At 36.2% G+C, this 144,179-nt stretch overlaps 5 protein-coding genes across 10 annotated transcripts in view; 3 read left to right on the top strand and 2 right to left on the bottom strand.

Moving 5' to 3' along the window:
* The window catches only part of Gprc6a (G protein-coupled receptor class C group 6 member A), a 19,778-nt gene extending 3,928 nt beyond the window's left edge, over nucleotides 1-15,850 (top strand). The window contains exons 3-6 of the mRNA XM_046426442.2: nucleotides 1,632-2,468; nucleotides 7,661-7,873; nucleotides 12,302-12,425; nucleotides 14,629-15,850. Of these exons, the coding sequence (XP_046282398.1) occupies nucleotides 1,632-2,468; nucleotides 7,661-7,873; nucleotides 12,302-12,425; nucleotides 14,629-15,743 (2,289 nt within the window). The 3' untranslated portion in view covers nucleotides 15,744-15,850. The remainder of the gene's footprint in view (nucleotides 1-1,631; nucleotides 2,469-7,660; nucleotides 7,874-12,301; nucleotides 12,426-14,628) is intronic.
* A 32,108-nt stretch (nucleotides 15,851-47,958) lies between these two features.
* Fam162b (family with sequence similarity 162 member B) lies at nucleotides 47,959-54,746 on the top strand. The gene is made up of 4 exons (XM_046426440.2): nucleotides 47,959-48,204; nucleotides 48,360-48,468; nucleotides 51,404-51,512; nucleotides 53,383-54,746. The coding sequence occupies exons 1-4, from the start codon at nucleotides 48,033-48,035 to the stop codon at nucleotides 53,479-53,481; spliced, it is 489 nt and encodes a 162-aa protein (XP_046282396.1). The 5' UTR covers nucleotides 47,959-48,032; the 3' UTR covers nucleotides 53,482-54,746.
* A 1,148-nt stretch (nucleotides 54,747-55,894) lies between these two features.
* Nucleotides 55,895-102,525, bottom strand: Kpna5 (karyopherin subunit alpha 5). Of its 2 annotated transcripts, XM_046426439.2 has the most exons (15): nucleotides 102,342-102,525; nucleotides 101,569-101,647; nucleotides 96,462-96,595; nucleotides 87,379-87,480; nucleotides 87,157-87,256; nucleotides 82,706-82,800; nucleotides 80,073-80,204; nucleotides 77,927-78,015; nucleotides 73,238-73,337; nucleotides 69,670-69,833; nucleotides 67,195-67,273; nucleotides 65,195-65,320; nucleotides 64,352-64,479; nucleotides 60,906-61,084; nucleotides 55,895-59,437 (listed from the first exon to the last, which is right to left on the bottom strand). In XM_046426439.2, the coding sequence occupies exons 3-15, from the start codon at nucleotides 96,588-96,590 to the stop codon at nucleotides 59,250-59,252; spliced, it is 1,611 nt and encodes a 536-aa protein (XP_046282395.1). In that variant the 5' UTR covers nucleotides 96,591-96,595; nucleotides 101,569-101,647; nucleotides 102,342-102,525; the 3' UTR covers nucleotides 55,895-59,249. The 2 variants fall into 2 exon arrangements, with proteins under 2 accessions (XP_046282395.1, XP_046282394.1); XM_046426438.2 differs by lacking the exon at nucleotides 101,569-101,647.
* A 4,073-nt stretch (nucleotides 102,526-106,598) lies between these two features.
* On the top strand, nucleotides 106,599-129,063 carry Zup1 (zinc finger containing ubiquitin peptidase 1). 3 transcript variants are annotated; one of them, XR_009225127.1, is made up of 11 exons: nucleotides 106,599-106,899; nucleotides 108,751-109,325; nucleotides 115,736-115,846; nucleotides 118,724-118,845; nucleotides 120,338-120,506; nucleotides 122,713-122,901; nucleotides 123,192-123,357; nucleotides 124,737-124,888; nucleotides 126,001-126,221; nucleotides 127,703-127,824; nucleotides 128,944-129,063. XR_009225127.1 is itself a non-coding variant. In XM_046426436.2 (10 exons), exons 2-10 carry the CDS (start codon nucleotides 108,764-108,766, stop codon nucleotides 127,748-127,750), a joined length of 1,740 nt encoding a protein of 579 aa, XP_046282392.1. In that variant the 5' UTR covers nucleotides 106,599-106,899; nucleotides 108,751-108,763; the 3' UTR covers nucleotides 127,751-127,947. The 3 variants fall into 3 exon arrangements, 2 of the variants coding, with proteins under 2 accessions (XP_046282392.1, XP_046282393.1); XM_046426436.2 differs by lacking the exon at nucleotides 128,944-129,063 and having other exon boundaries at nucleotides 127,703-127,947; XM_046426437.2 differs by lacking the exon at nucleotides 128,944-129,063 and having other exon boundaries at nucleotides 106,599-106,903; nucleotides 127,703-127,947.
* Nucleotides 129,064-129,172: 109 nt separating this feature from the next.
* Nucleotides 129,173-143,702, bottom strand: Rsph4a (radial spoke head component 4A). Of its 3 annotated transcripts, none has more exons than XM_046426433.2 (6): nucleotides 142,891-143,698; nucleotides 138,243-138,477; nucleotides 134,578-135,318; nucleotides 133,300-133,447; nucleotides 132,491-132,608; nucleotides 129,173-131,072 (listed from the first exon to the last, which is right to left on the bottom strand). In XM_046426433.2, exons 1-6 carry the CDS (start codon nucleotides 143,565-143,567, stop codon nucleotides 130,829-130,831), a joined length of 2,163 nt encoding a protein of 720 aa, XP_046282389.1. In that variant the 5' UTR covers nucleotides 143,568-143,698; the 3' UTR covers nucleotides 129,173-130,828. The 3 variants fall into 3 exon arrangements, with proteins under 3 accessions (XP_046282389.1, XP_046282391.1, XP_046282390.1); XM_046426434.2 differs by lacking the exon at nucleotides 129,173-131,072 and adding an exon at nucleotides 133,099-133,163 and having other exon boundaries at nucleotides 142,891-143,699; XM_046426435.2 differs by lacking the exon at nucleotides 133,300-133,447 and having other exon boundaries at nucleotides 130,917-131,072; nucleotides 142,891-143,702.
* Between the last annotated feature and the right edge of the window lie 477 nt (nucleotides 143,703-144,179).

Genomic DNA, 144,179 nt, shown 5'->3' with positions numbered 1-144,179 from the left:
TATAAGATACAGGTTTGGGCTCAAAATTCCTATAATGTACAATGCTGCATAGGTGACAAATAGACTACTTTCAAAACTATTGGCAAAAGTAAAAATGTGAATTCCATATTACTCAGCAATAAAAGAGAATAAAATTATGGCATTTGCAGGTAAATGGATGGATAATGCTAAGTGAAGTTAGCCAATCCCCCCCAAAAAAAAAATGCCGAATGTTTTCTCTGATATAAGGAGGCTGATTCATAGTGGGGTAGGGAGGGGGAGCATGGGAGGAATAGACAAATTCTAGATAGGGCAGAGGGGTGGGAGGGAAAAGGGGGGTATGGGGTTTGAAATGATGGTGGAATGTGATGGTCATCATTATCCAAAGTACATGTATGAAGACACAAATTGATGTGAATATACTTTGTATATAACTAAGGGGAAAAAAAAAACTTGGTGCAGAAAAAAAATGTGAATTCCATGATAAACAGCACAAAAGAAAAGGGAGCCCACTGATAGTGATTAATGTCCATTTAAATTTAACAAGAATCCTATAATTTGGAGCTGGAGTTGTAGCTCAGTGGTAGAGCACTTGCCTAGCAGGAGTTAAGCACTGGGTTTGATCCTCAACACCACATAAAAATAAAGTAAAGCATTGTATCCATATACAAGTAAAAAAAGGAGGAGGAAGAGGAGGAGGAGGAATCTTATACTTTTACAATAAGTAAAAAAATGTCTAGTAATTTTCCTAAGTTTATTGAAGCCAAGATTCTGACATTTTATTAAAGCCTACATTTTCTTACTATTTTACCATATGCTGCTGTTAAGCAGTAAGGTAAGTGCCCTGGTGCTGTTCCAGCTATAGAAGGTAATAATTTTCCCTAAAATAAAATCACCAAAGCAAATAAAATCATCAAGCAAAACTTTACCCACATCAGATAGGACTCCCAAAATTCTGACACTTACTTGACCTAATAAGAGGTCAGAGAGCCACAGATTACATATCAAATATGGCTGTCAATCTGAGAATGGTTTTTACAGTCTTTAAAAGGTTGTAACAAAAAAAAAAAATTACAGCAAAGAATATAAGACTGAGACACTGTGTTGACAAAAAACTCAAAACATTTTATTTCTACCCCTTTACAGAAAAGTTTGCTTGCCCCTGGACTAGATGTTTACCTCACTGGATGATTTTACCTCAAATAATAGTTAAAAAAAGAAAGAAAGAAAAAAGGTTGTGGATTAAATAGAATTTTGCATGTGCTGACATCCCGAAATGCATTTTGCTTCTTTGGCTGACTACATTTTACCTGAATTTACCTCTAAGCTTTTTAAATAACTTGGTGTTGGCCCTGGCCAAAGATATAGATATAGGCAGATATAGTGACGTAGATGTAAATCTTAGAGCCTGAAGTCTTGAAGGGATTATGCTACATACAATATGAAATTATTAGAGAGCAGTGACACTAACCCATTCTTCGGTGCTAAGTGTCCTTATAGAGTAGGAATTCATTGAAAGGACAAGATAGAAAAGACCAAAGAATTTAGGGAAAGGCTATGGAAACTTACAAAAATCAAAGTAAAAAACACCCCTACGAACAGCCACCTGGATTTCATTGACAGTATAACTAAAAGATTCTGTCCATTTCCAGGTGAGTTATGAATCAACTGCAGAAATCCTAAGTGACAAAATTCGCTTTCCTTCATTTTTACGGACTGTACCCAGTGACTTCTATCAAACTAAAGCAATGGCCCAGCTGATTCAGAAATCTGGATGGAACTGGATTGGCATCATAACCACAGATGATGACTATGGACGATTGGCTCTGGACACTTTTGCAATTCAGGCTGCAGCAAATAATGTGTGCATAGCCTTCAAAGAGGTTTTCCCAGCCTTCCTCTCTGATAACACCATCGAAGTCAGGATCAATCAGACACTAGAGAAAATCATTGCCGAGGCCCAGGTTAATGTCATTGTGGTATTTCTGAGGAGATTCCATGTTTTCAATCTCTTCAATAAAGCCATTGAAAGGAATATACATAAGATCTGGATTGCTAGTGATAATTGGTCAACTGCCACCAAGATTATCACTATTCCTAATGTTAAAAAGCTTGGCAAAGTTGTGGGGTTTACTTTTAGAAGAGGGAATATATCCTCTTTCCATGCCTTTCTTCAAACCCTGCACACGTATCCTAATGACAATAACAAACCTCTGCGTGAATATGCCATCCTTTTTTCTGACTGTGAGCATGTCAAAGACAGTGATTTGAGTCAATGCATTTCCAACCGTTCTCAGGGGACTTTAACCTACAAGGTTAAGGAAGATGTAAAAAGGAACTTCTTCATGAGAAATGACTTCCTCTGGCATTATACTGAGCCAGGACTCATACATAGTATTCAGCTTGCCGTGTTTGCCCTTGGCTATGCCATTCGAGATCTGTGCCAAGCTCGAGACTGTCAGAACCCCAACGCCTTTCAACCATGGGAGGTACTAACTCACACATTCAAGAAAATACCCCTGCTATCATTTATTTCCTTACCTCATGTTGCAAAGATTTATATCAACTGCTCTTAGTCTTATTCCTTCTATATGTAGAAACCACTAGTGTTTGAAAAACCTGCATTTCTATGTTGGTTTTTTATTCTTAAAGAGGATAGAATTATGTTTTACCCTCACCTGCTACTGACCCACCAAAGTTTTGTTTTTTATATTTTCCAGAAAGATTCTATTGATAGTGCTTGAGCTTAAGGATTTTTCAATGTCTCCTATAAATTATTGCTTTTAATACTCTGAAAAACAAGAATTAGACCAGACAAATTTAATGATCCTTTTCATTATTGCTAAATACAGTGGCGTACACCTTACCTGAATTTCTTGGTACCACAAGGGCTTCAGATTTGGGAGTATTTGAGATTTTGGAATATTTTCATATGCATAATGAGATATCTTGGGGATTGGCTCCAAGTCTAAATGTGAAATTCTTTTATTTTTAAATATGCTTTATATACATTGCCTGAAGGTAATTTTATGTGCACCTGCATTATAACTTCATGGTCAGGTGTGGATTTTTTTTTATTTGTGTTATCATGTTGGTGCTCAAAAATTTTATATTTTGTAGTACTTTGAATTCCAGATTTTCAGATCAGAGATGCTCCACCTATATTATGGAAATATTATGGTAAGGAAATTAAGCTAGGCAGTACCATAAATGTAACTCCGATATGGGTCTTCTGATTTCATACTCTTTGTTTTTCACTGTGTCGATGGTGGTTTAGAATCCAAATACCTCCAGTTTCCTTAAATGTCCATGAACAAAGCACTTAAAAGTAAATTGCCTCTGTTAATGATGATAAGTTTTGCTCCTTAGAAACAAGTCTCTCAATAATGGGTACTTAGAGCCATGTCTATATGTCTTGAGGCAGAATATCACAAAATACAGGTATTTTAGATTTGTAAGAGAAAAGAAAGTAAAAGAGAATAACATTCATTTTTTGATCATATAAATGCATATCCAGAAAAGGTTATTTTTATTTTAATTATTTTTACTTATTTTTCTTTTGGTGTTGGGAATTGAGCCCAGGTCCAAGCATGTGCTCTACCACTGAGCTACACTGGTAGATCTGTCACTTGTAATTTAATCACTCACAAAAATAAGCTCCAAGTTCTGCTAAATAGTTCGGGAAAATCTGGGAAAGTATTTTAAATCAGGACTATATCTCCAACATTTTGAATAAAAACTTCAGAAAGTATAATTCAAATCTTCTAAAATGTTTTATTTAAACACTAGGATTCTAGGGTCATTCTTGATGCCCCCCCCCAAAAAAAAACCTATTAATCTAGAAACAAACAGAAGCATATTTAAAAGGAGAATTAGAGGGTGACTTGCTCCTTTGATCATGATGTGAGTGAGCCGCATCTGGTCAATGCCAGATTCAGTAGGACAAATGACACAAACAATTGTTGTTTTATGAAGAAATCTTCATAGATAGCAAATTCAAAAGATCATCAACATTTAAGATCCCTAATCAAGGATAAATCCCTAAGGATTACTTTATCTTAGCAAAATTCACTAATATTTAAAGGACATTTTAGATTCAGATAATTGTAAGAGGTTAGTTTTTCTTACCGTTTGAGGGTGGTATTTACTTTGGCTCTATATTTGGAGATATCTGTAGCAGTAATCAGGGACAGCAAAGTCATATTTGTTTTACTTCAATAGATTTTTTAAATGTCTTTTCAGAGCAATATAGTCATACATAATGGTGGGACTTCAACAGATTTTTAATGCTCTTCTCATGTGTGTGAGGATACCATTTCCTTGTTATGACTAATGATTTGGTTTTCTTTTACTTCTGATTGTATATAAAGTAGTAAGTGGTATATGTGAGGTGACAGAATGTCCAATAGTCATGTTTATTTAGCAAATATTTGTTGGTTGTCTCAGCGTTCTGGGCATTCTGTTGAGTGCTGAGGATATAGATCCTGGAGAACAATACAGAATTTTCTCCTTAATCTATCTAGTGTGGGATAAAATCAAATGATTATAGAGCCGATTACAATGCAGACTAATGGGGGACTAGGGGTATGGCTCAGTTGGTAGAGTGCTTACCTCACAATGCAGACTAATTCATTACAACAGTTCATATAAACATGAGATGGCAGAGAAACATATCATTGAACCAGTTAGTCCAGTATAAGCATTCAGAGAACATTCTCAAATATGACATCTATGGTGAATGCAATGGATAGGTTGGAAAGAAACACTTCAGCAGAGTCCCAGACAGGAGAGAAAGCACAGCATGAGACTGGAAGGGTTCATTAAGGGCACATTAATGCACCCTGTCAATCAGGATTTCTTGGATTTTAAAGTGCAGTTGAATTACCTGGAAATCATATTATACAGATGTTAATTCAGTAGTTCTATAAAGGGACCCAAAAGCCTGCATTTCTAACAATCTCTCAGGGGATGTTGATACTACTGACCATCCTTCAAGTAGAATGTTTGCAAACTGTGTTTAATGTTTTGGACTATAGAGAGCAAAAAGGTGCCCATTAAAGGTATTTTTATGCATGAGGGTGATATGATCTATTTTCCAATTGTAGAAAAAGCATCCCAACTGCTGTGTGAATTGATTAAAGGAACACAAGATTAGAAGAAGGAAAGAAACAATTTGATAATCCAAGCATAAGAATGCCTTGTTCTACAGGTGTGACAATAGGATGGAGACATATATACGTGGATATTTAAAAAGACAGTTGAAGAGCATTTGGAGATACACTGAATGTAAAAGATGACAGACAGAGAGCAGCAAAGACATTGCAAATGATTCCCAATTTGGGCAACTGATGCCATTTGATGAAATGGGAATGGAGGAAAGTGGAGGTCTGGTGGGGAGAAGAATATTAAGCATTTCATTTTGAAGACATTGAATTTGAAGAACTTATGAGATATGCAGTGTAGCCATGATGGTCGCATATGAGTCTTGAGGTTAGGAGAGATGTGAGAGTGATTTTGCAGTGGTAAGGATAGTAACAACTAACAATTTAAGTCTTATGGTTCTAAGTACTGATATCTATCATCTCTAATCTTTATAATATTAGGGGAGGTCTACAGGACTCATTCTTTAATCTCCATCTTAAAGAAGTAGTGAGAGGACCTGTTACTGGAGACCAAGTCTTAGAGCAATATAAAGATGAAGGGAACTTCCAGAATAAAGTTCTGTCCCATGGTCACTAACAGTTAGCAGTGAAATTATCATGGCTTAGTTCAGTGTGCTTTCTATTATGTCACAGAGAACTTCACCAAAAAAAATTAATAATAATAATAATAATAATAATAATAATAATAAAAGACTCAATTCGAGCACAAGAGAAAAATGTAAGGCTACTTCCTCTGCTTTTCTTAATTTGGTCACATAGATACCTCTTTCCACAAAAAAGCTTAATTATGAAGATGAAGCAGATATCAGGGCAGACAGGGAAATGGACACAGGATCAACCATAACACCTTAGTCAATGTGGCCTACTGGCCTTATGTTCTTAAAAGCAGGATATTACCATACAGAGGTGAGTTATATAATAATTAAAATGCCATTCCTAGTCTTTTAATTCTGTAATGTCAGTTCACAGTGAAGTTCAGAGTTTCCATAAAAAAAGAAATTAATAAATGATAGAAAAAACATTTAATAGTTTAATAACTGGACTGTTAATGTTCAAAATTCATCTTGATCCAAAGCAAATGTTCTATCATATTTAATGAGAAATGAGTGTACTGTTTTATTTGCCTTTATCCTCTTTCCTGTAAGAACAAGCATAAAATTGTGCAAGTTTATATTTACATTACACAATGTTATCATTATTTACAGAACATACATATGTCAGAACTTTACCCTGGAAAGCCTAATTAAATACAGGGAAAAAAAACAGATGGAAATTATAGTTCAAACATGAAACTGGAAGAGGATATGCTCCCTAAAGAACTGAATTACCAGGACTTACTTGTGCATATTGTTTAAGGAAAGAACAGAATTAAAACCAGTACACAGGTAGACATGAAAACACTAAAAGCAAATCCTTACTTATTCCTTCATTTTGTCTATTTCATTTTTTTTCCAAGCAATTCTCAAATAAAAATATTTTTGGTTAGTTCTACCATATTATATCTGATACCCTGCTTATTTAAAGAAATAAATTTACATTCACCAAAAAAAGTAGTAAATCTGTAGGAACACAAAATAAAATCAATACACAGGTATTTTGGTGAAGTGACATTTGATCGTGGACATGACTATCATAGCTAATACATTTACCTTGAAATCTAACTTGATTTTCTTATATTCCATTAATCAAAAAAATGAAATATTAAAAAGATCCAAAGTGAATAGAATAGTTCTATTCAGATAGAATAATTTCTGCCTCATTCCATAGATTTCCAATCCAACATGAATGGACCATAATGAATATCTTTAGAGAGGGCATTTACTTAGCTGTGCTTATCTAGCAAGTTAGTGATGGAGCCAGAACCGTAACCTATTCTTCTACATTCAACTCTAGTGTTCTTCCCTTGCAGCATGAGCTCAGTGTGGCTACTATGTCAGCAAAACATTTTTTCCTGTTCTAGTTTCCTGTTCTGATATATATCAGTTTTCACTATACAAATTGGATAGCAGGGCAAGTAATTTTTCTTTCCTCTCTGGTTAAAAAAAAAAATCATTTTATAAATTAAATTTTAAAATAGAATTTAGAGATTATTTACTATACACTAGACACAAACCTAAGAATAATTAGAAATGATAAGTCAGAAAGTAATTGCAACTGTCAAGATCTCGCCACTAATGGGGAGTAGAACCAGAATTAGAGGCCATGCATCCGCTCCAGACGATCTGTTCTGAAATTCTCAGATTTCGACTTTATAGGCTGCAGTATCTACCACCATAGAAACTAACTTGTTTTTTTCAAATCCACATAGCAAAACTTTGGCAGAGATGGGACCAGAAACCAAGTGGAATTCATTCTTAAATTGTTGCCAAATGGTTAAGAATGTCCTACTCAGTGATATGGAATCTTCTTTATTTCTCATTTTTAAGTGATACTCCTTATGATGCAGTGTTGTAATTGGGATAACGGGTCTACTTACAATGTTCATGTTCAGCATTTGTTTCTGTTTTTATTTTTTACAGCTACTTAATGTGCTGAAAAATGTGATATTCACTGATGGAGGGAATTCTTTTCATTTTGACGCTCATGGGGACTTGAATATTGGATATGATGTTGTGCTCTGGAAAGAGATCAACGGCCACATGACCATCGCCAAGATGGCAGAATACGACCTACAGAATGATGTCTTCATCATCCCAAACCAGGAAGCAAAAAATGAATTCAAGAATCTTAAGGTAATTTTTCTTTAGACTGCTTTGTAGCATTCTAATCAATTGGTACCTCAACCTGAAAAGCCCTTGACCTCACCAGGACCTCTCATGATCCTCCTTTCTGTTCACTGTCCCCTCATTCCCTCCTTAAATTCTGAGGTCATCTAGTGTAACACTTTCTTGTATATACTCTCAATCTCCTTACCTATACTGATTGGATCAAAATACCATTTTTTTTTTTAAATTAACTATTCCGCCTAATCAGAATTGCTCCTATGCGACTGAGCTTGGCACAGAAAATGAAAGCAGAAAGAGAAGGAAAAAAGACATATTTGTTCACAGGTCTCACCTTTAAATTCATGATATCCAACCTCCAGAGAGCCTTACTGCTGACAGCATTCACACTGTGGCCTTGCCGGTTAATTTGCTGGATAGCTATTTTGCTTTTTCTTCTTTCCTCTGACATCAATAGATCCTTTTCATTCTCATTTTCAATTATTCCTTCTTTCTATTCTACCAACAAAACCGAGCCTATTGGAAAAGTGCTCCACATCCCCCTGTAGCTCATCTGTGCCCATATCCCCATCTTCTACCTGGCATTATGGTGGCACCAAGGGTTACTAGCTGAAGCCAGATGCTTCATTTCATATCTAGGCCCCATCCCCTTCACTTATTGCCACATCTTGCTCTGGTAATTTTATATTGTCTCCTGCATCCTCAATTATTCTTTCCTCAGTATTATTTCCATGATGATATAAATATGCCATTATGTTTTCTCCCATATTAAAAAAAGAAACAAACTCTATAGATTCCTTCCATGTTCTCCTGTACACACTACCCATTCCTGGATTTCTCTTTCATCAAAATTCCTTGAAGTGATTAATATATTCACTGGCCAAATTTCTCTCCTCCCATTCTTTTGCTTAACTATCTCTGATCCATCAAAATGGTTTCTGTCTAGTTTACATCCCACTCCTTGGTTTTCTTCTATGTCTCTGGCCCACTACTTCTTAGTCTCCTTTGCTGGTTCCTCATCCTTCCTACTCAACACTAGAATGACCAGGGCTCAGAATTACTCTTCTCTGTTAATACTTTTCCTTAGTGATCTGACTAGCTTGTGGCCAAAAATAATGTCATTATATAGAAGGTTGATGACTCCTAGATTTTAGTTTTCTGACTTTTGACCCAAATAAATGCCCAACTGCCTAACTGACACCTTTAACTGGATCTTTATTGTTCATTTTAGCTTTAATATCTCTAAAACAGAACTCTTAATATTATTTTCCAAATCTACCTCATCTCAGTAAATGGCAACTCTCTTTTATTAAGTTGCTGGGCTCTTGGTCACCTCTCTTTCTGACACACTCCATATCCAATGAAAGTTTAATTTTCAGAACGTGTCTAGAATATAACCACATTTGACTCCTAATTCTATTGCTGCTGATACCTTGCTCTAAGCTACAACCATTTCTCACCCAGGTTTTTGTAGCAAAGTTTCTCACTGCTGTCTGTCTTCACTCTGACCTGCTTCAGTCTGTTTTTAAAACATGGTGATTCTGTAAATGATAATGCTTCGGGTTTGGGGATATGGCCCAGCAGTAGTGCACTTGCCCAGTCAGCACAGGACCTGAGTTTGATTCCCAGAAACACACACACACACACGCACACACAGTACTTTGCTTAGAACACTTTCATGGAATTGCATTTCTCTGAAGGTAAAAGCTAGTCTCTTTAAAAATACTACATGACCCTGCCCCAAGTCCTCCCCAACCTCATCTCCTGTTATACTCCCTTTGGTCTAGACCCCTTGTACAGTTCCACAAAACTCCTGCCCTGTTTCCTTCTCCTAGTACAAGGGCTTTGTACTTGCTATTTCCTTTGCCTCTGATAATTTTCTCTGACATCCATATGGTTAACTATTTCACTTCCTTTCTCTTTTCTGAAAAGTCACCTTCTCATTATGGCCTTTCCTGGACACCCTATTTAAAATTGCACCATCTGAGCTGGGGATATAGCTCAGTAGTAGAACACACACCCAGAATGTATATATCCTCATATCCTCAGTTTGGTTCCCAGTACCACAAAAGAAATCGCAATGCCAACCTCCTGCTTCTGGCTATCCTCTCTTCCCTTTTCTCCTTAGCACTTATCACTGTCTCATTCTGTACATTTTGCTTATTTTTTTTTAATCTTGTTTATTGTCCTTGTTGACTAGGACCAAAAGTCTATAAGAGAAGGGATTTCTGTCTCATTCCATACTGTGGCTCCAACAATTAGAACAATTCCTGACATAAAATAGGCACTTAACAAAGGTTTAGTAGATGAAAGAATTAGTTGAATAATGCTATAAATCTTTTCCCTTAATCAAATTGCTACGACCAGAAGTTTCAATGACGCAAAATACTTTTTCCTTGGAAGTCAGAAATATAACCCTTGTTTTACTGTTCAAATGTCAACTTCATTATCACGGCCGTCATTCTTGCAGCTACATCATGAACCCAGACCTCTGCTAAACACTGGAACTCATACAGAATCCTCAAAAACATTATAACTCACTTTCTTATTGAATAAAGAGGATTCTCTAACAATTTTTGCAAAAAGCACTGATTTTGATTGTCACCAAGACTTATTTCCAGATTCTATAAGCAAGATACACATTAAGGGGGAACTGGTAGAATGCAGGAAACTGGGAGAGGCTTTTAGTGACTAAATTGAAGGGCTGACCACTGTGAGAAGAGGGACACACCTTCCTTGCTGATGAAGACACCCATCCATATCTCAAGGACATAGCAAAAACCAACAGTACCTTAGATCATTTGGTCAGGTTTCAAGATCTACTTGTCAATTTCCAGGCTAGATGGTGAATCAAAATTTCTGATAATTCACCAAAATTCATAGTTCAAATTATCAGACAATCTAAATCTACTATTATCCCAGAGCTATCCTATCAGACTTTGCAATGTCTTTGCTGTCTCTTGATGTGGAGGGAGAGAAAGGACTATGTTGCTAGGGAGGGAGACGGCACTTTTATCCCCTTAATGACGCCTGGCCTTATCTAATAGTTAAATTCCTTTGTTTCCTCTGAGCATCCTCCAGGAGAGTGGACAGCTCAGATTAAAAAGTTTGTCCTGGGAAATCTTCAAGGCATATCTATTTACTAATGAAAACTCTCCTGGGATAATTTTATTGAGAAAAAGAAAGCCAGTGCTGGTAGACACTGGGCTACTGTATCTTGCCAACTTTTCTCTCAGTCCCAGATTTTATTCACCTTCCAGAGAAAAGACTGGTTGGCTTAATATTCTGACAGTGTTTCAGACTCAGCAATAACCCTTTAGAGAATCTTGAGAAAACCTCAGTTAACCATTCTGCTTGACTTGCTAAGGGAAAAGTTAAATGATGACACATATGTATGTCATAAGATGTGCTATGAGAAAAGGATTCTGAATGAAAAATTATATCATAATCTGAAGGGCAAAGAATGATTGAATCAGAAGTAAAGGATTCCATAAGACTAGAATGCTGCTTATGATTCATGTTGCAACATACAGAATTATAACCTAAATTATCAGTATGATTTAAATATTCTTTATTTACTTTAGCTTGTCTTTTTAACTAACATACAATAGCTTTAAGCATAGAATATTTATTCTATTGTTTGGGTTTATTTTTTCTTGTTTTATTTCATTTTTAGAGTGAGACTGGATATATAACCCTTGGACAGTATGATAAGAATATTTTCTAAAGAGTATCAAAGTCTAATAATTTACTATTTTCTTATATAGTAGAGCTAATTATTCAACATGAGACTGGAAATTTCCAGACCATCATCTCTTGCTTCAGTTCTACCACTGTTTGCCATAGCCAAGCCAGGGAATCTGCTGGATTATGGCTGGGCCAATTCAGCTGCCAACTGACCTAATAAATAAGCAAAAAATGTGAAAAGGAAAAATGGATTTTATGCAGTTTGATCAAACTGGGGAAAAGAAGCTAGATTGCTTCTCTTCAGGTCCTGCAGGACTGGTTTTACAGTTTATAAAAACAAAAGCCAGGAGATACATATATGTAGATTTAGAAAGGCTGTCCCAATCATAGTGTCAGTTTTAGTCTCTGTGGCACCTGCAGGGGCAGGGTCTGGGTTTTCAGCTTTCTTTCTCATCACAAAAGACTTCTCACCTCTGTTTCACTACTGTGTTTCTCTCTCTTTGGAAACTGTCCGAAAGAGCCAATTTCCATAATTTGCTTACAGAAACTACTAATAGGACAAAAATTGTGTTCTTTCTCCATCTGAAGGATTTCATATATTTTAAGCTTGTTCAAATACCTGAAGATAGCAAAAGAAATTACTTAATGCTATGAAAAAGATGAATATTTTTCTGTAGTAAATGTATCTTTAAGCCAAGGTTAATTCTTTTACAAAAATATATTTGAGATTTCTTTTCACTTTGATTGTAGCAAACATTATCTAAATGCTCCAAGGAATGCAGTCCTGGAGAAATGAAGAAAACTACAAGAAGTCAACATATCTGCTGCTATGAATGTGTGAGCTGCCCTGAAAATCACTACAGTAATCAGACAGGTAATAGCAGTCACTGCACACTGTGACACATCTGAGTTATTGCCCTTAAGCTGATTTTTCTTTACATGAATTCTATTTTTGTTTGTTTCTTCACTTGAAAAGATTTAAAAAAAAAAAAGCTTCCTATGTTCCTGCTAGATTAAATTCCTGTGAAATTTCATTTTATCTTGGAATTTGCTCTATTATATCACCAGATGCATATGACTAATAATAGAGTTGTAAAATAATTTTACTTCTAAGAGAGAAGTAAAGAATTATTTCCTCATTCAGACTTCATTATCAATAACTATTAAAACAATGCAAGTTCTCTGTCAGTTTTTGTCTGTGTACCCATCCTCATACAAGACATGCTTGATTTGTAAATGGGGCACAGAAAGTACAAATAAGTAAATATTAGATTAATTAAATTGAACATGATAGAAACCCAAAGGCTCTTAGAGTTTAGAAACAGCTGTGCATAGCCTGGAAATCTTAATAGTCTTACCAAGAGAAAAGAAGTTGAATCTAAGAAACAAGAGGGCCCACTATTAACAGAGATAAGGTGCTAATCACTGATTGTTTGCCAACCTTATTTTTATCAATTGGACAGGATCAGAGCAGAATACACCTATTAAAATGCAAGAGTGAAGTCAGCAGCCTTAAGAGCCCTAAGAAGAACTATCGGCACTTTCGGCAGCATTAAACTTTCTTTTAAAAAATCATCCTTTGGTTAATTGAAGCATTCCTAATTGTCATATATGAAAACTAAGAACCCCAGAGCTGGAATAGTCCCCAGATATGTATTCATTTTTTAATCACCTTCAAGGGAGGAGTATGCCAATAGAAATATTATAATATTTATGTTCTGTCATTGCCTTAAAAAATGCCATTTATCTCAACCTCAGAGCTATTTTTCAAGTGAAAGAATTTTTTTTTTCTTTTTAAAGAAAGTAATGTTTATTTCTCATAAAGAGGTACAGGAGTCTTTCTAAGTCCAATCTGGATGCTATCTTTTGATAACCAAGGCAAGTTGCTTCTAAACACAAGTGTAGAAGACTGAGGACATTTTGGAGGAAAAGCATGGAATTAGAGTAGTCTGAAAGGACATCGTCTCTTCATCTCTAACACACAGCTCTCATGCATGGACAAGACCTTTCCCTGAACAAATGAAAGGGCAGGCTCTACTAGCTGTGGTTAAGAAGAAACCAAAGAGTATGTTTGTAATAAAATAGAATTTTTAAAGAGCAGGAGGTTAGAAAGGTCAGGAAGTTTATAAACAAAAACACTTTAAGGTTAATATAGAAAAGAAAACATAAAGTTTAAAACACTGGGCACTTTCTACTTTTGTGGCGTGTAACCAGATGGATGCTCTGGGGAAAAGCTTTTTGGAAGCAGTTGGAACCCATCATCTTAATGTTGTGGTAATGGAGAGCAAATGCGAGCCCATTCCCACAGACTCCATCTGACATCAATTATTAATTATTCGTGTTGCCCTGCTGTCAGAATCAACATAAATACTGTTCAAGTTCATCACTGACAATGTGAGAGGCTCAAATTAATTAATCTCCGGGGTTGGGGATAAACTTCAATTCTTCCTCATCTGTTGTTGATTATAATCTCATGCTATCTCACTTTGAGGAAGAAGCTTCAGGCTTTTGGGTAACTCAGCCATAAAGCCTCAGCTTTTGAAGGATCTGCATTCTTATTTATAACAGCATTCCCACCTGTTATAGCCCAGCATGGAGTCTAATTTGTGCAACAAATGCTCTGAATGTGGTACCACAATGGGCAGAGTCTTTTTTTTTTTTTTGAGAGAGAAAGAGAGATTTTAAAATAGGCTCAGGAAATTCAGTTAGCTTGTTCAAGGAATTATAGGTGGTAGAGAGATGAAAGGGACTTGAGCTATGTCTGATTTCAAACCCTTTATTCTTAATAAGGTCCCTGAACTGCCTCCAATAATATCATATAATGCTAGCATCTATCCTGAAATATAAATTTCCTAAAAACTCATATCTCTGATAACTTTCTCTTTTTTTTTTCCTTTTCCCCTTGCCTCACCTTTACTCTTTCTCTGTGTGTTTTATTTTACTAAAGAACTAATATGACAGTTACCTGTTTGGGTTTTCTAGTCAGGACTGGTTCTGTGGACAATCACCATCGACAGTTGTGGATAATCACCTAGTTTAATTGTTTGCAGTGTAACTGAATCTCCTCTGCCTTTTAGATATGGATCACTGCGTATTATGCAACAACGAAACTCACTGGGCCCCTGTTAGGAGCGCTATGTGCTTGGAAAAGGAAGTGGAATATCTCAACTGGAATGACTCCCTGGCTCTTCTGCTGGTGGCCCTCTCCCTCCTGGGAATCATATTTGTTTTGGCCATTGGCATAATATTTACAAGAAACCTGAACACGCCTGTTGTGAAATCATCCGGGGGATTAGTGGTCTGCTATGTGATCCTGCTTTGTCATTTTCTCAACTTTGCCAGCACGGGCTTTTTCATCGGAGAGCCTCAAGACTTCACATGCAAAACCAGACAGACGCTATTTGGAGTGAGCTTTACCCTCTGCATCTCCTGCATTTTGATGAAGTCTCTGAAAATTTTGCTAGCTTTCAGCTTTGATCCCAACTTGCAGAACTTCTTGAAGTTCCTCTATAAACCTATCCCCATCATTTTCACTTGCACAGGTATTCAGGTTATCATTTGTACACTCTGGCTCATCTTTGCAGCACCTACTGTGGAGGAGAATGTGTCCTTGCCCAGAGTCATTATCCTGGAATGTGAGGAGGGATCCACACTTGCATTTGGCACCATGCTGGGTTATATTGCCATCCTGGCCTTCATTTGTTTCATATTTGCCTTCAAAGGCAGGAAATTACCTGAGAATTACAATGAAGCCAAATTCATAACATTCGGCATGCTTATTTACTTCATAGCTTGGATCACATTCATCCCTGTCTATGCTACCACGTCTGGCAAGTATTTGCCAGCTGTAGAGATCATCGTCATTTTAATATCCAACTATGGGATCCTATGTTGTACATTCTTCCCCAAATGTTATGTTATTCTTTGCAAGCAAGAGACTAACACAAAATCAGCCTTTCTTGAGTTGATTTACAGTTATTCTTCTCACAGTGCTGGGAACCTTGCCATGAGTCATGCTTCACTGGACTCCACTAGTAGCAATATCACAATGACCCATCCCAGTCCTTGTGGAAACTCTGCAGCCTGGCAGAAAAGCAAAGATCTTCAGGCACAACCATTTGCACAGACATGCAGAGACAATGGGACAAAGGTTTCAAAAACTTTTCCTCGGAAAAGAATTTCAAGTATATAAATGAGTCAATAGAAGATGTCACATTTTGGAATAAAATGTTTCAAGGGTCTTTGTATTTAAGATGTGCTTTTATTTTCCCAGCAAATATGTGTCACGTATTTTCTTCACTGCTGTCATCTTCATCAAATACCCATTCTGTACAATCAGTATCAATAAAGAACATAAAGTCTCTAATCTGAAACTGCCTTCATTCTTAGCACTTCCATTGGGCTTTATCTTACTTCTCCTTCCTAATAGGCACATGGCTAAAGTATCACTTCTATTCCAAGTTTAACCCATAATATATCATCCTTGTTCCATCCTCTGCCACTTCTTCTCAAACCTATTCACATGAGCTCTCCTTCTCTCCTAAACATCTTCACCTTCCCCATTCTACTGCTCAGTGCAATTGAATTAGGATTTTTGCAATTATCATGTGCCCAGTGATATGCTTAACCCAGATGCACAATAAGCAGCAAAAAATAATTCCTGACCTTAAGGAACACAAATTCCAGGGAGAGACAGTTACGTATAGACATTATCAGTATAGTGTGGGGATTCTATGACTATAATGTGCAGAAGGGCATGACAACAGCAAAATGGCACTTAGCTGCCCCTGGGGTGAAGGGAGGGTTTAGAATAAAGTAAAATAAAGAATAAAGGGTTTAGGTGAAGCTGTGAAAGATAAGTAGGCATTAGCTAATCAAAGAAAGTACAGAAAGGTGTTCTAGAGAAAGAGGAAAAGCAGAAGCTATTGCAGAAGGTGACAAGAAGATGTGCTCAGGAACAGTGGTCATTAGGTATTACTGGAGAGGAGTCCTCCCTGACATGTACAGACTAGATCATAAATGAATGCTAAAGGTTGGAGGGCCTCGCTGAGGAGCTTAGGTCTCTCTATCTTGTGGTCATCAGGTTGCCATTCAACTGTCTGGCAGAAAGGTTACAGGTGGGAGTGGCTTAAAGTCCCATCTTTGAAAGATCACTCTGTTACAAGGTGGAGGATGGAGTCTCATTAAGAGAGGATTATTATGTATCAGGGAATTGAAGATGTGTATATATACTCAAGTTGTATAAGAAGTGGTCTTTCATTTGAAGTGGTCAGTGAAGGATGAATTATAGGCATCTAGTTTGATTTATTGGAAGATGACATGGAATACAGGAAGATTTTATTTGCAGTAGATGGTAGAATACTGAATTTGAGATGTTTGAAATAATTTCAGAACATGTTATACATTCATAGGAACATAAGGCTTTGAGCACAGGGGATCTCAGTCAGACTGGTGAAAAGATTTGGACACCATGTTCATGTTGCTCCCATCATTTCAAAATAGGCAAACATTACAAAATAACATTATCCTAATCTCAACTTTCACTTTAATTGTCACTGTCTTTCTTCTTCCCTTTAACAATTAAGCATTTAAGGAAATAATGTCATAATCATCACTTGGTTACCAATAGATTAGTGATGAACCCACTCAAATCTGCCATCTTGTTGGACCGCTTCATTAAAATAGTTCACAGGAATGTTACCTTTCATCTCTCAAATCTAATGATCAGTATAAAGTGTTCCTCTCCCTTAAAGCTGAATTGACATGTTAGTCTAATTTTTCTTCATTGAAATGCCACTTCTCTGTCCCACTCCTAACCCCATCATGAATCAAACCTCTTCAGGTGATACAAATCCTCTTCTAGTTCAACCCCGCGATACCCAGACCATTCAGCATCAGTCTCCTCTTCTGAGTTGTCTCCCTCCTCTTCACTCTCACGTGTGAGTATTCCCCAGGGTCATCTTCAGCCAACATCTTGTTCTTCTCAAAACACACTCACTAAAATATTGCCCATCTCTGTGGCTTAACTTTGGCCCAAACAACTCCAAAAACTACCCCTCTGTCCTGGGTCACTCTACAACCAACCCACCTGTTCATGCACCTGACATTCAAAGTCAATGCACACAAAATGTAATCCATGTCTTTTTTCTCCTAATTTCCTCCCTCTCTCTCTTTCCGTTGCTCCTCATGCTGCACTACCTTTGGGCTAACTGGCACCCTGAGATTCATTCTGCTTCGCCCTCTCCTACCTTTAATTTGTGACATATCATTTGTTTTCTAACTTATATATTCTCAAAACTGCCACGACCTCTCCCTGTCATCACCTCCCTCATCCAGGCCTTCATCTCCTGGTTTATGGACTGTTGCAACAGCCTCCAATTTTGACTCTGTTCTCAAATATTTTGCTCTAAATGTAGAGGAGCTCCTGGTAAGCTTTCCACTCATTCCCACTAGCTCAATTGCTATAGTTTAAAAAAAAAACAAAACTCATGTTACCCAATTATTTTAACACCTGCAATAAGTCAAAAGTTCTTATCCTGAAGTTCAGGCTCTTCAAGTCCAGCATACTTTGTACTCATTTCAACCTGGTGGGGTATCATTCAGAAATTGCAAATTGCTAGTGGTTGTTCCCATATCTTGCTTTTTCATGCCTCAAAGCCCGGGCTCATCTCTCTGTCTTCATTTTCTCGTCAGGGCCCTCCTGAAACTAGCTAAATCCACTGGACATAATTCAAGTACCTCCTCTGCTAGGCAGCTTTCCTTTCTGCCTTTGCCCATAGCACCCATTGCATTTACGTGCTTTTGTCTTAATTTATTCAGCTAACACCTATGGAGTGCCTATATGTACGAGGCGTCATTCTATGTGCAAGGAATGTGCAAAAGATAAAACACAGGCAGGTTTTCTGCTTTCCAGGAGTTTACATTCCAGGGTTCCCAACATCTTGCAGTAGTCAATTCTTTAGTTCCACCTCTCTCAACTGCTCCCTCCTCTCTACTAACAGTACTAACACCACCACTGACACCTCCTAGTGTGTCTTAGGACTTCACATCTCTGCTGTTGAGTTTCCATGCTAGCTGCCTACTTCAGCATTCTCACCCTAACACATAGAATACATCATCATGCATCAATCCTTCGCAAAGTAGTCCCAATACTACCATTCTCCTATTCAGGAAAATTTGATAACCTCCCATTTCCTTCAAAATTAAGTTAAATTCTCCTACCTATCTAAGCAAGACCTTCCACTGTCTTACTCAATATCAACTTTTTTAAAATAAAAAAAAACTATGAGAGGAATTCTAAACTTATTCACATAAATATAGTGATAATATCTCATAAAAACTTCAGGAGGATGAAATATTCTGATCCACATGAAAACATAAGAAATGAGTATTATTTTTGTGTGTGTGACTTCAGTGATTCATTGCTCTGTTGATATGAAAACAGTCTCCAATTGACAGGAGAGCAAAGCTGCAGGAGAGCTTCCAGATTCTTGAATATGGTCACACAAAACAAAAACCCCAGCGTTGTTGTGCCAATAGAATAACAAAAGAAACATTGTTTCATGAGGGTTGAGAGTTTTACTACAGTTACATAGCTTTCCACCATTATTCCAGAGGCAAAAAAATGCTGTTCACTGTAAGAAATTAAGTTCTAAATTCTTCAAAGCCACAACTACATCCTTGCCATTATGTAAAACAAGCAAGTAAGATAATAATTATTTCACTTTTCATGTTTCATTTTAACTTTTGAAGCTCTTAAATTCAATTGGGTATAATTTTTTAAACTTTTTTTGGAATAAAGAGTTTCTTTTTTATTAAAAGGGCAGTGCATGAATATTCTTTTTAAAATGAGAAAAAATAACATAAAAAAGCATCCATAATCCAAACAACCAGCAATCCTTCACTATGAAGTAATCAAATCTTTACAGGTTGTTGTTGTGAAGCGCAAAGCATTATTGAGACAGAAACTTTCCTATTAGTCAAGACAAACTAATTGAAAGGGAAAAGCATTCAGAATTCAGTGTCAGACTAACTCATATGTTTATCCCCTTGCCCTGCCCACAGAGACATACATTTAAAATATTTAATTGCTAAAATGGGGTTGGGGAGATAATACACAATGCACCCACAGCTTTATATTGGCAGGATGAATTGAAAGCTGATCAGTTTAGGTTGTAAACTTCTCAGTAGGAAGGCTCAAGTGTAAAAGTCTTCTGTGTGCCTGGGTTTTGTACAAGAACACCCTAAAATTGATATTCAGTAAATGATGAATGAACAACTAATATTCTCAGGAATCTTCTTAAAACTTTTGTCAACACAATAACTCAATGACTTTTTCCAAACTTCCCGAATGATACTAAAGTCTCCATATAAGACTTCCAGAAAGTGAGACTAGAAAACAATCATTTGTATAATCTTTAAAACTTGGATGAAAGAAGGGTGGACAATATGAAGAAAAAAGAGAAAAAGAGAGAAAGAAAATACTGAAAGTGTGCAATCCAATCTGCAATTAACCAGAGGGTCTATATTGGAACATTTCATCTATTATACATATACAGACAAACAGAGAATGTGGGAACCAAATTTGGGGAATTCCAGTATACAATCAATAGAATCCAAGGAACAAAGTACAGGTAACTGATTATCAAAGAAAAAGAAATGGGTTGCTAAGAGCTAACCTCTGGATTGCACTCCCCACCTCACTCCAGCTGCTAACACCTGAAGTAGGGGAAAGATTTGCACTTTTCAACACTCTTTCCTTCTTTAGGCATACAAAGGAAAGAAAGTGAGGTAGAAGTCTACTAAAAAAAAAAAAAAAAAAAAGGAAGATATACCCACTCTTATGGGCTCTAGGTCCTGCTCCTCTCTAGAGAATTCTACTATCTATCTTTTGTCTCTTAAATAAAACTTGTTTTCTATGCTTGCCTTGTTGTTTCTCAGGTGTTTACTCTTCAACATGGGTGGGGGTGGGGGTGGGGAATGAAGATCAGATACTGTTTGCCAAGATGGGAATCATCAGTATGGAGATAGCTCAGAAAATTTGGAATGGAACCACCATTTGACCCCATTATCCCACTCAATGGCATATATCCAAAGGACTTAAAATCAGCATACTACACTGATGCAACAACATCAATGTTTATAGCAGCTCAATTCACAATAGGTAAGCTATGGAACAACCTAGGTGCCCTTCAACAGATGAATGGATAAAGAAAATGTGGAAAATATACACATGGAATATTACTCAGTCATATGAAGAATGAAATTATGGCATTTTCCAATAAATGGATGGAACTGAGACTATCATGATGAATGAAATAAACCAATCCCCAAAAAACCAAAGGCCAAATGTTTTCTCTGACATGCAGATGCTAACACACAATGAGGGGGATGGTGGGATAGAAGTTTATTGGATTAGATAAAAGGAAAAGAAGGGAAGGGAGCGGGGGATGGGAATAGGAAAGACAGTAGTATGAACTGGACATAACTTTCCTATGTTCGCATATGAATATAGGAACAATGAAATTCCACATCATGTATAATCACAAGAATGCTAACCAGCATGAGTTGTACTCAATGTATGTATAATATGTCAAAATAAACTCTACAGTCATATATATCTAAAAAGAACAACAACAACAAAATGAAGTGAGAGCAACTAGTAAGAGATCAGCTCTGTTGGCAAACACCAAAGGAAAAGTGAAATGTTGATGTGTAGAACTTTCTACATTTACAAAAATCTATTTCAAGAAAGATTTGAAATGAATTTTATAAAGAACATATTTAATAAAATTCTTTAAGTAAATATATACATATTGCAAAGTATTGTGTGTGTGTGTATATATATGTATTATATATACAGGTTATTTAAAAAGGATAACATAGACTTCTCCTGGGAGGGAGAAGGGTGTCATAGCTGGTATCCTGGTATCCCAAGAAGTGGTGGCATTCTACCTTAAAGTAAATATTTAAAAAGTCAGATATACAATGGAACAAGGCAGACAAAAATTGAAATCTAGTCTAGGAATAGGAGTTGATCTTGTACTAAACTTAGCTGAGGGCATCATAGAAGACAAGGAAAGTGGACACCATATCCCTCAATAGCAGAGCCTGCACTGATGTAGAAAATCTTATTGTCTAAGAGACTGGTTTTCTGGTCCCAGTAACTCCATATTTGCTTTGTAACCTTCCAAGTCTCCATCCCACTTGACAATCCTGTGAGGAATCTTCCCATTCCATGTGCCACTGAAAGGTCTTCAAAGCAGAGTGGTGAGAAAGAGGCTCACCACTGGGCCCTGGTGCTTTGGGGATTTTTCTGCCCTTGGAGGCTAGCAGAAAAACTCCCCTTGATCTTGGTTGGTAAACTGTAGTGCCCTTGACTATCATCTTTCCTTCACATGAAAGGAATCTGTTGGAAGCAGGAGATAATGAAGTCAAAAAGAAAAGAGAGGCAGAGGCAAGTGATGAGAAGAGGGTGGAGGGGGATCAATCATTTAACCACTTATATCCAGCTGTGTCTGAAGCTGAACTGCCTTCAGCTCCACCCCACCATTCCCACCCCTCCAAGATTTCTAGGATTTGAAACTAAAAAATCATGACAAAAATATTTATGCTCCACATGACTGGCTATATTTTTCCATTTAGAAAATGACAGGCATATACTAAATTATTTTAAATTTCCTTCCAAGTATAACATTCTATAGTTCTAGATTAATTGTGACAGAGGCATAATCTCACCTATTTTGATATCCTGAAGTTCAGGCAATTAGTAAACTCTCAATAGTTATTTCTTGTATTACAATGAAAAAAAACTCTCTCTAAATCTATCCCTTTATAAATTGATCACAGAAGTGATCTCATCCCCTCCTCCCCTGTATCCCCCAGTAAAGTACAGTGTTAGGCACATATTCCCAGGTTTCCCATTCTTGGGAAGAGAATTAAATAATGTTGATTAAGTTAACAAATATGATTATTCCTCAAGTGAGAAGGAATGCATGTTGTACTCTTGATCCAATACCATGGAAAATATGATAATCCAAAGGAGTTATTATTGATATAACCTAAGGCAGAGAGAAAAATTATTAATCATTCCACTCATAATAAACCTTAAGATTTTATTTTTTTGCTTTCTGTTTGTGGAAAATAGGAAAAATAGAAGAACATGTTCTGATTCAGTAGCTAAAAGAAGCATAAGCTAAAGTTTGGAACTTAAGCTCATGCTTCCATTAATATTGGGATTTTCTTTTCTTCTGAGCATCCTTCTTCCAAAAAATGAACACGTGCATGCACATACACACACACACACACACACACACACTCCCTTTGTCATTTGTCCCCTGAGGATGTGGGAAAAGATAAGTAAGTCACTCTAAGACACACAAGAGACCGTTCTTTCCTGTTCTCCTCTAAGACACAGTATGCCCTGTGTTAGGGTTAACTCTCACAGGACAGAGTTTGACTCACCCAGAAAGGGCTTTTTTCAAGACTTCAAATTGGCGTTTATAATGAAGCTCTAGGAGAAGTTGAGAAAACAGAAGTTGGAAGCTAGATACATAGCCAAAGGGTGCAGCGGCAACAGGGGCAAGAAAAGTCTGTTATACTGTCAATGGACCCCGGGGTGGAATGAATTGCTATATAAAGGCAGTGAATTCTCAGTATTTATATATAATTCTCAGCATGACATATGTTGTATATGCTTCCACAGGTCTACTATTTTCTGTTGATTAAAATTTTCTCTATAACCATTAAAAAAAAAAACTATCATGGGAAAGTGAGAGAAAGAGTTGGTCACAGAACTATCTTCTCACAGTAAATGTCCTAAGAAATAGTGTAAAAATGCTGTTCACACCCATTATTACCTAAACTTCCTGGCTAGGCAAACATGAACTTCTTGTCCTTGGTATTATATCTGTGCAGTATTTCCAGCTTCTCAAAGAATCTTTTTTTGATGTTGTTACCAGAACTTAATAGTGTTTTGTTGTTTTGTTTTTTTTAACATTAAAAATGCTCGCCCAGTCTACCGTGTGAGGTAATTACAACGATCAAGAGAGATATTGCACATTAAAGTACATTGAAAGCTATAAATCACAATTCAAAATATTATTACTCTCCCCAGCACTGTTAGTATTTGCTTTCACAACAATCTTGTGAGGTGTGTTAATAAGCATTACTAAGGAGGAAATTAAGGAATGATAACCCTGACTGTCCTACTTAAAGTTGTACATCTATTTAGTGGCCAAGCTAAAATAAATTCAGACACCCCAGCTTGCCACTAGAACAGCACCAGATCATATGTAATGAAATGAAAATCAGGAAAAGAAGAGATTCCAGGATTTTATATCAACACTTTTCTTCATTTCCCTGACCTACATTGTTTAAACTTGTGATAGAGACAGAGACAGAGAGGGATTAAATTATCTTACAGACATCCAAGTCAAAAGATCAGATTAGAATTGTAAACCTGTTTCTCCAGTGAATCAATCAAAACAAAGATATGAAAAAAGAGAAAAGGGTAGATTCCAGAGAATGTTTACCCAACTGTAGAGAGACAGCTGTGCTCGGAACTTCCAAGTAAGTTAAATTTACTATCTTGAAAATAGGAATTCTCATTTATTAGAGGTGCAAGGATAAGTCAGAACAATTTTTTTGGAGGCTACTTTATCAATATCTATTATGAAGGAACACATAATCTCTGACTCAGCGATTCCACTGCTAAGAATTTAGATCTCAGAAATAAATTCTCTATTTTTTTAAACATATATATTTTTAGTTGTAGGTGGACACAATACTTTATTTTATTTTTATGTGATACTGAGGATCAAACCCACTGCCCCACGCATGCTAAGTGAGAGCTCTACCATTTGAACCACAACCCAAGCCCCTAAGTTCTGTATTATACAGATATATATTTATTTACAAGATATTCTTTGTAATATCCTCAAAATAATGAAAATGTTAAAACTTCAGACAATCAAATATCCATTAACAAAATAAATTATGATAACACTTTTTTTAATGAAAGAGTGTTCAACCATTTTAAAAAGTAAAATAAGTTAATATGAATAGGTATTAAAAACCCTGAATTATGAGTGGAAAAAAAAAACAGTTGCAGAATAGCATAATTTTTGTATATATAATATATATAAAGATTGGAAAGACATGTATCTAAGGGATAATATTGATTTTCCCCAAAGGTCAAATGATTGAATAGACTTACTTTCTGTATTTTAGTAGTGTTTCAATTTTTATTACAAAAAGCATATTCTACTTTAGAATATAAATGTAAATAAAATGTAATTTCTCAGCCTGCCCATTTACTAACAGTGCACCCATGATGAAATCCATAAAATAGCATTTATATAATAAAAATAGAAAAATAAATGCTAAGGAATATTCTAAAATAATAATAATAATAATAATAATAATAATAATAATAATAATAATAAAGGTGAGAGAAGTGCCTAGTGGGATTGTTTGTTCAGATAAAATAACAATAATTAAATGATGCAGTATTGATGTAAAAATAACCATAAAGTGGAATTTAAAAAAAATCAAGCTCTTTTAAATACTTCATATAAATGTTTGATGAAATAATAATCATATAATTTCAGGGAAATTAACACTTATTTATCAATAGTGCAAGACATTAAGGGGAATATAGAGGAAATTGATTTTGATTTAAAACTTATACACCAAATGAATGCTATGTCTACTTTTTGGACATAGAAATGTTATGGGGAAAAAAAAGCAAAGTTACAAAAAATAAAGAAATGCAAACATTTCTAGAAATTATGCGAGGTATGAGGAAACATCAGATTATTCATTGTTTCTCTTTTGAACTATTTTGTTCAGTCAATTTTCCAGAGTAAAACTGTTGGTTCCCCTCCACTGTCCCCTGCCCCCTACATACATGGTTCTTGGCAGATGTTGCGAATCACACTCAAAACATCTATATTGAAAAAATATGAGTATTGATACACAGAATTAAACAAAATATCTGAACTCAACCTATCTAGAACATCCTGTAATTAATTAGAACAGATAAAGTTAGAAATATCCTAAGTGTCCACCTTAGTAATACAATAAATTAAAATTTACCTTTTTGACTTAATATTAAGATGCTACATAAAAAAAGATGAACATGAAGATTATGCTGTAAAATGGAGATGGTTTATGAAAGAATAAATACAACAAAAAATTTTTAAATGTATAGATACTTCAATTAAATAAATCTCCAAAAAAAAAAAGCATAGAAAACATTTTGTTTGCAGATGTGGGAATAGATGATAATTTTATGTTACCTTTAATGTTATTTACATATATTTAAATAACCTGGTGATTTGTATTAAAATGTAAATGATAAGAGTAAGATGCTCCCATCAACTTGTAGCTTGATTGCCACTAATTGGTAAGAAAACAGACTATAATATAAATATGGTAGATGTGAAATAGATGCCCTAGAAACAAAATTACTTTTCTTTCTTTCCTTCTTTCTTTCTTTCTTTTTCTTTCTTTCTTTCTTTCTCTTTCTTTCTTTCTTTCTTTCTTTCTAGATTTTCATGATAGTAGAGTGTATTTTGACATATTATACATATATAGAATAATTATAACTTGTTTCAGTTAGGATCTAATTTTTGCCATTGAACATGATGTGGAGTTACACTGGTCCTGTATTCACATATGAGCACAGGCAAGTTATGTCCAATTTACTCTACTGTCTTTCCTATTCTCATCTCCCCTTCCTTCCTTTCATTCCCCTTTGTCGAATCCAATGAATTTCTAATCTTTCCCTCCCTTTTTGTGGGTTAGCATCATATATCAGAGAGAACATTCTGCTTTTGGCTTTTGGGGACTGGCTTATTTCACTTAGCATGATATTTTGTTCCATTCATTTACTGGCAAATGCCATAATTTCATTCTCTTTTTATGGCTGAGTAATATTCAATTGTGTATATTTACCACATTTTCTTTATCCATTCGTCTGTTGAAGGGCAAGGTTGTTTCATAGCTTACCTATTGTAATTGAGCTTCTATAAACATTGAAGTTGCTGCATCACTATAGTATATTGATTTTAATGCCTTTGGGGAGAAATTGAGGAGCAGGATAACTGGGTGAAATGGTGAATCAAAAAACTTAACACCAATCTGGGCACAGTGGTGCATGCCTATAATCCCAGTGACACGGGAGGCTGAGACAGGAGGATCTCAAGTTCAAAGCCAGCCTCAGCTAAAGCAAGGCAGTAAGAGACTCCGTGAGACTCTGTCTCTAAATAAAATACAAAATAGGGCTGGGGATGTGGCTCAGTGGTCAAGTTCCCCTGAATTCAATACCTAGTAACACCACCACCTCCCTAAAAAAACAACTTAACATCAAAAAAAAAAAAAAAAAAACCCTACAAATAACCCAATCAATAAGTCGGCTAAGAAACTGAACCGGCACTTCACAGAAGAAGAAATATGAATGGTCAACAAATATATGAAAAAATGTTCAACATCGTTAGCAATTCAAGAAATGCAAATCAAAACTATACTGAGATTCCATCTCACTCCAGTCAGAACGTCAACTATCAAGAATACAAGTAACAATAAATGTTGGGAAGGATGTGGGGGAAAATGTTCACTTACACATTGCTGGTGGGACTGCAAATTGGTGCAACCACTCTGTAAAGCAGTATGGAGATTCCTTAGAAATCTTGGACTGGAACCACCATTTGACCCAATTAGCACAATCACTTTTTAATTTAAAAAACAAAAAGTAGTTTCAATTTCTGGAGCTGAAAACCATTATGCAAAACCACATACCCGAAACCATAGATATTTTTAGTAGAAACATTACTTCTGAATGCCTACTAGATTGACTATTTCTGTGGTGGAAAGTGCCATTAAACTCATAATTCAATTCCAGGCAAAACAGCTAAAGTAAGCTTCACTTTTTTTCTTTCTTTTTTCTTCTAAGAATAGTCCCCGTTAAGATTTTTTAAATAACAAAGAAAAAAAGATAAAATATGTTCAAGAGCTACAGAACACAGACTGGGAGTAATTTGAAGGCAGAGAGAAAACTCCTCACATTCCAACAAAATGCCCCTTGTCTGTAGTTTGTAAAGCAAGTTGAAGATACTACTGCCACCTGGTGGACAGTTATATTCTTGCTTTATATTTATAGACAATATAACTGGAAGACCCTCATGAATTACTTCTAGAATAATTTCATAATAAACACTAATAGTGATGTTTAAGTTTACTGTAATATCTATAAATACAAATCATAAAACTAAAAATATATTTATTTGCTTTTATATCTTTTTGAGAGAAAACACAGGACAATAATATTTATTTATTTTAAATTTTAATACATTTTGCTTTCTTAGGGAAAAGTAATTATAGAAATCATCCTTTCTTCAAAATCTAATTATAATATAATCCTCATTGAGTATGTTTTTTTAACTTTTTCACCATTTTATCATTCATTCAACATTTTACAATGTTTACAGTATTCATCCCCTGGTGGGCAGCACTATTCAATAAGCTGGGGATCTGGGCCGAACTCAAAGGTGAAAGGAGCTGGAAGCTCACTTGTGCCACAGACACTTGACTTTTTTTAAGCACTTTGGGTTTTGGCTGCTGCTTGCTGTTCCAATTGATATCAGACTCCAGATTCTCCAGCTTTTTGAAGGCGGATTTAAAGACAGGTAGTTAGTGTAGCTAGGTAAATCGGGCCCGATATCGAGTCTAATAAAGAAAACGGAGTCCATAAAGAAAATGGAATCTGAGCTTAGGAAACCAGAACTACACCAGGGAGATTGAAATGTTAATGTCCCCCAAGGCCCAGGTCTATCCTAAAAAAAACTGTTAATGAAGCAGCTCCCTGCAAATAAGGAGGTGCTAATCAAATCACCCTAGGCCCTTCCAGCCTGGACCACTCCCCCCCATCCCCATCGACCCATCTCTTTTTCACCTTTTGGCTTTCCCACCTGCATTCCCCATCACTTGCAGGATAGAGGGAGACAAGCAAGATAAAGGACAGAAATGTAGGAGGACAAAAGAAGACCTTAGATATGAAAGGGATAAGACCTCCCCTTTCCACGGATTCCACCTCTTGGCTCCCCTTCTTCCTCTGGGGAGAAGTCTTTTCTGTGGTCCTTTAATAAACCTTCTACTTTCCACTCTACACTTGCTTTGCATGCTTCTCTGGTGTTATACTTCAGCATTCGGTGAAGCAAGGACTCCTCACTGTTACCCACTGTATCACTTTGAGCACAAACTTGCACCAGTGGCTCTCCAAAGGGTCTTCAAGCCCTGAAGGCTCAGACCAGGGTGCACTGCTGGTCCCTCTAGCTCTGGAGCTCCAACTTCTTGGACTGAGCGGCTACTGTCTGCCCTAGCTGTTTTGTTGTTGCTGTTGTTGTTGTTGTTGTTGTTTTTGTGGAGGGGTGATACCGGGAATTGAACTCAGGAGCACTCAATCACTGAGCCACATCTCCAGCCCTATTTTGTATTTTATTTAGAGACAAGGTCTCACTGTGTTGCTTAGTGCCTCACTTTTGCTGAGGCTGACTTTGAACTCGAGATCCTCCTTCCTCAGCCTCCTGAACCACTGGAATTACAGGTGTTCACACCGTGCCCAAATACCCTGGCTCTTTCCCTGGCCTCTCCAGCCATTGTAGGACTACTCAACATTTACTCATGTAAACCTTATAATCGTGTGTATTCTATTGTTTCTGTTCCTCTAGAGAAGCCTAACACAAATGTTTTCTGTAATTTGTATCTTGCTCACTGATGATGACAAAAATATTGAGTATCACCTGTCATTCCTAGCTTAACTCTGTGCTAAACTGTGGGGGAAGGGAGAGGGTTTGGCGCTAACAGAGCACTTGTGTTGTAAACATAGATAAAATAAAAATTTAAATTGTAAAGTTTTTAAAAATCTTTATTGGAAATGTATGCATCCTGTAAATTTGATTTCCTGGGGCAAAGCCTTAATTGCCACATGCTGACCATAGAAAACCACATGAACTGCTAGGATTTCAGAGACAAGTCACATCTAGTCTTTGAGAAGAGTTAGATGGAAAAGAGACTTACTTAATATCAAGTCAGAAATATGCTACAGAGGCTAGGCTAAATCACTGAATCTGAGGATGGCTCTCCTTGTAAGTTTTGAATAGGAAAGCGGAAGATGCTGTGGGCACAGGGGAGTTTCCATTTCCCCAAATGCAAACTCCACCCTTTCTGGAGTATTAAAAGATGAGAAAGACAGGAGTATGGGACATAAACAAATAGAAAAACAGAGGTGTTTGAAGTATATATTTTCAACTGATTTATAGCTGGGTTCTTAATGAACAAATAAATATACCTTAGAATTTTTCTCAGGCTAAAAAAGAGAAGGAAAAAACTAGACCACGCATCCACTTCTTGTTATGTGCTAAAGTTTAAAATAAAAAAAAATGGCAGTTGTTTCTTTAATATTTAAAGAACTTTCTGCCTTGTCCCCCATTTTTCAAATTTCCTCTAAAGAGACATTTATCAGGACTGGGTAGCTCAGTGGTAGAGCGTTAACCTAGCATGTGTTAGGCACTGGGTTCAATCCTCAGCACCACACAAAAATAAATAAATAAAATAAAGGTATTGTGTCTATTTATAACTAAAAAAAAATTAAAGAGAGAGAGAGAGAGAGACATCTACCTTTTCTGTCTCCAGATCCCGTCCTTTGGATAAACACATTTTGTATCATCTAAACAGGAACTGTTTGAGAGTAAGAGTGCTCTCAAAACAATAAGTTATTATTATATCACCACTCTATAACAGTAGTATCACTATTATATAATAATATAACTATAAGGATAGTCAGCATATTAAGCCTTTGGGAATTCTAGGACTCTCACCTTCCTCCCCTTTTCTCTGGACCTATTTCAGGATAAAACAGCGAGGTTTTATCCTCTAACACTGCACCAAAAATATTCTTGCTAAGATATTGTTAAACAACAATACAAAGAAAAGACCACCAACTCCAATTTTAAGCAAAATTAAAGCAAGCTTATACTGTGTACACAATGAGAGCTGGCCAGCAGCTGTCTCACCCAAAGCCAGGCCAGAGAACAGCCCAACTCTCAAGGAAGAAAAGGTTTGTATAGAACAAAAGTTACAAAGGGGGAGGGGTGTCTTGGGAACTTACAGCTAGCAGGGTTCTGGAAAAGATAATACAAGGGAAGTTAGCAGATTTATGATCTATATAACTTGATATTTCAAGATAGGGAGTAAGTTCAGATCCCAACATCAGAATTTATGAGGTGCCGCTGAGGTCTCAGAGAGGTTTGTTATCTGGTCATGGACAGCCAGGATTTATGAAGTGCCACTAAGGTTTTAGGGAGGGTTGTAATCTGGTCAAGGAGAGCCAGGCATGGGTGAGCTCAGAGCACAAGGAGGAATTCCAAACAAGTTTAGAAATCTCAGTATTTTATAGTAAAACAGAAATGAATTTTTCATGACTTTGTGAAGAGATGGCTCCCAATCTTAAGATGGAATTAGGCTGGGTTCACATTGTTAAATACAGTCATCAGGGAGAGGGAAGATGGCGGCGAGGGGAGTGCATTGCCCCCGTGTGCTGCTTCACTGTGTGGGAGTATGACAAGTCAGGACGGCTAAAGGATATCTTGTTAGGAATTTCCAGCAATAGTGGGGTGCTCCGGAACTTGGAGGAAGGATTTCCATCGCACGAGGATCGGCTACGGGGACTCAAACGCGAGAGGTTTGTCGCACGGAGGGTAACACTGCTTATTCAGCAAATCGCCCCGTGGCTAGAGTCTGCAGCGCGCGCTGGGAAACGAGGAGATAGCGACGCAGGGATACAGCACTGCAGTTTCTGCCAGCCGTGCAAGCACCGTACTCAGGGCTGAATTCTGGGTTCGAGACGGGGGAAGGAAGCGGTCCATCTCGGTTCTCCACACCGGTCAGACCACAGGAGGCCAGCAGCCACCATGTTGGAAAGCTGACGTCACCATCCCTGTTTTCCACTGACCGCAGCTCATTCAGCCATAGAACAGGTAATTTCAGGCTGCCATTCGCCTGCGGCTTGCAGACAGATTGCTAGGGTTCAGTGCCTGGGTGCTTCTTAGAACCTGATCTTATCGGAGCGAACACCGAGCGCGGGGCGGCCGAGTTCTGGCTCCCGGAACTGAGCCCGCGGGGACTGCTTCTTGGAGCCTACTCTTATAGGAGCTTACACCGAGCACGGAGCGGCCGAGTTCCGGCTCCCGGAACTTCCCTGACCCGGGGCTAGGAGCCCGCGGAAACTGCTTCTTGGTCCGGGTCCTGCTGAGGGCCGGTCAGGACTCACCCGTTGCTTTGGTTGCCCGGCAAGGGGAACGAAATGCTGCCATTCGCATAGGATACCAACATGGCAGAGATCTGATGTCATCAGAAAGCGGCGGAGGAGAGAACTTCATCAATACCAGCGGCGACATAAACAGTTGGTCTCCTGGTAGGGGGGGTGAGGCACAGACACCCGAGTCTCCTCAATTTGTCGTCGAGCCAGAGGGGAGGAGCCGGGCCGCCGCCAGCGCCCGGAGCAGGCCCAGCGGCTCGCCAGCGTGGTGACCCCGTGACCCCAATTGGAGAGGGGGCGGAGCAGAGCCGCCACCCGCACCCGCAAGGTGGGCAGACCCGCGACCCAGTGGTACATGGGCGTGGTAGGAGGGGCAGGGCAGAGACGCCGTTCGCGCTTGCAAGCTAAACAGACCTGTGACAGCCTGGCGAGTCAGGCCCAGTGGCCTGCCAGTGTGGTACACACGTCACCCCAACTGGAGTAGGGGCAGAGCAGATCCTTCTCCCACGCCCGGATCAGGCCCTGCAGGTGTGGTGGCCACGTGACCCCAATTGGAGTGGGGGCGGAGCGGAACCGCCACTCGTGCCCGCAGGGTGAGCAGACCTGTGACCAACCTGCAGATCAGGCCCAGGGGTCTGCAGGCGTGGTAGGAGGGGCAGGGCAGAGCCGCCGCCCGCGCCTCCAAGGTAGGCAGACCTGCGACAGACCGGCGGATCAGGCCCAGGAGCCTGCCGGCGTGGTACACACACCACCCTAATTGGAGTAGGGGCAGAGCAGAGTCGCCGCCCGTGCCAGGAACAGGCCCAGCGTCCTGCAGGCGGGGTAGTCACGACACCCCAATTGGAGTAGGGGCAGAGCAGAGCCTCCACCCGAGCCCGAAAGGTGGGCAGATCTGCGACCGACCAGCGGGACAGGCCCAGTGGCCTGCCGGTACGACAGACACGTCACCCCATTTGGAGTAGGGGCAGAGTAGAGCCGCCACCCGCGCCTGCAGGGTAGGCAAACCTGCAACCGACCGGCGGATCAGGCCCGGTGGCCTGCCGGCGTGGTACACTCGTCACCCCAATTGGAGTAGGGGCAGAACAGAGCCGCCGCCAGCGCCCAGAACAGGCCCAGTGACCTGCCGGCGTGGTAGCCACGACACCCCAATTGGAATAAGGAGAGAGCAGAGCCGCCGCCCGCACCTGCAGGAAAGATACACAAGCAGTATGAAAAGACAAGGAAAGAAAGGACCACAAGCAATGCAGGTCAACGCAACTTTAGAAGAGGTAACAACTGCAGCAGATGGAATGTCAGATAAAGAATTCAGGATATACATGCTTCAGATGATCTGGAGTATCAAGGAAGACATTAAACAGCAAAATCAGACAATGGAAGATCACTTCGACAATGAATTATGCAAACAAATCCAGGAAACAAAGGATCAACTATACAGGGAGATAGAGGTTATAAAAAACAAACAAACAGAAATCCTAGAAATGCAGGAAGCAATAAACCAACTTAAAAACTCAATGGAGAACACTACCAGCAGAGTAGAACACTTAGAAGATAGAACATCAGACAATGAAGACAAAGTATTTCAACTGGAAAAGAACATAGACAGCTCAGCAAGACTGTTAAGAAACCATGAGCAGAACATCCAAGAAATATGGGATAACATTAAGAGACCAAACTTAAGAGTCATTGGGATACAGGAAGGTACAGAGCTCCAAACCAAAGGAATGAGCAGTCTATTCAATGAAATAATACGAGAAAACTTCCCAGACTTGAAGAATGAGACAGAATCCCAAATCCTAGAAGCCTACAGGACGCCGAATGTGCAAAATCATAAGAGATCCACACCTAGACACATTATAATGAAGATGCCCAACATACAGAATAAGGAGAGAATTTTAAAAGCTACAAGAGAAAGGAAGCAGATTACATTTAGGGGTAAGCCAATCAGGATAACAGCTGATCTTTCAACACAGACTCTGAAAGCTAGAAGATCCTGGAATAACATATTTCAAACACTGAAAGAAAATGGGTTCCAACCAAGAATTGTGTATCCAGTGAAATTAAGCTTCAGGATGGAAGATGAAATCAAAACCTTCCACGATAAACAAAAGTTTAAAGAATTCGCAGCTAGAAAACCATCTCTTCAAAACATCCTCGCCAAAGCATTACAGGAAGAGGAAATGGAAAATAACAATGAAAACCAACAGTGGGAGGTAGGACAGTAAAGGGGGGGAAAATAATCAAAGAGGAAAACAAACCATGTTTAGTAACAGAAATAAACAAATATGGCTGGAAGAACAACCCATATCTCAATAATAACCCTAAATGTTAATGGCTTAAACTCACCAATTAAGAGACACAGGCTAGTAGAATGGATCACAAAACAAGACCCAACAATATGCTGCCTACAGGAGACGCATTTGATAGGAAAAGACATACATAGGCTGAAGGTGAAAGGTTGGGAAAAATCATATCACTCATATGGACTTCGGAAACAAGCAGGAGTGTCCATACTCATATCAAATAAAATAGATTTCAAGCCAAAGTTAATCAAAAGGAATAAAGAGGGACACTACATACTGCTTAAGGGAACCATACACCAACAAGACATAACAATCATAAATATTTATGCCCCAAACAATGGTGCAGCTATGTTCGTCAAACAAACTCTTCTCAAGTTCAAGAGTCTAATAGACCACCATACCATAATCATGGGAGACTTCAACACACCTCTCTCACCACTGGACAGATCTTCCAAACAAAAGTTGAATAAGGAAACTATAGAACTCAATAACACTATTAATAACCTAGACCTAATTGACATATATAGAGTATACCACCCAACATCAAGCAGTTACACTTTTTTCTCAGCAGCACATGGATCCTTCTCAAAAATAGATCATATATTATGTCACAGGGAAACTCTTAGACAATATAAAGGAGTAGAGATAATACCATGCATCTTATCTGATCATAATGGAATGAAACTGAAAATCAACGATAAAAGAAGGAAGGAAAAAGCATACATCACTTGGAGAATGAACAATAGGTTACTGAATGATCAATGAGTTATAGAAGACATCAAGGAGGAAATTAAAAAATTCTTAGAGATAAATGAAAACACAGACACAACATATCGGAATCTATGGGACACATTGAAAGCAGTTCTAAGAGGAAAATTCATTGCTTGGAGTTCATTCCTTAAAAAAAGAAAAAACCAACAAATAAATGATCTCATACTTCATCTCAAAATCCTTGAAAAAGAAGAGCAAAACAACAGCAAAAGAAGTAGAAGGCAAGAAATAATGAAAATCAGAGCTGAAATTAATGAAGTGGAAACAAAAGAAACAATTGAAAAAATTGACAAAACTAAAAGTTGGTTCTTTGAAAAAATAAACAAAATCGACAGACCCTTAGCGATGCTAGCGAAGAGAAGAAGAGAGAGAACTCAAATTACTAGCATACGGGATGAAAAAGGCAATATCACAACAGACACTTCAGAAATACAGAAGATAATCAAAAACTATTTTGAATCCTTATACTCCAATAAATTAGAAGATAGTGAAGGCATCGATAAATTTCTTAAGTCATATGATCTGCCCAGATTGAGTCAGGAGGATATAGAAAATCTAAACAGACCAATATCAATTGAGGAAATAGAAGAAACCATAAAAAGACTACCAACTAAGAAAAGCCCAGGACCGGATGGGTATACAGCAGAATTTTACAAAACCTTTAAAGAAGAACTAATACCAATACTTTTCAAGCTACTTCAGGAAATAGAAAAAGAGGGAGAACTTCCAAATTCATTCTATGAGGCCAACATCACCCTGATACCTAAACCAGACAAAGACACTTCAAAGAAAGAAAACTACAGACCAATATCTCTAATGAACCTAGATGCAAAAATCCTCAATAAAATTCTGGCGAATCGGATACAAAAACATATCAAAAAAATTGTACATCATGATCAAGTAGGATTCATCCCTGGGATGCAAGGCTGGTTCAATATAAGGAAATCAATAAATGTTATTCACCACATCAATAGACTTAAAAATAAGAACCATATGATCATCTCGATAGATGCGGAAAAAGCATTCGACAAAGTACAGCATCCCTTTATGTTCAAAACTCTAGAAAAACTAGGGATAACAGGAACATACCTCAATATTGTAAAAGCAATCTATGCTAAGCCTCAGGCTAGCATCATTCTGAATGGAGAAAAACTGAAGGCATTCCCTCTAAAATCTGGAACAAGACAGGGATGCCCTCTCTCGCCACTTCTGTTCAACATAGTTCTCGAAACACTGGCCAGAGCAATTAGACAGAAGAAAGAAATTAAAGGCATCAAAATAGGAAAAGAAGAACTTAAATTATCACTATTTGCAGATGATATGATTCTATACCTAGCAGACCCAAAAGGCTCTACAAAGAAACTATTAGAGCTAATAAATGAATTCAGCAAAGTGGCAGGATATAAAATCAACACGCATAAATCAAAGGCATTCCTGTATATCAGCAACAAATCCTCTGAAATGGAAATGAGGACAACCACTCCATTCAAAATATCTTCAAAAAAAATAAAATACTTGGGAATCAACCTAACAAAAGAGGTGAAAGACTTATACAATGAAAACTACAGAACCCTAAAGAGAGAAATAGAAGAAGATCTTAGAAGATGGAAAAATATACCCTGTTCATGGATAGGCAGAACGAACATCATCAAAATGGCAATATTACCAAAAGTTCTCTATAGGTTTAATGCAATGCCAATCAAAATCCCAACGGCATTTCTTGTAGAAATAGACAAAGCAATCATGAAATTCATATGGAAAAATAAAAGACCCAGAATAGCAAAAACAATGCTAAGCAGGAAGTGTGAATCAGGCGGTATCACGATACCAGACTTCAAACTATACTACAGAGCAATAGTAACAAAAACAGCATGGTACTGGTACCAAAACAGGCGGGTGGACCAATGGTACAGAATAGAGGACACAGAAACCAATCCACAAAACTACAACTATCTTATATTTGATAAAGGGGCTAAAAGCATGCAATGGAGGAAGGATAGCATCTTCAACAAATGGTGCTGGGAAAACTGGAAATCCATATGCAACAAAATGAAACTGAATCCCTTTCTCTCGCCATGCACAAAAGTTAATTCAAAATGGATCAAGGAGCTTGATATCAAATCAGAGACACGCCGTCTGACAGAAGAAAAAGTTGGCTACGATCTACATACTGTGGGGTCGGGCTCCAAATTCCTCAATAGGACACCCATAGCACAAAAGTTAATAACTAGAATCAACAAATGGGACTTACTCAAACTAAAAAGTTTTTTCTCAGCAAAAGAAACAATAAGAGAGGTAAATAGGGAGCCTACACCCTGGGAACAAATCTTTACTCCTCACACTTCAGATAGAGCCCTAATATCCAGAGTATACAAAGAACTCAAAAAATTAGACAATAAGAGAACAAACAACCCAATCAACAAATGGGCCAAGGACCTGAACAGACACTTCTCAGAGGAGGACATACAGTCAATCAACAAGTACATGAAAAAAATGCTCAACATCTCTAGCTGTCAGAGAAATGCAAATCAAAACCACCCTAAGATACCATCTCACTCCAGTTAGATTGGCAGCCATTATGAAGTCAAACAACAACAAGTGCTGGCAAGGATGTGGGGAAAAGGGTACACTTGTACATTGCTGGTGGGACTGCAGATTGGTGCAGCCAATTTGGAAAGCAGTATGGAGATTTCTTGGAAAGCTGGGAATGGAGCCACCATTTGACCCAGCTATTCCCCTTCTTGGTCTATTCCCTAAAGACCTAAAAAGAGCATGCTACAGGGACACTGCTACATCGATGTTCATAGCAGCACAGTTCACAATAGCAAGACTGTGGAACCAACCTAGATGCCCTTCAATAGATGAATGGATACAAAAAATGTGGCATTTATACACAATGGAGTATTACTCTGCATTAAAAAATGACAAAATCATAGAATTTACAGGGAAATGGATGGCATTAGAGCAGATTATGCTAAGTGAAGCTAGCCAATCCCTAAAAAACAAATGCCAAATGTCTTCTTTGATATAAGGAGAGTAACAAAGATCAGAGTAGGGACGAAGAGCAGGAGAAGAAGATTAACATTTAACAGGGATGAGAGGTGGGAGGGAAAGGGAGAGAGAAGGGATATTGCATGGTAATGGATGGAGACCCTCAGGGTTATACAGTGGAGGGGGTAGAGAGAGAGGAGGGGAGGGGAGGGGAGAGGTGGGGAGGGGGGAGGGTGGAGGATGGGAAAGGCAGCGGAGCACAACAGACACTAGTATGGCAATATGTAAATCAATGGATGTGTAACTGATGTGATTCTGCAATCTGTGTATGGGGTGAAGGTGGGAGTTCATAACCCACTTGAATGAAAGTGTGGAATATGATATGTCAAGAAATTTGTAATGTTTTGAACAACCCACAATAAAAAATTTTAAAAAAAAATAAATACAGTCATCAATATTTTGTCCTAATTTTACCTGACCTACAGCAGTATTGAATACAGTTGATCATCTTCCTGAAGATACTTTCTAAAGAAAGTTGACTAAATCACCACACTCCCTTTTCCTCTTCCCACAGTTAAAGTAGATATTTGTTTTCTCTCCTTTGCTGGTTCCTCCTCTAATTCTTGAGCCCAGGACTCAGTCTTTTGTCCTCTTCTTTATCTATATTCACTCCTTTGGTGATCTCGTAGAACCCCTGGATTTGATACACTTCATGGATGAAAATTCTCACCCTCATCTCCTAAATTCCATGCTTTATATTCAAAACCTACTTCACATCTTGGATGTCCAATAGACATCTGTCATGGTTAATGTTTTTTATCAACGTGGTGCTATGGACTAAATCATATAATGTCCACTCAAAGTTTATATGTTACATTCCTAACCCCCATTGTGACTGTATTTGGAGATATAGGTCTTTGAGAGATAATTAAGATCAAATGATCAAATGAGCTGGGCGTGATGGTGCACACCTGTATTCCCAGAGGCTCTGGAGGCTGAGGCAGGAAGATCTCAAGTTCAAAGGCAGCCTTAACAAAAGTGAGTCACTAAGCAACTCAGGGAGGCCCTTTCTCTAAATAAAATATAAAATAGGGCTGGGGATGTGTCTCAGTGGTAGAGTGCTCCTGAGTTCAACCCCTGGTACCCACCCTCCAAAAAAGATCAAATTAGATAATAAAGCTGGGTGCTAATCCTGTGGTGCTGGTTCCCTTATAAGAAGAGGAAAAGACACTAGAATTCTATCCACCATAAGAAGAAGCAGCAAGAAGACAGCCATCTACAGAACAGGAAGAGAGTTTTCACAGGAGATAAATCAGCTGGCACCTTGGTCATGGTCTTCTCAGCCTCCAGAACTGTGAGATATCAATTTCTGATATTTAAACCATGCAATTTTTGGTATTTTGCTATAGCAAAACACTATTAGCTAGATTATTGTACCCAGATATTTGTCTAAATACCAGTCTAGATGTTTTTGTGAAGGGATTTTTTAAAAGACAAGATTAACATTTCAATCAGTAGGTTTCAAGTAAAGTGATTGTCCTCCGTAATGTGGATGGGCTTCATCTTATCCATTGAACACTGTAAGTGAAAAAACTAAGGTTTCTTGAGAAAAAGGGAGTCAGTCCTACCTGCAGACAGATTTTTCTCTCTCTGTGTCTCTCTTTTTCTCTCCCCACCCCTCTCTCATACACACACACCTTTTCTGCTGGAGAACCCAGACAATATCTCAAACTCAAAATACCCCAAACTCAACTATAGTCTTGCAGCCAAAATCCTTTACATTCTACAATCTTGCCCACCTCACTTAACGACAACTATACAAATATTTAAGATGTTGGAAAAGCCAGGAGAGAAGGATGGCTTAAGAGAGACATTTTTGGAGAAAACTACAGAAGCATTTTGAAATGTCTGTCATAGCCATTCTGGGATTTGGGTTGGTTGGGGGAGAGAAAGGATCCTTTTCTTTTACTTAGAACCAAAGGAGAGAAGCTTTGAAAGATCTATGTAGAGAATTTGGCACTTTTCCTCAGGAGGCTGGCCCCTGACCCAGAAATTTAAAGCCAAAAGACTGTGAACAAAACCAGCCAACCAGCAGCAGAGAATATAAGAAGCTTCAGGAAGCAAGCTCTGAACCCACAAAAAGCCCTCAAGAAAGAGTCAGCATCTAGCACCTACCAAAGACAGAGAGGGCAACTCCAGAATACAAAGAAATCAGTCAAGTAAAACTTCTTGCCCCTTTTCTCTTCTCTGGCCCCATCTCTCTTCCAAATTTAAGAGAACCAGAGATGACCTACTGAAGGTTCAGAGGCCAGAGTGAATCAGAGGAGCATAAAGTGGGGAGATGACAGAAAAGAAACTGACCATACATTCACTCTCCCATGTCAAGCTTCCACTTTGAAAGAGATCTGTGTTCGGAAGAAGCCAAGTTTAATTTTAAATAAAGCTCATAATATTTATTATTACATTGATTTAGACATTTAATTTCTAAAAGTGGCATTATTTTTAGCAATAAAATGACTAGTCCAAAATGTTTTTGTTAACCGATGTGATTCTGCAATCTGTATATGGGGTAAAAATGGGAGTTCATAACCCACTTGAATCAAATGTATGAAATATATGATATATCAAGAACTATGTAATGTTTTGAACAACTAATAATAAAAATTTTTTTAAAAATGTTTTTGTATAAAAAGATTTTATACAAGGGGCAGAGAACAAATAGTCCACAGAAGACTTAAAAGGATAGCATAGGGGTTGAATGCAAGGAAAATAGGAGAATGAACTTAATTTAATGTTGTGTTCCATCAAGTTTCACTCTTAACCTAAAATAGATACAGTAAAGATTTACATTCATTTTGATTTGGAAATTCCACTCCTAGATAAATACCTCCAGACAAAATATTGTCCATATACCCAACAAAATAGCTCAAGAATGTTCAATGAAGCATAACATGTAAGAATTAAAATGTGGATAACTATAGAATTGATCAACAATGGATAAAAAATAAGACTATAGCAAAGGTAAAATAAATGAACTAGTGCAACAGATAGTAACAGGCATTTCAAGGACATGGTTGAGTAATGAAAATACCTGTTAGATCATGTACTATGTGATCTCACCTCAGGAGAAACTCCTCAGTTAGTGGGGAGGTTGTAGGGGAGGTAGGGGACTGAATCTGCCCAGTCTTACTCCTTCTTCTATGTATATTGCTGCCTTCAGTAAACACACTCTGGTCTGTTTCCCACACCATCCATTTCACAGGCAGACTGGCACAAGGTGGGACCAGGTGGTTTGGGACTTGATGAATCTGTTTATTTAATTTCAGTATTCACTATCAGGAAGCCCACTTGCCTACAGGTGGATGCGACATCCTCCAATCAAATTCATGAATAATATAGGTAAAACCATGGTCTCCTGTCAGCAGGCTTGTTTTATTTCTCAATTGATTTAAAAATTGGCAAGAAATAGATATGTAATTTATTATATCTCTTCACATACCCAAATCCTACACAGTTGATAGTAGTTAGTCATAAGCATGTTTTTAGGAATCTGCTACTGACTTTAACATTTTCCTTTTACATATTTTATTACATGATCTGCCTTTATTCTTGATTTAAAGTTTCATATTATTCTTCTTTGTGTACTTTTTTATGCCTTTTATACATTGTAATAAATATTCATGTTGTGCTTAATTGTAGTCAATTACTATATAAGGCAGGATATTTTTCACTTATATGTAACTAAACTTATCAATGCAATTATTATTTTTAAATGTTTTTTGTAGTTGTAGATGGGCATAATGGTTTTATTTTATTTGTTTATTTTTATGTGATGCTGAGGATTGAACCTAGTGCCTCACACATGCTAGGCAAGCACTCTACCACTGAGCTGTAGCCCCAGCCCTCAAATGCAATTATAACATATATTAAAGTGACCTTACAATTCAATTTTTAAATGAAACACTTATACAAATAGCAACCGCTCCAAGCACTTCTTTAATGGTCTTTTAGAATAATCCAGCTTTTTATGAAGCAGTTTTGAGCATTATAGATGAGTACCAGAGGAAGTTAGGAAACATTTGAAATTCATAACATAACTGTCATAACAGAAGTAAAGAGACTATTTAACATAGACATGCATAAGTCTCCATCCCTAGTTTTGGTGTGTGTGTGTGTGTGTGTGATCTCAACAGAACCTTCTTATTGAACCTATACATCACATCCTGTTCTTTTTAGAGTTAGTATTTAATCAAAGTAACAATTAAGTATATGTTTAAGGAGACAGATGATTTCTAGAGTTTTAAGATTTGAGTTTTGGATAGCATAATATGGATAGTCCTTAAAGATCTAGTTTATGCTGGGCCTCTGTGTATAGATGCTTATTCAACGCTTTTCAAGTGAATGAAAGAGAAAATAAGTGAACAAAATGAAATAACTGATTTTTAACTTCCATAACATTCTATACCGTAGGTTATCTAGTTTCAACCCTAAAAAACTTCCCTAGATTTTGATCCTTTAGCTCAACCTAGACCTCTTATTTGAGAGCACCCATAATTAGATGATTTTTGCAAACAATGCTCTGTCAATTATCTTTAATAAATTTTGTTATAAATCTTCACTGTTGTGATCATAAGTAATGATAAGGTTTCTGTTTTGTAGATAGTGGTGTAATGGTAACATGCAAAGACAAAAAAGAAACAAATAAAAAACTTTAGTCTCTGCCCTTTTAATCCGCTATGCCTAGACATTATTACACTTCATACTGGAAATTGGAACCATAAAATGCCAACTTGGTCATACAAGGTTGTTACTAAGAGCTTTGGGGCTTAAAATCGATCATCAGGGATAGAAACTGCTTCATCATAGTAATTAGACGATTGTATACAATCTGACATGTAAAGAGTGTCCATAACCATTAGCAGAATAAAATAGACTTTACTATTGCTGTGTGTATATACATGACTGCATGACCAATGTGATTCTGCAACCTGTACACTCAGAAAAATGAGAAATTATACCCCATCTGATTCACATGTACGATATGTCAAGATCATTGTACTGTCATGTGTAACTAATTAAAACAAATTAAAAAATAAAAAAATTTTTAAAAAGAGTGTCCATAACCATCAAACCAGACTACAAACACAATCATTCGGCTAGAAGGTGAAGATTCTTCACCTAAGGAAGGTGAAGAACATGGTCATTGCAGATGGATGTATGACTTTTTGCTGTCTGGTGTCCTGTTTGCATAGATTGTATTTCATAAATGTGCAAGAATTTCATGTTTTCTATTTCTAGAACAAATAAAAACTACATATTACAGAAAATATAAAAGACTTGGAACAGTTTTTATCTGCAGAAGCAGATAATCCAATCTGTTTTCTTCGGAATGTATTTGTCAGACTGATATTTGGACGACCTCCTCCTCCTCCTCCTTGAGAATCTTTTTTTTTTTTTAACTATTTTAGTTGTAGGCCACAATACCTTTATCTTATTTAGTTATTTATGTGGTGCTGAGGATCAAACCCAGGGAGTCACACATATAGGCGAGCGCTCTACCGCTGAGCCATGACCCCAGCACTCTTTTGAGAATTTTTTTTTTTTAGTTGTAGATGGACACAATATCTTTATTTTATTTATTTATTTATATGTGGTGCTGAGTACCGAACCCAGTGCCTTCCATGTACGAGGCGAGTGCTCTACCACTGAGGCACAGCCCCAGCCCCTCTTTTGAGAATCTTAATGGAATGAGATTAAGCAGCAGCAGGTGTCATTCATGTATGCATTCCTTGAGGCTGTGGCTATGGCATTCCTTTATCCAATGTGTATCTGAGAACCTCCAGATGTGGCAGGCACTATGCTATATCACTATGCTGGTCATGGAGATAGCCTTCTGGTAGCAGACAGATAATACATAGTAAGGTACAAAGAATGGCAACTCCCACACAGAAACAAGGTAATGCAGTAGAGAACAACTCTGAGATCTATGAAAGGGAGGTGGGGAGGGGAGCTACGTTTGTAAGGAAAGGCCTCTATGAAGTAGTGACAGCTGCACTGAGACCTAAAAATTGACAAGGAGGCAAACACATGAGGCAAAAGCAAAGGCCCTGAGATGCAAGTTAGTTAGTCCTGTTTGTGAAACTCTAGTGTGCTGGGCCTAGTGTGACTGGAACAGGTGGAAAATGGAGACAGTGGTCAGAACTGAACTTGGAGAGGTCATTTAGATGTTAATAAAGAGTTCACATTTTGTCCTAAGTATGATATGGAACCACTGGAAGGTTTTACCTGGATAGATTTGGATTTTTCAAAAGATCATAATCAGGTTTTGATGTTATCAGCTTTGGTCAAATGAAGACCTTTGGCATCCTCAGGTGTTGCAATGGTATGGTCTTCCCCAATTTGTAAGCTAACATATATTTAAGATGTAAGTATAAGGACCTTCAAGAAACTTCTGATATTTCCTTAAAGTTTTTTTTAAAAAGAATAATTCCATAATTTTTTTAAAAAGAATAATTTAAATTTCAGAATAATTCCAAAATTTTCCCTCTTTTTCTTTTCTTCTTTTTTTCTTTCTCTTCTTCCCTCCTCACCCATCTTTCTCTCTCCCTTATTCATTCATTCATTCATTCCCTCCCTCCTTTCTTTCTTTCTCTTTCTGTTGCTAGTACACGCTTGGTGCCTAGTGGGTTATCAAGCCCAAACTTGATAAGGATGTCCAAAGCACTGGAGACCACTGTAATCTGGCTCTGCAGGTAAACTGTCTCTCTAGAACCTTCTCCAATGAAAGGACCAGTAGAAAATGGGAAAACAAGTTATTTAAGGTTCCTTCTAAATCCCCCGTTGGCAGTAGAACATTTGCTGATGAGGGAACATCATTCTAGCCAGACTGACAGCTCCTTAGGGGCAGCTGGGCCCCTCGCTCTTTGCATTCCCCACCTTAGCCCAGCACAGATTACAACAGCTTTTTTTTTTTTTTCAAAATAGAATTCACTTTCATACTATGAATATGAAATGGGAAATTGTTCTGTGCTCTTCCTTGAAAACTGTGGAAAAAAAATACATGGCAGCTTAGGTGTTTAATATTAAAAAGTAACATGACAATGAAGACAACTATACCCACTGCACACAAACGAGCCTCCTTACAATAAATGCTCCAGAGCATTGCAATTCTCTTATGACTGCCTTTGGTGTAGTATGGGATGTTCATGAATTCATAAATTAACTTTTAACATCAACTACAGACTAACAAATGACAATCAGATACAGTAAGTTAGATACTCAAATCAGAAGCAAAGAATACACCAGCTTTTGAATAATAATTTTAAAAGAAAAAAAAAGTAAAAACTATTTGCATCAAATCTATTCCTAGTTAGGAAAGTGTATCTTAAAAGTAACTACAGTAGCTGAAGGAAATATAAACCATACCAAAAAGCAGGTCTTGAAGGAACAATACTAAAAATAGTATATTCAAACAAATTGCATGGAGATTTGGATTGAAAAAGAACATAGAACACTATGAGCAAACTGAAACTGCCTTGGATTAATCAGAAGCTCTTGAAGAGGCAGAGAATTTCCTTTGATTATCTGCTCCAACCTCATAGTCTGCAACATTGTCCAGAACATAAATACTTATTAAATGAATAAATGTGCTGCCCTGTTAGAAAAAGACATAAAAGAATACAATTATCTTTTTGTTCTATTAGAAGTTGATTCGAGTTCTTTTTAACATGTTCTAATTGTAGCACTAAAGAAAACATCTCTTATGCAGCTGTAAGTAATTTATTTTATGCAGAGCACTGCCAAAACATGATATTTTAATCCCATTAGGGATAAAGAACAGAATGCAAATAGTTCTCTTTCTCATGACTTGAGGCCTTGTTCACTAGCCCTGTAGGTCTCTGGTGCTAGAGATGCCTGGATATGTCCACATGACATCTGGCTGTCTCCACAGAAACAAATTTATTTAGCTAATTTAATACTTCTTGGTGAACTATTAATAACTAGTTGTTTCTCAGAGATAGTTTTCTCTAACTCTATGAATATTCCCAGTGATGTAAAGACAAGTAAAATATCAAAAAGAAAAAGACCCATATTTGAATAGTCAGTTAGCATAATGGTGGAACAATCAGATATCACTGATGGCAACATACTTTCTAAAACAGAAATTGATTCAGTTCTGTTCCATAAATATTTACTTAGAGACTGCTATGTGCTAAGCAACATAATAGTCACTGGAGATACAAAGTTGAAAGGGACATAGATTGTCAAGTACTTCAGTCTTTGCTTAAAGTGTGGATAGAGTCAGTTTGTGAAGACTGCATTTATCTCATCATTACTTAAATACTTATTAAATAGTGTCAATTTTTCAGATATATTCTGAGAATATAATAAATAACACTTTCTTCAGGTCAGAGAATTAAAATGCCCTTGAGTTCTGGGACTATTTGAAGGAAAGAAACTAAATGTTTTTGTTTTGTACCAGAGATTGAACCCAGGGGTGCTTAACCATTGAGCCACATGCCCAGTCTCTTTTTTCTCTTTTATTTAGAGACAGGGTCTCACTGAGTTACTTAGGGCCTTGCTAAATTGCTGAGGCTGTCTTTGAACTTGAGATCCTCCTGCCTCAGTCTTAGCCTCTGGGATTATAGGCATGTGCCACCATGCCCTGAGAAACTATGTATTTTGACAAATTATTATGTGCCAGACACATTTAGAAGGGCATCCCTATCTATTCTTTCTTAATAGCATCCACTCCTACCCCTTATCACACCCTTGCTCACTTTTTCCCCCCCATCATGCTTCATTTTTCTTAATCCACAAGCCCCAACTGACCTTGTCATTGCTCTAGCCCCAGCTCTGAGTAGTAGCAGGCACCTAGTAGGTTTGGAGTAGTCATTGCATGAATGAATGACAGGTAGGAATTCTGATTCTACTAAATGAGACCAAGATTTATAACTTAAATAATTTGTCCATGATTTTGTAACTCTTAAGCCACAAATATGAGATTTAAATTTAGGTGTGAAGGCAATGTTGAAGTTTTTTCTACAGCCAGTCCTATAGATGCATATATCTTTACAGAATTACTAATCAGTCTTTATAGATAAACACTGATAGTGAAAGGCATTCAGCTCAGAGTTACAGAGAAGTTCTTACCCTCAAGAGCCTGATCTATTTAGGAAGAAAATTTCTGGAAATCCAGTGACAAGCACCAAGCAGCATCTAAGTGTGGAAGGAAACTCAGGGGCGATAAGTGGGAAGAAGGGGATGCTGAGGAACGCTTTCTCTTGGCGGAGTCTGTTGTTTGAGGAATACAATAAATATTTCTTCAAAGTATAGGACTATCTACATCCCTCTCTCCAGCCTTTGAGTCGGAGTCCCTCTTCCCATTTAGTGCTAAAGTAGAGTAATTCTCCCCACTTTGAGCAGAGGGGAGATAGTGGAAAGTAACAGAAGAAAGGCACGTTAGGGAGGGAGTTAGAAGGTTTATGGGCTTACCAAGAAGTGAAAACAGAGAAAAACTGTTGTAGGAACTGAGATAGTTTTGCCCCCCCCCCCCAAAAAAAAAAGAGAAAAAACGTGGAGGTCTGGGTGGGAAGTTCTAATTTCAAACAGTTTCCCTATGGGAAAAGTCGAAGTTTGGTGAGTGCCCCTACTCTTCCTTGGTAAATATTTGAACGTTCCTGCACTTGAAGAACTGACTTCTCTTTCTTGAGGAAAGGGTTTAGATGGATTTAAGCTCTTTTGCATAAACGGTGGAAGCAAAGACCAAAAACCTGATAGAAACACAAATCTTGATACGAAGAGATATTTCATAAATGAACAGCACAAGCTGTCTCAGGAGGTTGTGAGCCTGCACACTTCAGAGTTTTCAAACCCAACCAGGCCGCTCCCTGGGGAATCAGTTCCCCTGGCCCCGTGGTCCTGGGTCATCCGCGGGGCGGGGACAGCAAGCCAGAGGGAGCTCAAGTCGTCAGTCCCAGCTGCAGATCCCGGGTTCCCCAGGTCGGGGTGGGGTGGGGTGGAGCGGGACGGGCTGGAGGGAGATCGCTCTGGTGAATCAGTGGGTGCGGGTGCGGCTGGCGGTACCGGAAAAGCAGGCAGCATGCTCTCGGCCGTCGGGAGCCTCCTGCGCTTGGGCTCGGGGTGCGTGGTCCGCTGCGCCCCAGGGGCGTCTCCAGCAGCCGCTCGTCTGCGGGTAACCGCTCTCCAGCTCTGTGGTCTCCCTCGCTACTCCAGTGGTGAGACCCGCAGCGATCCTGATGCCCAAAGTCACGGTGAGCCAGTGAAAGGGAGGGACTATCTTGGGGAAAAGGGGACAAAGGGAGGCTGGGCGAGGGGCCCAGGGCTGAGGGTCGAGGCTTGATCGCGCTTATCCTCGGTGCCTTGGGTCCGTCATTACCTCTGTCCATCTTTGTCGCTTTTGCTGCAGGGAAGGTTCACAGGGTCCTCGCCCAGCACAAGCCCACACAATTCGACAAGAAAATCCTGGTGTGGACCGGCCGTTTCAAATCGATAGAGGAGATCCCGCCTCGGGTTCCGTAAGTGTGGCGGATGTCTCGGCCCAGGTTTCGGGAGGCCATACCCTGGGGCCAAGGAGCAGGGCCAGTTTTTCACACTCACACCCGCCACCTTAAGAAAATTACTACCCCCACCTCCGATGCATCAAATCCCTTGACTGGACAGTGGGCACCTAAATTTATAGGGAGATTGCAGAAGTTGCAGATTTCGGAAAACCATTGGACACTTCTATTATGCCCACATACCCAGAGCTCCCAGATCATTTAAGCCAAACACAAGGCACGGTTCTCGCCAGCACCCTGGTGACTTCGGGGGCCCTGGAGAGCGAGAAGGGGCCCTGAACTTGAGGAGTCGCCGCTAAATCAAGGAAAAAGTTCCCTGATCATGGCTTACGGAGTTGCTGGAGGGTCTCTGGGAAGAATCTTCATCCAGGCAGCCTCCTCCTCTGCGCGGAGGGAGACTGCCTGTGGTGAACGTGATTCTGCAGCCCTCTGGGTACCAGGTTTACTGGAGTTGGGACACATAGAAGTATCCTCATTGTCCTAAGCCCATCAAGACGGTGGCTAAATGATAAAACTCAAAACTAGCAACTTCCCAGCCAGGGTAATGTCACCTCTAAAAAATAAGTATATGTAACTTGCAAAAAAAAACATCATTACATCATTTCAGTTAATGCCACCACCACTCCACCCTACCCCCGCCAAATTTACAGGACTTTTACAAGAGAAGGGGTACAAAAGAGAAGGAAACTAAGAATAAAATCAATCTGCTAGTTTTAAAACTGATCGTTAAAAAATAGGAAGTCTGAAGCGACAATGCTGAAAAAAATTAGAGATATTCTATATATTGTATTTTACTCATTAGAATGCTCATTAGAATACATAGATGATGGAAACGGGGCTTGTGTCTTGTTCTTCACACGTCGCTTTTAGTTTTGGTGCTCCTTAGTTTACCAGTTACTCAAAGCACCTCAAATAAATGGGGGAGAAAAAAACATGTGGTGGAAAAATGTATTCTCAACAATGAATTCTGAAGCATTTTTATTCCTTTTTGGATTCAGAGTTTTTTAAATTGGAAACGAACATGAAATTGAAATAACATGGCTTTTGGAGCCTATTTCTGTATTTATTCAACAGTAGAGACATTTGCTGTTATTATAAAACAAATCTTGTTTTGCTTGGTATGAAGATTGTAAAAAAGCAGCCCACTGTAAATTAATGCTTATAAAGAGATCCTATGCTTAATTCAGTATTAACATAGTTAAATGTGGGAAGAGACCCATTTTACCAAAATAATTTAATTTCCTAAGGATTACAGTCAAAAGACATATTATGAACAGGAGCATTTAACAATGAACAAGGTGCCATGTTTGTAGTTTTAAACAAATTTTTAAAGTCTTGCTATTTAGGAGGGATATTCCTGTTGTTAGTTCTGAAATATAAACAACTTTCCCTTTTTATGCTCTTAATGGACATGTAATTAAGTGACCTATAATTTTTGTACCATACATTAATTCTATTTAATAACCATGCTATTTTTTTAAATTTTTGCTGTGTTAAACTAATTTGATATAATAAATCAAAGCCAGATGGATAGGTCAAAAAGACAAGATCTTTTAAGTTCCATCTGGAACAAAAGGTAGCAGGAAATAAAACCTAATAATGTCTCCATAGACACTAATTGAACCTGTCACAACTAACATCTTAAAATTTATGTTATTCTGCCCAGAAATCTAAGGAAAATAAGCTTAATATTGCTTTCTGTAACCTTTCAATTAGTAGAAAAGTTAGTTTTTCATTTTTAAGAGAAATTGTAACTTGTCTTCCTGGAGAATTTTTAATGTAACTGCACTGTATTTAAATTTGACATTAGGTAGAAAAGAATGTCATTGAACATATTCTCAAGAATCAAGTACTTTGATTATGCATATTTATAAACTGCCACTTCATATTATTGCAAATTTCAAAGTTTACAGTTAATTTCAATATAAAAGTTCTCTATCCGTGATTCTTCTTGTAACATTACTTTGTAATTAGTGTTGCTAAAATCCTGGACAACTAGAATGTAACTATTAATAAGATAGCCCAGTACTTTAATGAGTATATCACACTTCAGAATAATAAAAAAAAATGAAGGTGCCTTTGTTTTTTTCTTTAACAAATTATTATAATTTGGGTCACTTCTTTTAAACTTCCTGCAAAAGCTATGAAGGAAACACCCTTTCTCTAATAGTCATTCATAATATAATAGTGTCTTTGGGTAATAGGATGGGAGGGGGCAAGAAGAGATTGGAGCTGGGTACTGTGGTGGTGGTGCACACCTGTAATCCCAGTGACTAGGGAGGATGAGGTAGAAGGATCATAAATTCAAAGTAAGCCTCGGCAACTTAACAAGACCCTGTATGTACATAAAATATAAGAAGGACTAGGGATGTGGCTTAGAGGTTAAGCATCCCTGGGTTCAATCCCCAGGAGAGAGAGAGAGAGAGAGAGAGAGAGAGAGAGAGAGAGAGAGAGAGAGAGATTGGAAGGCTAGTGAAAAAAGCAAAGTGTTGAAAGTGAGTTTTAAAGACTAACCCATTTAAAATGAAAACCCAAGGCCTATTTAACATATAAGCTAAATTAATATGAATCATAGACATACACAGGCTGTAACCCTTATTCCTTTTGGTGAATAAAAACCACAGTTGGACCATAATCTCTTGTATTTATATTTTGAGCAATTAGAAACTAAATATACTAGACAGTGATCTCATAGTGGTTAATTATTCTAAGATCTGAATAAATAACTGCTAATTTAAAATTGGTAATACTAATGGACTAGCATTTGAATGATTTTCATGTCTGTTTTACATTCAGGGATATTTTTTGAATATCCCTTTAACAAATAATTATCATGACTATCAGAAAACTGTATTACTTTAACATAATTAACAAAATTCATATCTTGGTTTAGGCCTGAAATGATAGATGCTGCAAGAAACAAAGCCCGAGTGAAAGCTTGTTACATAATGATAGGACTCACAATTATTGCCTGCTTTGCAGTGATAGCATCAGCCAAAAGGGTGAGTGCCTGCTTAAAGACAGATCTGTTGTGTGCTGGGATGTGGCTCACTGGTCGAATGCATGCTAGGCAAATGTGAGGCCATGGTTCAACTCCTGCACTACAGAAAAAGAAAAAAGACTGAATTTTAAGGAATGTTATGACATATTTTCAATTCCAGGATTATGGCCATTCATTACTGTAAGACAAATTTGTCTTTTGAAATCTGGTATCTTGTATCTATCATACTAGAAACAAATTTATGCATAGAAATTTGGGCCAGTAATTTAACTATATGGCCAAGACAGGGGTGGGGACTTTTTTTCCACTTGTAAACTAAGCAGAAACAAAACCAGGACAGTTTATAACCTAGTTGAAAATCTGCACAAGAACTTTGTCCTGTGAAAATTATGCAGACTAGATAGATGGTTTCTTACATTATGAACTCAATTAGCTATTGCATAGAATTAAGAAAAAGAACTATACAAGTCGAAGTGATTGCCAAGGTCATCTAGATTGTTTGTGTCCTGTTTGTGAGTGTCTGCTTGCCAACTTCAATGTATGGTGTATGCTTGATACGGTTAGAGAGAAGTTAGGAGCTGACAACTTTAGAATTTTGTTCTCTGCCTTCCCAAATCTTTCCATCTGCTGGTCACTTTTTACCATCAAGAGTAGTCCCCAAAATATTGGGAGATGTGTAACACTGCTGAGTCTCCCTTCTCCAGTCTTAACTTCTCTCTCTTTGCCAGTCTCCATGTAGGAGCTCTCTTTGGACTCTAACTTACCATCCTAGAATCCCTTTGCATTGTCACCTGAAACTGAACCCAGGGGACAGATGATGGCTCCACCAGTTATGCACACTGCATTTCAGTCATGCAGCCACACCACAAAGAATAGCTTTCCTGGATACCTAAATCTGGGTATATTTAGCCAATCTTACTATTACTATTCCCTACGTGTACTCTGGATACATTTAGCCAATCTGCCCAATCCTATGGTTCCATCCTTTACCTTTCAGGTTCTCAAGTGAATCTGAGCCCACACTTCATATAGGAACTAGGGCCCATAAACATACTTTTATGTAACTATCCAGTCATTCCTGTTAGCTTGGAAAAAAACATATTTCTTTCTTATCAAATGGGAAACTTTAAAAAACACTTTGGACTGAACACTAATACAAAGAAATGCAATTATCTCTTGTTTTCAACCTACTCTTCATAAATGAAAGCCTGCTAAATTGATTTTCTAGTTTCCACAAATCTTTACATTGTTAGAACACTGAGACTTCTATAATAAAAAGACAAACACTGCTTTCAATTTTTACTCCCTTCACATAAATGCTTACTTTTCCTGCCTGTTCCTGGGATAGTGAAAGGAGTTTTAGTCATATCTTCCCTCTTCCTGATTTCTTCAGCTTTGTAGAAGTAGCTCAGCTCCATGCTCAGAATCCAAATCCTGGATTAAATTTCCAGTCCACAGTTGTCAAGGCCAATATTTTCCCCCAATGCCTCTGATTAAAACCATTTCCTTCCATGTGGTTTCAGCCTCTCCCATTCCCCACCAATTCATCCTTTGAGTTACTTTCATTTCTGATACCTGAGGAATTCCCTTTACTGATTTGGAGGTTAACTATTTGAAAATGTCTTTGTTATATTTTATTCAACAAATCTGTGTGTAGTGAGAGGATGGGGAAAGATTTCTGACATCAGCTCTTCTGTCCACTACAAGTTTAGCAACTTTTTTTTTTTTCATACCAAAGAAACATTGATCATGAATATTATTCGTGACAGACATTCTAGGTTATTTTCCTTTTACAAAATCTCTTCTATATGTTTTACTAAAACACAAGGTACTCCAGAAAGTGACAATGCTTTGTTTTGGTTTTTGTGCAGGCTGCAGAACGGCATGAATCCTTAACAAGTTGGAACCTGGCAAAGAAAGCGAAGTGGCGTGAAGAAGCTGCATTGGCTGCACAGGATAAAGCTAAATGACATTCTGACACAGCGTTCACTTGAATACCATCATTATTATCAAAAACAATAAAAGACAGGTCAAATAGAACATGTTAAAAATATGTCATGGTTTTATTTTTGCAGCAAGAAACAAAGTCTTTTTTATTCATATTTTAAAGTAAATTTTATTGAAAAAATAGTGCACAAAAAACTATATATAGTTTGATAAAAGTCTCAGAGAACACACTTGTATAATCACTGCCCAGGTCAAAAAGTAGAATATTAATAGTTCCTCTGAAGGCTCTGTGCTCTTTCTGAAGTCATCACTCCCAAAGGTAACAATGATTTTCACCACCATACATTGGTTTTGCCTGTTTTTGAACTTTATATAGATGGAGTCACAAAGTATACACCTTTGTGGATTCTTAACATTATGTTGTGTTCATACACAAATAGTATATAGTTCATTCCTGTTATTTGCTTTATACTCTTCAACTGTATAAATATGCCAGTTTACCTGGATACTTGGTCCAGCTTTTGGTTACCAGAGAATGTTAAAATGATCACTTTGTGTCATTAAAATTAGCTTTAAACTAAACCATTTAAGGACTCTCTAAAATCAAAATGTCAGTGATCTTTAAACTCGTTTGAATAACACTAATTTAACTTTTTTTCTAATATTTTTATTAGTTATAGATGGACACAATGCCTTTATTTTGTTTATTTTTTATGTGGTGCTGAGAATCGAACCCAGTGCCTCACAAATGCTAGGCAAGTGCTCTACCACTAAGCCACAACCTCAGCCCATTAACTTTTTAAATTATATATATCATCCCTATACTTTCTTAATTTGGCATCTACATTTTAAAATCGTGAATATAAATTTTTATCCTCACAAGGTACTTTTCTTAGAAAATATTTAGAATGAAGGTCTTAAATATCCTAAAGGAAAAAAAAAAAAAACTATAAAAAATTCAAAAGGGCCTGGGGTTGTGGCTCAGTGGTAGAGTGCTCACCTGGCACGTGTGAGGCCATGGGTTCGATCCTCAGCACCACATAAAAATAAATAAAAATACAGGTATTGTGTCCAACTGCAACTAAAAAGTAAATATTTAAACAAATCCAAAGGGAATAAAGATTGATAATTATAAAATTAAGGGCAGAAACTAATGAAATAAGTTAAAGGTTACAGAAGAACAATGTAACTAAATCTGGCAAATTATTTAGATACAAAAACCCCATAATAATATTAGAAATGAAATGATAAAAGGGATTAAAGCCCACTTTTCTTTAAAAAAAAAAAACATTATGCATTACTATGCTATTATGTGTTTTTGGCCAAAATGTAGTAATAAGGACTAGATCTACCTCTAGCCAAATATGAAACCAAGAGCAGATATCAGATAGTGAGCAGTGAGTGAAATAAAGAAAAATTAGCTGAGTTCTTTTTACTTGCCATTTTACTTCTAAGAGGAGACTGCAGGACATGGAAGGGAGACCCAGGATGAGATTTGGGCAGAGTTGGGAGGCCAGGACAAACAGAGTTCTCAGAATGCTATCCCCAAGGTGACAGAGCTATACAGACTAGTGGAGATATGCAGAGGGTCCTTCCTTGAGTGTGTTTGGTTACCATGTGACCACTACCTACCCAAGACCATCAAAATAACCATCTGAAAGGATATGGAGAAACGAATTACCTGTAATTCATGGAGTATCACAGTATTCAGAATGCAACTGCTTCAGAAATAAAATAAAGGCTGTCCTGTGTCTGCCTCACAAAGTTTAAAAGGAAACCTATAAAAAATCAAGTATTTCCTAAGTGACTTAACAGTATCCCATAAAAAAGTTCAAGAACAAAACAACTAGGCTGATTCTGTACCTTAGTTATTATGAACAGTACTGCAAAATATGGTTGTGTAGGTAATCTCTTTGGTATGACTTCAATTCTCTTGGATTTGTAACTAGAAATGGGCTCAATATCATTAGCCATCAGGGAAATGGAAATCAAAATCACAATGAGATACCATTTTACCCCAGTTATAATGGCTATTATCAAAAAGACAAAAAAAAAAAATCACAAATGCTGTTAGGGATGTGGAGAACACAATACGGAAGTTTCTCAAAAAACTGAAAACAAATTTACCATATGGCTCTTACTATTTTATTCTGACAATCTTTGCTCTTTAACTGAAATCTTTAAATCATTTAAAAAATCACTGTGATTATTTATGTAACTGAATTTAGATCTACCATCTTGCTAATTTTTCTTGGTCTCCTTTTTCCTCTTCTTCCGCCTACTTTTGGATTAATCAAGCAAGTTTTTTATTCCATTTTATCTTCTTTGATGGCTGTATAAAGCAGATGGAATATTAACCAATAATGGCATCTGGTTTTGTTCTCTGTTAGGAATAAACAATCATGAGAACAAATAATTGAGACACATTTACATAAATGCAATTGTAAAATAGCATTTTATTATTTTTAATATAGTGTTGTAACATTTCATAATATTGCATACTGCTCATATGTTGGTTTATTTATTTAAGTAAGAATATCCTCCCCCTCAACTGACCCCCAATCAGAATTTAGAGATATATTATTCTTTTAGAATCCTATTATATTGGCTCCTAACATGTCCACATTTCATAAAACAATACTATTAATTAAAATAAATAAAAGTTAGCAAGAATTTGATTTCAGTTTCACAATTAAGCAACCAATAGATTGCCGAATTTAGAATACCAACAAAAAATCCAATAATGCTTTTTTATATTTACTTTTTTCTATAATACTCCCTCTTAAGAAAAAAAATACAAAGGCAAAGATAATAAATTCTTCTTTTACCCAGTAAATCAACCTTTAACTGCAGACAGGTTTTACAGTTACTAAATTACACGTTTATTTCTGTGCCAGCAGATTTTATTCCTTTCCCCCTGCTTTCTTTCTTGTTCTGGTACTACCAATAATTGGACAAATGACATTGAAATTAAGGACACTAAAAGTTAGAATAACCTTTCAGAATAAAACTGGTCAGTGAGTCAAATACTTACAAAATAAGTAAGCATGATTGCATAGATTAACTAGTAGAAATTTAAATTCAGACAAAATAAAAGACCATATTTAATTCAAATTTAATAAAATGAACTCTTTCAAAAGTATCTTCTTGATATATGTGTTAATGTTGTATACATTCCCTTTTATAACACATTTTTATTTCATTGAATTTCATTTGGCACAGTTTCTCTGGGATGTAAATGTAATGAATCTTACAAAAGCAAATTAAAAATTTTTTTTTTTCACAAGGGAGAGTGAAAATTAATGGAAATACATTTTGGAGCATTTTAAATGATACACTTGAAAAGAGTGGTTCTATTTTTTTGTCTTTTTTCTTTTGGACTTAACCCAGGAGTACTTTACCGCTGAGCTACATCTCCAGCCCTTTTTATGTTTTATTTTAAGACAGTCTGAGTGGTAGTATTTTTAACAAATTTTAAAAACAAACTCTTGTTCAGTTTGATCTAATAAACTCACCACCAGGCCTAAATTTAGTTAAATGTCTTTGCATTCAAATATAAACAAATTACTAGCCAAGTAACATATCCAAGAAACTAAATATAAGTTTATATTTAAATGGTTAACATTTGTCATATTCTGTTCTTAGAGATATAACATTTATTTTATTGGCAAAACATTTTAAATCTCCCTTGATAGGTCATTCAATGTGTGCCTGCATGTGCATACACACACATATATTATTTTTCTTTCTATAAGGAAAAAAGTCTTTTTGGAAGATTTGGCTCAGAGATTTATTATATTGATTATGGGGTCCTCAAAAGCAGGCACAGCTGGTTAGTTTATAAATTATGCTGCATTATCAAGTTCAATTGAATAGAAAGAGCAGAATACCCTGTCACCTGATGCTTAGAACCATTGGCACCACAAAACAGTTTTTATCTGATAAATTCATCATCAATTTGGCAATATCTAATATAACTACCCTGTTTTTGAATACGCATAATGCAAAAGAAACTTTATATGCAACTACATAACATCCACCATAATAAAAATGGCACAGATACAACCTACTTAACAGTATAAAACAGGATTGGCAGATGAAGTTAGCATTATGGACACCACTTAAACCTGGATTTTTATAGCTGTAGATTTTAAGTATCTTTGCCAAAAGCTTAGTTTCATGATATATAATTTACAAAGTATTATACTACTTAAAAGTACTCCTATATACACCTTCCTTTTGTAACATGCCTCTGATTTCCAGCAGAAACATTATAAATGCTATCATAAATGAAATCTTTCTCTTTATAGAATAGACTATGAATCATATAAAAATTGCTTTAGTTCCCATCTTAAAAGAGGTGCAAATTACATTTTAAATAATTTTTCTAGGTATATAATTGGAAATCTAAATAGAATGCATATAACAATAAATTAAAAGATAATTCAACAGTACCACAACTGCTTAGAAAATTCTTCCATGCACTGGACTGAGAGAGTAATAGACACACGTGTATATATAATATATATGTAATTTTTCTAGTGAAACCTTTCTTTTAAATTTTCAGAGTTTAAAGAGGTTTTTGCTGTTAATTTAGCAAACACACACATTATAGTGACCAATCTGATACAAATGTAATCTAATACATAATTCATAATAAGCAGCAGTATGACTATTACCCAAAACAAAAAAGTTCTAATATAGATTCCAACCATATTAAAGAATCCTTACCAATTTTCCTTAATATCATCACTTACTGCCCAAATATTAAATGCACTTAATATAATGTAATACGTAACAAGGTGATTTCTTCAGGATACTTTTGTCATTCAAGTACTTAAGTTCATCATCACAAAGAGAATAAAACTTTTCAATTACTGCTCTGAAAAGTCAGAGAAATAATACAGTATCATTTTAGGTATGCAGCACAACTTTAGATTCATGATGGCATCACTGTCATGATGCTCTTTAAAATGAACAGTGAAAACATAATAAAACACTATTTCAAAAATGGTAGCACATTTGGTTAAAATATAAAATATACTAGTATAATAGCATTTATATGTTAAAAACAAATATTTAAGTGTTCTGTAATCTTCTTAATGTGCACAACATGAAGAACTGCTTCTCTCTTCACAATTGTGACATCTTAATTGATTATCAGTACAATATTTCTTCTGTTTTATAAATAAATTTTACAGGTTTTCTGTTGCAATTTATACTTGCAAAGTATAACCTACAGCACAGTGATTAATAACTTAAGGTAATAAATATTTTCACATTCTAATTTAGCTTTTACATGATTTCATGCTTCTGAAGCTTTTTTGTTTTTATTTTTGCTTCAAGACAGAGGTAGATTTAGTAGATTGGATGTGTCAGACTTACTGCCAAAATGCAATTATCAATAGCTATACTGCTATTGTGCAGTTTCCAAGAATACTTGAAAAAATTCAGAATCACTATGTAATACTTCATCAAAGTTCTCCTTTTCAAGCTTCAGTTAAATAATTGCATAATGTATTTAATTGTTCACAGATACAAAAATTCCAATAACAAAAACATATAGTCACACCAAAACAAACAACAAAAAAATACTTATAACAAAAGACTACATCTGAATAGACATTTTTGTTTAATTTTTCTTTTTAAAAGTGTGTCAAATTCTTACTTTTCTGTTCTATGTAAAAAAGAAACAAACAAACAAACAAGAAACATTCCTCCTGACACTGGCAACAAAGAGGAAATATCTGAAGCTACCCTTCTTGGCCATTAATTTTTTTTCTCCACCAAGTTAAAGTTGAAATCCTTCCATTGGTGCTTCCTGCTGCTGAAATACAAACTGTTGTTGGTTTTCATCCACCTGAGGTACAATGCTGGGGTCATCTTCTTCTACACCAAAATAATGTTCAATCAGATCAAAGGCCTTTTGGTAAATTTCTTGATTTTCGTGGCTTTGCAGAAACTCAATTTTATCCAGACCTATTATATAAAACACATATATAAAAACAAATCATTTTTAAAGTTTCAGTATATATTTATACAAAACAATAAACCAATAACACACATAACTCCATGGCAACAGGGCTGCTATTTTTACTTAATTTTTGCATATAATGATAGCCAAAACTTATGCCTATTTTGCATATTCTTTCTAAAATCATAATAATACTATTGTAATGAAATAGCCCAAACTCATAACTTAAGGTCAAAATAATGACTGTAGTAAGGAAATATTCTTGTAAATCAGTGATTACTATCTCGTATTGATGTAATATCTTCACCAGCAACATTATGTAATTTGACATAAACGCAACGTGACATCTCTAGCTTCATTTAAGAATCCTAAATAAAAACTTGAATCAGCATAAAATAAAGAGACTTAATAAAGGCAAGGAAATATTAATACAAATAAATTTTTAAAAAACAATTTGGATTCATATCTATTATAAAATAAATTCCAATAAGTTAAATATTTTAAGAATCCAATCAGAAAAATCTGGTCAACAAAAAATTAATTTTTAACAAACCTCCAAGAAGGGGCAATAATTTTGTAAACTTAAAAAAAAAAAATAGGAGATTAAGTTGAACCATTCATTAAATATAAATCAACTCAATCTGCTTTATTAAAATAAAAAAAAAATAAAGACTGGGAGAAAGCCATTTCAAAATAAACAACTATAATATAAAATTAATTCAAAGTTTTACAAAAGAAGAGCCAAATTGGTAAACTGGACAAAGTGCTATAAAGATACCATTTTGAAAAGAAAATACATATGGACAAGACTACTCTATGTGAAATAGGCCAAGAAATACACATGAAAACAACTTAGTGATACATTTTGCATCTGTTAAATCAACAACTATATAAAATAAGCATGAGATTAATGAATACATTCACAAAGAGCTAGTGACACTCTCAAGTAATAGGCTTTTAGAAAGCAAAATGAAAAGACATATCAAAAGCTAAATCAAAATTTCTATCTATGATTCCATAAATGTACTCCTGAAAATTTATCCCAAGAAACTAATTCAACAGAAGACACAAATTTATATGCAGAAAAATGCTTATATTGGCATAATCAGAAGCAAACTAAAGGTCAACTGCAAGAGTATGACCGAAACTGCATACACTGTTCACTCATATAACATTATATGGCAATTATAATTATAAAAATTATGGAGAAGTATAAACTTTTTCTAAAATATTAACAAGTAGAATACAAAACTACACACTGTAATTAAATTGATCTAAAGTATTTGTGCATAGGACAATGTAAAAAAGAGGTAAACAGTGAAATAAGTTGTTAGGAAAATAGAATTATGGGTAACATTTTTTAAAATATACTGGTCTTACAACAAAAAACATGTATGCAAGTAGAGGGGAAAATTGCCTATGACAGACAATTAAGAATTAACTGCAATTGAAAATTTTTAACTAATTGCTTACCATATGCTTCTTCAATGAGAGCACAGTATGAATTAATGCCTACGCCATTCTGCTTAGATTCTTGTTCTCCAAGACGTAAAATATTTTCAAGTCCATTTAAAGCCACTTGAACTATTTTGGAGTCCATAACAGTCAAAAGGTCACAAAGTGGTTTAATGCAGCCTAAGGCTACCAAATACCTTCAGAATAATTTAAAAAAGAGAAATGGAGGGAAGATTCAAAAGATTTAAATAAACACTGTTTACTGTAATAACACAAAAATATTCTTTATAATGAAATAGTATATAAGCAATTAAGAAACATATTCCTGTGCAAACTCAAATATTACAAACATTTAAATTTTTATCTACAAACGAATCTAAAAACCTTTATTCTTCTAGTCTTTAATTTACTATAATTAGCAATAAATGGTATTGCAAATTACAAAGTATACACATGGGAAAACTCGCACTTACATCTCTTTTTGCATAGCATATGAGCACTAAGAATCATATTTTCAACCTGTTTTTCAAAAGGGCAAGTCTATGTATACACATAGGGGTCATCTGGTGAGAGAGACAGATAGGGAGAGGGAGAAGGGTCATCTAAATTAAATTTTAGAAAAATCTTTTCTCACAAAAAGAATCCTAGCTAATCTTCTAAAACACAGTATATATACATAGTATTTATACATATACATACTATGTTTCAGAACTATAGAAGACCTCTAGGAATATAAAAAGTCATCGTATAAATAATATTTATAAATAATAGTCAAAAGTATTCCACTCACTTCCTAATGCTTTGATCTTTCCTTGTTGTTAGCTGTTTTTCCATTCTCTAGAATGAAGTAACTGATTTGTTTACTTGGCAAAAACTTCATATTAAGCACAGAAGTTAAAAACAGGCTCTGAAGCCAGACTACATGAGTTCAAGTCCCAATTCTATTCTTTATTAACTGTGTGACCTTTAGTTGTTGCTCTATACCTCTGTTTCTCCATCTTAAAATGGGGCTAATAATAGTACCAACCTTAGAAAGTTATGAGAACAGTATGGCATTTAATCAAAGTGCCTGTCTCTTAAAAAAAAAAAAAAGTGTATACCTTCACTGGAGCACTCACTTGCCATAATACTATATTGTAACTTGTTGAATGAATGATTATCTCACAGTTATGAGGTTAGAAGAGATAACATTATGGGGGGGCTGGGGTTGTGGCTCAGTGGTAGAGTGCTCACCTAGCACACATGAGGCACTGGGTTCAAACCTCAGCACCGCATAAAAATGAAATAAAGATATTGAGTCCACCTACAACTAAAAAATAAATATTAAAAAAATGAAGAAGAGAAAGCATTACATAAAAGCACCTAACATTTTGCTGGTAGAGTAACTAAATGACATAGTGCAACAATTGGCAATAGTAGGCACTCAACAAGTGCTAGTGGAATGTATGTATGCTGAACCTAATCTGAAAAATACAACTAAAAAATAAATATTAAAAAAATGAAGAAGAGAAAGCATTACATAAAAGCACCTAACATTTTGCTGGTAGAGTAACTAAATGACATAGTGCAACAATTGGCAATAGTAGGCACTCAACAAGTGCTAGTGGAATGTATGTATGCTGAACCTAATCTGAGATCCTGAATTTCTCTTCCCATACATGTAGAGTTAATGAAATGGTAAAATTGGTTAGAGAAATAATGATCTCATTGGGCACTTAAACCATACTAATAAATTTAAGGAATACTATCCAGAATGGATATAATAATGAAAATAAATTGAAAAAAATATATAACTGTTTGGAGATGAACAAACTTTCAGACCAAAGCAGATAAAAATAACACTAACATTTAAAAAATACAAGATAGAACAATGAAATAATCTTGCTTTACTACTACTGAATACTAAAGCAATGAGGTGTAATGAAATATAAAAAGCAGAGACATGTTATCACTGTACATAAGTATGAATCTGAGAGAACAAGATCATAGTATAATGAAAGCACTGAAAGACAAAGATCTCACAATAGGTAGTCTGAAAATCCTCTATTTTATAAAACAGCATCACAATTAACTCCTGTTTTATAAATTAAAAAAAAAAACAAAGCAAACATTCACTAGAAAATATTCCCTAAATAGCCACTTATAAGAAATCTAAGACGTCTTGAATTTCATGAAGGAATCCTCAGAGTAAGCAGATTCTGCAGGAAGGTAGGCTTTTATTAAAGGAACAAAGTGGAGCTTTGCTACAGGAGATAAAAATTAAAAGTACATGATAAAAAGAGATTTAGGAATCAATATTGACAAAACTAATGATTATAAATAACAATAGTAGTTTGTTGAGAAGCTGATAATTAGACACTGTGCTGATCACTTTAAATGCATAGATTTAACTTAAGGTACAGTTATTGAATTCATTTTAAAAAAATGAAACTAGATTAAAAAGGCTAAATGACTGTAAAGGTCACATAACTTTTACTGAAGGAGCAGAACTTGAAATCAGACTGATTTAAGAGCCCTTTGTACCAACCATTTTACTGTCAGTAAAATAAATAAAGATCTAGATTTTTAAAAGTGTGCATTTAAAAAAGATAACTAGCGTAGAAAAATAGCTCTACAGTGGTACATGACTGTAATCCCAGTGGCACAGAAAGCTGAGGCAGGAGGATGCCAAGTTCAAATCCAGTCTTAGCAACTTAGTGAGTGAGGCCCTAAGCAACTTAGTGAGTCCCTGTCTCAAAATAAAAAATTTAATATAGGGCTGTGGATGTGACTCAGTGCTTAAGCACCCCTGGATTGAATTCCTGATACCAATAAATAAATAAATAAAAGAATAATACTATCTTTTGGCAAGGCAAACAACTGATACAGAATAGAACATCACTAAATAAATGACTCTTTCAATTTTTATTTTACTCTAAATAAGTTGATAACTTAAATTTTTGTGATTTTATGTTTTTCTAATGCCCATGACACTGTATTTTGCAAATTAATGTAAACTGTTCCTGTTCAGATTCTTAATCTCCAGCCTGTCAAGAAATATGGTGTTAATTAAATTAAACAAACAAAACAACCATTGTGCCAGTAACATAGCAACTTAGAGGTTGAGACAGGAGGATCTCAGCAACTTAGGCAGTTTCAGCAACTTAGCAAGATCTGCCTCAGCAACTTAGCAAAACCCTTTTTCAAAATAAAAAATAAAAAAAAGGACTGGAGATGTGACTCAGTGGTAAAAAACAAACAAACAAAACAAACAAACAAAAAAAACCACCCTTGGATTCAATCCCTAGTACAAAACCCCCCCCCAAAACAAAAACACAATGTGAATGAAAAGATACAGCAAATGCTGCCATTTCATGTTAACAAACTGACATACTAATAATGTTAGTTTCATCGACAAATAAAAAATGTGTTTTTCGAATTCTGACTTACACTTAAAAAGCAATTTTTAAATATCTGAATCATACCTTATTTGCTCTGGAGTGCCTCCTGATGTTGCATTAGTTATAGCCCAAGCTGCTTCTTTTCTGGTGCGAAACTCTGCTTTCTGAAGAATCTCAATCAAAATAGGAAAAATACTTGCATCTATAACAGCCTGGGAGGAGAAAAAATGATATAGCATAATTAGCGCAAAATACTTTTAAAATATTACCAAGTAGAGGAGTAAAGAAACTCAATGGTCAAAGTTTTGGAAATATTTTGTTTCTCATATGTCAATAAACTTTCAGGTACTTTCTTCTTCTAGAAGGAAATAAGCTTTTAAAAGAACAGAGAAGCTTTCAGCAGAATATAAATGATAAAGCACTGGCATATGATTCATCAAAATGGATAAGTAATCACTGACTTGAGCTTAATAGAATTCTAATAAACCACTAAAAGCTATAAGAGGAAGACGGATCACTGTCTAACTTATTTAAAACATTAAAAAAAAAAATCCCTGTTTTAGAAACTAACCACTGTGTGTCGGCACAATATTAGACATTTTTATGTATACAAATGCACATTTCTCACTAGATAATGAAAAATAAATATTAACATTTTAGAGGAGGACATGTCAAATTCTTTAAACTGCTTTTCAGAAATCTTTTTTTTTTTTTAACCTTCTTTTAGTAACTCACTAAAATACATCACTGATGGGCTGGGGATATAACTCAGTTGGTAGAGTGCTTGCCTCACATGCACACAGCCCTATGTTCAATCCCCAGCAACACACACACACACACACACACATCACTGATAAAATGCTGACTTTTGTCCAAACTGGCACCTTAGACCTTCCTGCTCTAATCTCAGATCTAGAAAGTATTTACCTGAATCTGAGCTCTGTTTCCAGCAGTGATGTTAGAAATAGTCCAGCAGGCTTCTTTTCTAATTGACTCCTTTGGGCTACTCAACAAGTGTAAGAGACAGGGTAATGCAGAACAATTCAAAATTACCTAAAACAAGTAAGAAATAGAAACAAAAAGTTTCTTAATAATTAACCCATACAAAAATCTAATGGATTACTTTTAAGTATAAAAATCATTCCAATAAACAAAATCAAAACAGAGAAATTCCTCTCAAAGTAAAACTTAGGTACTTGCTATCTTTTTCCTTCCTGCTGTTGCCACAACTTGTCTAATGCCAGTATAAGGAAGTGCCATGTTCTCAATCTACAAAAATGCAAATCAGAGGCTCACCCTTCAAGTTTATAAATTAAAGCGAGTTTACAAGTTAAAGCAAGTTAATTTGTAGCATTATCAATGAAAATGCTGTTTTCAAAATATAACCAAGTATAGGAGTCTTCATTCAAACTCAATGTTTTTTTAAAAAGTCACAATTTGGGGGAATATGTTCAGAGTTCAACTGAAATAACTGCTTAAAGATTTAGTGACTGAGGTCAGGATCCAACCTCTAGTTTTCAAAATGAAATTAGTGAAAAAAATATTTATCAGTCTGAAAGCATTTAATTTTATAATAAGAAATCTTAATGTATGAAATAAGGCTATTTCATTAAAATTTTTACTGTTCCATTTTTCTTTTGTAAATAAGTATATTCTCTGTATTTCTTTATTCCATGGTAATATTAATTATTTTCCTATATCAAAATCATTCCCAATGATTCACATTAAATTTACTTGAGGAAGAATGTACAAAACAGTGCACTGAAATTTTGGCTAAAAAATACTGTGTATGTTTAGATAGACATTTTCATTTAGAGAGTTACTTTAAATGAACTATCAACTGTTTAATAACTTTTGTAATTATCTAAATAGACTTGAGAAGAGTAAAATTAAAAAATCCTGTAGGTTAGAAAAAAACCTACTGAAAGGTAGTAAAAGAGGGAGAATCTAATGTGTTTTAAAAAAAAACTCCACCCTAAATCTGGAGTCAACCTTGATCTCATACCTTATTTGACATTTCACAATTCTCAAAAAGATACACACACATACATACAGTTATTCCTTACCATCCTTCCTGTGGTCTCATAATTTGTGTCTGTAATCTAGTATAAAACCCCCTCCCATTTATAACCCCATTTCTAACCTATTTAAAATCAATCACCTATTCATTAAAAGTTTCTATTCAAGTTAAGTTCAATGCCTCTTAAACATATCTCACAGAGGTCTCTATACTTCTATATCTAGGATTACATAGCTCTCTTCTAGTCTCATAAGAACTTCTTTAATTTTTAAGATCTAGCTTTAGTTCTAACGTTTTATGGAAACTGAACAGATTCTTAGCACTCTGATCTTTTTTTCAAACTTTTATAACATTTATTCGCTCATTCATTTATGGGAGGGTACTGGGGATTGAACTTCAGGACACTCAACCACTGAGTCACATCCCCAGCCCTATTTTGTATTTTATTTAAAGATAGGGTCTCACTGAGTTGCTTAATGCCTCACTGTTGCTAAGGCTGGCTTTAAACCCATGATCCTCCTATCTCAGCCTCCCAAGTTACTGGGGTTACAGATGTGTGCCACCACGCCTGGTTATACCATCTATTATATGACAGTTAATAGCATATATTTACTACCTTAAATAATTTGTTTTAATATTTATTTTCTCCATATTTTTATTATAAATCCCCCAAAAGCAGAATCCACATCATATACTTCTTTGCATTGATACAGGTCTAAGATAATACTTTCCTAAATAGATATCTGAGTTAATTACATGTTATCAGGAATATGCACATTGTCATGGATGCTTGCACAATTATACTAATGCTAAAATTTTGATTAATATGTCATCAAGTGATATGAAACACAATAAACCTATAATCCATTACATTAACAATCTGTCATATTAATAAGTCCGAACTTACCTGTGTTTGAATATCATCACCAGTCACAACATTACCAACTGCTCTTAATGCAGGTGATACAACTTTATAATCATTGTGCCTAAAAATAAAAATAGGAACTTACATACTAAGAATTTAAAATTTACAGAAAGTTGCAAAAAACAGCACAAAAACCTTCCATTTTCTTAAATACTACACACCACAAATCCCATTATATTTCACTAATTTTCCCAGTAATATATTTATGATGACATCTAGTGTGACCCAGTTGCCATGTGTCTTTGGTGTCTTTCAATCTGGAACAGTTCTTCAGCCTTCCCTTGATGTTCTTGATTTTAACATTTTTGAAGATCATTAGCCATTTTTTTTTATCCAGTGTTTCCTTGTGATTAATTCTCAGGATATATTTTCAGCTAGATACCACAAATGCTATAGTTTTTTCATTATATCCTATGGGGTGGCATATGGTATCTCTTTTGTCCCATTATAGTGGCACTGAATTCTGGTCACTAAACAGTATCTGACAGATTTTTCTACTTTACCATTATTGATCCCCCCTTTATAATTAGAATTTCATGAGGAAATACTCCAAGACTCTGTAAAAAACGTATTTTTTTTTTTTTTTTTTTTGTACCAGGGATTGAACTCAGGGGCACTTGACCACTGAGCCACACCCCGAGCCCTATTTTGTATTTTATTTAGAGACAGGGTCTCACTGAGTTGCCTTAGCACCTCAGTTCTGCTGAGGCTGGCTTTGAACTTGCATCCACTTGCCTTAGCCTCCCCAGCTGCTGGGATTACAGATGTGCGCCACTGTGCATGGCTAAAAATCTTATTCTTTAAGATACTTTTACCACTAGTTTTAGCATCTCTTGATGCTTATTGTCTGAAGTAATGAGTAACTATCAGTATTTTTACAGATGGTGATTTTCTACTACTATCATCCAACTATATGCCTTATCTATATATTAATCTACTTATAGTGTGGACTTGTGGATTTTCTATTTTATTCAATAAGTTATAATACATTATTACTATAATTTATCTTTGAAATTCATACTGTCTCCGTTTTGGACAGTGGGAGCCCCCTTCTAGTGGGATTCTGTATCTTTGAAATTTCTCCATTCTTTGAGCACTAACTACCTTCTGTGTTCACCTTATTTTTTTTTTTCTCAGTGCCAGTTCTGGAACTAATCATTTCTCTAAGAATCCTGATTCCTTGGAATGGAGAGTGTTATTGAGAAATCAAGATCTGACCATTCACTGTGCTCAGTTTATAAGTATAGGGGTGTCGGGGCTGGGATGTGGCTCAAGCGGTAGCGCGCTCGCCTGGCATGCGTGCGGCCCGGGTTCGATCCTCAGCACCACATACAAACAAAGATGTTGTGTCCGCCAAATACTAAAAAATAAATATTAAAAAATTCTCTCTCTCTCTACCTCTATCTCTCTCACTCTCTCTTTAAAAAAAAAAAAAAAAAAAGTATAGGGGTGTCATTCCTCCTAGGACCTTTGAGAGAATAGACACACACACACACACACACACACACACACAATTGTCTTTTTATGTTGAAAGCCATGAGCTTACATTGATAGTTCCAGTTCCAATCTACCACCATAAGGGTTATTCAGACTTTCCCCTGTTTAATTTTTATATCTCCATTCTCTGATAACAAGAAACCAGCTTCTTTGATATTAATTTTCCTATATATGGCCAATCTTCTGACCCAGCTAGGCTGCTAACTCATGATGTGTTGGCTCCAAGCCCTGCTTTAGCCTGCTTGCCTTTTCAGTATGGTGAATGCCATTCTCAAATCTAGGCCCTGATCTCTCTATTAGACTTGCCTGTTCATTCCCCTCTGATGCTGTACTCATGTTGGGGCCTCAACCCCTTATTAGACCTCTATTCTTTGTGGTACCTGTGCCCTGTTTGAGCTTACTTATGGCTTTTTTATAAAAGGAAGGAAGGAAGATGACATTTTTTCAAGGAGGTTTTCTTTCTTTAAAAGAAAAAGTTTTATAACATCTTTGAATGGAAAAGCTGCTCTTTTTAAAGACAGCAATTATAAGAACCCAGCAAAGAGAAACATTATTTTAATACAAGTAAAATAATAAAGGACTTTCACTACATGGCTTTTTATAACAATTAATTACTATAATGAATAATAAACAAGATTACTGGTTATTTGAAGAGCAGGAACTATGTTCTTAGTTCACTAATAATGTCTCATGCACCACCACAGAAGTTAATAGCCATGAGCACTCGTTCATAAAAAAAATCAGATAAAACAAAAGAAATTCATTTATGAAATATTTCAGGATATAAGACAGGAGTTAAGGATCAATTTTTTAGGACTATTGGTACTTTGTAAAGTGTAGGGTTGGTAGCTTTTAAATTCTTCCTGAAGACAGTGACTCTTAAGATGTTTATAAGGCCATTATTTCAATTGCTACTCTTAATATATAATCATACAATTCTAAAGCATAAATTATAGTTACATCAAAAGTTCCACCAATCTTCGACAGACTCCAGAATCTATGACTGCTTGAATTTTATCATTGGGTCCATCAGAGAGATAAGAAAGGGCCCAGCACACATCTGCTAACACATCCGGGTCACTGCTAAACAATAATCGTGACAGGACATTTAAGCAAGGTGAAACCTGGAAGGGAAGAAAGAATCAAATTTTAATTTTTTATTTATCTAAAACCAAGTTTCTTTTAAATTTATTTTAAAACAAAAAACCAATCCTATAATAATACCAGAGAAATCAAAACATCCTATTGTTTTAAAATTATGATCAGATTTATGAACATGAAACTAATGGTTGCTATTAAACTTATATTCAATAAGAAGTGAAGTTTTTTTTAAAAAAAATAATAAATATGTATTTGGTATCTCCTGTCTGTGTAAAACTGAGAGAAGTCTAAACGCTTCAGTTCAGTGTTTGTTATAATGAACATGGAAGATGGTCTAACATACATGAACTTTGCCTTATTCATTACAGGTGCTTTACTGGGAATAAATCTAATAATCATTTGAGATACAAAGGAGTAGAAAATATAAGTATATATGTGTGTATATATATATGTATATACACATAAGATCTTCAACTAAGAAAACTAAACAGACAATAACAGATTCTTAATCCCTTTAGCACTAACACTACAATTAGTTGTACAGAGTAGCAAGCTACTTCATCTCTCTAAGATTCAGTTTACAAATCTGTGGGGAAAAGGGTTTAAAAGATTAAATAAATTCTATGGCCCTTCTTCCTCTTTGTCAGACAGATCTGGGGTCAAAACATGGCTTACTAGCTGAGTGTCCATGGAAAAAATTACCTAACATCTCTAAACCTCAAATTCTTTGTAAAACAAGTAAGTGGTACAATTAAATTTTTAAGAATGCATGTAGCATATGAGAACAATACCTTCCATTCATTCAGTAACTGCTTGACTATCAGCTCTTTTTATTCTCATGATAGGTACTGATTCTATATTCCTTAAGGTTGATTTTTTTTTTTTTTTTAATTGGCAATCGAATGTATCTCTTAGTGTCTTTCCTTCCTAAGGACTATAGCAGTCTCCCCACTCCTTACAGATAGGAAATAAATTCCAAGACTATCAGTTGAAGCATAAAATCATGTAATAGTACCAAATCTAATATATTCTATGCTTTTTTTCTGTAAAGACACAAATTTAATGTCTTTTTCTACTTAACTAAGCATTCACCAAGCACTGTGCCTGTAACTTTTGTTTTGTAGCATAAGGCACATCAGCAAAACTAGCACAAATTTCTTTTTCCTTCTTCATATTCTATGGACAGAAGATCTGTTCTTGTTATAGATCTTTGCAATGTCAAAACACATTTTTTCCCCCTTCCTTCCTTATTAAGGTAAACACTTTTCATCTCTTCACTAAAAGAAGCAATTTACAGCTTCTCTTTGGCATATCTGAAGTGCTAGAATTCAAACTGAATTCTGAAGCTATCATTAAGTAAAATAAGGGTTCCGGACGGAATACAAGCACTACAATACCTCAAGCACACAGCATGGATATACTAGACAAAGAAAAGATTCACATCCAGAGCAGTATGATCCAAGATTTCAGGATGGTTCTCAAAAGACATACAATGTAAAACTCATGATTTTTTTTTTTATTTCTGGAATAGCTAGGAATGTGGCTCAATAGTTGAATGACCATGAGTTCAATCCCCAGTACCCACCCTCCTGAAAAAAAAAAAAGAAAATGATGGGTGGGTAAGAAGACAAGCAAAATTTGTTGAGATGCTACTATAATAACCCAAGTGACAAACAGTAATACAGACTAGGTGGTATCAAGGGAGATGATGTATTTTCTTTTTTAATAAATTATTTTGAAAAACTTCAAGTGTACAGAAAATTGGTTTAAAAAAAAGTACAATCAATACCCACATGCTATTCACCTAGATCTAGCCATTATCAACTTTTTTTTTTTGAGAGAGAGAGAGAGAGAGAATTTTAATATTCATCTTTTTTTTAGTTTTTCAGCGGACACAACATCTTTGTTTGTATGTGGTGCTGAGGATCGAACCCGGGCCGCACGCATGCCAGGCGAGCGCGCTACCGTTTGAGCCACATCCCCAGCTCTAGCCATTATCAACTTTGCACTTTCTCCATATTCATACATGAGCACATGTGTTTTTTCTTGTTTTTTTACTGGATCATGTGAGAACCAATTGCAAACATTATCATGATACATCACCTCTAAATACTTTATCATGTATCTCCTAAGAAAATGGTCATCCAACATTCTTCTATTACAATATGATTATCACACCCAGGTTTTAACATTGTCACAATATCTAAGGTAGGAATCACAGTCAAATTTTTTAAGCTAAAAATTTATTGTGATCCATGAATTAATCAGGGATTAAACATTTCATTTATTATGTTTCTTTAAGAGATATATTTTTTAAAAAATCTGGTTTATTAAAGTAGTTATATAGAACATAATTACACACTTTTTAGCTATACAATTTCAGTATGTCTTTTTGTAAACTAATATTAACAAATGTATATATCAGTATGACCAATATTCAATAACAATTCAGAATATTTATCATTCTGAAAAGTTCTCTTTTGTCTACTTGTAAAGTCAATTTCCTTTCCTCAGGTAATCACCAGTCTCATTCCACCCCCATTTTTCCTGGGGACTGAACCCAGTGTATTCTACCACTGATCTATATTTTCAGCATCTTTTTATTTATTTATTTACTTACTTTTTAAATTTTTTTTTTCTTTTTTTTTTGAGATAGGGTCTCACCAAGTTGTTCAGGCAATCCTCCTGCCTTGGTCTTCTGAGTTGCCTTGATGATTGGTACCACAATGCCTGGTTCATTCATATAGACTCTGTTTCCAAAATACTAAATGTAATCATGCACAATGCAACATTTGTGCATGGCTTCCTTCATCTAGCTTAATGCTTTTGAGATTAATCTATGTTGTTGCAAGTGTCAGTAGTTTGTTGCTTCTTATTGTTGAGTTGTATTCCATCACATGAATGCACTGTACTATCCATACACCAAATGATATAAATTTAGACCATTTCCAGTTTTTGGTGATCATGAATAAAACTGCATTAAGATTTGCATATGGGACTTTTTTAAAAATACATACTATTTCATATCTCTTGGGTAAGTACCAGAGAATGAGAATGCTACTCAATTAATACCGAAGTATTTATGCTATTTTACATTCCCAATTTCATAACCAATAGTAGGAGAATAACTTTAATCTTTTTTGGAAGCTTCAGCTCCAAAAAGATTTCTAAATTCAACTCCAAGATACCTAAATATCTGGTTATAGTGGTTGCCTATGGGCAAATGAATTAAATGAATGGAAAGAAAAGAAGGCAAATTTCCCTTTTATGGTAAATCTTTTGAATTTTGTGAATGTGAAAATATTGTCTAGTCAATAATGAACATAAATACTAACAAAAATTAGTATTCTAACCTCAAAAAAATCTACCAATGGAAACTTAAAAGTTTATGGAGACAGATTTCTTAATTTGTGTATTTTCTTCATACCTTACTAAAGTTTGGAGGAGGGTTTTTGCCTCTACATAAATTTGAGAGAGCCCATACAGCATTTCTGGTTGTAGTAAGTCTGTTTGAATTTGTTAATAACCTGTCAAAAAAAGAAAAAAGGAACTGTCACTTTATCTTCATTTTTTTCACTTTAGCTATTTTCTATCATGATATACAAACTCTTTGCAATATATTTTAAGATATTCATTATATTTTCAAAAACAAAAATAAACAACTCTATATTTTAAATCTCTTTTTATTTTATTTTATATCACAGTGGAATGCATTATAATTCTTATTACACATATAGAGCATAATTTTTCATATCTCATCACATTCCACCATCATTTCTAATTCCATGCCCCCTCCCTTCCCATTCAACCCTTCTGTCCTATCTAGAGTTCCTCTATTCCTCCCATGCTCCCTCTCCCTATCCCACTATGAATCAGCCTCCTTATATCAAAGAAAACATTCGGCATTTGGATTTTTGGGGTTGGCTAACTTCACTTAGCATTATCTTCTCTAATTCCATCCATTTACCTGCAATGCCATGATTTTATGCTCTTTTATTGCTGAGTAATATTCCATTGTGTATATATGCCACATTTTTTTTAACCATTCATCTATTGATGCCTATTGAAGGGCATCTAGGTTGGTTTCACAATTTAGCTATTGTGAATTGTGCTGCTATAAACATCGATGTGGCTGTGTCCCTGCAGTACGCTGTTTTAAGTCCTTTGGGTATAGACCGAGGAGAGGGACAGCTGGGTCAAATGTGGTTCCATTCCCAATTTTCCAAGGAATCTCCATACTGCTTTCTAGATTGGCTGCACCAATTTGCAGTCCCACCAGCAGTGTATGAGTGTACCTTTTTCCCCACATCCTCACCAACACTTACTGTTGTTTGTCTTCATAAGAGCTGCCATTCTGACTAGAGGGAGATGATATCTTATATATTTTAAATCTTGACTCTAAGATCTGAACAAATTCTTAAATCATAAATAACTCTGAAAATAGTAGGTGTTGTGGGAAACTTAATTACTTCTATATATTTTAAAGAGTACTAGATTACTTTTAACCATGAAAATACTACATTATACAAATTCAGGAAGCAGGGAATACAATGTAAAATTAAATGAAGATCATTTATTGATAAGGGGATTCTTTGTTTTGTTTTTAATAGATTACTCTTCTAAATATTTCTTATCTGATTTTCAATGACTAAAGAAACTTGAGTGTTTAAAACAAGAATTTTTCCTCTCAGCCTCCCAATAAGTTAGTAACAGGGGCCAGGTGCAGTGTTGCACACTTGTAATCCCAGCAGCTCGGGAGGCAGAGGCAGGAGGATTGAAAGTTCAAAGCCATCCTCGGCAACTTAGTGAGACCCTGTCTCTAAATAAAATATAAAAAAGGGCTGGGGATGTGGCTGTGGTTGAATCCTCAGTACCAAAAAAAAAAAAAAAGTCAATAACAGCTCCCCACAAAAACAGAATAAGTTCTTTTTAGTTATTTATATATCCTAGTTATTTATATTTAAATAGGAGATCCCACAAAGTAGTAGTCAATGAAACTTTAGGAAGGTGTAAACTCCAAGGCCATGACAGATCCTTACAACTTACAATAAAAGCACACATACCAAACTTTGGATTGCTTTTCCATGAGTCTGTTAACCTCTTGAGGACCTCCACAAACCTGCTACAGAAATACAGAAACTCTAGGGCTAGGGGTATAGCTCAGCTGGTAGAGTGCTTGCCTTGCATGCATAAGACCCTGAGTTCAATCCCCAGCACCACAAAAAAAAAAAAAAAAAAGGAAAGAAAAGAAATATAGATTGAAAAAAAATCCCCATTTTGGAGTGACATCAGTAAAAACAGTAAAGAAGGGAACTGGTCCCTCCTGAGGAATATTGAAAGAGTTGCAAACATGGTCAAAATCAAATTGAACTCTGAAAGATAATCAAAAGAGTATAGTAACTAAAAGAACTTTTATTCAGGAAAGGGCTGAAATATGTTTCACAACAGGAAAGCTTTCTGACATTTTAATTTACCCTAGCTCAAACCCCCTTCAGTTTGACAGCAGAGTTTAACATGGCAGTCTGTTCCCACTGTGAGTTCCTGGTTCCAGAGGGAACAGAGCAGACTAGTTTCCTTGGATTTCTGTATCTGCACTTGGACCTGTGTGAGGATTCCCTGAAAAAAAATTGGGGAATCTTTTGTCTTTGTTTTGCCTACCTGGAAACTGCCAGGGTGGAAAAGCAGTTATGTAAAGAATGTTCCCTGAGGGGCTGGAGTCTTAGTGGTGGAGCACCTGCCTTGTGAGTGTGGGGCACTGGGTTTGAGTCTCAGCACCACATATAAATAAGTAATTAAAATAAAGGTCCATCAACAACTAAAAATTATTAAAAAAAAAAAAAAAGTTTCCTGAGCCAGGCGTGATGGCACAAGCCTGTAATCCTAGTGGCTTGGGTGGCTGAGGCAGTAGGACCACAAATTCAAAGCCAGCTTCAGCAAAAAGTGAGGTGCTAAGCAACTCAGTGAGTCCCTGTCTGTAAATAAAATACAAACTAGGGCTGGGGATGTGGCTCAGTGGTCGAGTACAGGAGTTCAATCCCCAGTACCCACCCTGCAAAGAAACTAGAAAAATTAGAGTCAATAAAATCCAAAATTACTGGGGCTGGGGTTGTGGCTCAGTGGCAAAGCACTTGCCTCGAACATGTGAGGCACTGGGTTTGATCCTCAGCACCACATAAAAAACCAAATAAACAAAATAAAGATATTGTGTCCATGTATAACTAAAAAAAAGGTTTAAAAAAAATCCAAAGCCACAAAACTCTTAAAAAAAAAAAAAAAAGGATCGACAAATCGCTGTCTGGACCAATAAAGAGACTCAAATTACTACAATTAGAAATCAAAGTGAGGATATTACTATTGACCTTTCAGAAATAAAAAGAATTATCTGATTATCTGAGAATATTGTGAACAATCAAAGGCAACAAACTGGGTCATGAAAAAGAAATGAGAAAACGGTTAGAAACAATCAAATGACTCAAGAAAAAATAAAAAATATGAATAGGCCTAAAATAGGTAAAGATATTAAATTACTAATTAAAACCTTTCCAATAAAGTTCAGCATTAGAATGGTTTCACTAGTGAATTCTACAAAGAATTAAATCCTTTTCATTCTTCCAAAACACATAACAATTCCTAATTAATTTTAGGAGGACACCATTACCCTGATACCAAAGCCAAAGACAGTACAATAAAAGCACAGACTTTTGAAATTTTCATAAAGTTTTAGAATTTTTGAATTCTTTATGAATATACATCCAAAATTCCTCAACAAATTTCTAAGAAATTAAGCCCACTAGCATATTAAAAAGATGAAATACTATATTATCCCATGGGTTTTATCCTAGGAATGCAAGGATGGTTCAATAAGTATCAATTAATACATAAACCCACATTAATAAAATGAAGGCAAACACTTGATCATTTCAAATGACATATTTAGAAGAACTCAGTTTTGTTAAAAAAAAATCAACATTAGGAATATAAAGAAACTACATCAACATGATAAAGGACATTTAGGAAAAACCCAGAGCTATTATACTTGATGATAATTAGTGAAAAGTTTTTATTCCAACACAAGAACCAAGACAGTGATAGGGGTTTTTGCTACTTCTTTGCAACATGGTACTAAAAGTTCTAGCCAGAGCAATTACAAAAGAAAAAGAAATTCAAATTGAAAAGCAATAAGTGAAATCTATTCTCAGATGATAAAACCTTATATGAAAAATTCTAAAATATTATACATGAAAAATTATTATTGCCAATAAATGAATTCAACCAAATTGCTAGGCATAAGATAGACACCAAAAATCAGTAGTATTTCTTAACATTACCAAGTGAAAAAAATTAACAATTTTATTTACAATAGCATCAAAACAAATAAAATTCAGATGTTCTTTGACTTATGATGGGGTAACATCCTGATAGATCATCATTAGTTGAAAATATTGTAAGGCGAAAATGCATATAATACACCTAACCTACTGTTAATAGTTAGAACCTTAAATCCTCCCCACATCGTCCACTGAGGTTTATGTGCTAAAGGTTTGGCTTCTAGCCTGTGGTGCTATTGGGAGGTACTTGGACCTTTAGGAGATGGGGTCTAGTGGATGAAGTTAGGTCAGTGGAGGGCATGCCCTTGAAGTGGATCTTGATCTTTTTGTTTCCCAATAGCTATAAATTAAGCAGCTTTGCTCCAACATATGCTCCCTGCTATGATGTTCTGTCTTGCCACATGCTCAAAGTAATAGGGCCAAATAACTATGGACTGAAATCTCTGAAACCATGAGTCTAATAAATGTTTCCTCCTTGCAAGTTGATTTAAGAGAACCTAAAAGATACAGAAATTATACAATTTGAAAATTTTTTTCTGGTTTTACCTACTTTCAAGCCACTGTGGGCATCAGTAAACAAAATTAGAAAACACTACTGAAAAACTTAATTGTATATTGTAAAATATAATAGAGGAGTCAGTAGAGTGCTTGCACTGTATGCACAAGGCCCTGGTTCAATCCAGCACCATACACACACACACACACACACACACACACACAAAGTAGAGGATATAGTTTTCTTAAAGTAGAATTAATTTAATTGGAAAAAGTTTAAACAAAGCACTTACTCTAAAAGAGGTGGAAGTATGTCACAATTCAAAACAAAATCTCTGCATTCCGCATTATCTCCTGCAATATTACCAAGTGCCCAAACAGCCTTAAAAAAAAACAAGAAAAAATTATACTCTTAAGATAAAACCTTAATTAAAATACTCCCTTAAGAATGATACTTTAGTACAGAATGAATAAAATCACAATTTCCTACAACATGTGAAAATGAAAAGTAATGTCAGAAAGAAATGAACGTTTTAGAAATTCAAGTTTATAATTTTAAACAAATTAATTATAAGATAAAGGAATTTTAAAAGTTTTTGTATGAAAGACAAAAGATATCTACTCAGGAAATTTTCCAATTATTTATACTAGAGGCTTGTTCCTATGAAAAGAAACCTTCTAACTAGTGGATCTGTAGAACAGGAAAACAAAGAGACAATGCATAGGGCTGGGGATATAGCTCAGCTGGCAGAGTGCTTGCCTTGCATGCACAAGGCCTTGGGTTCAATCCCCAGCACCACAAAAAGAAAAAAAAAAGAAAGAGACAATGCATAGAAAAATAAAGTAGTAACTAACTGAGAATTAGATGAATCACTGAAAATAAACTTAAGATTAGTCAAATTTTATTATCACTGTAAAAATAAATGGTGGCAAAGATCAAATTATTCACTCATTAAATTTTAGTTAGATGAGAAATTATGCAAATACAAATTATTATTTTATTATATTCTCACTTTGAATTTTTCCTATAAAAACAAAAGTACACACTATTTTTCAATTGGGAAAATTTTAATTTAACATTTTAAACATGAATTAAGACTTCTGACCTCCAGTTTAGATATACATATTTTTTAAATTTTTGAAAGAAAAACTTGTATAAAAATAAACATAAACAGGGCTAGGGCTGAAGCTCAGTGGTAGAGTACTTGCCTAGCACATGCGTTTGATCCTCAGCACTATATAAAAATAGATAAATAATTTTAAAGGTATTGTGTCCATTTACAACAAAAAAAAAATTGTTAAAAAAAACCAAAAAACAAAAAATCCTTTAAAGTAAAGGTATTTCTCATCCTAGGAAGTATAATATTCTCTCTTTTTTTTTTTTAAAGAGAGAGAGAACTTTTTAATATTTATTTTTTAGTTTTCGGTGGACACAACATCTTTATTTTTTTATTTTTATGTGGTGCTGAGGATCGAACCCAGCGCCCCGTGCATGCTTGGCGAACACGCTACCACTTGAGCCACATCCCCAGCCCTATTATATTCTCTTGATGTAGATATGATTTTTAGAGACCAACTTTGAAATATGTAAAAAGACCCTTAGCAATTTTAGATCTGTTGATAGAGTAGTCATTTTCTCTAATAAAAAATTGAGAGGTATAAGAAAATTACATATAGTGATGTTCATCACAATAATTTTAATACTGGAAATAAATGTACAATCAAGTAATTGATAGCAAATTATAGAAAATATCTGAGTTTATACTGAGTAATCAGGAAAATTTTCTTGGAAGAATAATTAATGTTATAAGAAAAAACTCCCAATATTCATATTAAGTAGATTTTTTTTAAAAGGTGATGAATGGTAGAGAGATCTATAGATCAACATGCATAAAAATGATGTGAAACAAAAATACCAAAATAATTTATTTTCTTTGGATGGTACAATTATATTTGATCAAATTTTTCCTTTTACTTGAAAATATATTCATGAAGTACATTAAAAATGGTTCTATTCAAAGTAATGTAATAATTAAAAACAGAAAAATATAATAACCACTCCCCGCCCCCCACACAAAATAATTAGTTAGATTGACCCAGCTTTAAAACCTACCAGCCATTCATGATTTCAAGTAAACTATTAACTTTTCTGGGTCTCAGTACATTGTTTTGTAAATAAAAAGAGTGCTTCCTATGCTAGCTGATATCACACTTACTAAGAATCTAGGATTATGCCCCAGACAGTTCATTCTTTAACCCTTCTAATCTGATACTGAAAAGAAATTACTGTTTTTAAAGAGTGCAATGTACAAATTAGTCACAAAAAATTACAAATCATAATTACAAATGGCATTTTCAAGATAAAATTAATACCTAACATACATAATAAGTTAGAAATTTAACTTACATAATATATAATAAGTTAGAAACGTAACTTACCTGTTCCTGAACATCTTCATGTTCTGAATTAAGAAGTTTGATAAAAATTGGAACAGCCCCAGTTTCAATCACTACCTTGGTATGCAGAAAAGTTCCAGATGCTATATTAGTTAGTGCCCATGCTGCTTCAAACTAAGGTTAGAGAGTAAAATAAATAAAACCATGAAAAAAATGTCAGAAAGGAGAAAAAAGGAAGAAGAGAAGGAGTAAAAACATAACTGGACAAGCCTGAGAGAAAGACTGACATGATTAATAAGATCCATTTTGTGAAGTCAGATTTCATAGATGAAAACTCTTAATTAAGAAAAACAATACTATTCTTCAATCTGTAAAAACAAGAACTGAGAAGGGATAAATGGTAATTTACAAAACCAACAATATATAACACACTTTAATTAATAAAATTGCTGATGTTTGAGAAGTATTCTGAAGAAAGTTCAAAAATAAATGAAACACTACTTTATAGAGCAACAGAATCATAAAAGGAACTTGTTTCCGTAGGTAGCAAGTAGCCCCAATCTCCTTATATAAAAAATAAGAAAATGGAATTTTAGGGATTTAGAGGTATTTGTTCAACATCAAGATTTCATTATTAGCAGAGACAATACTAGGATTTCTGATGATCTTTTAAGCAGGAGAGTTTCAAAGAAGTTATTCACATCAATTCAATTAGAATTTGGATAAATTTATATTATGATAGAATTTAACAGAAGCTACTAAGAAAAATTGAACCCATGGCTCCCTAACAATGAAGCTGTAAATACAGAAAGCAACATATAAATTCACAGGCAAACTAAGCAATGACTATAGCTTAAAACATTGAAGAGACAGCTTTCATATTAAGGTAGATATCATCATTAACAGAAATTGCACACAAAGCCATTACTGAAATACTGAAAAGTATAGTTATTGTTATGTGCAAGACTAAGAAAAAATTTATACTAAAAAGTAGTGGAGACCATAGTTGTGACAAATTGTAAATAATGAAATAAATAAAAGACAAAAGACAATTAAGAGGTTGGGGTTATAGCTCAGTGGTAGAACACTTGCCTGGCACATATGAGGTACTGGGTTTGATCCTCAGCACCGCATAAAAATAAATACATAAAATAAAAGTATTGTGTCCATCTACTACTAAAAAACTACACATATATTTTAAGAAGACAAAAGATTACTCCACAAAATTCTCCATTCATAAACCTACTAAAGAACTGTGAAAAACTAGAATGCATATGTATGATTAAAGAAAGAAACAGGAACTTTCTAAAAAGGAAAAAAGCACTTCTATTCAGTTCAATTTCACTTTTACTATGTGGCAATAATGCTAACTCTTCTGATTTGTCAAAGAAAAAGAAATCTGGATATTCATTTGAAATTTCCCAATTTTTAAAAAGTCTAATTCACATGTTTTAAAACATGTGTGCAGGCAAACAAAACATGTTTGCAGGTCATTCTGGATTATACACCCCACACAGATTTTAGACAGACTAATAGCCTGAACTAATATTCACATACATGGTATGGCGATACCCCAAGGTTACACTATTGTATTTCATTAGGTATTAATTATAGTAACTAATAAATATCAAGTTCCCTAAGTCCTGAATACACTATGCTATTCTCTTAACCTAAAACTATTTTCCTACTCTCAGTTCACCAAACTCTCCTTCGCCTTCAAGACTATTTTGGGAAGTCTTCCTTGATTCCCCCCATACAGAATAAGTTGCCAAGTTCACAGTGTTTGAGAACTATCATATCATATAATATTTTGGAACTATAATCAATAAAAGGTGTCAGTGCATGCTCTCGTTCTCTCTCTTTCTGCGGACCCTTAAGGTCAGAGGAGATGTCACAGTGACTCCAAACAAAAAGGTACTTGTGTCTCTTGTGTGGTTATTTTGCGCACCCAGTCAGCCCCGTTCAATTGGAGTAACCCCTGAGCCATTTGGTCTTGAGAACAGAAACCCGACAGTTAGGTAAAGGTTTACTGAATTCCTCAAACTGATAGAATTCCACCCTGTACTCTTACTTAAGAATTTACTTAGCAATAAAGTCAGGGAGGATAAACTGTTTGGTTCTTTTAAAAATTAAAATATTTGCAAACTTTGGTGATTTTCCACTAGTAGCAAATTATATAGAAGACATCTTAAATCATACATGGTTGAAAAGTAATGCTCTTTGGGAAAAAAAACTTTAGTCACATTTTTACTAGATTATACTAATTTATTCTTTGTTTCAAAAAAGGAACTAATTGATTAGTTAAAATGTTTAAAAGGAAAAAATTATAACTGTGGTTAACTAAGAAACAAAATTAACTTAACCACTGGGTTAACATTTTAGTTTGAGGTTTCCTAAAACAAAAAAATATTTTTTGAAGGATAACAACCATAGAATTTTTATTAACATTAATTAAATCTTATATATTTTTAAAATACTGCTTAATAAAATATAACAATTCCTAGAAGAAACAAGCATTATCATCATGCCCAGGGCAAGACAGATGAGAAGAATGTTTTCCTTTAATTGCCAAGTACTTTATGAATGCTTATAATATAGTCAGTATTGAAGAATTTTAATATGGAAACTTCAAAGTCATTTCTACAAGAGATTAAGAAAGAAAACTTCAGACTCACTTGTAAGGTACAATTTTCATTTCTTTCAAGGAATTTCACAAATCTCTGTACAACTCCTGGTTTCTGTATAACTTGATCTATTGGTGGATTAGGTTCTAAATATCAAAAAAAAGAAATCAGTTAATATATAGACACAAGAAGACACTTATCTGGTCCCTGTTTCAATTATCAGGGCACATAAAATAACTTTAACTGGATATAACTGAGGACAAATTTTCTCATAATTGCAATTTGATTGATTGATTTAGGTGCTGGGGAGTCAATCAGGCAGCAGTCCACCACTGGGCTATATCTCCAATCCCACTGCAATGTTTTTTGCAAAGCAAAAATTAATTGCAGTGATAGGAGATTTAAAAAATATTTTCTACACAGTTAAGTTGAAACCTATTAAGGAACTCACCTTTACAACATGGAAATATTTTAATCCAATACTCAAAACACCAACTGAGGGATAAAAGGCCTACTAATTCTTTCCAATATTTCTCTCAATTTTAAGGACATCTTCTTTACTACCAACAATGATTTGCTTAACATATGAGATTCTGTTTTGTATGGATATTTCTTTTTACAGAAATGCTGTTGGACTATCTAATATTCTTAATAAATTTTCAGGAAATGCAAAATGTTTTTAGAATCATAAAATCTCTAGGAAATTCATGAAAAATTCAAAGAAAGATATTTCAGCTAGACAATAATTAAAAACAAAGAAATCTTGCTTCTACCTTCAATTTAGTAAAAATACCCTCTGTGGTTGTTCAGTAACTTCTCTGTTGGTGTTCCTTTGGATCCGTCTTACCTCTATTTACTCTCTTCCTAGAAAATCAGTCTATTTTGCTAATTCAATTGCTACTTATCATTATCATTTGTGAAAATTCACGAACCTCCTTAACTGAATTATTCTCTGCTATATTCCAGACCATACTTACAAGTGCCTTTAATGTGAGGTTTTGTTTTCACACTTTCTTTAACAGGTAGCATAACCCAAACCAAATTCATATCACTATGCTTACTTACTCTTGCCCCTTTCCCTTCATCCAATACCCAAATCTGTCTTATACTGTGTTATCTACCTACCTAATCACCCAGGAAAAAATTTTCATTTACTCTTCATACTACAGTTAATAAAGCTATAGAATAAGATTTTGTTCAGGTGTTCTAAATCAAAATCCAAGTTCTTCTAATTATTAATTTGAGACCCTAGCTTAAACTGTTTTTATACTTATATCAATAGGATAAAACAATAATATGTATTTTTAATCCTTTTACCCTCCACATTAAAAAAAATCAAAACTAAATTATACAGTTATAGTTTGCACCTTCACCTTTCTTGTTTTTTTCTTTTTTTCCAAAAGAAAATTCTAATTTTACTATCCTTTTTCCCCTAAATTTATGAGAAAATTTGCTTTGCTTTTTTTGAGGGTACATGGGAAATGAGATTAGGAGAGAAAAAAAAAGGAATTTTGTGTTTTAAGTTTTTGTTTTGTTTTTTGGTACTAGGGATTGGATTTAGGGGGGCTTTACCTCTGAGCTCCATCCCCAGCCCTTTTTATGTTTTACTTTTTATGTTTTATTTTGAGATAGTCTATTAAATTGCTTAGGGCCTTACTAACTTGCTGAACCCTTCCTATGTTTTGAGACAGAGTCTCACTAAGTTGCTTAAGGCCTCATTAAGTTGCTGAAGCTGGCTTTAAACTTGCCATCCTTTTGCCTCCTGAGTTGCTGGGATTTTAGGTGCGAGTCACCGAGCAATAGAAAACAGGATTTTTTGATTAGAGAGTAGAGAGAGGTAGGTACCAGACAATCAGCTATCTCTCTCTCTACAGTTAAATATAGACATAGATATATAACATATACATGGATAAGAACCTAAATATGGTCTCTTCCTGGAGAATTAAAACCAACACATTTATGGTTACTTCCATCTAAAATAAAACAATTTAAGTGTACTTGGATCAGCAGCTAATCTAATATATTATGAACTGTTACCAGTATTAAATGAATCGACAGAATAAAGGTTTCTATACTTGTAAAGGTTAATGAACTCTATAAGACCTTTATTCATTATGGCAATATAAACATAAGCAAAATAGAGGACTTATCTGCTTCCGCAAATTTCTACAAAAATGAACTTGAAAAAAGGATGATTTGTGATTTACATCTACAAGACTGGTCATGCTAGGGGAAAAGGTGATTTTAGCAAAATATCATTATTATGACTTAAATTAAAGGGGTACAAACTTGAGCTACGGGTAGGCTATGGATTAGCCAGAGACATACTTAGATGTCTCTAAGATCAAGAGTAAGAATATTCATTACAATAAATAAATGCTTCCAAAAGAGGCAAAGTTTCTGCTTGTTTTTGCCTCTTTTTGTTCTAGTTATTCTGCTTTCCCATTTCTCCTACACTTGGTGGATCAAGTGAAACTGTATTAAATCTAATACTTTAATAGCCCTGACAGAAAATCAGTAAAAGAAAACATCCATAATTCCTGATGTATGCCCAATCTATGCAAGTAAAATCCCACTACCAAGAAGAAAAAGTGTTTCCCACTAAGGAAAAGATAATACAGATTAACAAAAACAGAACCCTTTGAGTAATTAGAGCGAATGAGGATAGAATCCTCTGACCAAGGAATTCTGAATCCAGACAACTTGCTCAATGACATCAGAAAGGTATTACACAGGCACACAAGGCTTAAAAGAATTTTTCACCAAAGCAAACATGTAGGGAGTGAAGAGAAAAAATCCTTCAAACCACACCCTGCCTTAATGAATCAAAATATAGAATTCAGTAATGGTGAAGTTGTAGCATAAAAATGCTGGTGGCTGTCTATAAAAATAAGGTGGTGCACAGCTGTAATCACAGTGACTCTGGAGGCCAAGACAAGAGAAGTGTAAATTCAAGGCCAGCCTGGGAAATTAGAAGACCTTCTCAAAACATAAAAGGGCTGAGGATGTGGGTCAGTGATACAGTGTACCTGGATTCAATCCTTAGTACCAAAAAAAACTCAAAAAGTGGCAAAATATAAAACTATAAAAATTTCATTAATCTGCTATAATATAAGAGTATAAAAAGAAAGGAAGTCATTCTTGATTGTATAAGGATTTCTTAATATCGCTAAGCTAAAGCTTGGAAGAAGAATGGAAAACAAAACTTGAATGTAGAAAGCACAAGAAAAAGCCATGGATTCTATGTAGACCTCCCCATGAGATTTCTTTTCAATTCTGTCTCTATTAGGAAGATAAAATAGCTGATCCAAGGGCATTTTCAAAATCTTATCAACATATATGGAATTTATAGAACTAGAATTGCTAATCAGAATTACTAATTCTATAAATTCCATATATAAAACAGGAGATTAAGACATATTTTTATTTAATGATGATTTCTTATAAACAATATAAAATTGTATAAATAATATATAGGCTATTGTGAATTATGAAGGGTCAATAAATAAGGCAAAATATTCTATCAGAAAAAGACCATACAAAATGCTATTACATTAACATATCTTTTAAAAAAATAATTGTGTTGGTAAAAGTAAATTAAAAAGAATACATGTACAAACTGAAAACGAGAGTGCAAATTAATAAACTTTATTCCCTTTCATCCACTATTTCACTTTGTAAATATATGTTCAGAAAATTTTAGATCATATAATGATTTTTATAGCGTATTTATGATAACCAAAAACTTTGGGAAAACGTAAGGCCTGACTGATTAAATTACTACTTAACATTCACACTCTATAATGCCATGTTACCATTTAAAAAATCATGTCTGCAAAACACTTTCACAAGAATATACAACCTTATTTCTTGGTACCAAGACCTTTTTTCTTTTTTTTTTTAAATATTTTATTAATTTTTGATGGACCTTTATTTATATGTGGTGCAGAGAATCGAATCCAGTGCCTCACACATGCTAGGCAAGCATTCTACCACTGAGCCATGACCCCAGCCTCTACCAAGATCATTCTTATATTTGCTTTTATTTGGTGGCGGGGGTGGGGTGGGGTGGGGGGCTACCAGGGATTGAACTCAGGGGCACTCAACCACTGAGCCATATCCCCAGCCTTATTTTGTATTTTATTTAGAGACAGGGTCTCACTGAGTAGCTAAGTGCCTCACTTTTGCTGAGGCTGGTTTTGAACTCAGGCTCCTCCTGCCTCAGCCTCCCGAGCTGCTGGGATTACAAGTGTGTGTCACTGAACCCAGCTTTATATTTGCTTTTTAAAATTCTTTCATATTTTGCAATTTTTCCACAATCAATGTTACTTTCATAATATTTTTTAAAAATAGATATTATTTTGAAAGATACTTTACAGAGAAATGAAGACCTACTATATCCAGCAAAGGTATCTTAAATAAAAAACAAAACAAAACAATAAAACAAAATTCTATCACAAAATCCTATAATATCAAATAAGCATACTGAAAATGATTCTTGCCTTTAGAAAGCAGCTTTCTAAATTTCTGTGTTGCTGTTAGCTGTTGTTCAGCACTATTAGAAAAAATCATTTGAACCATATCTGTGGTAATAACTTCTTCCTAAAAACACAAAAGAAAATTTAATTTTTTGCATGACTAGTATCTTTTGCAAACACTGTTTATGAAATATTGTTGAGGTATAATTAAAAATACATTTTTTTTTTTTTTTTTGCAAAATATACCTCTGGAATGGGTACAGTAGAACTGATATCTGGATCCTGGATAGGACTTTCTAACATAGAGTCGTCATTTCTGGGCAAAGAGACATTTCTGCGTTTGAACAACTGCAATAAAGAGAAATCAATGTAAAAGCAAATCCATTTCATAGGGAGATAACAGATGGCATATTAACTGAGTTAATATCCCTATGTTTATTAATTCAGGAATAAAAATGAAGGGGGGGGAGAAAGAAAGAAAGAAACATGGTGAAGCCATGAACGTAGATTTATAGCTACATTTCTTAAATCAAAAATAAGAAAAAAATCTGGCTATAGTCTTTGTTTTTTTTTTTTCATTTTTGTTTTTTTATTGTTGGTTGTTCAAAACATTACATAGTTCTTGATATATCATCTTTCACACTTTGCTTCAAGTGGGTTATGAAATCCCATTTTTAGCCCATATACAGATTGCAGAATCAAATCAATTACACATCCATTGATTTACATATTGCCATACTAGTGACTGTCGTGTTCTGCTACCTTTCCTATCCTCTACTATCCCCCCTCCCCTCCCCTCCCCTCCCCTCTTCTCTCTCTACCCCCTCTACTGACCTTCATTTCTCCCCCTTGTATTATTTTTCCCTTTCCCCTCATTTCCTCTTGTATGTTCTGTTGTATAACCCTGAGGGTCTCCTTCCATTTCCATGCAATTTCCCTTTTCTCTCCCTTTCCCTACCACCTCTCATCTCTGTTTAATGTTAATCTTCTTCTCATGCTCTTTGTCCCTACTCTGTTCTTAGTTACTCTCCTTATATCAAAGAAGACATTTGGCATTTGTTTTTTAGGGATTGGCTAGCTTCACTTAGCATAATCTGCTCTAGTGCCATCCATTTCCCTGCAAATTCTATGATTTTGGCATTTTTTAATGCAGAGTAATACTCCATTGTGTATAAATGCCACATTTTTTTAATCCATTTGTCTATTGAAGGGCATCTAGGTTGGTTCCACAGTCTTGCTATTGTGAATTGAGCTGCTATGAACATCGATGTAGCAGTGTCCCTGTAGCATGCTCTTTTTAGGTCTTTAGGGAATAGACCAAGAAGGGGAATAGCTGGGTCAAATGGTGGCTCCATTCCCAGCTTTCCAAGAAATCTCCATACTGCTTTCCAGATTGGCTGCACCAATTTGCAGTCCCACCAGCAATGTACAAGTGTACCGTTTTCCCCACATCCTCGCCAGCACTTGTTGTTGTTTGACTTCATAATGGCTGCCAATCTTACTGGAGTGAGATGGTATCTTAGGGTGGTTTTGATTTGCATTTCTCTGACTGCTAGAGATGGTGAGCATTTTTTCATGTACTTGTTGATTGACTGTATGTCCTCCTCTGAGAAGTGTCTGTTCAGGTCCTTGGCCCATTTGTTGATTGGGTTGTTTGTTATCTTATTGTCTAATTTTTGGAGTTCTTTGTATACTCTGGATATTAGGGCTCTATCTGAAGTGTGAGGAGTAAAGATTTGTTCCCAGGATGTAGGCTCTCTATTTACCTCTCTTATTGTTTCTTTAGCTGAGAAAAAAACTTTTTAGTTTGAGTAAGTCCCATTTGTTGATTCTAGTTATTAACTTTTGTGCTATGGGTGTCCTATTGAGGAATTTGGAGCCCGACCCCACAGTATGTAGATCGTTGGCTATAGTCTTTGTGGTTCCTAACTGTTCTTCAATCTGTACACACTTCAACAGGATTTTTTTTAAGTGCCTACTATAAATATTAAGATGTGAAAGACACCACAGAGCGAGAGATGATAGATCATATTATTAACTGATTAACTGATTGTGATATTGGGGGTTAGGGTTAGGGTTAGGGTTAGTGCATTGCCCCCGTGTGCTGCTTCACTGTGTGGGAGTATGACAAGTCAGGACGGCTAAAGGATATCTTGTTAGGAATTTCCAGCAATAGTGGGGTGCTCCGGAACCTGGAGGAAGGATTTCCATCGCACGACGATCGGCTACGGGGACTCAAACGCGAGAGGTTTGTCGCACGGAGGGTAACACTGCTTATTCAGCAAATCGCCCCGTGGCTAGAGTCTGCAGCGCGCGCTGGGAAACGAGGAGATAGCGACGCAGGGATACAGCACTGCAGTTTCTGCCAGCCGTGCAAGCACCGTACTCAGGGCTGAATTCTGGGTTCGAGACGGGGGAAGGAAGCGGTCCATCTCGGTTCTCCACACCGGTCAGACCACAGAGGAGGCCAGCAGCCACCATGTTGGAAAGCTGACGTCACCATCCCTGATTTCGACTGACCGCAGCTCATTCAGCCATAGAACAGGTAATTTCAGGCTGCCATTCGCCTGCGGCTTGCAGACAGATTGCTAGGGTTCAGTGCCTGGGTGCTTCTTAGAACCTGATCTTATCGGAGCGAACACCGAGCGCGGGGCGGCCGAGTTCTGGCTCCCGGAACTGAGCCCGCGGGGACTGCTTCTTGGAGCCTACTCTTATAGGAGCTTACACCGAGCACGGAGCGGCCGAGTTCCGGCTCCCGGAACTTCCCTGACCCGGGGCTAGGAGCCCGCGGAAACTGCTTCTTGGTCCGGGTCCTGCTGAGGGCCGGTCAGGACTCACTCGTTGCTTTGGTTGCCCGGCAAGGGGAACGAAATGCTGCCATTCGCATAGGATACCAACATGGCAGAGATCTGATGTCATCAGAAAGCGGCGGAGGAGAGAACTTCATCAATACCAGCGGCGACATAAACAGTTGGTATCCTGGTAGGGGGGGTGAGGCACAGACACCCGAGTCTCCTCAATTTGTCGTCGAGCCAGAGGGGAGGAGCCGGGCCGCCGCCAGCGCCCAGAGCAGGCCCAGCGGCTCGCCAGCGTGGTGACCGCGTGACCCCAATTGGAGAGGGGGCGGAGCGGAGCCGCCACCCGCACCCGCAAGGTGGGCAGACCCGCGACCCAGTGGTACATGGGCGTGGTAGGAGGGGCAGGGCAGAGCCGCCGTTCGCGCTTGCAAGCTAAACAGACCTGTGACAGCCTGGTGAGTCAGGCCCAGTGGCCTGCCAGTGTGGTACACACGTCACCCCAACTGGAGTAGGGGCAGAGCAGATCCTTCTCCCACGCCCGGATCAGGCCCTGCCGGTGTGGTGGCCACGTGACCCCAATTGGAGTGGGGGCGGAGCGGAACAGCCACTCGTGCCCGCAGGGTGAGCAGACCTGTGACCAACCTGCAGATCAGGCCCAGGGGTCTGCAGGCGTGGTAGGAGGGGCAGGGCAGATCCGCCGCCCGCGCTTCCAAGGTAGGCAGACCTGCGACAGACCGGCGGATCAGGCCCAGGAGCCTGCCGGCGTGGTACACACACCACCCTAATTGGAGTAGGGGCAGAGCAGAGTCGCCGCCCGTGCCAGGAACAGGCCCAGCGTCCTGCAGGCGGGGTAGTCACGACACCCCAATTGGAGTAGAGGCAGAGCAGAGCCTCCACCCGAGCCCGAAAGCTGGGCAGATCTGCGACCGACCAGCGGGACAGGCCCAGTGGCCTGCCGGTACGACAGACACGTCACCCCATTTGGAGTAGGGGCAGAGTAGAGCCGCCACCCGCGCCTGCAGGGTAGGCAAACCTGCAACCGACCGGCGGATCAGGCCCGGTGGCCTGCCGGCGTGGTACACTCGTCACCCCAATTGGAGTAGGGGCAGAACAGAGCCGCCACCAGCACCCAGAACAGGCCCAGTGACCTGCCGGCGTGGTAGCCACAACACCCCAATTGGAATAAGGAGAGAGCAGAGCCGCCGCCCGCACCTGCAGGAAAGATACGCAAGCAGTATGAAAAGACAAGGAAAGAAAGGACCACAAGCAATGCAGGTCAACGCAACTTTAGAAGAGGTAACAGCTGCAGCACATGGAATGTCAGATAAAGAATTCAGGATATACATGCTTCAGATGATCTGGAGTATCAAGGAAGACATTAGACAGCAAAATCAGACAATGAAAGATCACTTCCACAATGAATTACGCAAACAAATCCAGGAAGCAAAGGATCAACTATACAGGGAGATAGAGGTTATAAAAAACAAACAAACAGAAATCCTAGAAATGCAGGAAGCAATAAACCAACTTAAAAACTCAATGGAGAATACTACCAGGAGAGTAGAACACTTAGAAGATAGAACATCAGACAATGAAGACAAAGTATTTCAACTGGAAAAGAACATAGACAGCTCAGCAAGACTGTTAAGAAACCATGAGCAGAACATCCAAGAAATATGGGATAACATTAAGAGACCAAACTTAAGAGTCATTGGGATACAGGAAGGTACAGAGCTCCAAACCAAAGGAATGAGCAGTCTATTCAATGAAATAATACGAGAAAACTTCCCAGACTTGAAGAATGAGACAGAATCCCAAATCCTAGAAGCCTACAGGACGCCGAATGTGCAAAATCATAAGAGATCCACACCTAGACACATTATAATGAAGATGCCCAACATACAGAATAAGGAGAGAATTTTAAAGGCTACAAGAGAAAGGAAGCAGATTACATTTAGGGGTAAGCCAATCAGGATAACAGCTGATCTTTCAACACAGACTCTGAAAGCTAGAAGATCCTGGAATAACATATTTCAAACACTGAAAGAAAATGGGTTCCAACCAAGAATTGTGTATCCAGTGAAATTAAGCTTCAGGATGGAAGATGAAATTAAAACCTTCCACGATAAACAAAAGTTTAAAGAATTCGCAGCTAGAAAACCATCTCTTCAAAACATCCTCGCCAAAGCATTACAGGAAGAGGAAATGGAAAATACCAATGAAAACCAACAGTGGGAGGTAGGACAGTAAAGGGGGGGAAAATAATCAAAGAGGAAAACAAACCATGTTTAGTAACAGAAATAAACAAATATGGCTGGAAGAACAACCCATATCTCAATAATAACCCTAAATGTTAATGGCTTAAACTCACCAATTAAGAGACACAGGCTAGTAGAATGGATCACAAAACAAGACCCAACAATATGCTGCCTACAGGAGACGCATTTGATAGGAAAAGACATACATAGGCTGAAGGTGAAAGGTTGGGAAAAACCATATCACTCATATGGACTTCGGAAACAAGCAGGAGTGTCCATACTCATATCAAATAAAATAGATTTCAAGCCAAAGTTAATCAAAAGAGATAAAGAGGGACACTACATACTGCTTAAGGGAACCATACACCAACAAGACATAACAATCATAAATATTTATGCCCCAAACAATGGTGCAGCTATGTTCGTCAAACAAACTCTTCTCAAGTTCAAGAGTCTAATAGACCACCATACCATAATCACGGGAGACTTCAACACACCTCTCTCGCCACTGGACAGATCTTCCAAACAAAAGCTGAATAAGGAAACTATAGAACTCAATAACACTATTAATAACCTACACCTAATTGACATATATAGAGTATACCACCCAACATCAAGCAGTTACACTTTTTTCTCAGCAGCACATGGATCCTTCTCAAAAATAGATCATATATTATGTCACAGGGCAACTCTTAGACAATATAAAGGAGTAGAGATAATACCATGCATCTTATCTGATCATAATGGAATGAAACTGAAAATCAACGATAAAAGAAGGAAGCAAAAAGCATACATCACTTGGAGAATGAACAATAGGTTACTGAATGATCAATAGGTTATAGAAGACATCAAGGAGGAAATTAAAAAATTCTTAGAGATAAATGAAAACACAGACACAACATATCGGAATCTATGGGACACATTGAAAGCAGTTCTAAGAGGAAAATTCATTGCTTGGAGTTCATTCCTTAAAAAAAGAAAAAACCAACAAATAAATGATCTCATACTTCATCTCAAAATCCTAGAAAAAGAAGAGCAAAACAACAGCAAAAGAAGTAGAAGGCAAGAAATAATGAAAATCAGAGCTGAAATTAATGAAGTGGAAACAAAAGAAACAATTGAAAAAATTGACAAAACTAAAAGTTGGTTCTTTGAAAAAATAAACAAAATCGACAGACCCTTAGCGATGCTAGCGAAGAGAAGAAGAGAGAGAACTCAAATTACTAGCATACGGGATGAAAAAGGCAATATCACAACAGACACTTCAGAAATACAGAAGATAATCAAAAACTATTTTGAATCCTTATACTCCAATAAATTCGAAGATAGTGAAGGCATAGATAAATTTCTTAAGTCATATGATCTGCCCAAATTGAGTCAGGAGGATATAGACAACCTAAACAGACCAATATCAATTGAGGAAATAGAAGAAACCATAAAAAGACTTCCAACTAAGAAAAGCCCAGGACGGGATGGGTATACAGCAGAATTTTACAAAACCTTTAAAGAAGAACTAATACCAATACTTTTCAAGCTACTTCAGGAAACAGAAAAGAAGGGAGAACTTTCAAATTCATTCTATGAGGCCAACATCACCCTGATACCTAAACCAGACAAAGACACTTCAAAGAAAGAAAACTACAGACCAATATCTCTAATGAACCTAGATGCAAAAATCCTCAATAAAATTCTGGCGAATCGGATACAAAAACATATCAAAAAAATTGTACATCATGATCAAGTAGGATTCATCCCTGGGATGCAAGGCTGGTTCAATATAAGGAAATCAATAAATGTTATTCACCACATCAATAGACTTAAAAATAAGAACCATGTGATCATCTCAATAGATGCGGAAAAAGCATTCGACAAAGTACAGCATCCCTTTATGTTCAAAACTCTAGAAAAACTAGGGATAACAGGAACATACCTCAATATTGTAAAAGCAATCTATGCTAAGGCTCATGCTAGCATCATTCTGAATGGAGAAAAACTGAAGGCATTCCCTCTAAAATCTGGAACAAGACAGGGATGCCCTCTCTCTCCACTTCTGTTCAACATAGTTCTCGAAACACTGGCCAGAGCAATTAGACAGAAGAAAGAAATTAAAGGCATCAAAATAGGAAAAGAAGAACTTAAATTATCACTATTTGCAGATGATATGATTCTATACCTAGCAGACCCAAAAGGCTCTACAAAGAAACTATTAGAGCTAATAAATGAATTCAGCAAAGTGGCAGGATATAAAATCAACACGCATAAATCAAAGGCATTCCTGTATATCAGCGACAAATCCTCTGAAATGGAAGTGAGGACAACCACTCTATTCAAAATATCTTCAAAAAAAATAAAATACTTGGGAATCAACCTAACAAAAGAGGTGAAAGACTTATACAATGAAAACTACAGAACCCTAAAGAGAGAAATAGAAGAAGATCTTAGAAGATGGAAAAATATACCCTGTTCATGGATAGGCAGAACTAACATCATCAAAATGGCGATATTACCAAAAGTTCTCTAAAGGTTTAATGCAATGCCAATCAAAATCCCAACGGCATTTCTTGTAGAAATAGAGAAAGCAATCATGAAATTCATATAGAAAAATAAAAGACCCAGAATAGCAAAAACAATGCTAAGCAGGAAGTGTGAATCAGGCGGTATAGCGATACCAGACTTCAAACTATACTACAGAGCAATAGTAACAAAAACAGCATGGTACTGGTACCAAAACAGGCGGGTGGACCAATGGTACAGAATAAAGGACACAGAAACCAATCCACAAAACTACAGCTATCTTATATTTGATAAAGGGGCTAAAAGCATGCAATGGAGGAAGGATAGCATCTTCAACAAATGGTGCTGGGAAAACTGGAAATCCATATGCAACAAAATGAAACTGAATCCCTTTCTCTCGCCATGCACAAAAGTGAATTCAAAATGGATCAAGGAGCTTGATATCAAATCAGAGACGCGCCGTCTGATAGAAGAAAAAGTTGGCTACGATCTACAGTCAGTGGGGTCGGGCTCCAAATTCCTCAATAGGACACCCATAGCACAAAAGTTAATAACTAGAATCAACAAATGGGACTTACTCAAACTAAAAAGTTTTTTCTCAGCAAAAGAAACAATAAGAGAGGTAAATAGGGAGCCTACACCCTGGGAACAAATCTTTACTCCTCACACTTCAGATAGAGCCCTAATATCCAGAGTATACAAAGAACTCAAAAAATTAGACAATAAGAGAACAAACAACCCAATCAACAAATGGGCCAAGGACCTGAACAGACACTTCTCAGAGGAGGACATACAGTCAATCAACAAGTACATGAAAAAATGCTCACCATCTCCAGCTGTCAGAGAAATGCAAATCAAAACCACCCTAAGATACCATCTCACTCCAGTAAGATTGGCAGCCATTATGAAGTCAAACAACAACAAGTGCTGGTGAGGATGTGGGGAAAAGGGTACAGTTGTTCATTGCTGGTGGGACTGCAAATTGGTGCAGCCAATTTGGAAAGCAGTATGGAGATTTCTTGGAAAGCTGGGAATGGAGCCACCATTTGACCCAGCTATTCCCCTGCTTGGTCTATTCCCTAAAGACCTAAAAAGAGCATGCTACAGGGACACTGCTACATCGATGTTCATAGCAGCACAGTTCACAATAGCAAGACTGTGGAACCAACCTAGATGCCCTTCAATAGACGAATGGATACAAAAAATGTGGCATTTATACACAATGGAGTATTACTCTGCATTAAAAAATGACAAAATCATAGAATTTACAGGGAAATGGATGGCATTAGAGCAGATTATGCTAAGTGAAGCTAGCCAATCCCTAAAAAACAAATGCCAAATGTATTCTTTGATATAAGGAGAGTAAATAAGATCAGAGTAGGGACGAAGAGCAGGAGAAGAAGATTAACATTTAACAGGGATGAGAGGTGGGAGGGAAAGGGAGAGAGAAGGGAAATTGCATGGTAATGGAAGGAGACCCTCAGGGTTATACAGTGGAGGGGGTAGAGAGAGAGGAGGGGAGGGGAGGGGAGAGGTGGGGAGGGGGGAGGGTGGAGGATGGGAAAGGCAGCGGAGCACAACAGACACTAGTATGGCAATATGTAAATCAATGGATGTGTAACTGATGTGGTTCTGCAATCTGTGTATGGGGTGAAGGTGGGAGTTCATAACCCACTTGAATCAAAGTGTGGAATATGATATGTCAAGAAATTAAAAAATAAATAAATAAATAAATAAATAAATATTTAAAAATACCGACCTGTTCTTCCCTTTTTTGTTTTCGAAGCTGTATTCCTTCTTCTTCTCTTCTTCTACGCATCTCTTGAGGATTTAGGGCTTTATTTTTATAACTTTTCATTCTGTAATTATCTTTCCCTGGACTAGCCATGGAATCTTAAAGAAAGAAAAAAAACCAGACATGGATAACTCTCAAAACAACATAAAACAACATAAGATATTTCCTCTAGAGCAACTAAATTCAGGCTCACGGATTACACAGATCTCAAAGATCATTCTGAAACTCATGTCCAAAGAGCAAAATGAGCAATATTTTAGGAATTACATGTTTGTCATAAGTTTGTTTTCTGTTACTTTACCAAAACACCTGAAGTCAGAGTAATTTATTTTAAAAGAGGTTTATTTAGTTCAAAATTATGGAGGCTGGGAAAGTACAGGAATCTGCGTGGCTTGTGGATAGGGCAAGAAGTTAGACATGTGCAGAGGGGAAGGGAACAAAGATGTTGACTAGCTCATAAGATCCACATTTATGAGAACTAATGCATTTCCACAACAAGACATTAATCCGTCTTAAAGGGCCCAACTCTGAACAATGACTGTTAAGTTGGCAAATTTCCAAATTGAGTTTTAACAGGGACAAATCATGTACAAATCATAACAGTATTAGACAAATAACAAATTTTAATCTAAATACAAAGTTATTACCCTTATTTCATTAAGATTCAACAACCTTCCTTACTCTCTTACCTCCCATGGTACTTTGACCTTTCTGAAGTAGGATGTATCTTACAATTGCTGTAAGTCAGGAAATAATAATGAACTATTTAGGTAATCAAAAAAGAAAAAAAAAAAAAAACACTTCTAAATTATAGCTTCTGACAAAATAAAGAAATAGCCAGCACTAAATAGTCTTATTTTCAATGAAATACAATAGCAGGATTCAATAAGCATACCTCAAATATTTACTGGGGTCTGGCTTCTTTCACTTACTTAAGGTACTGTCTTAAATTAAATACTAAGGCCATAAGCTTCATAACCTGAGTTATAACTACAATGTCAGTGCTCAGTCCTCCAGTAATAATTAGTTCTTTCTCAATATTTATATATTCTATCTTTAAAGTTTTGCTACAATTGTATTTCAAAATAGATATACTTAAGTATATATAAAAATATAATATAAAATTTTATATCTGAAGTATATGTACTACTATGAAATGGGCTGGGGCTGTAGCATGCCTAGCATGCATGAGGCACTGGGTTTGATCCTCAGCATCACATAAAAATAAATAAATAAAATTAAGGTATTCTGTCCCTCTCCAACTACAAAACAAATTTTTAAAAAAATAATAAAAAAAGAAATTTCATGTTTGAAGTATATGTACTACCTTTTACTTTTAAAAATGAATTGCATAAGTAAACATTACATTGATAGTTTGCTTTATCTGATATGAACACTAAAATAATGATACTGTATCGTATTCTGGATTTACATATGAAGAAAAATCAGTTTAAAGCAGTGTTCTCACTTAAGTTAAATATTAGAGATAGTTACTACCTAGTAGGTTACTCTGATGAATTCAGAGGCTAACAACTAGGCCTAACCAGATGATATTATCAATCAGCTTATGAAGTAAACACAAAAGGAGAAGCTGGCTTTTATCTGGCATCCCAGATACAGTAGACAGACTAATAAAGGAGAAGATTTTATTGTATAATAAAGTACAAAATACATATGCATTAAATCCTATAAGAACATCTTGAGGCACTCTGAACGGCTTCACTGTTATTCTATCTTGATGAGACAAATTCTCCAGGGAAGAGGATAAAAAGGAAAGAGAAGCAACAAGCATTTCAAACAGGACTATACACAAAAGCAATGTTTTCGGAAGAACCCTGGCATAGCCAGGTGCTGTGATGCTTGCCTATAATCCCAGCAACTCAGGAGGCTGAGACAGAAGGATTACAAGTTTGAGGCCAGCCTGGGCAACTTAGCGAGATCCTGTTTCAAAATTTAAAATTAAATAAATACAAATAATAAAATATCCCCAGTACAAATAAATAATAATGATAATAAAAAGAAGCCTTGTACAGCCTCAGAACAGGAAGAAATCCAGTGTACCTGAACAAAAGGATGCAAGAGAAAAGGGACAAGAAACAAAGCTTTAAGGGTAAAACATACGTGGTTCTTGAAATCCAGTTCGGAAATTTAGATTTGATCCTAAAGAATAAAATCAAAGAGATTAAGGAAAAAGTTGTCTCAAGTAGTACGGGGAGAGAAAAGAGAGATGCTGAAGACCTAAATTATATTACTAAAATAAAAATATAGAAGATAAGTTAGATTCCAGAAGTATTTCTGAAACAGATTCAGTAAGATTTAGAAGCCAAATTCAACAGATATGTAGTAAGGACTAAAAGGAATTGGAGTATGACTTCATAGTTTTTAAGCTTGAGCCATTTCAGTATTATGATAAAATAACCCAAAACAGGAAATAAACTTGAAGATCAAGAGGATCAAAGGAGTGGTTATTTTGTTTGCCTGCTTGTTTCTGAGGGAATAATGATGAATTCAGTTATTTTAAGTTCATTTTTACTATTCAGTAAAGATCACTTTGGCTTGTAGTTCTGTAAATTGAACAAATGCATAGTCATAAAACCATCACAGTCAAGACACAAAAGAGTTCCTTTACCCCTAAAAAAATTGCCTCATGCTGTTCCTATTAACCCTCTCCCTAGCCCAGCCACCATGCTTCATACTTGGGAACCACTGATTTGTTCTGTAGCTGTATACTTATGCTTTTCCCTGAATTATACATAAATGGAATTGTATAGCATTCAGTCTTCTGAATCCACCTCCTATTTGCATCATCCCTGTTATTGGCATTATTGTTAGTCTCTTCCTATTGCCAAGGAGCATTTCACTGTTGGGATATATCGCATAGCTATTTGGTTTTCAGCTGAAGGACATTTGATTTGTTTCCAGTTTTAGGAGGTTATAAATAAATCTGCTACAAAAATTCACATACAAGTGTTTCTGTAAACATAAGTTTTTTGACTCCTCTCAAGTAAATATTTAGGAGTAGAACTGAAGGATAATATGGTAAGTGTGTATTTCACTTTATAAGAAACTGCCAAACTGCTTTTCAAAGCTACAATAACATATTGCCTTCTCATTGGCAATATATGAGAAAGAGTTCCAAATGTTCTGCATTCTATCTCCACTTGGTATTGTCAAGACTGTTGGTATTGTTGTTAATTGTAGCCATTGTAATAATTATATACTGACTCTAGTACATACTTTGACATAGGTCCTTACTGATCATCTAATATCATGGAGAGTTATAAAAAAAAAATCATCAAAGGAGAACTCTTGAGGAAATTCACATTTTAGCAGAAAAACGGAGAAAACTTGAGGTCACCAGTAAAGTTTGACAAATTTCAGTAGTGATAGAGCTAGAGGTAGAATGGAATGGACTAATGATTTGAGAATGTGGGCTGTGGGTATAGATCAGTGGTAGAGTGTGTGCGTTAGCATATCCAGTGCCCCGGGTTCAATTCATAGCACCCAAGAAAAGAAGCTAGTTTGTGTCTTTGAAGTTAACCCCTGTGTATTCTGGAAATTAAAATGCATTTATATTTGACCAAAATTCCTTTTTAAAATATTTAATGGATTTTAGCAATATTGCATGCACTTGTAAGTAATCATCATTAGAAACTATTCAATCTTAACTTTTTAATAACGTTTAGTATTACTCTTATTATCTTATATATAAAGAAATCCTCTATCTCACTAAGAGCTTAAGCTCCAAAAGGAAAAAGAGAGATCAGAGTTTATTAAAGAGCAAACTAGGCCTCAACATTAGTTGCTGAAATATGACCAACAAGTGGAAAATATTGTAATGAGAATATTCATGGCAATAAATCTCTCAAGATATTTAGCACCTATATATATCACATTTTCTAGACCACCTCTAAGCTTTTTTGATCACACATCTTTACATATGATGTGCAAAATGTGTGTATTCATCCTCAATATTTATTTCTAAACACCTATTACTATGCTAATATGCTACCCCATCATAAAATTACAAAAAATTTTATTTTTTTAAAAAGGACATTTTTAGCTGGGTGCCATGGCAAACGCCTGCAATCCCAGTGGCTTGGGAGGCTGAGGCAGGAGGAGTTCAAAGCCAGCCCCAGCAACAGTGAGGCGCTAAGCAACTTGGTGAGACCCTGTCTCTAAATAAAATACAAAATAGAGCTGGGGATGTGCCTCAGTGGTCTACTGCCCTAAGTTTAATCTCCAGTACCCTCCCCCAAAAGGGAAATTTTTAAAAAGATGGTTCTAATGTTTTCTTTCCACATTTAATTGGATCATTTTGTGTCCCCAAACCGGTACTACCACACACACGCAATCTAGATGCTACTTCTGAGACCGCTAACCTAGACAACCAGACTAAAACATTTAACAGAAATGTTTCAATATAAATTTGTTATCCAAATAAAATATAGCCCCCAAATTCATATATCACTTTTCCCTTTTTCTTCTATAGTATGCTTCTTACTTAATGCCTGCGTTTTCTTGTCTTGCTTTAAATGTGATGTGAAGGCCAAGGAAAATAATCTCTAAAGATGTCCCATCCAATGAAATTGTTTTATTCACAGGAAAATACAATTTAAAAGACTGATTCAAAAGCTGGGGGCATTTGAGGATGGGGTTGTGGCTCAGCGATAGATCACTTGCCTGGCATGTGTGAGGCCCTGGATTCGAATCTCAGCAACACATATAAATAAATAAAATAAAGGTCCATCAACAACTTAAAACAATCATTCTTAAAAAAAAAAAAAAAAGCTGGGGCATTATAAGTTTAAATATATATTAAAAAAAGTTGTACAATCACGTTAAATTTGCAAAACAAGAGAAATTTTTTTCACTCATAAGCTTAATTTTTTACCCAGTTCTTAGCAAAATCATGTTTAAGTTAAGCAAATAATTAGAATCTGAACTTAGTATTTTCTTTTTTTCTGATATCTGTCAATTGAATTTTTCCTGCTAGTAAAGACTTCATTTCCACGTATCTGACCTTCCCACTAGAAAAATTACAAAACTGTACAAAGAGCTAAGCACCCACCTGACGCCCCTACAACCAAACAGGCAGTACTTAGTTCTGAAGACAGAGGCGTTCCTTGCTCGCCAGGAAATCCTCTTTCCTATAAAACACGAGTCATTATTGAGTACCGAAATTGCGAGACGAAGTCACAAGTCTTTTATCTTTCTTCGATGTATTCAAAACGGTCAAGAGTTAATGTCAGTTCCATATTTTTGAAGTACCACCGGCGTTTAATGCTTTCAAATCCTTACACGCATTATCGATTAAACACTATTAAATTTTTCATCTTGGAACGGAGACGTGTGGAACCCTGGACTGAGCGCTCTCAGGCCAGCAGGTACAAGAAGGGCAGCTGGAGGAGGTAGAACTGCTTCACGTAGGTAACCCGAGGATCCAGTCTCTTGCAGTGTGGCATTTCCATAAACTCCCAGCCACTGGTTACCAGGTGTGAGCAGCCACGTTTGGCAAGACTACGTACTGAGAAGAACCACCCAGAAACAGTGAGCGATTGAGGTGTGACGATCAGATCCGCTGCCTAAAGCTCCTTCCAAGGACCAGCCTGGCTGTCAGAAAGAATCTCTCATGGCGCTTTCTAATCTACAAGGGAAAGTCGGGCTGCCACGCCCCCACGACTGCTGTCACCCTCTGGAAAATCTGAGAAACACCCTGTTAGGGCCAGGTCCAGAACCCTTCGCAAGGAAACGAGTCAATAAAAACAGTGGCCACAGAACTAATGGAATTCAAAAGGACCAAGCCTGGATTTCCCCAAACTGGCCTGTGTCACTCCCACTTACCCATTAATGTGATATTCTCCGGTGCCCTGACTCCAGTGCGGGCGGAGATAAGGTCGGCTTCAGGTAACAGAGTGGCGGTCGTTCCTAACCTAGCGCGAGCTTAGCGACCCGGTTCGCATTCCAAGATGGCGGCCACCTGAGCCCCTTCCCCGAGACCCCGAGGCTTGGCTCCCAGAAGCCCTTGCGCTCGGCGGCGGCGGCGGCGGCGGTGGTGGAGGCGTGGCCGCACAGACTAGCAGAGGGGCGGGGTGAAGTGCACGCCTCAGCCACGCCCACTCAAGGAGAAGCGGCCTGACGGAAACCTAGGGTTCTTCATGCTTGTGGTGACCAGGCTGTGTGCTACTGTCCCTAGCTTAATACGTGTTAAGGAGGAGAGCTCTGATTCATTCATTAATTCATTCATTCACCTATCCATCCTTCAACCTAGTATTGACTGAAAGCCTAATCTGTGCCAGCCACTGTTTTAGGTATTGGGGATCCAGTACTAAAAGCAAAACGGACGGCAAAAATTCTCAGCCGCATGAAATTTACACCGTGTCTTTCACCTTCATGAACTTCTTCCTATATGCTCATTTGTTTCAAGCTTCTTAATTGACCATTCATATATAATCTGGGGTTCTATAATATCTGCAAGGTTTTGACAAATATGTAATCACTGATGTATGTAATGAATAGTAATTCCAGATAAAATGCTCTAGAAATCTATCCCAAATACACAGCCCTTAACCCACCCTGTAGATTAAAAACCAGTATTGAAAACAGACTAAATTCTAGATGTGATGCTAGGCACAAAATTCACAAGATAAATAGCAATAATTCCTATCCTGAAGACATTTGCAATATTTTAGGAGGGTGAAGGGGAACATGACAAATTGTTAGGTTTACCAAGTTCAACAGTTGAAAAATAAGCAAATTATTTAACTGTGCTTATGTGTGGCTGAGAAACAAAGAGAGCTGCTTGATTGACAAACGAAACCTGGGCAGGGCTTTTGAAGTATTAATAGGATTTTATCTACCTTAATCTCTTAGCAACTCTCCCCCTTTTCTATTTCCTTTTTCTGCTCCCTCCAGAGAAACAAAATACACAGACCTGGTAATTGCCTCATCATAAAACTGTTGTGACTACATTTCATCCAGTAGAATAATCTCCCCACTTCAAGATCCATAACTTAATTATATCTGCAAATTCTTGTCATTTTAGATTTGGAGAGGCAGAGAAATGTAAATGTACATGTTCAATCTACCACATTTACCCACAAAATCCCCAGAATACTTTTTTTAAAAAAAATAAACTGTTCATCATCAGATCATGCATCCATCTTTAAAGAAAAGTGGACAACACAACACCATGTCCCTGAATGCCCCCTATCAATTCCCCCAAACCTTCCCAAATTATGGAAACAATGACAGTAACTGGGCTAAATATGTCTAAATGCCTATTATCACACAGAACACAGGCTCACCCTTTTTCTTATACCCTGAGAACTAGGGCAAGTTAATGTTATCTGTATACAGTTATTTTCTTGTTTTAACTTCAGGACTGTTGCTCCTTGGGAAGCTGGTCACACAAACAAACTAAACAAGCTAATACTGATTATATTACTGCTTCTACAGGGTAACATATAAAACCCCTTTTTCAGTGGTGACTGAGGTAGAACTGAAGGCACTGTGGAAAGGACACATATCATTCGTCCCACTGGTCACCGCTGAACAAAAAACTGAGGGAGAAGAGGCACTGCTTGGCAAAGCACCTTCAGGGACAGGTGCTATCTGTTCAGTCTGTCACTTCTGGATCTTCCCTTTAAGCATTTATCAATAAAATTAGGCTTATATCTATCAATAGGTGGCCCATTCAGGACGATCTTTCTTCCTAAGAGACACTGGTGGTAAGATCAATGTAGTATGGCCCATACTTAAAGGGCCAGTAACAGATACTAGAAAAAGAAACTCAGAAACAGTGAAGCAGAGGAACCCTGAAACCATGGCTGACAGACGGGAACCTTTAAAACAGACAGATCTGCTCATACAGAATTTCTTCCACTTACAGTACATCTGACAGCTCAACTCCAACTGCAAGACTGTATAATTTGAAAAGCTATTCAAAGCCAGATTGTTACAGTAAAATATTATCCTTTTCTTAGGCTTATAAGTATAGGTGGCCCTTTCTTCACCTCACTTTACTCTGACAGACCAACTCCAATTGTAAGTTTGTACAAAAAAGAAACAGACAACCAGAAAGGATCTGACTGACAGATGGGAACCTTTTAAAGACCAGCCAAGAACTTTCCCAAGAGACTACTCATAAAATCAACATGTCTTAAAAGAGGTAGTAACAGACACAAACAAAAACATAGACATATAGGAGGAATTCCCAAATTCAAGACCAACAAACCAATGAGAACCTAGAACAGACCTGAAATAAGTGAATATCTCTAGGTTCTCAAGTCCTGCTTGACCATGTCTCCTACACCTGTGGCATCACAGATGTCCCCACAGAGAGGGATCAGATGTTCTCATGAAGAGGAACCAGATGTGTGGAATCGAGGGTCTCAATGCCTGAGGAAATCACCAGTTGGCCAACGATGTGGCTACTTTACTAAGTTCAGTTTCCTTTTTTTTCAAAGTGGCCCAAGATGGAGCAACCCTACAATTCAGGAGAGAAGGAAGGCTGGGGTTTCTGATGCAGAAAAAGCTCAGGCAACTGCTGGGAGAGTCTCTCAGTCCCTCCCCTTACTCACAGGAATAGTTCCTCTGATTTCACCTGAGGCAGACTTTCCTAATTCCTGCAATTGGCCCTCAACAAGTTCTCCAACCACCTTGCATCCTCAGCACATGGAAGTGGGGCTGCTTGGAGAGTCAGGCGTGCCCAAGAAATAGAGGTTGCTGTTGAGTTCCATCTGGGTTGCCAAATTTTTTACTAAAAGTTCAGTCCTTGTCCTCAATGCCAACCTAACAATGAGGACACAGTTTTGAGAAAAAGGGAAAAGAAGTTTTATTGCTTTGGTATCAATGGAGAAACACAGAGGACTCCTGTCCCAGAGGCTATGATTCTGTCCCTCAAGGGGAGCAGGGGACTTTTAAAGAGGTGATTCAAAAACTACATTTCATGTGTTCTGTCCAGAGTTGTAATTCATTTGTTAATTTGGGAGCTCTTTTGGTGCCACCCACAAAAATCTGAATTACTGCATCCCTGAGGTGGTGTATACTCAAGGACAGATGGGAAAGAAAGGTAATCCTATTTCCTATGAGATAAGGAGGAGGAAGGGATTGGAGAGGTGTAGAAGAAAGGAAGAAAAACATGTTCTTTTAAAAATAAGTCACAGTGGCAGAGCACTAAGGCTATATTCAAAGCATAAAATGGACCACTGTTACAAACCTATCCTGCTGCCCTGGCACAACTAGGCTTTGGATATGACATAATGTATCCACCTATTTAAATATCCCAGTAACTTTCTTAAGGTCTTACAATGATCTGATCACTATGTACAACTCTGGCTTTATCTTGTAATTATTCTTTTCTATAGCACATTTTGCTCTAATTCCAAAGTGTTTTGACTGTAGCCTTAAAACTTCATTGTTATCATTTTATCTGACTAAAATGTTCGCATGTTGTTGATGGGTTTGTTCATCTGCACCCTCCCCTCCTCACAGAGACCTAACATTAATTTCTCTTTAAGCCAATTTTAGTTATCTTCATAGCAGTTGTCAAGATTAGTTTATTACTTATTTATCTTCTATGACTCACCAGAATGTAAACATTAATTGTTCCGGATGTTGTGTATTTTGGTTACTGCTGCAGCTCTACTTTCAAAATGCCTTTCCCCCCATATTTTAAAAATTAGTATAGAATGACTTTTTAAGGTACAGCTTTTTAATATTTGTTGAATATTAAAAAGACAAATATTAGCTATGGGTGATATTTTAACAATGAGGAAAAAAATCTTAGTTATTCTCCAAAACTGTGGTACACATTTTTTAGCTTGACACCTACACAGACCGTTTATTGATACTAGACTAGAGGACTACTCTAGACAATGAGTAAGTTAGGCTCCTATTTGCTTTAAGACCCACCCAATATATTTGCTCAAATGTGGTATTAAAACCCTTAGAGTCTTAGTTCTCTTCTTAGTGGATCAGGTGTTCAAATCTTAATGACAGGATCAAATCTGCTAAAGATGCAAAAAATCCAAAAACGAAACAGAAAACAAACAAAAAATCTCCATAGCCTACAACTCCCAGAATGCACTGCAACGCAGACCGGCGCGGAGCAGGGCACACTGGGATTCCTTCCGTCCCGGGCAATGAGGAATTGTTTTCTTTTTTTTTTTTCCTTGAATGCAGTTTTGGGGCTAGGATTTTGGGGTGTCGCTGATTATTTCTCGGCTGTGAGTGTTTGGTATTTGAAGATTTGGAGAGTCTGGCCGTAGTCTTTCAGGCCGGGAGAGGTAGTGGACTCCCCGCGCTGGCTCCTCTGCCGGCGGGACCGACGGCCGGACTGCAGCGCCGGACCCGAAGAGGAAGCCGAGTGGAGCGCAGTGTGGCACTTGCTGGACCTCGGGTCGGTAAGAACTGACGGCCCCCGTTCTGATTCCTCCGGCTTCAAGTTGTGACCCAGTTAGGGTCTGGATCGGTTTCGTGTTCTAGCTCGGGACCTTGGCGCAGAACTTGGACAGACTCCGCCTTGCGCAAATCCTGCCCCACCCCCTCCCTGACCTGGCACCTTGCCCCGCCCCCAGCCTGACCTGGTACCCTGGGAGACTCCTGCCACTGGCCTTCAGTCTCTCACTTCTGAGCCTTGTCACATCAAGTGTATCCGGTGCCATGTCCTAGCCGCTAGAATAAACTCTAATGTGGTGTTCCTAGCACTAGGGAACCAAGAGAACTTCCTTCTAAAATCAGAGACTTGTTTTCACTTGCATGTAGAGAAATGAGGAAAAGGAGGACAGGGTAGGGAGGCCTGTAAATATATTTAAATGAAGGAAATAATGTCCTTATTTTTCTTTTCCTGTTTGTTATAGAATAGTTCTAAGCTGAACAATGGTCTGTAGTAGCAGGATGGTGGCCGTGATTGTTTACAAATTACTTATTAACACTACCTGATTCGTAGTCAGTACTTTATTACTTCATAAAATCCAAAAGTAACTGTTAATACAACCCGTTTTACAGACCGAACCTCAAAGAGATGACACCACTTAATGGTGAAACCCGAAACTGTAAGACAGTTTTCTAGACTTGGAAATAAGTTTCTATTAGAACTTCTTGGCTTTTCTCCTTTGGGTTGAATACAGGCTGTGGAGCATGACCAGGTTAGCATTTTGGCTTCCACCTTTTCCTGGCTACCTTGTCCTATTGTGGGTTTCTTTATGTGTAAAAAGATATTAAATAATACTTCAATTAGTGTGATATATCTAAAGTTGTTGAAATGCCATTAAGATATGTTTAGTTCTCCTTCCCATTATAACCTACCTTAAAGTTCTATATTTAGGTCAATCATTCAATAAATAGGTGACTTCCCCTCCCTCCTCCTTGCAAGCCCTCTGCCACTGGGCTAAATCCACAGCCCCTAGGTTACTTCTCTTTGTTGTCTTTTACCTGACTTGTTTTACCTGGAAATTAAATTTATTTTTAATTGAAATTTTTTGTTGTTGTTGTTTATGCTGAGGCTTCACACATGCTAGGCAAAGGCTCTACTACTGAGCCTTTCCCCCAGACAATTTCTTAAACATATTTTTTTCTACTGCCTTGGACCAGATATACCTTTTGAAATATTTTATTTTTAAAATTATTTGTTTTCATTGTTATTACCTTTGACAGCTTGAAACAGAGTACGTATTGAACATCTCCTATCTGAAGTGCTTGGGTCTGGAAATGTTGTAGATTTGGGATTTTTTTAGGATTTTGGACTACTTACAAATGCATAATGAGATTGATATCTTGAGGAAGGAACCCAAATCTAACCATAAAATTCATTTTTGTTTCATGTGTACCTTTGTTTATGTTTCATAAACAACTTATATATATATGTATATATATAATATATATATACATATATATATATATACAGTCTGAAAGGAAACAACTTATATACCTAGTCTGAAAGTTTTTAATGTGCTTGTATTTTAATTGCCACCCATCCTTTGAGGTCAGGTGCAGAATTTTCAACTGAGGCAACATGTCAATGCTCAGAGTTTTCAATTGTGTAGGATTTGGGGTTTTGGAATTAGGGATGCTCAACCTGTAAAGAAATTTTGATTGAGATGTCAATAAGTTTGTGTATTGTATAAATTGAAAATTTCATCATAATAATACAGCACTGACTACCAGAGAATTGTCCTAAATCATTTTATGAAAGGCATTTTTTTTCAACTCCTACTTTGACACTAAAGTAATATTATGTTCTTTATTCTAGCTACTGTCATACCATGCTTTCCTGTGACATTTGTGGTGAAACAGTAACCTCAGAACCGGATATGAAGGCTCACCTGCTAGTTGTTCACATGGAAAATGAAGTTATATGTCCTTTTTGCAAGTTGTCAGGTGTAAATTATGATGAAATGTGTTTTCATATTGAAACTGCTCATTTTGAGCAGAATACACTAGAGGAAAGAAACTTTGAGAGGATAGATACAATGCAGAATGGAACTTCAAATAACAAGGACAACAGTCTACAGAGTACAGTGGGAGTTAATTCAAGTATTCATTCAGCTTGTGCATCTGATCATCCAAAAGGTTCAGCTCAAAGCTTGCCTGAGGATGATACTTTAAAACGTAAAGAAGTTTATTCAGAGAACTTAAGTGAATCTAGAAAATTCCAGAAAAGTAGGGGAAAACAGTCTGGCTTATCTGAAATAAAAGAACCAATTTATGAAACAATGTATAGTCCTCCTGAATGTCCATTTTGTGGAAAAATAGAGGAATGTGGTCAAGATATGGAAACTCATGTGAAAACAAAGCATGCCAGTCTTTTAGACACTCCATTAGAAGGTAAAGTGTTCATTTTATTATAAATTATTATAAGTAACAGTAGTCTCAGTTTAATATGAAGGGTCTTAAAGTTGGTTTGTGAGATGACTACTTTTAAAACAATCAAGTTTATGTGTATAAAATTATGTGTATTGCCATTATTGCAATGCAAAAATACAGTTATGAAAAAGGATTTTGATGCAGATTTATATATAACGTTCCATTGAGATTAGTTTTGGAACTTGTGTTTTACTTCCCCCAGCCCATTGGCATCTAGACTGTCTTAGATTCTGATTTTGTATTAATTTCTTCTTTGACTACATTATCATCAGGGAATACATTATGATATCAGCTCTTTTGAAGTTTTTGAGGCTTATTTTGTGGCTCATGTTTCATGGGTGGTTGAGGAAAAAAGTATATTCTGCTTTCTTGGGTAGAGGATACTTACTATACATGTTACTTAAGATCCTATTGTTTGTGTTTAGATTATCTGTTTTCTTGCTGATTTCCTGTCTAGTATTGTCTACCAAATTTTTGAGAAGGAATTGTTGAAATCCACATTTATAATTGTAAATTTGCTTATTTTTCCTTTCAGCTCTGTCAGGTTTTACTTATGTATTTTGAGGCTTTATCATTGGTGCATATATAGTTAGGATCTTTTGTCTTTTTTCCCCATATATTTTTATTGATGCATTATAGTTGTACATACTGATTTATGCGTTTTTCTTAGTGTCAAGCTTTAAGATTTCTTTGTGTATTTGGATACAGGTCCTTTATATATATTTTGCGATTATTTCTCCCAGTGTGATGCTTTTAATTTTAATAGTTTGTTTTTCACAGAAGGAAGTGTTAAGCAGAACTTAACATTTGTTTATAACTCATGCTTGTGGTGCTATATCTAACAACACAATGCCAGTTTCTAAATGTTTTAGAGTTTTTGCATTTTACAGTTAGATTGCTGATCCATTTGAATTAGTTTTGTAAATGGCATAGTCAGTGTCTAGATTCTCTTTTATGCGTTCCCTAATTGTCAGTGAAATTAATATCTTTTTCACATATATATTTTAATTTCCTCTATTACAAGGTACATGTTACATTTTTTGTATACTTTTCAATTGAGTTAAGTGCATTCTCCAACTGTTGTTATATTCTTGTCCAATTATCTGTTGTCTTTTTTAGTTGTTTTTAAAATATATTTTCAGTACTAGTTCTTTACTGCAGCTGTATTCAATAGGCTATTGGTTATGATTTAATTTTGCTCAGAATTTAACTTTTATTTATGTACACTTTACATGTATTGTCTAAAAACATGCTCTGGACTTGAGTTTGTAAATGTATTCTCTATATTTTCTCCTAAAACTCTTAATTCTTTGTTCTTTTTTCCCACCTTTTTAAAACTTCATCTGGATTGTGTATGTAGGTATCAAGTGTACTGTATATGTTGTGAGAATTTAAGATCTAAGTTTTGAGTTTTTCCTTTTATAGAAACCAGGTTTAACACTGATTTTATCTTGTCTTTTTTATTAAATTTTCATATATGTATGGCTCAGTATCTGTTCTTTTAGTGCTATTTTATTTATTTGCTTAACTGTTATGACCTCACTTTCTCACTGTTTTCATAACTATGGCTTTATAACATGTTATTGATATCAGATAAGATAGTTCTTCTCTTTCTTTCCATTATTAATGTAGACATTCTCATTACTTTTGAATTTTAGAATCTTTTTGTCAGATTCTTTGAAAATTCTGTTGAAATATTTGAAATTATATCAAAGTACATTTCCACATGAATTTAAGTCATCTTATATCCCTTAATAAAGTTTTTTGTTTGTTTTTTTATTGCATATTTGTGCTAGCTTTATCCTGTAGTTCAATTTCCTTTGCTTTTGTAAACTGGAGTTTTTCTCTTATATAATTAACTCTTGCCCATTTATAGAAGCACCATCAGTTTCTAAGATATCTAGTCTTGTTCAAATCTTACTAATTTTGATAGTTGTCTGTTGATTCCTGCCAGTGTTCTAAGTAAATGCTTTTATTATCTACTAATGAAAGAATTAAGGACTGGGACAAGGACCCCACTGATGATAAGTGCCTGATACTACTCTGTTGTATACTGTTTCCTACAGGTTTCTCAGCAAGCTAGTGCCAAGTTTGTTTTATGGTAGCCTTATGAGTTTGAATGTGTAGTTGAGTGAAAAACAAGCTGATTGTCATTAAAGGTACAAAAATTGCAAAATTAGGTAGTTGGATTTAACTAATATTCAGGTACAATAAAAGAAACAAGGGAGTTTGATGTTGGTTTAAAGGAGCAATAGTCATGGAGGCATGGAATCTAGGCTGAAAAATAAAAAGTCATGGAGGCATGGAATCTAGGCTGAAAAATAAAAAGTCAAGAGAGAGGTGACGAGTGATAAAAACATAGGGCCTGCATGTAACTTCTTTTTAGCAGTTTTAATTAAGCCAAAGACTTTAGACTGGTAGAACTAAAAAAGAAAAAAAAAAAAAGGTGGGAGGATGAGAGGAGAAATATTTAGAATAGAGATTTCAAAGGTGGGTCAGTTATTGGAGATACAAATGAAGTGTCTATTCTTATTAATCAATGGCTCAGTCAGGGTAAAGAAAAAGATTATTCGGAATGAAGGTAAAGAACCATTCCTATGGATATTGAAGTTGCTAAGAATAATCACAATATAGGGGCTAGAAAAAGATGATTGTCATTCAAGGGCTGAAATCTAAAAGACATGTCTAAAATTTTAGAAAATATTAACTACTAAGAAGGGGTTTGGAATTCTATATTCTAGTGACACAAGTTAGTGAAAGATGGAGATTTTGAAGAAACAAGGAAGAAAACTGGTTTGAAAATAATGAAAGGGAACAAAAGAGACACTGTTTCTACTTCTGGGACCCTGAATTGTGAAAGAAAAATTGCTTATGTGTGTGTTCAGGAACTGTCAGGGAAATGAACCAACTAGATTTCAGTTAATGCAAGAAGGTAAAATGAATATTCAGAGAAAAATTGTGGATATAAGAGGCTGACTGATGACAATGTGATTTCTGGAGGGTATAATAGGAAACTTTGAGGGAATAAAAATGATAATAGTTCAGTAAAATGAGTGGATGTACTAAGGATGGTTAAAGCCTTAAGGCACAGCCTCTGACTAATTTGAATGGATTGTTAGAATAGTGACAGAGGTATTATCAGTCCTGGATGGCCAATGACAGCTAAGCCGTGGGACATGGACTTTTAGTGGTTTAGTATACAGGGATATGAAGTGTAGTGCTTGCACATTGAGGAAAATTGATGATGAGTTCAAACCAGAAGAAATGGAGAGATTGGCTTGCCATAGTGAGTGTGATGCCCAAAAAATGAGCAAAAGCTTCCTTTGGGCATTGGTTCTGAGACATTTTATCATAGAGAACTGACTGAAAGAAAGATTTTTTTTATGTCCTAGCTACAACCTTTTTAATGTCCTTTATGGAAACTGTATACTTTTATTTCTTAGTGCTATTTTGGAGAATATTTTCAAAGATTGACTTTCCTCCTGTTAAACATACTTATATTAGATTTTTGCTCTGTAGATGACTTTTATCTCCATTTCTTCACAGATGATTTCTTGAATTTGTGGATTTCCAAATTGTTTTTCATGGCATTTGTGTTAGTGACCTTTTCATCACCGAGACCAAAGTACCTGATCAACAGCTTAAAGAAGGGAAAGTTTATTTTTCCTTACAGTTTCAGAGATCTTAGTCCATAAACAGCCGACTCCATTGTTTTACACTCTTGAGGCAGAACATCATGTCCAAAGGGCATGGCAGAGGAAAACCACTAACCTATGGCAGCAAGGAAGAAGACAGAGAGAGACTCACCCCACAGGGAAGATGTACCCTTCTTTCTAGGGTATAACCACAGTGTCACACCTCTTAATAGTGCCCCACCTACCTAGAGTTACCATGCAGTTCATTCAAAATAGGATGGACTAATTAGGCTATAGCTCTCACAGTCCAATCATTTCACCTATGGACATTACAGCATTAACACAAGCTTTTGGTGGACACCACATATCCAGCCTATAACATTACTCCCCTGGACTCCAAAAGCTTATGACCATCTCACAATGCAAAATATATTTAGTTTATCTCCAAGAAGTCCGTAGTCTTTACAGTTCCAGCATTGCCCCAAAGTCCAAGTCCAGAGTCTCATCTGAGACTCAAAGTAAACTCTTGGTTATGAGCCCCTGTAAAAATCAAAAGAAAGTTACATATATTGAATATACAGTGACACAGTAAATATTCTCATTCCAAAAGGCATAGAAAGGAATATGGACAAACCAGAATGCAAACCCAACCAGGCAAATATCCCAGAACTCCTGGCATAGCATAGGACCATGACAATGTAATGTGCTCTTCAAAGGCAGTCTTGCCTCTTTGACCTTTGGGTTTTTTAGTGACCATAGTCTCTCTTTTAGCCTGGAAGTCACCTCAACTGCAGCTTTTCTCTGCAGATAAAAGCATCTCTTAATTCTCAGGGTCTCTATAATGGTTTTGGCTTCACCTTCAGACTTTCACATTATCATCCCCAGGGGCAGTCCATGAGATACCCTACTACACTTTGCCTGGCTCCCAGGTGGTTGAACACAGTGCAGCAACTTCCTAGCCCCCCCCCCCCATTTTTTCTTTTGTTTTTGTGCAAAGTAATTAGCATCTCAGTGGTTGTAATTTCTATAAGCATCACACCTTCTTTGGCCCCAGTTTTACATGCACTTTTCTAGCTGAACTGCAAGTTTAAAAAATCATTTAACTCTGCTTTCTGCTTCCAATTTTCACAGTAAACTGGGCTAAAAGTTGTCAGCAATATCCATGTCGTGGCCTGAATGTGGTGCTGCCTTGAAATTTTCTGTGGACATTACAGTATTAATTAGGCTGACACCTTTAAATTCAGTCTTGCTCAAAGTGTCAGGACATGGCAAGATGTAGACAAGTTCTTTGCCAGATTATAATATGAATGATTTCTAGTCTAGTTCCCAAAAGAGTCCTCACTTTTCTTTGAAATCTCATGGACATAGTCTACATTCCTATGGGCATTCTGGTGGTGTTAGCTCCTATCAGAATTAGTCATTAAGCTCTGCTTACAAATTCTAAGGCTTCTCTCTTCAGCCCGCATCTCTAAACTTTTCCAAATTCCTTCTGCAAACCAGCTCCAAAGGCTTTTAAATCACATTTTCTGGGGAGTCAACAGCAAAAGCCCCACTTCTTGATATCAATATCTGTGTGTGTTAGCTTTTTACTGTCTACTTAAATATCTGACAGGAATAACATAGAGGAGGGAGTTTATATTGAATTTCAGTTTCAGAGGTCTCAGATGGCTGATTCCATTGAGCTGGGCCTAACAGGAGGCAGAACATCATGGCCAAAGAGGATGGCAGAGAAAGTCTGCTCACTCATGACAAGCAGGAAGGGAGCAGGGGTAAGGAGCCACAAAGAAGATGAACTCTTCAAGGATCACCTCCTCTAGCAACATCCTACCAGCCTATAGTTACTGACTAGTCCATTCAAATTAGGATGGACTAATTAGGCTATGGCTCTCACCATTCATTCATTTCCCTTCTGAACATTTCTGCATTATCTCGGGAGCTTTTGGGGGACACCTCATATCCAAACCTTAATAACGTTGGACCTATGAATATATTTTGTAATTCACATTTAATTATTCAACTTAATGAGGGTTTTCCCTCATGTGATCCCCTCCCCATAAAGCAGCTTCATGATTCTTTCACCTTGGTATTTCACAATCACCACTTTCAAACCAGGCCTTATATTTATGGATTGCCTAGTGATTTCTTTCTATATATACACAAATACATTTCCTCTTTTGTGCCCATTATCCTCTAGGTCTGAGTCTTACAGAGGTACTTCTTCTACATCTCTTCTGGGCAAGCTAGACCTATCTATCTCCAGTGCTGTCAGGTGGATCCTTTTCTTTAATCTCCTCCAAAGTAGACAGTATGATCCCTTTTCCCAGCCTTCTGCTGGATGCTTGAGTTCAGCATCTCACCTTTTGGTGCTGAGAATTTATCCCCAAATTCCATGTCTAGACTGGCCCTACTTTAAGCTTTGGTTTTCCTTTCCATGTTTCTTCTTTTGATTAAAGATCTTAGAGCTAATTACTATTTTTCTTTTTTTTTGGAGTGATAAAAGATTTGTACTATGCTCAGTTCTTCATCTTGACCCTGCGAGTGGAAAAATAACTTTTAAATCCAATTACAAATGGTTTTTATTTATATAATGAGAGTAGTAGGGAATAGACTTAGACATGTTTAACCTAACCACAAAGTGCTTTTATTTATATGGTTAGTAAGTGGTATATAGTCTTTAACATGGAATGAAAAATCTTGAAGTTTTAAAAAGGAAACTGGATTATGTCTCTCATACAGACTGTGTTCAGCCATTCTATGACTGCCCTATGTGTGGGCTCATTTGTACAAATTACGATATTCTCCAGGAACACGTTGACCTGCATTTAGAAGAAAGCAGCATTCGACAAGGTATGTTTATGTGCTAACGATAAAAATGTCTTGATTTAATTTCTGCCTCCTGGGACACATCTAATTTTCATATTAGTTATATGGGGTGAGGGGAAATCATAAATATTTAAAAATAAATTTGTTCCTTTAAATAATTTTTATTTATCTGTAACTTTTTCCTTAGAAATATGTCACAAAATGTTGTAAAGGATGAATGAACCATGGTGACCAACATCCAAACTAGGGTTGTGCATCCTGGATTTTGCTCAGGGCCAACAATATTTAGAAGGTGCAGACATTTGAGAGAATGAATATTAAACTTTGTTATTTAGAAAGTGTTTCATTTACAAGCATTCTTTTATCAGCTAGAAATAATAAACTTAGCATTTGGCCACCAGAAATTGTCAACTAGGAAGCTGCCATGTGGCACATAATAATTTTCAACATGTTTATGAACTGCGTAACCTGAAAGTCATTTTCAGTACATTTACAGCTGCTCACCCCAGCTTCTAAAATTATTTAGTGGTTAATAATGACTCTATAAAAGTTTTCTTCTGTTCTCTGTCACTTTTAATTGTGACATTAAGTAATTATTATGGTGCCTTAGACATGAAGGTATCTTATATAAGTTTCTCAAACCTGCTGAAGGAAAACATAAAGTAGACCCTAAAAGAAATCAATTGTATTCTACTCTATTTCTGTTTCTAAAGGATTATAGATAATTCCCAGTAATGGGAAGATTTCTTAGTAACCAGTATCATGAGCCTAGTACCAGAATCAATGATTTCCATGCACAGCAAAATCTGTTCAGTCAGCCCAGCCCCTAGTGCAAGTTAGTTGAGTATAGATAGAATAGTCTTCTATTCTGATGGTTCTATAACACTTATTTCAGTTGGTGATCTATATTCCCTTAGACAAGATTGTAAGGGAATACTGGGGAAAAAATACCCTTTTGAAGTTGACTATCTGGTAATTCTTACTGTGTTTATGATAGGCTTTCACGTATATTATGTAAGCCTGTTGTGGGTAATAAAGATATGATTCAAGCAAATCACTGTATCTTTTGTTAAGGTAGACTAAAAATTAATCACCAAGTGCATATTCCAAGAATGGAAAGAGGAACCAAATAGGAAGATATAGCAGTGGCTGAGAGGTTTGAAAAGAAAGATTTTTTCAGCTACATAATTAAACCATCAAGTTGGGAGATGGTAACTTATCTGGATTGAGGAATGCACAGACAAGTGGTGAAGCTTTTCTTCTGGTGTGTCTGTGAGAATATTTCCAGAGGAGATCGGCATGTGTCAATGAATTGAGTGGGGAACACCTGCCTTCTAAGTGGGCAAGCACCATCTAATTGACCACGGGCCTGGATGGACCAGGAAAGCTGAAGAAGGGGAATTTTCTGCCTTTTTCTTCTTCATTGGAGCCAGTTGTCCATCTGCTGCCCTTGTTCATCAAATTTCAGATTTGCACCAGTGGCCTTTCTAGAGTTCTTGAGCCTTTGGCCTTGAACTTGACCTTGCACCCTTAGTCTCCCAGGTTTGATGGTGGGTTACTTGGCTTTCCGTCACTGTGACAAAATACCTAATAAAGTCAACTTAAAGGAGGAAAGATTTATTTTGGCTCATAGTGTTAGATGTTCCAGTTTATGGTCACTTGGCTTTATTGTTCAGATGAGGCAGAACATCATAGTGGGGAGCACAAGGTAAAGGAGAACTGCTCACCTCCTGGCTGCCAGGAAGTGGAAAGAAAGAAAGCATGAAAGGAAGGGCCAGAGACAAAAACATACCCTTCAAAGACCCACCTCCATTGACCTCCTTCCTGTTCCAACTGGGACATGCTCTACCTCCAAATATCACAACTAATATTACCAAGTCTTTAGCCCATGGCCTTTGGGGAACATTTCAGATCTGAACCATAACAGGTGGCCTCTTGGCTTCTTAGACTGAGCCACACTACTGGATTTTCTAGTTTTCCAGATTACAGACTATTGTGGAACTTTTCAGTTTCTGTGATCATGTGATTAATCCTGTAATCAATCCCTTCATGTACACATACACATACATATTCTCATTCTGTCTGTCTCCCTTTCCCTCCCTCCCCTCTCGGTTACATTTCTCTCAAGAACCCTGACTAAAAACATGGGTCAAGGTGACAAGGTACTGGCTCCAAGGCATCTGAAGGAAACTAGGAGAGAGGAAGGCAGGGCAAGATGTTGAAAAGTTATATCATTTGTTTGAGGCCAAACTGTAAGTCATTATTTAGCACTTATACTTTGAAAATGTAAATTTTTATGCTCTTTATTACTGCCTCTCTCCCTATCCTTACTATTTCTTTGAAAAAGCAATCTGCCTTGTTTATGTTAAGGAGCATTAATGAAGAGTATTACTTCTTTAAATTTTGGCTTCCTCAGTAGATAATAACCTACTTCATAAGGTTGTCATAAAGATAATGAAAAACATCTGTTATAGCTTAAACAGTCAATGAATATTAGGTATTGATGAAATAGAGGTTATTTCCTTAGCAAAAGCAGTTCTGAGTTCTGCCAGAATTGTACTCCATGGTTCAATATCACAGTCATGAATAAATGACAAACAATATCAGTAACTTTTAAAAAAATACTTAATTGATAGTAAGCTTTGATTTGGGCAGTTTTATTATTTATTTTATTTTATTTTTTTGGGGGGGGGGTACTGGAGATTGAACTCAAGGGCAGTTGACCACTGAGCCACATCCTCAGCCCTATATTGTATTTTAATATAATGAGACCCTGTCTCACTGAGTTGCTTAGTTCCTCACTTTTGCTGAGGCTAGCTTTGAACTCGTAATCCTCCTGCCATAGCCTTCCGAGCTGCCAGTTATTTTATTCTTAACACTATTTTACTAAATATCTAATAGGCGTGGATAGAGTCCAGTGTTCTGGTGATCTAGAATTGGCTCACCAACTTCAACAAGAAGAAGACAGTAAGAGGAGATCTGAAGAATCAAGACAAGAAATGGAAGAATTTCAGAAACTTCAGGTACAAAGATTAATAACAATTATAATATTTTGATTTGGTAGAGTTCTTATTTCTAAAATATGCTTTCAACACTTTATTCTATTATTTTTGCCCTTATTAAAAACATTTTTGGGGTTGGGATTGTGGCTCAGTGGTAGAGCGCTTGCCCAGCATGTGGGAGGCACTGGGTTCAATTCTCAGCACCACAATTTTCTTTCCAGATTAAAAAAAAAAAAAAAATGGAAATAGAGTGATTGAGTAATTTGCCCAGAGTTAGACAGTTATTAGGCGGTAAAGTCTTGATTCAAACCTGTGTAGGTCAATAGAGAAATTATGAGACTTGAGACTTAGAATTTAAATACTTGTATAAATACTTAGACATGAATGGTAACTTAGAAAAAATGCCTCTTGAGTTCTAGATTTTTTTATAGGTTGCAATTTTAGGCATTTAGAAAGAACCATTTGTAATACAAAGTGCAGTTTAATGATATTGAAACTGTGTTTACCTTAGGTGAATTTAATATTTGTTGAGCTAGACTGTTACATTTTTAATGGATTTATATTTTTCTTTCTTTTTTTTTTTTTTAAATTTTTTATTGTGGATTTATATTTTTCATATTTTTTTTTAATTTCTAATTTGTGAACCATAGTGTTATTTGGGCTAATAATGCTCACAGTTTTTTTTCCTATGTATTATAGAATAATGTATAAATAATAAGTGTTTATAATCAAATAGTTTTGAAAGTATTCAATTAAACCAGCTTGACTACACCTCTTAAAGCCTTTAATATACCAGTATGCATTATGAATATCATTTTCCCAGATTTGTTGACCTCTTGTCTTTTTTCTGCAATATCTCACGCATGGCTATTTTTCCATGAAATGTGCTTTGGAAAAATCTAATTTCAGATTTTGTTTCTACTAGTGATTGATTTATTCACAAAACATTTTTCCACCAGGATTTGGAGGAGGAAAGAAAATGGCTTTTCCTAAGTCTTTTGGGGATAATATAAAATGCAAAATGCCTTTTCAACATTATCAGTACAAAAAACTTCCAGTATTTATGGAGGTTTCTTATATAACTACTATGTAACATTATTGGGAGAATGAGTTATTGATTAAGTAGATCTTTGCGGATCAGCTTGGCAGCAAATTAAAAGAACTGACAAATTTTCTTGAAAACGTCAGTAGTGTGTTCAGAACTCTTCTGCCTTTTACAGTATCTTTAGAAGGACAGGACCCTCTGTTTTCCCTACTATAAGGAAACAAAGTGTTTGTTTATGGAGAATGGCCGTAGTAGTCGTTTAATAATTAAGTTGAAAATTTCATGTGTGTGCGCATGCGCACAGTTGTGCTCTATAGTTCTCATAAAAATCTTTAAGTTGATTTATGTAAAAAACCTGTAAACCAGAATGTTTTGATATACATTTCCAAATAAATAAAACTGGCAAGTTTCCATCTCATTAATGTACAGGAACATAAAAATTATGCCCTTTGTTTTTATGTTCAATAGCGACAATACGGTTTAGATAATTCTGGAGGATACAAACAACAGCAATTACGAAACATGGAGATTGAAGTAAATAAGGGTAGGATGCTTCCATCTGAATTTCACAGAAGAAGAGCTGAAATGATGGAATCGCTAGCTCTTGGTACTGATGATGGAAAAACAAAAACTCCTGGTGGGTACTTTTACATCAAAATCATAGTTTTAATATTGCATATACCACTGAGGTAATAAAATCATTTAATTTTGTTTGATTTTCACAATCCAAGGTTTATATGGTATGAGGTGAGAGTAAGTTCAAATAGTGTGCTAATCATCTAGTAGACTAATGCTAATAGAAACCTAGTAGGAGCCATATACAGAGTTAAATATTTCAGAGCCACATTAAAAAAAAGTAAAAAGACACAGGTAAAATTATAGAAGCCCAGGTTCCTAGACCTGCAGTGGGGTTATGGCCTGACAAACCAATTGTAAGTTGAAAATATCTTACGTTGAAAATGCATTTTATACACCTAAGTTGCCGAACATCATAGCTTAGCAATACAGTACCCTGTAGGATGTCAGTAGTTTATCTTTGTAATGTCATGACTGACTATGAACTGTAGCTTACAGCTGTTACCCAGCATCTGGAGAGAATATCTTACTCCACATCCACAGCTCAGGGAAAGACCAAAATTTAAAGTACACTATGTAAAATTCAAAGTGTACTATGGTAGTCAAAAAGTTGTGTTGCACCACCATAATTCTATCATTTTAAGAGTTTAAACCCAGTGTATCAAAAATATTATTGTAACATGCAATCAATATTAAGAACTATTAATGAGATATTTAACATTCTTTTTACATTCTTTTGAATCCAGTATGTGTTTTTTATTTTATAGCACACCTGTATTAGAAGAGCCACATTTCAAATGCTTAGTAGTCACATGTAGCTATTAGCTAGTCTATGTTCAGTACATTTTTTTGGATTCTAAAAGTTTTTTATACATTACGTCACTTACCTTGAAACAAACATCCTCTTGTGTATTGTTACATATTCTGCATGAGATTATTTAGCTTAGGTTAAATAATTTTCTGAAGGCAAGGTTATATAGTTGTTATTGGCCCAGCCAGTATTCATAATCAGGTCAGCCTTATTCCAAAGCATGTCCTTCTCCTGATAAGTGGTTATTTAAATTGCTTTTTTGTATATATGTTAGGGTAGTAAAAAAATTTATATAAAAATGTATTTATATGAACTATTCCCCTCAGTGTTTTTTTTTTTTTTTTTAATCTGAATGTTTTGTCACATTCTTTAACATTTTTAAAGCTGTTAACTCTTTCATTGTATTTTAAATCCTGGTGCACCCCCTCACTGATTTTAATTCCTACTCCCAACAAAAGGAATCATTATCATTAAATATATACATCCCCATAAATATTACATACTATTTTTACATGCATTTAATCTTCATAATAATGGGATATAAAATGTATGCTCCAAATTGCTTTACTCAAGTATATTGATTCTTATAGCTGTACTCCATTAATTTTAGCTGCAGTATAATATTCCTTATATGAATTCTATACCACTTAAACCTTTGATCTACCTTCTTAAAGACAAAAGTCCATCTTCTTTTAGGATATCCATCATTCAAATAAAAAGCATTTGGCTATTGTTGTTTTGGTGCCCCATGTTATAAGAAAGTATGGGGAAAAAAACAAGAAAGTATGCGCTATGTAAGTAAGATATCCATGCCTATAAACTTTATAGAGTCCTTATAGTATGTAGAATATATGCACAGAACTGTAGTATTCTGTGACAAAATGTGACTAGTACCTAGAGGGCACAAAAAATAAATGCAGTGATTATTCAGAAAAACAAGACAGAAAAAGGATCCTTGAGAACAGTACCATTTGATCCTTGAAGGATCTGTGTGATTCTAAACACAAGGAGAATATACTGAAATAAAGGTAAATTTAAGGATTGCTTGCAGTAGGCTTCATGTACCATCAACTAATACTATTTTGTAGGTTATAGAGAGGTATTGTTTTTGATTGGGAGCAAATTGTTGAGAACTGAATGGTATCCAACAGTATATATTATAAAATGAAGAGGCAAGGAAAGCTTTCACACAATGGTTCTACTTTTATGTGTTGAGTCCTGCAGATGTGGAGGTATGAAATATAAACAACTTTAGTTCAGTGTAACAAATAATTTTCTAGTGTCAGGAAACTTGGATTGTAGTAATAAGCAAGGTCATGAGCTAAAGTTGTAGCCGTAAGAAGATAAAGAAAGAGATGGAATGGTTCGGATTTAGCTATGTAGTTTGAGGATGGGGTTGGTATAGAGCCATATAATGGTGGAAACAAATCCTTCTGCATCTTCTCTCTTTTCTTAGGAATTATTGAAGCCCTTCATAGATATTATCAGAATGCTGCCACAGATGTGAGGCATGTGTGGCTTTCTTCGGCAGTGGATCACTTTCATTCATCTTTAGGAGACAAAGGTTGGGGTTGTGGTTACAGAAATTTCCAAATGCTACTTTCATCATTATTACAAAATGATGCCTATGATGAATGCTTGAAAGGTATGAAAATACTGAACTCTGAGCTTGTCTCTGATATAATACACATATGAAATGGAGTGAATTAAAATGTAACATACATAATTAATAGCTTTAACAAAGTAGTGCTTTAGTGGATATTACATAAGAAACTTGAAATCTGATTGGAGGGAGAGAATTATGTAGTGGATATTAGGAATAACTGTCTTAAAATCCATATTGTGGACTCCTTCACAGTATATGACATACTGCCAAGTGATATTGTTCAGTACTTTATTAACTGTCATGTACTTTATTTGCTAAAATAATTTTAGGTATGTCAGTTCCTTGCATTCCAAAAATTCAGTCTATGATTGAAGATGCATGGAAGGAAGGTTTTGATCCTCATGGGGCCTCTCAACTTAATAACAAGTTACAGGGAACAAAGGCCTGGATTGGAGCATGTGAAGTATATACACTCCTGACCTCCCTGAGGGTAAAGTATGTACCTGAAAATTTCAGTTTAATGCCATTGCTATATCTTTTAGTTTTTTTGGTAGTTTGTTTTTTGTTTTGTTTTTTCCCAAAATTTTGTTTTTATCCAAGAGATATATATATAGGTAGGGAAAACCAGCACCATATTTCAGGTCTCATGCTCTCTGTATTCTCAAGTCCAATTTTTCACAGGCAATTTTTACTCCCATTGTTTTTAAATAACATGCATTTGTAGCTGTTTCTTGGTTTATCAGTTGTAGACAGTATCCATTGCTTTTTTAAAAATTGTTCTACCTGCTCACCCTCAGTCTAACATGACTTAGTCGGTTTCTATTAAAGACAGAGTTTACATTATAATTGCATAAATATTGCTGATTGCTGATTTTCTTCCCTTCCTGAAAAGATTTCTGAAATTTTTCTTAATCATTGCCTTTCGTTTTCCCTTTTACTATTTGAGTTAAATATTCCTTTTTATTAATATATTCTGAATTTCTGTTTAAATGTCTTCTTCTGTATAAAATTATACTCTGTAGGGTACTATTCACTATTTTAAATCTAAACATGAAATCAGACTGCTGACCCTAAAGCACTGTTCCTACATCTAAACAGTTTATCCAGAAGTTTATTTGAGCACCCGAAACTCAGTAATTAGTTGCAAGTTCTTAGCATTAAATTTAATGTGACAGAGGTTAGCAACCAGTACAATTTGGCTATTTTGGAAATTTATTGCCTAGAGAGACAAGAACAGGCTGTCTTGTGCTGTGGTTTGAAGTGATATTCTGTTAATGCTTTGGGTTATACTTGATCTTTGTAAAATAGTTGTTGAATATTATAACCAGTATTTACTCAAGGGTGACTTTTCTTGAAGGAGGCACACCACCATTAACTGGTGCCAAGTAGGAGATAGATAAAAGGACAGATGTGGGTTCACACACAGGTTCCTGTGATCTTTACGTATATTCTTGTCTGTTATTAGAATTTGAGAAAATTAAAAGTATTCTGTATATTTTTAGTGTATACAAATGGCTATTGAGGAAGTAAAATCAGAAGTCAGCTTTAAACTGATCATCAGGGTTAAAGAATTTAGAATAAAAACTGTGTCCTGATTATGTGTTGATTACTTATAAATCAAGCATGATACTCATTTACTATTCAAGGAGATTTTATATGTCAGCAAATATTGTAACCTTTAGGTCAGACATAAATCTTGTTGTGAATAGTTATTTAAATAATTGTTTCTTCCACAAAGATAATAAATTTCCAGTTAAATAATAAAAATTTATCATCTTCTTTCTTCCTTCCTAGAAAGAATTAGCAGATCTAAAAATTTTTTTGTATTTGATAATTACATCAGTGAAAGTCCATTTTGTCAATTTTTTTATTAGGTGCCGTATTATTGATTTTCACAAGTCAACTGGTCCTTCAGGTACACACCCTCGTTTATTTGAATGGATCCTGAACTATTATTCTTCAGAGAGGGAAGGGAATTCCAAGGTAGTATGGACATCTAAACCTCCTATCTATCTCCAGCATCAAGGTTAGTATGACTCATAAAACAATGTTCTTTGGAAGACAATACATTGTCTATGACTTTTGGACAATTTAAGTTTCCGATAATAGGGAGGAGGGGGAATATTGTGACAACACTCTCGTTTTCAGAGCTACTGGGTCATTACAGTACAGTTTTGGGTAACGAAGGATCATATTCCTGGCATTTTAAGGGTCTTTTGAACTCATCATTTCTTGGGTTTTGTTTCTTTCCTTTCTTTTTTCTTTTTGTTGTTATTGTTGTTGTTGTTTGGTATCATTGATAGAAACCAAGGCCTGGTGCATGCTAAGCAAGTACTCTACCACTGAGCCATATCCTCAGCTCCTCATTTTCTTTGCTTCACTCTTCTTTGATTGTTCATCACTTAAGTCACTTAAGTGAAGCATTTTCTGGCCCCACCTTATTTAAAACTGCAACTCCTTTTCTCAACTACCCTCTACTGGTATTTCCTTCACTTCTTTACCTTGTTTACAGTGTCTATTATTATGTAAGGCATTTTTGTCAGTTTTGTTTGCTGTTATGTTCTTTGCTGCTGAAGTAGTGCCTGGCATAGAGATACTTGATCAAGTTTGTTAAATGGATGATTTGAATTGACAGAATAAAGAGACATAATCATTGATTAGGAATACAAACCATAGGAGATTAAGCCCTCCCCATTGATATCTAGTATATATAAATTTACTTCTGTTTCTCTTTAGGAACTATATTTTTGTTCTGGGAAAGTCAATTTCAAGCCATTTTATTTAAGATAATTTGATTAAAGAAGAGGGAAAGAAAAGGGAATCAAAAGACTAGGAAAGGGAAAGGAAAATTGGTGGAGTGGAAGCAGAATTTTTTTGTAATGAAGCCTTTAGAAAACTAAAATTGAACAAAAAAAAAACCCCTAAAGAACAAGCAAGTTGAACTAATTACTTTGTGCATTAGGAGAGGTCTCAGGTATAGACACGTTAATGACTGACCGTATTTATATTCTAAACACACACATATATGTCCATACAATATTCATATATACAGAGAACAGGAATATATATACATTAATATCTGTGTGTGTATAGCAGAAGGTGGATGTGACATATATTGGTTACTTTATATTTTAATAGGTCATAGTCGGACAATTGTTGGAATTGAAGAGAGAAAAAACAGAACATTATGTTTATTGATATTTGATCCTGGATGTCCTTCTCGAGAAATGCAGAAACTATTACAGCAAGACATAGAGGCTAGCAGTCTCAAGCAACTTCGGAAATTTGTGGGAAATTTAAAGCATAAGCAGTACCAGATAGTGGCAGTAGAGGGTACTCTTTCTTCAGAGGAGAAAGTTGTAAGTATGATGCTTGAATGGGCAAAACTTTAAAATTTCTAGTTAAAATTAGTATTATCCCTTTGTATCTCCTAACATCTCATTCTGTTTCATTAAGTAGACAAAGCATTTGTTTCTATATCACTGAGTTTCTGGAATGGATATCTTTTAAACTTTGTTGTTGTTGTAGATAAACATACAGTATCCTTATTTATTTTTATGTGGTGCTGAGGATTGAACCCAGTGCCCCACACATGCAAGGCATGTGCTCCACCAACTGCGCTATAGCCCCAGTCCCTCTTTTAAACGTAAAAGCAACTTTCAATTGCTTTATACAGCTTCATAAAAATATTTAATTTCATAATATTTAGCTTAACTTTTAATATATGAGTTATGAACATAACAATAAATATAGTAAAAATATATCTTAATCTGTAGACCTAACTCATAGTGGTTTTATAATTCTTCTTTAATAAAATATGACTTGCAGGATTCCTGAGGCTCTGCTTTATGCACTTGAGCTTGTTGTTGATACACAGTTCTAGAATTTAGACGTGCCGCTTGCTTTTATACCTCATATTTAAGTGATGTGTGATGTGTTACAGAAAAAATTTCTAGAAATGGAAAAACCTGCATGCATTATGAACTGAAGCTAAATTATAGCACATCAAATTTAGAAAATGCGTAGGCCCCAAAATGTTAAGAAAGGTGCTCCTATTTGAGTACTTTACGTTGTTTTACTTCACTTTAAAGGCAAAGGAGACAGAGAACTATAGAAGAACATAACTCCCTTGTATTTCCTATTTTACTATATTTGTATATGCATATATATATATATATGCATATACGTATATGTATGTGTGTGTGTATATATATATATATATATATATGTATATATATATATATATACACACATATATGTTTATTTTTACTGGGGGTTGAACTCATGGGGCTCAACCACCAAGCTACAACCCTAACCCTTTGTATTTTTTATTTTGAGACAAGGTCTCACTAAGTTGCCTGGGGTATCATTGAATTTGTGCTCCTTCTTCCTCAGTCTCCCAAGTAGCTGGAATTACAGACCTATACTAGTTTTCATCTACCCCTGGTAGAGGGAGATGGTTTTCTTAAAGTTTCTTCGTTCTATAACTCCCTATTGCTCTCCTGTTTTGTTGTTCTCTTCCCCTCTCCCCATCCTGTTTTTTCCGCTGTGAGCCAGTACTTTTACCTTTAACTCATTATGCCTTAAATAATTACATTTTCTTTTTATTTCATTCTCTTTTGTCTTTATTTTGAATGTTCTTTAATTCCTTTATGGCTTGGCTTTTTTAAAAACTGTTGATTATTAATTTTATAAGTTCGAGGCTGGAATTTTCCTTTAGGAATTTTCATTACTTGAAAAAGATTCAGATTTTATTTTTATCTTAGAATAATACTTAATATATAATATAATTAGTTAATTTCTAGCTTACAATTAATACATTTTAAAATTCCCTTTCAAGGCCAGGAGACAAGCTTCTCAAGTCTTCACAGCAGAGAAGATTCCTTGAAGAATTGAGTATTTTAATGATTGTGGAATTATACTTCGTTTTCCTAATTCAGATATTGAACTCCTTAATAAAATGTAAGAATCTGAATTCTCTAAGCACTCAACATATAATTTAATTTCTAAAATGCCTTTATTAAATTATACCTGTAGTACTTTCTTATTTAGTAATTATTTCAATAAAATGTCTCGTTTGCATTATGAGTTTTGTTTTTCTTATGTATGTTTCAGAAATCTACTTTGTATTATCGTTATAAGCTAATATGTATTAGGTCTTTACTTCTGTTAGGTGCTCTTAGTATTTGAATCTGTTAATTAGTTAGTCTTCAGAATAGTTCTTTGAGACAGTACTATTATCATGCCCACAAGGAAGCTGAAGCTCAGAGAGGTTAGTAGTTTGCCCAAGAAAATTATCGTGATCCAAGATATAAACACAGGTTGTCTCCAAGTCCTGTGTTTAATGTGTCCTATAGGAAAGGGACTTCCAAATTCTGGTTGAATGTCTTGTATGATTCCAAGCAAGAATGCTGCATTGGTCAACATCAGCAGAAGGGAATTATCAAGAGATTATCACAAGTTCTCAGAATCCATGGTTAACTAGAGAACTGGGCTGGAATCAGTCAATTGAAGGCTAACATGGTGAAATTTATAGCAGGAACAATCTGGTGAGGAGCCGCAGTATATTGTCTGATTCTAGACAGGACTGATTTGATTGACAGGAGACTATCTAACAGGACAGAGGTCCTCAGAACGAAATGAAGGTGGATGAAGAAATGGAGATTAAGCAGCAACAACAACAATGCAAATGTGTACCATACAATGAACAGAAATCTACTGAATAAAGATTTATGAATCTTAGGTATTCCAGCAAAGACTGAAATTTGTGCTCTAACAATGAAATAGTATTGACTAATTAATTAGAGAATTCTGGAGCCACCCTTTCTAATGTTCTGTCCTGCAGACTAGTAACCAGTTTTCTATTTTACATCCTCTTGCAATTGTCCTGGTTCATGCCACCATTTTTTCTAACCAAGGTAATCTGATAACCTCCTAGTTTCCCTGTATGCATTTTTTATTATTTGTTTTCCAAACTGAAGCTAAAGTGTTCTAAAATACAAATGAGTTATATGACTTTCTAGTTTAATCCTCCCCATTGTTCATGGGTAAAAATCCATCCTTTCTACCCTCTGGCCTCAGCTTACCTCTCCAGGTTCCTCTTTCATCCCTTCAAGGCAAGTTCACTCAGACTCAAGACTATTGCCAAAATCCAGCTCTTTCTGCCTAGAACCCTTCGCCCACACTGCTCTACCTGGTGGCTCTTAAAGGTACTTCTTAATCTGCTCAAATCTAGAGTAAGTGCACTTTCTAGGTACTCGAAGCAGTGTAACTCAGTGTAGATGAGTGATCCACAAACTTCCAGTCTATGACAAGTTAAAATGTTTAATCCTTAGAAATTAAGGATTGCTGTGATTTTTAAAAATTTTACAAACATCAGCATTAATAGTGGAATTAATTTTTTAATTGGTCCTTTACCACAATTTGAGAGACACTATTCTATGGGACCCTGTAATGGTCACATTATACTACTTGCTAAATTACAGTCTATTCTAACTTTATATTTACCTTTTCATATTTCCGCTTCAGTGAAAGCCATGATTTCAGGAGTAGCACCTAGTTCTTATTCATAATTCAGGGTGACTTATACAGCTGGACTTAAAAAATCCCCCCTTTTTAATTGATTCATAATATTTTAGAAATATATGGGTAGAGAATGTAAGTTTGAAATGTCTGGATCTGCCAGATTACCATATTTTCAAATCATTTTTTCCAAATTTAAATCAATTTCTATAGGATGAACAAGGACTGCAATTGAGGAAATTGAGAAGTTCAAAAGGGACTTGCTGAGCTTGGTAGGTAGCACATACCTACATTCCTAGAGACTTGGGAGACTGATGCAGGAGGATCACAAGTTTGAGGTTGGCTTTGACAACTTAGACTCCATTTCAAAAGAAAAAAAAAAAAGGCTTGGGTTTGGTAATGTAGCTCAGTGGTGAAGTGTCTGAGTTCAATCACCAGTAGCAAAAAACGGGGGTGGGGTGGAGAGGGGCAATTGCATGAGCACTCCAGTAGTCTTTTTTGTTTGTTCTTTTCGGTTATACATTGTATGACAGCATTATACAGTATTTTGACATATTTATATGAACATGAAGCATATCTTATTCTAATTAGGATCCCAGTCTTGTGGATATATGCATTATTGAGATTGACTGTGGTGTATTCATATATGTACGTAGGAAAGTTATGTCAAATTTATTTCACTGTCTTTCCTATTCCTACCAGTCCTTCCCTTCATTCTCCTTTATGTAATCCACTGAACTTTTATTCTCCACACCCTTTGTTGTGTGTTAGCATTCACATATCAGAGAGAATATTTGATCTTTGGATTTGGGGGATTGGCTCATTAATTTCCAGAATATACAAAGAACTCAAAATGTTCCAATAGTCTTTGAGCAAGTCATGAAATTATGAACATTCCCCCTACAAAAAGAAAATGAACATAAATGGTATTTGCACTCAATATCACAGGCTTGACCACCAGCAATTACAAATGTTTAAGAATACATGCCCTGAGTCAGTTTTTACAAAGTTTAGAAATACATGCTCAAATTTACTGATTACTAGTGCTTTTGTTCTCCTTACTCCTTGACACTCAAAAGTATAGAAATTTCCAAGGAACCTGGTGGATTAGACTTTCAATGTTTATCGTATTAGAAATTAAATCAGACCTTTTAAAAACAAGAATACATAAGCATATATTCTATTAGCCAGGGTCGTCAGAAGAGTAATATGATCACATTATTTAGCTTCTGGAAGATCCATTGAGTATCTTTTTATATACCCATTAATAGTTCTACACATGAAATGTCAAGTTTCCTATTTCTAAAGAATAACATGCACACGGATAATGGCCAATTTATATATATATGTTTGTATATATGTGCATACATGTATATAATCAGTCTCACATAAGGGGTTTTTGTCTATATTCATGAAACATAGGTGTCAGCTAATTTTATTCTTACTAGTCTTCATCTTCATCTTCCTCAGTTTCTTCATCTTCCTCAGTTTCTTCATTTTCCTCAGCTGCAAATACAGTTGCTTCTTGTGCAGCCCTGAAAGCCTTCTCCTCTTCCACACCAGGGTCATCCATTTCTGTAATTTCCGGTCCACTAGGGTATTCTTGATAGACTGGTGGTGGAACTGGGGGTGTGTAATTGTCCACACTATACTTATGACCCCACCCTATGTAGAAATTCTCAAACTTTCTGTAAGTAAAAAAATATATAAATAAGTCTGTATATTCTGTTCAGTAAGAAAATGACCATTCTATAGCAATGAAGTGCTATTATTGTATCGTGGTCCCATAATTTTAAAAAACAATATATTTTAAATGCTAGAAGTAAAATATCCTTCAGTAATTCTACTACAAGGAATTGTTTTGATCCAACTGCTTAAGCTGGTTAAGGAAACCCTGGGGCCAGACCCTGTCAAAATGTACACTATACCCAGACCCCAAGTAAAGGCCTTATTTAATTATTCAGAAAAACACTTAATACACTGCATAAAGTTAAAGAAGTTCAAAACATTGCTAACCCAGCAAACTCATGGCTTGTGCAAGGAGTCAGACTTGTCATTAAAAACTCATGTGTCACGTTTTTAGGTTTCACCATAGGCAATTGCAAAAGCTTCACCTGGTTGCCCTCACTGGACAACTGCCCTTCCCATAGCAGACAGGGACTCAACCAATGTGTTGCCTTGTCTAAGGGAGTTGTGGCCAAGGACTCTGACCCCTCTGGCTGGTCTTACTCTTCACATGTTCACATTCCTAGCCCAGGTAGCTTGTTTCTAGGATTCGAGCTGAGTCCTGAAGGCATCCTTTTCCATCCCCTCCTATTTCCGCTCCCCCCACCGCTCCGTCTTCCATCCATATTGCAGAAGCCTTTTCTTCAGAGACTCCCTTGTCAATGAGATGATGCCAAAACCCCACATCTATGGCACCTTCCTATCTGACTCTCCACTGGCGGCCATCACATGGGAGAAAATGGAACAGGGAGAAGACAAAAATGACTCTTACTCATGCTAGCACAGTAATGATGAAAGGCTTAGTCAGCTCTGATGTTGGCTTGCTGCCACAAGAGCTACTCTGACACCTGGCAGCTCAGTGCTCTCCTGCTCTGTTGAGCTTTAAACACTAGGTTATTAGGAAAGAAGTGGAAGTGTGAGACAAATGGAGGTGTATATGTTGGTGAGGGATTAAAGGATTTTTAGTATCCTCTATATCTTAATTTCCTTGAAAGTGACAGCCTACATAAAACATATTTAAAATTATCTTTTACTGAGATGTTCAACAAAAATGATCTGAGTCTTAAACTAATTTAAACACTGCTTACAATTATCTTCATTAATCTAAGTGAATGTATGAGTAAATTACCCCAGTAATCATAGATGAAAAACCATATTTTAATTCAATTAATTAGATAACTAAGATAAAAGGGCAAAAGCCTGAATTGTTCTAATATCTTTTACTGTTTAATAGAGATGCTATTTGAATAAATCTTAGGCCACACGTACCTGATACGTCAAAGATGAGTTAAAGCAATAGTAGATTAATATGCTAGTGAGAACATAATTTCCAGAGTTAAATAGTCACAACAATGAGTTTGTAAAGTGGTCAGATACTTACTTGCCATTGGAAAAGGCATATGCTCCAGGCCAGAGGTTGGATCGGAGGACTGCGATAGCATACTGTGGGATGAGATTTGAGGACAGCCGTGTTGTCCAAGCAGGCATATTCTGAATCTCTGGAACCCAAGGAGAGATTTGAAAACTTAACTCCTAAACAGGCAAGAAGATACTATATAACCAAAGTCATTTTTATAAATCTTATACACATAGATACAGGCACATTTGATAGAGAAGGAAAAGTTAAGACAGCAGCTTAACAAAATCAGGAGAGAATTTATGAATGTTTTGGAATAATAAAATTTCAAATAAATGTACATATATGCACACATTCATTTTTGAAACACAGGCTTTATTAACAGAGAAGGGATTTTGGTGGTAGAGGGAGTACTATTCATAACCAAATGAAAGGTCAAATTGTTACTGTGGAAGAGACTAAGGACTGCAAGCACAAGCAAAGCAGATGAGAAAAACAAGAACATGGGTCAAGAGTGATTGTAAAGACAGCAGCACCAGTGTTCAAGTTTGCAGAAAGCAAGACAAGAATGAAGCATAAGACCCTGTGAACATTTCTAGCAAGAGCTACGGCCCACTGTGTTTCCTCCCTACATCATTCTTTCAGCTTCTGTCAGAGCACATTGGCATGGACAACGGCATTCTTCTCTCCTGCCATTCTGAAACACATGAAGGGGAAGGAGAGGAAACTGTGGCTCCAGTTCACTTTTAGAGATTTGAACTCTTATATATTTGCCACAGAATGCACATGTTATGCAGTTTATGTGACTCTGGGTTAACAGTCATCTAAATTACCTAAATCTTCAGAGATTGGTGTCAAAAGAGGGGGCCCCACTTCCTGTTCTATGTAGTCAGGATCTTCGCCTTTTTCTTCTTTTTCCTCATCTTCTTCCTCTTCTTCTTCCTCATCTTTTTGCACAGGATTGAACCAATTACAGCGACCCTGAAAATGAATTTTGCATTATTTAATAGTCTCATGAGGACCTTAACATTTCAGAATATTTTTTCCTATTAAAGCAATTATCAGAATGAGTTTTCATTGTGTGGGACATCAGTCGATTATCCATTCATTCATTCTATAGTTATTTATCAAAGGCTATTTTCATTTAGGTCATTTCAAGAATAAAATGTATTATTTATTCCAGTATTTGTCCACTTCTTGAAGTTGCAGAACTTGAAGGTTTATGTATGCTTTAAAACTATCAGTTAAAAGGTAATAATGTTTTTGTTGGTTTGTAATATGTGATTTATATAAATGAAGTAAAGCTAGTATGGTATGATTATTAAACAACAAAATTTTAAGTGAGGTAATGAGGTAGGTAGGCAGTTATAATTTCTCAATTTATCTAGAGCTCTCTAAGTGTATCTCTTATCTAGTTAAAAGTATAATGAAGATTTTTATACCCACAAACAAGGAAGTATAGCAGAGTAATTAAGAAGGGGGACTCTGGGTCTATTCTGCACAGCTTCACATCTATCTGACTGTAATGTATTAGCTATATTACTTTGTCATGTTTCCTAAACCCTCTGCTTCAATTTCCTCATCTATAAAATAAAGATAATAATATTCAATCTTTCATAGAGTTTTTATGAAGATTAAATTATATATGTATATGAGATTATATATAGCCCCTTAATTATATATATTGCTTTTGAGGGGGTATTGGGGATTGAATACAGGGTCACTCAACCACTGAGCCACATCCCCAGCCCTATTTTGTATTTTATTTAGAGACAGGGTCTCACTAAGTTGCTTAGCCCCTTGCTGTTGCTTAGGCTGGCTTTGAACTCATGATCCTCCTGCCTCAGCCTCCCCAGCTTCTGGGATGCTGGGATCACAGGTGTGTTCCACCGCACTTGACAGATATATTTCTCTTAGTAGCACCTGGTACAATAGGTTCTATGTAATAGTGTCCTATATCACTGTTTGCTCCCCCCCCCATTTTTGTTATAATCCTATAGTGTTCTTGGGATAAAGATTCAAGTTTTTTGGAGATAGAGTAAAAGAACTGTTTTTAAAATGAATGCACATAGCTATATTGAATTTGTACATCACCTGGCAAATACCCCTACCTGTGGAAGAATATGCTGTACATGATGAACCCAATTGGAGAGAGATTCCACTAGATCCATCACTTGAATGCCTTCAAAATCAGGGTTTTCCTCAAAGCTATCTCTCCCACCCTCCACTTCTTCCTCCTCCTCTCCTTCCTCTTCACCAAACTGGAAGAATCCTAGAGGGCTGACGTGAGTTCCTGCTGAAATTCTGGCAATTTGTGCTCGCAAGTAATTGCTCTCATTTCCTGGGAAAGGTGGGTAGCTTAGGATGGGAGCATCTAATCTCCCAGTGAAAAATTTCTTGATTTTTCTTGCAATCACAATTTGTGCAGGTACAACTGATGGTAACTTCACCCAAGGTCTTCCTGGTTCATTGCATACAAAATAGACATATTTGTTGGCGCCTGTTCTATTTTCTTCTTTGGGTATAGTTGGTGGGGGCTTGTAAAAGGCCTTTGGTAATTCATCTTCCTCCTCTTCATCAGCTTCAATTGCTCCATTGTCCCTTTCTTCAGCTATGTCTTCCTCCTCCACCTCCTCTTCATCTTCCCCCTCACGAAATTCCACTTCAGCTACAATATAATTTCTTTCTATACCCAGGATCTTACCCCAGAAACGGCATCTTTGGATTGGGTGGGTTTCAGTAAGTCGTTTGAGGGCAAGAAAAATGCGGTAAGTCTCATCAGTGCCCAGACCAACTCCGGCTTGTTCAAAATAAAAAGCTGACTCCATTACATTTGGAAGAGAGCTTTCTGCCTGGGAAACAAATGCTGTGGTTAAAATTTTATCCATAAGGGTATGTTCACTTCTCTTTCCTCCTTATACATCTTGATATTAGTGCTACTTTATGTTTCCACCACTTCTTCAACATTTCTTCAAATACTTAGCTCAAACTATGATAATTCTGAATTTTAATTCTTTTCTCCTTACTTGTAAGTGTAACCTCTTACATTCATTGTGTCTTATACTCACTAATATATTACAGTGGCCCTGTTTTGTGTGTGCTTTTAGGCAGAAAAAATTAATAACTACTGTCAATGATAAAAATTCAACACCCTTGTTTTGTAAAAAATATTTAAGCAACTCTTACTACCCTAAAATAAGATATATATAACTTATGTGCCCATGTGTTTAGAAAGAACATAGTTATATATATATATATATATATATATACACACACACACACACACACACACACACACACACACATATATATATGCTTATATTGCCATAAAAATACTTGTTAAATACATGGTTTTACATGTGTGTGTGTTAAATAAAAATCAATACATTAACCTATTTAGGGTAACAATCAGGATAAATAAAAAGAAAACATCATAAGTGCTCAGACATTGCCTATACTTAAAGACATAATATAGTAAGATGCTTGCCCCTACTTATGACACATACTTTTGGACTTAAATAATGAAGATAACATAAATAAATAATTCTATTATAGAAATACAGAAAAATGAACAAGCAGAATCTCACATATACTATAGTAAAACATTTATGAAAATTTAGGAAAGTTAGAAAGAGCATTTTCTGAGATCAATATAACTTGTAAGACAAAATGTTGACTCATAAGATAGAGAAATCGAGAGCACTTGCTGTTCTTACAAATGATCTACTTTCGTTTGTATTATTACTCTATGTCAAAATATAATTTCTTCTTAGCCTATTGCCATGGTTCCCATTTTCTTAATGGATCCCTACATGTTATTATTCTCAAAATCTCCTTTTAGTCATTTTGTCACTCATTGCCTTTTGCTTGCAGGAGTTCGCCCATCTAACTCAAGTGATATGTGGCTGTTTGAAATGTGCATAATGTTTTAGTCAGCTTCTCATTGATGTGATCAAAATACTGGACAAGAACAGATTAGAGGAGGAAAAGTTTATTTGGGCTTATGGTTTTATAGGGAGTTTATGTATGGTTGACTCCAAAGCTCTGGGCTCCAGGTGAAGCTGAAAGGTGTGACAGGAAAGCTGCTCAGGACATGACAGCCAGGAAACAGAGAACTCCTCTTGCCAGGGACAAAACATAACCCCAAAGACACGGTCCCAGTGATCTACTCACACTCAACCTGCATACAGTTACCACCCCGTACAGTAGTTCTTTCAAATTATTAATACATCAAGCAGATTAATCCACTGATTAGGCTATAGCTATATAATCTAATCATATAACCCCTGAACATTTCTGCATTGTCTCATACATGACCTTTTGCGAGACACGGAATATCCAAACCATAACAAATACTCTTTCCTGACTTTACTGTTGTCCCCTTTTCCCTCAGAATTTTATTTCTTTTGGTCTTCACTTTGGTAATCTTCTACTTATCCTTCATGTTACAAATGAAATATCACCTGTGCTACAAAGTCTTGCCTAATTTCCAACACCAGAGTTAATTGTTCCATTCTGTCTGACCCTGTAGCTTGTTGTCAAAACAATATAATAATAACTGCTTTAATACATTTCTAGTATATGCCAAACTTTATACCTATTTTATACCTTTTGACTACCTCTACTGCTGAGTGATGATCCCCGACACTTAGAAGTTTAGTTACTTGCTCGAAGTCACACAACTACGAAGTGAATATATAGCATTGCTACACAGATGGAACTCCAAAGCCCAAGTTTTTCCATCATATTAAACTATCTACTGCACTCATCCAGTTTATTGTTGTCTCCTTCAGTAAACTTTAAGCAACTCAAAATCAGAAGTCTTTTTCACATGTATATCTCTGGATCTGGAAGGCAATAGACAGTCACAGAGTTTGTAAGTGAATCAGTGAATGAACAAATCAAAGTTGATAACTAAGAAGAGGAATCATGATGTGGTCCCAAACAGGAATAAAACCATGAGCACTGTAACATTTATGTGGGACAGAGTTGCTCAGATTTCATTGCTTCAGAGACTTTCCTCCGGGAGTCTTTCCACTCTGAGATGGAGCTTTTCATCTGCACCTGATGATTTAACTCTTCTAGGTTCTAAAACTAATCCTACCTCAGGGTCTCAGGCTTATTTGTGTTTCTCCCCAACCCCTATAATGAGATTATCCATCTCATTATAATTTTAAAGGACCACTGTCATATATGTAGCCTGTTATTTTCTGAAATGTCATTACCTGGTGCATAACTCTATCTGAAATTGATTATTATTCAACAAATATTTAATAAGAAACAGCAACTCGGAGAACAAAAAATAGGAGGAAACTATTTTCTACTCTGCTTTCTAGAAACGTATCCCACAAACATTTAGCAAAATGTGAGGATTGAAAAGCACTAAAACATGATATGAAACTGTAAAAAATGACTCAGTTAGGAAGAACGTGGTGAGAAGTGGGGTTGATTGGAGAAAGCTTGAAGAGATTTAAGAAAAAATAATGTGTGAATACTATACAATAGATAATTAGTAAAAAAAAAAAAAAAAAAACAACTTGAAACCATACCGCACTCAATCCAAATAAGTATCAAAAGTTATAATAGTAGAAAGGATAGTAGAATGAATAAGACATTGTTACCCTGCATATATATATATATATATATATATATATATATATATATATATATCACCAGAGAAATTATACTCCATATGTGAATGATGTATCAAAGGGCATTCTATTGTCATGTATAACTAATTAGAACAAGTTTTTAAAAAATTATAATAGTGACTCACTATTTCATCTTCTAATTCCTGATCAGCTCCTTCTAAATTTCCCTGGAGAAAAAGAGTCTTCTGCATCTCAGCTATTTCATACATTGGAAGCAGCTCATTCTCATTTTGAAGTGTATCTAATTTTTTACTAAAATGAGCCATTTTCACATCTTGGCTAATATTTTCAATGATGTCAACAGCATTTTCGGGACGCTCATCTAACATCTTGGTCAGCACATTAGAAAGATGATCATATCTGCCCAAAGAGAGAAGATTCCAAATTACACACATTCACACATACATACACACACACACACACACACATCAAGAGCATTTAAACAAGCATTTGATGCAGTCTCAGTAGCATTTTAGGAAATTTCAACAACTTGAAGTCTTCAAAGATTTTTCAGTGAAGATAATTTATACCATGAAAGAACCTATCTACAACTTTCTTAGAAAATGCTCCTGATACAATTTGGATGCTTAAGTTATTAAAGAAAAAACATTGTAACAAGATACATATTCTATATCAGGTACATTTTTTACATTTCATTTCTGAAACTGAAATCTCTTGGTTACATACTTTGAAGTGATAAACATTTTTCACTGATTTACCTTAAATTATTTTCCATGCCCCCTTCCTCTGCCCTCACCAAATTCAATTTTTAAATCCTATTGATTCTACCTTGTTTTTAAAGCCAATTATCTACTTCAGTGTTTTCAGACCTACAAGAAATGCATTTCGTATTGCAATCTCCATTCAGACACAACTAAAGGACAACTGTCATCAAGTATTACCCCTTAATTCAAATTACCCCTTAATTCAAAAGTGACATATCTAAAATCTTGTTGTATCAAAAACCCTGCTTTTTATTTCATAACCAAATTAATGAAGCTATCCCTACCCTCTCAGGAATTTTTGCATTTTATTCATAACTGTTAGGGTATGATTTTCCAATAGCAGATTTGCAGTGTGGATTTATTTTTAGGAAGACAAAAACTGATCAAAACTGCTTTCATATTGGAAAGAAACTTTCCTGTTCAATGTGGAAAGGTGCATAAATTGCCTCTCTGCTGGATGTATCTCTCAAATTTTGTTTCTAATTACTTGACCCTCTGTCCAGTGAGATAAATCTAACAGAAATAACTTTCATACTTGGTTAAGTCCCAGCTGAGAACCTTTGTTTGTCCCCAGTACATCATTCCTCTTAAAAAATAATATAAAATCCCTTTTATGTTCAAGGACACACCACTTTAAGACATTCCCCAAACAATACTGAGCCCTTTCTGAGAACACTGACATGCTGCTATGAAATACTGTACATTATATATTTCCTATCTAGAAACTGCATTAGGGTTTTCCATGGCCAAGATTGGAGTTTTATTTATTTCCTCCCTTGCTAGAAAGAAACACAATAAATCGATAAGTGTATAGTTCCTATTAATTGATATATTATTTTTGAGCTTTGTTTGTTAATGTATTTATCTTAGACCTTAAGAATGTCACAAGAAAACATGTAGATGCTATGCACAACCAATATGAAAGGCCATTCACAAATATTATGTTTGGAGAATATGTTATTCTGTGCCCAAATGTTGCTGTTCTTGTAAGTGAACAAGATTGTTTTGACTAGGAGTTTCTTTAAAACTTCATCAAGCTTGCCTAATTTCCATTTAGTGTGAAACTCATGGAGAACTCTCTAGACTAAAATGATGGTTGTTACTGGGCAATAGCAGGGTTTTTAACTAGAGTGTTTGATTTGCTCCAGTAGGGGCTAGGGAAATCAGAATCCAAGTCAAATTTTTCATTTTATTTTTCAATATAATGTTTTAAGTTTTAATATAATGTCCATAAGTGTTTTATTCATATTTCCCAAGTCAGGTATTACAAAAAAATTTTAAGTACATATCTGATGTACTTTTATTAGATTTTTTTTTTTTTTTGGTACCAGGGATTGAACCCAAAGGTGCTTAGCCACTGAGCCTTATGCCTGAACCCAGGGGCACTAATCACTGAGCCTTTTTCATGTTTTATTTTGAGACAGGGTTTTCCTAAGTTGCTGAGGCTGGCTTTGAACTTGTAGTCCTCCTGACTCAGCCTCCCAAGTCACTGGGATTACAAGTGAGCACCACCATGCCCAGCTTTTATTAAATCTAAATACATAATAAATATATATTTTTTGAACTGAGAATTGAACTAGGGGAGTATTTACCACTGAGCTACATCCCCAGTCTTTTTATTTTTATTTATTTTTTTGAGACAGAGTCTCACTAAATTGTTTAGGGTATTGCTAAATTGCTGAAGCTGCCTTCAAACTTGTGATCCTCCTGCCTCAGCTTCCTGAGTTTCTGAGATTATAGGCATGTGTCAGCATTTTTTCAATTAAACAGTATTAATAATTTGTTTTGTTAGAATGATTGAAAAAAGAGGAAATAATTTTTCCTCTAGGCTTTTTGTTCAATAGCAAAAAAAATTATTAGATTCTGTATTTAATAACAGATTTTCATTGCTACAAAAACAGTTTTTATGATTGCCAAATTGGATCTGCATATGAAAGATGGGGATTAAAGGCATCTTTACTAAGTATTTTTTTTTTTTTGTACCAGGGAATGAACTCAGGGGCACTTAACCACTGACCCACATCTCTAGTGTCCTATTTTGTATTTTATTTAGAGACAAGGCTCACTAAGTTGCTTAGCACCTCACTTTTGCTGAGGCTAGCTTTCAACTCAAGATCCTCCTGTCTCAGCCTCCTGAGTAGCTGGGATAACAGGCGTGTGCCACTGCGCCCAGCACTAAGCAGTTTTTAACTGCAGGCTCTAAAGAGGATAATAGTGAATGCTTTGGAAAGTATTCATTTATTAACTCAGAAACAGCATTTGAAAATAAAATAAATTTAAATATTAAGTAAATCAGCTAGAAAATAATTCATTAAGAGAATTTTCTTACTTTACTTTTGTATTCAATTTTAAATGTTTAGTAAACTCCCAAGTATTTTTATGAAGCTCTTTTGTGATCGTAAAACATTTATCAACTCATGCTTGTTATTTAACCTGGCACATTATGACAAATTTATCCTAGGTATTCAAGTATAATCTTCTACTAAATTGCAAAATTACATTTTCTATAAGTAAGTTGTATCTAAAATGATAGATTATAAATAATATTTTAAATTGCTCAATCTCAAGTTTAGTGGAAGATTTCTCACAGCAAATACTTTTTTTCATTAGACCTTAAAATCATATTTTACATTTTCTAAAGCTTAGTAACAGCTGCAAATATTTGTCATATTGTATGTTCAGTAAGCACTCAGAATTTACAGGCAAAACAGGAGGCATCTCAACAGATTATGATGAGAACTGAAATTGATTCAGAGGGCGTGGACTGTAGTCCTGAGCTGCCATTCATTCACACATCCTCATTCAATCATCAGTTGACAGCACTGTGCTAGGCACTAAGAACACTGTGGTGTACAAAACTCACATGATCCCTTCACTCTTGGGGTTTCCATTCCAGTAGAAGAGGAAGACATTAAGATGTAAGCAACGTGAGGCTGGGGTTGTGGCTCCGTGGTAGAGCGCTTGCCTAGCATGTGAGAGGCACTGGGTTCAAGTCTCAGCACCACATTAAAAAAAAAAAACAACTAAATAAATAAAATAAAGTCACTGTGTCCATCTACAACTAAAAAAATATTAAAAAAATATATAAATGTGTATGAAATTATAATGGGCATTAAGTCCAATGAAGGAAAAGAATAGATTATTATAACAAAGTTGTATGGAAGCTGAATTCTGAAGGGTCAGAGTCTGCCAGAAGACTAAGGGAAGGAAACTTCTGTGCAGAGAGAACAACATGAAACCCACCAGGCTGTGTGACTGGAGCACAGTGATGGAGAGGTAGATATGAGAGATGTGAGCCAGTGGAAACAAGAAAATTCTGTTCTCTCACAGTCATTTCCTCCACTTAAAAACAGATAAGTTCATTTGATGTTTTCTAAACTCCTTTCTAGCCATAAAATTCAGCTATTATTCTGTAACCCTGGAGGCAAGATCCTCTACAGAGCTTTGCTGTCATGAATTCTGAAATTCAAACTACAGTGGGATTCCCAGAACTTATTTGGCCATCACATTTTAAGAGAAAAGTGGATAAATAGCATGTGCCCTAAAGGCCTCCTATGGTGACCAATTTTCCTAGTTGGCCCAGGATTGAGCAGTTTCTTAGGATGAAGAACTTTCAGTGTTCAAATCAGGACAGTCCCAGGAAAACTGTGTTGGGAAGGAACTAAAAGCCAAGCCATTCAAGGACTAGAATGCTTAGATTGCAGACATGTTCTCTCTGTATCTCTGCAGACACTTATTTATTACAATAATCCTGGAAAGATGCTTAGACTTCACTATATTGCTTTTTTGTTTGTTTGTTTCTGACAAAGCCCATGACCAACAATCCTACATTTTATTTCTGTGTGCCTAGGTTCTTCAAAGAAATTTGAAGAATCCTGACAGGTGACCTGTTCTGAGTCCTGTGATACAAAGCTATGTCGCTAACTCCCTTTTAGTATAAAATCTTCTCAAGTATATTTCCATTCACTCACAGAAACACACTCTCACACAGAGATACTCACACCCCCTTTTGCTTTGACAAACTTTTTTTTTCTTCTTGGAAACTTACAGATTGAGGCCCGACTTGCTACTGGTCCTCAGTAGGTAAGCCTTAGCATTCTGAATGGCAATCTCAAGCATGCTGGGGGCCACTTCTGAGGCCCCAGGCTCCAGCTGCAGAAGATCACAATTACTGTTTGAATCTTCTTCCTGAAAAATGTCAAATCTCAGCTCTTTTTGTTTAGAGGTATCATAGCTTGGGTCCTTTGGCCCATACAGATCAGATTTGGATTGCTGAGACTGTGGAAAGGTGTTTTCCTCCAATTGTCTTGCGCGATGAAAAGTTGATTCTCTCTTGTCAGATGGTTGTTCCAAAGGATCAGAAACAAGTGTCCCAGAATTAGGAATTATACTAGTGGTCCTGTCTGACTGCAGTGGGGTCTCAAGATCCTGCTCCCCCAGAGTCAAGGGAGGAGTGGAAGAAGGCTGCTGAGGAGGGGAATGGGGAGGTAATGCCCCTAGTTCTGTGAGATCTCCCAGAACCATGCTGGCTCTGGACCGGGGGCTCCAAGGAGGGCTTTTGCTGGGTTGGGGTCCAGTTTCTGGTGCCTGCTCTGCCTCCAAAGGCTCAGATGACTGAGGGTCAGGGACTTGGGGAGAAGCTGCTGTCTTTTCTTCCCATGGCCCCTCTACTTCCTTCAATTCGTGGTTTTCTTTTTCTTGCTTCAGGGAAGTCCAGTCTTCCATGGAAGGAGACAAGAGAAAAAAAGGTCTGGATGAAATGGGTGTGAAGATATGGAAGACGGCAATGCAAGGCTGGTGTTTGCTGAGGTCTCTTAGGTGATCTGTGGGTCACAGCTGCTCTGTAAGTTGCAGCGTCCTGTCTCCATAGCAACCCCTGGCAGGGTTCCTTAAGAAAAACAATACGAGTCAGTTGCCAGGATTCTAGGGAGGAGCCCAAGAAACATGAAAATCCTAGGTTTGTGATTTGATAGAGTCCCTGCCCCTCTATCTAGCTCAGCCAATCCGAAATGGACTCTGTTTGGAAACCCGAGAACTACAGCTTCTGTGTCTTGATCATTTAATGAAAGGATTGAAGGTGCCGTGCAGGAAGGAGGGTTTTAAGGTCTGATAGTTTGATAGCTGTGAGGAGTTGACAGGCTTTAGCGAAGGGAACTTGCATTTAGTCTTTGAGTAGGGATGCACGAGAGAGACCGAGAACGGAAGAAAGGTAGGAAATTAGGGGGGCAGAGAAGGAGGGAGGAAGGAAAGGAAAGGTAGGATGATCTTTGGGAATCCTGTAGGTGCAAGTGACAATGAGACCCTGCGGTGTAGACGGAGGGATTCCAAGACGCAGAC

The sequence above is a fragment of the Marmota monax genome, unplaced genomic scaffold (genome assembly GCF_021218885.2).
Source record: "Marmota monax isolate L192 unplaced genomic scaffold, Marmota_monax_Labrador192_F-V1.1 WCK01_AAM20220418_F8-fsc00174, whole genome shotgun sequence".
NCBI classification, from domain to species: Eukaryota; Metazoa; Chordata; class Mammalia; order Rodentia; family Sciuridae; genus Marmota; species Marmota monax.
The sequence above is the reverse complement of the archived record's forward strand: the minus strand, read 5'-3'. Positions and strand labels throughout refer to the sequence as shown.

Bases quoted from the DNA above. Each gene is read 5' to 3' on its own strand.
- Fam162b (XM_046426440.2), top strand. From the start codon at position 48,033: ATGCTCTCGGCCGTCGGGAGCCTCCTGCGCTTGGGCTCGGGGTGCGTG. The intron at 48,205-48,359 runs GTGAGCCAGTGA...CTTTTGCTGCAG, and splicing joins TCCTGATGCCCAAAGTCACG to GGAAGGTTCACAGGGTCCTC. The intron at 51,513-53,382 runs GTGAGTGCCTGC...GTTTTTGTGCAG, and splicing joins TGATAGCATCAGCCAAAAGG to GCTGCAGAACGGCATGAATC.
- Kpna5 (XM_046426438.2), bottom strand. The intron at 87,481-96,461 runs GTCGGTATTTTT...TCTTTATTGCAG, and splicing joins AACAAAAAAGGGAAGAACAG to TTGTTCAAACGCAGAAATGT. The intron at 78,016-80,072 runs GTAAGTTACGTT...TTTTTTTTTAAG, and splicing joins ATGAAGATGTTCAGGAACAG to GCTGTTTGGGCACTTGGTAA.
- Zup1 (XM_046426436.2), top strand. From the start codon at position 108,764: ATGCTTTCCTGTGACATTTGTGGTGAAACAGTAACCTCAGAACCGGAT. The intron at 118,846-120,337 runs GTACAAAGATTA...TATGTTCAATAG, and splicing joins AAGAATTTCAGAAACTTCAG to CGACAATACGGTTTAGATAA. The intron at 120,507-122,712 runs GTGGGTACTTTT...CTCTTTTCTTAG, and splicing joins TGGAAAAACAAAAACTCCTG to GAATTATTGAAGCCCTTCAT.
- Rsph4a (XM_046426433.2), bottom strand. From the start codon at position 143,567: ATGGAAGACTGGACTTCCCTGAAGCAAGAAAAAGAAAACCACGAATTG. The intron at 138,478-142,890 runs GTAAGTTTCCAA...CTCTTTGGGCAG, and splicing joins AGCAAGTCGGGCCTCAATCT to ATATGATCATCTTTCTAATG. The intron at 132,609-133,299 runs GTAATTTAGATG...CTTGGGTTCCAG, and splicing joins ACCAATCTCTGAAGATTTAG to AGATTCAGAATATGCCTGCT.